Source organism: Cololabis saira, chromosome 4 (genome assembly GCF_033807715.1).
Source record: "Cololabis saira isolate AMF1-May2022 chromosome 4, fColSai1.1, whole genome shotgun sequence".
Lineage (NCBI taxonomy): Eukaryota > Metazoa > Chordata > Actinopteri > Beloniformes > Belonidae > Cololabis > Cololabis saira.
In genome coordinates this window covers 44,199,189-44,343,367 of record NC_084590.1, presented here as the reverse complement: position 1 = coordinate 44,343,367, position 144,179 = coordinate 44,199,189, and the positions used below count along the sequence as shown (strand labels likewise).

At 41.1% G+C, this 144,179-nt stretch overlaps 5 protein-coding genes across 11 annotated transcripts in view; 2 read left to right on the top strand and 3 right to left on the bottom strand.

The window, feature by feature from the left end:
- tmem91 (transmembrane protein 91) overlaps positions 1–19,348 on the bottom strand; it is a 28,336-nt gene extending 8,988 nt beyond the window's left edge. The window contains exon 1 of the mRNA XM_061719900.1: positions 18,953–19,348. The gene's annotated coding sequence lies outside the window, so the exon portion shown is untranslated. The remainder of the gene's footprint in view (positions 1–18,952) is intronic.
- A 17,833-nt stretch (positions 19,349–37,181) lies between these two features.
- ppp1r13l (protein phosphatase 1, regulatory subunit 13 like) lies at positions 37,182–78,932 on the bottom strand. Of its 3 annotated transcripts, none has more exons than XM_061719897.1 (13): positions 78,776–78,932; positions 63,212–63,286; positions 62,996–63,111; positions 59,610–60,123; positions 57,921–58,013; positions 57,744–57,832; positions 56,168–56,528; positions 52,554–52,984; positions 50,060–50,197; positions 43,859–43,992; positions 42,926–43,092; positions 38,996–39,189; positions 37,182–38,256 (listed from the first exon to the last, which is right to left on the bottom strand). In XM_061719897.1, the coding sequence occupies exons 2-13, from the start codon at positions 63,246–63,248 to the stop codon at positions 38,221–38,223; spliced, it is 2,310 nt and encodes a 769-aa protein (XP_061575881.1). In that variant the 5' UTR covers positions 63,249–63,286; positions 78,776–78,932; the 3' UTR covers positions 37,182–38,220. The 3 variants fall into 3 exon arrangements, with proteins under 3 accessions (XP_061575881.1, XP_061575883.1, XP_061575882.1); XM_061719899.1 differs by having other exon boundaries at positions 56,168–56,525; XM_061719898.1 differs by lacking the exon at positions 78,776–78,932 and adding an exon at positions 75,122–75,161.
- A 5,434-nt stretch (positions 78,933–84,366) lies between these two features.
- Positions 84,367–87,432, top strand: opa3 (outer mitochondrial membrane lipid metabolism regulator OPA3). Its single transcript, XM_061719896.1, has 2 exons — positions 84,367–84,554; positions 86,487–87,432. Exons 1-2 carry the CDS (start codon positions 84,413–84,415, stop codon positions 86,828–86,830), a joined length of 486 nt encoding a protein of 161 aa, XP_061575880.1. The 5' UTR covers positions 84,367–84,412; the 3' UTR covers positions 86,831–87,432.
- A 5,462-nt stretch (positions 87,433–92,894) lies between these two features.
- On the top strand, positions 92,895–119,754 carry hnrnpul1 (heterogeneous nuclear ribonucleoprotein U-like 1). Of its 2 annotated transcripts, none has more exons than XM_061719895.1 (16): positions 92,895–92,982; positions 94,443–94,708; positions 96,246–96,494; positions 97,666–97,879; positions 97,974–98,047; positions 99,523–99,662; positions 100,592–100,691; positions 100,788–100,900; positions 102,144–102,410; positions 103,614–103,736; positions 103,826–103,954; positions 111,379–111,547; positions 112,394–112,675; positions 115,402–115,550; positions 115,636–115,866; positions 118,875–119,754. In XM_061719895.1, the coding sequence occupies exons 2-16, from the start codon at positions 94,468–94,470 to the stop codon at positions 118,986–118,988; spliced, it is 2,595 nt and encodes an 864-aa protein (XP_061575879.1). In that variant the 5' UTR covers positions 92,895–92,982; positions 94,443–94,467; the 3' UTR covers positions 118,989–119,754. The 2 variants fall into 2 exon arrangements, with proteins under 2 accessions (XP_061575879.1, XP_061575878.1); XM_061719894.1 differs by having other exon boundaries at positions 115,633–115,866.
- An 898-nt stretch (positions 119,755–120,652) lies between these two features.
- rasgrp4 (RAS guanyl releasing protein 4) overlaps positions 120,653–144,179 on the bottom strand; it is a 36,281-nt gene continuing 12,754 nt past the window's right edge. Inside the window, exons 2-17 of one of the 4 annotated variants that reach the window (XM_061719890.1) lie at positions 143,989–144,164; positions 142,378–142,489; positions 142,130–142,192; positions 141,891–142,022; positions 140,353–140,494; positions 139,021–139,194; positions 138,828–138,944; positions 135,170–135,445; positions 131,575–131,655; positions 129,838–129,942; positions 129,024–129,133; positions 125,331–125,478; positions 123,870–123,951; positions 122,211–122,342; positions 121,931–122,124; positions 120,653–121,155 (exon numbers count right to left, since the gene is read on the bottom strand). In XM_061719890.1, the coding sequence (XP_061575874.1) occupies positions 121,045–121,155; positions 121,931–122,124; positions 122,211–122,342; positions 123,870–123,951; positions 125,331–125,478; positions 129,024–129,133; positions 129,838–129,942; positions 131,575–131,655; positions 135,170–135,445; positions 138,828–138,944; positions 139,021–139,194; positions 140,353–140,494; positions 141,891–142,022; positions 142,130–142,192; positions 142,378–142,489; positions 143,989–144,164 (2,155 nt within the window). In that variant the 3' untranslated portion in view covers positions 120,653–121,044. Of the gene's footprint in view, positions 121,156–121,930; positions 122,125–122,210; positions 122,343–123,869; positions 123,952–125,330; positions 125,479–129,023; positions 129,134–129,837; positions 129,943–131,574; positions 131,656–135,169; positions 135,446–138,827; positions 138,945–139,020; positions 139,195–140,352; positions 140,495–141,890; positions 142,023–142,129; positions 142,193–142,377; positions 142,490–143,988; positions 144,165–144,179 lie in introns of those variants that run through there. The other 3 variants (XM_061719892.1, XM_061719891.1, XM_061719893.1) reach the window with 3 other exon arrangements.

The following is a 144,179-nucleotide window of genomic DNA, read 5'->3' as shown; positions in this document are numbered from 1 at the left end:
AGTAAAAGGATCTTTCTCTCGTTTTCAGGAATGATAATTAAGACTTCAGTTTGGTCCTGGTTAAGGTGCGAGAAACGATCTGGCATCCATGACTTCACCTCTCCAATCCAGTTTAAAAGAACGTTAACTGCTTCTACGTGTGTTCAGTTGTGTATCATCAGCGTAGCATGAAAACCAACATCATATCTCCTGCAGACGTCCCCAAGCATATAGATTAAAGTGATGGGCCGAAAATTGATCCTTGGGGAACCCCATAATTTACTTTATGAAATTTAGAGGAGCATGTATCATCGATGAGTGAGATGGGAGTAAAACCGGTTGAAAACAGTACCAGAGCCACCCTCCAGATTAATAACATGTGGTGATCTAATGGATCAAAAGCTGGATTTAGATCCAATAGCACCAGGACTGAAAGCTTCTGTGAGTCCATGTTCCATCTGAAAAATGTATTTAAATCGGATAAAAAGTACTTTTTCTATGATTTTAGTTAAGAATGGTAAGTCTCCATCTCTGGCACCCGAGTAAAAACTTTCAGAGACTTTTATTTAGTGACTAATCCCACGCAACAGTTGCAGGGCGGTTTGATGTGGAGGTACCCGGCTTTTATCTAACCGTAATTGCGTGAAAAAGACTCAACACATCCAGCAAAGCCGGAGAAGAGCAACAGGAGAACAAGGTAAAGTGTTGTTGATGGAGCCGCTCTCACTCACGGCTGTCAGACACGCCCGCCTCTCAAAGGATGCTGGGAGCTTTGAAGTGCGCACCAGGGATTGTTTCGTGTTTGTTGCGTCAGTCGCAGCAACATCAGACGCCGACGGCTGAATGTGCACCGAGATCAGGCCGGGGCTTCTGGGTGAACGAGCCGAGCAACTATGTGATTCCTGTCATTCATTATTTATCTTTATTATTAAACTTGGATTTGGGCCGGCAGGGTGAGTACGACCTGCTCGTGAGCTTCAGGAACCAAAACTGAAGGAAAACATCGAGGAAAACATTGTAGTTTCCAATTAAAACGCATCCATCCATCCATCCATCCATCCATCCATCCATCCATCCATCCATCCATCCATCCACCCACCCATCCATCCATCCATCCGTCCATCCATCCATCCGTCCATCCACCCATCCATCCATCATTCATTCATTATCCATCCATCCATCCATCCATCCATCCACTCATCCATCCATCCATCCATCCATCCATCCATCCATCCATCCATCCATCCATCCATCATTCATTCATTCATTCATTCATTCATTCATCCATCCATCCATCCATCCATCCATCCATCCATCCATCCATCATTCATCCATCATTCATTCATCCATCCATCCATCCATCCATCCATCATTCATCCATCCATCCATCCATCCATCCATCCATCCATCCATCCATCCATCCATCCATCCATCCATCAATCATTCATCCATCATTCATTCATCATCCATCCATCCATCCATCCATCCATCCATCATCCATCCATCCATCCATCCATCCATCCACCAATCCATCCATCCATCCATCCACCAATCCATCCATCCACCAATCCATCCATCCACCAATCCATCCATCCATCCATCCATCCATCCATCCATCCATCCATCCACCAATCCATCCATCCATCCATCCCTCCATCCATCCATCCATCCATCCACCAATCCATCCATCCATCCATCCATCCATCCATCCATCCATCCATCCATCCCTCCATCCATCCATCCATCCATCCACCAATCCATCCATCCATCCATCCATCCCTCCATCCATCCATCCATCCATCCATCCACCAATCCATCCATCCATCCATCCATCCATCCATCCACCAATCCATCCCTCCATCCATCCCTCCATCCATCCATCCATCCATCCATCCATCCATCCATCCATCCACCAATCCATCCATCCATCCATCCATCCACCAATCCATCCCTCCATCCATCCCTCCATCCATCCATCCATCCATCCATCCATCCATCCATCCATCCATCCATCCATCCACCAATCCATCCATCCATCCATCCATCCATCCACCAATCCATCCATCCATCCATCATCCATCCATCCACCAATCCATCCATCCATCCATCCACCAATCCATCCATCCATCCATCCATCCATCCATCCATCCATCCATCCATCCATCCATCCATCCACCAATCCATCCACCAATCCATCCATCCATCCATCCATCCATCCATCCATCCATCCATCCATCCATCCATCCATCCATCCACCCATCCATCCGTAGTTGAGGGTGTGACCCGCTACCAGCACCAGAACTTTATGGTCGGATGTGAAACTGGACTCTTGAGAGTTTCCCAATCATCCTCAGAGGAACCTGAACGCGTCACCTGGGTGGTGCATTCAGGGAGCCGCGTACCACAGCGAGCCTCTGTGATAACTGTAATTACCAGATACATTGATTTTACCCCCCAGACGTTCTCGTTTAGCTGCGTTTAAAACATGGAGATACCTGACATTCCGATGCAGCAGTTCAGATGAGTGTTTATTGATCAGATTTACTGCTGATTGATCTCCCAGAGATTGTGATGATCGATCCGCACGGAGCGGCTCTAAATGAGGCCATTTTATCTCTTTTAGGATTAATCATCTTAATCTCTCCGGCTGATGCAAACAGAGAACTAAAAACAATACATTACGGTCTGTAACGCAGACGGAAATAGCACGAGCCACAAGGACGCAAACACGCGAATGATGCGATCAGCTGAGCGTGATCAGAGATCTGAACCGAGGAGAGGGAGGTTGGACCAGCTGAGGCTCGGGCCGCAGCCCGTCCCTCGGTTCTGTTTTCAGTTGGACAGCTGAAATAGGAAGGAAGAGATGAGGATCAGTCATCTTGAGTGTTTCAAGTATTCTAGAAAAGAGGGAGATCATAAAAAAACAACCTTCAAAATGTTTTGAAGCTGTCACCAAAATGCAGTTCATGACCTGAGATACGACTCTCTCTCTCTCTCTCTCTCTCTCTTCAGGACGGACTAAGAAGGTCTTCCTCCGTATCTGGTGTAAAGACCCCCGCCGGTACGAATACATCAGAAAAGGAAGAAACCTGATGTACAAATATTCAGTATTTATATCGAGCATCAGTTCAGCGGCCGAGTGTGTCACGAGTGTGGTTTGTTGAGGACCCAAGCGCAGGAGAGCAGGAGCCAGGAGTTGCAAAAAACTGGGTTTATTAAGAAAAACCAGAACCAAAAAGCTTCAGAGCAGGATTAGCAAAAAAACACGAGCGCAAGAACCGGACAGGACACATGGAGGAAGCAAACAGTACGGACCGACAGAGAGCAGGGAAAGACAAGACCAGATATACACAGGGGATAACGAGACACAGGTGTGAACAATCGGAGATGGAAAACAGGTGGGGCAGAACAGAAAACACAAACTGGGGAAAATGTCAAACCCTGACAGAGTGTTTGATGAATCAAGGATTTGAACACCAGAAAACGACACGTTTCTAACCGAGCTGTATCCAGTGTGGTACTTTACAGACGCAAGTGGGAGGTGAGGTGTGTAAGTGTGACGGAGGGGTCTCAGGTGGAGGTGGGGCTGCATCCAGGATCGGCTCTGAGCCCATTACTGTTCCGCCGAGGTGACGGATGAGGTTGGACAGGAACCTCCGTGGACCGTCATGTCGTTGTGATCCACGGTGAGAGGAGGAGCAGGTGGAGGAGAGTCTCTAGAGATGGAGGTGAGTGAATGAGGGGCAGGTAAATAAGGGGGAAGAGTTTGGGCTAATGTCAATACACCCCCTAAAAAAAGAAGCCACAGATTTTAGGGGACTTGAAATCTTCCCAGGGGCCTGTCCCAATACTCCCACTACCCCTACCTTCAGCACCACCCCTAAAATCAGGAAGCTGAGAGTCAAAAGCTGTTTTAATTTCAGCTGTAGCGCTGTTAATATGCCACTTTATTAAGTTTTAATATTTTTTCAGGCGTAAAAGTAACCGTTAAGATCCCCAACCTGGGCTCAGTTTATCCAAATAACGCCTGTTAAGAAATTTAATCTGATGTTTTCGGCGATGATAAGAGCCGCCGGCCCGGGGAGCAGCAGAAGCAGCAGCAGCAGCAGCAGCAGCAGCAGATCACATACAGACGTGATCGCCGGGTCAACCTGCGCCGTCGTCCCGGGGAGAAACCTGCAGCTCTGTGGAGAATTACCGCTGGCTGAAATAAATCATTTAGGAAGATAAATGTTGGTTTAATAGATGAAATCTAACAGTTGTAGCTACGCCTGTTAAGAAATTTGCTCCGAAAATTTCGGGATTTCTGCCTGCCGGCTCCGGAGCTGATTTATGGTTTCCGCGTTACACCAACACAGAGCCTAGGGCGTAGGGTACGACGTACGGCGCGCGTCGCCGCGTAACCTACGCCGTAGGCTCTGCGTTGGTGTAACGCGGAACCATAAATCAGCCTTTATTCTGGCGAGGTTTGAAAAAGACTTCGCAACAATGGGCAAACGAGTGATTATGTACAGTACATTCACTGAGTGAATATTATGAAAGTAAAATATATATTTCTCGCTGGAAATGTAATAAAAACGCATTTTTATGCATAAACTAACTCAAAATATTGATTTTACTCACTAAAAAATAAGAAATGTCCGCCATGTTTTTTTTTTTATTCAGTCCGCAAATGACGACAAAAAATATTCTGGGAAATTTTTCTGGCCCTCGGTCAACTAGATTGCATCTGAAAACCCTCGCTCTGTAGGAACAGATTCATATCCACAAGCCCTCGTTTTCAGCACTCCCCCTAGGTGAAAAGAGGAATTGGGACACCACTACCCTCACGGGAACGCACAATGTTCAGGGGTAGTGATTAAAAGTAGGGGAAGTGGGAGTATTGGGACAGGGCCTTTAAGTGCTTAGGGGTCAACAGTCCAGCGTGTGTGAGGATGGTGTTAGACGGAGACGGATGGGTCGCCGTGGCAACCCCTGAAGGGACCAGAGGAGGAGAGGAAGATGGATGGAGCGAGTCAGCAGCAGCACCAGGTCGGCTGCGGCATTTAAATAATGTTGAACCGGCACCGAGTGTGCCAGGAAACTGTCCCCCACCCCCCCGAGGAGGACGGATCTTCATGTTCATGCTTCACTCTGACCCCCGGAAAGAGATGTCTTTCCATACTCCGGTCGTTAACTGGGTTAATGATGCCTTTCACGTATCCTCAGAGGTGTCAAAAGTATTCACATTCATTACTCAGGTAGAAGTATAGATACTAGAGTTTAAAAACACTCCTGCAGAAGTTAAAGTATCAACTCAAGATTTTTATTCAAGTAAATGTATAAAAGTACTGGTTTCAAAACTACTTAAAGTATAAAAGTAAAAGTAATGTAAGGGGGAAAAAAGCCATTAAGGACAAAAGCCATTGAAAATGAATGCATCTTAGTATAATACAAATATATTAAAGAACCATATATGTGTACTATTGAGCATTAACATGTGTTTCAGAGAGCAGGAGATATGATGACTAGTTTCCTATAAGTATTGTAATGGTTCAAAAAGTCAAACTTCAGAGGCATGTTATCATTTATCCTAACCTTTATTGGAATGTACATCCAAGTTTAGTTGCAGGAATCTGAGGGAACGGATGTAAGAACAAAACTGGACAAGAACATCTGAAACAACCACAACCAAATTCACTCTATCTGGATGGAGCAATTTAACTGGATAGTTTTTTTTAAAGGCCGAAATGAAATAGAGTTAACGAGGCTGTTTTTAAAATGTAAGGAGTAAAAAGTACAGATAATTGCGTGAAAATGTAAGGAGTAAAAGTAAAAAGTCGTTTGAAAAATAATTACTCCACTGAAATATAGATAAGCAAAATTTCTACTTAAGTAAGGTAACGAAGTATTTGTACTTTGTTAGTTGACACCTCTGCGTATCCTCCAATCAGCCTGGCTGTCCCCCCCTGACCTCTGACCTCTAGCATCAACAACGCCCCCCCCACACCGAATCTTTGGTTTGCACCGATGAGCAGGTGCACCAGATGTGTACGTGAGAACATAAATACAAACATTACAGGGACATTAGGAGCTGTGGTAGCATTTTTTAAAATCCTGAGGGTAGCCTGTAACCCCCCCCTTCCCCCACCACCACCACCACCACCCACTCCCCCCCACCAGGGATAAGCTCCAGCCCATAATGATGACATAAGCCGCTTAGGAAAAGGACGGATGCTCGCACATATGCACCCGGCACCCAGCGGAGGTGCTGCCCCACAATTAGCCCGCGCTCTCGGAGCCGGGAATTACACCGCCGGTGTGGGTCTGATCTCCCGTGTAGGTCCGGCTGGTGTAGATCCATCCATGTAGATCCAGATCATGTAGATCCGGCTCATGTGGATCCGGCCTTGTAGATCCGACCCGTGTAGATCCAGCTCATGTAGATCCGAGCCGTTTAGATCCGGCTCGTGTGGATCCGATCTCTCGTGTGAATCCGGTTCGTGTAGATCTGTGTGGATCCGGTTCATGTAGATCCGGCTCGTGTAGATCCGGCTCATGTAGATCCGGCTCATGTAGATCCGGCTCATGTAGATCCAGCTCATACAGATCCGGCTCGTGTAGATCCGGCTCATATAGATCCGGCTCATGTAGATCTAGCTCATGTAGCTCCGGCTCGTGTAGATCCGGCTCATGTAGATCCGGCTCATGTAGATCCGGCTCATGTAGATCCGGCTCATGTAGATCTGGCTCATTTGGATCCGGCTCATGTAGATCCAGCTCATATAGATCCAGCTCGTGTAGATCTGAGCCGTTTAGATCCAGCTCGTGTAGATCTGAGCCGTTTAGATCCAGCTCGTGTAGATCCAGCTCATGTGGATCCGGCCTTGTAGATCCGACTCGTGTAGATCCGAGCCGTTTAGATCTAGCTCGTGTAGATCCAGATCATGTAGATCCGAGCCGTTTAGATCCGGCTCGTGTAGATCTAGCTCGTGTAGATCCGGCTTGTATGAATCCGGCTCGTGTAGATCTGTGTGGATCCGGTTCATGTAGATCCGACCTGTGTAGATTTAACCCGTGTAGATTTGACCCGTGTAGATCCGGCTTGTCTAGATCCGGCTCGTGTGAATCCGATCTCTTGTCTAGATCCGGCTCATATAGATCCGGCTTGTGTGGATCCGGGTCTTGGGGATCCGGCTCTTGTAGATCCAGCTCGTGTGGATCCGGCTCCATTGGATCCGTTTCGTATAGATCTGGCTCTTGTAGATCTGGCTCTTGTAGATCCGGCTCGGGTGGATCCAGATTATGTAGATCCGACCCGTATAAATCCGGCTCGTGTGTATCTGGTCTTGTGGATCCAGCTCTTGTAGATCCAGATCACGTAGATCCAGTTCATGGAGGCTGAGTGCCTTTTCTTCTGATTATTATTATTGTTGTTATTGTCCGCCGCGGTGATGTCATCATAAGCTCTGATGCGTGACACCTGGACATCTGCTGCACACACACACACACACACACACACACACACACACACACACACACACACACACACACACACACACACACACACACACACACACACACACACACATATTTACATCTGTAGTGCCCCCCCCCCCCCCCCCCTACTCCCAATCCCTGCAGCCTCATTCCAGGAGAGCTGCACTCAGCTTTATTAACCCCCCCCCCAAACACACACACACACACACACACACACACACACACACACACACACACACACACACACACCGTAAAAAGACTTCTGTCAGCTGTATTATAAACCAGCCTCTTGTTCGGATTCTGCAAAGCTCATAAAACATCCAGTCAGGTGGAGGAGAGCTGCAAGGACGCCCCTCTCTCTCTCCTATTCTCTCTCTCCCTCCCTCTCTTCTCTATTCTGCAGATCTCCTCCCGTCACCTCCAACCCTTAATCTGACTCCTTCACTTCTCCTAATCCGGCGTGAAGTGAAATGTTGCTGCTGACTGTTACAACTCTGCAGTCCTTTTCTCTGCGTCTCTGAGCGCGCACACATGCACGGATGTGATATCTGGGGTGACACAAATCGTAAAAAAAGCGATGTGACTGCAGGAGAAGGAGATGTTGAGCTGAGGAGAAGAAGAGCATCTCTGAGCCAAAGAGGGAAAAATGTTTGTTTTAAGGCAAGGCAAGGCAAGGCAAGGCAAGGCAAATGTATTTATATAGCACAATTCAACACAAGGTAATGCAAAGTGCTTTACATTGACATTAAAAGCGACAGGACATAACAAATAGGTAAGAATAAGAAAAGAAGTAAAATAATAAAAAGCACAAATCTGAACCCTGAAGTGTTTCCACCTTTTTTCTGTCTCCGTTCCTGCTGTAATCTGCGCGGAGTGACTGCTGAGAGCAGAGGAAACCGAGCAGAGAGGATAAGCACAGAAATAAGACGGAGAAAGGAGAAAGGAGGCAAGGCGGGAGCGCGCAGAGCGCCGCGTAACGGCGCGTTTCCATGGAAACGCATCCTCCGCGGAGTGAGCTGAGAGTGCTCGCTGCAGGATAAATGAAGCAGGGGCTAATTTGCCATTTTCGTTGCTGCTGCTCCTCCGCCTGGCTTGGTAATAATAAGTGCGCGGGATGGTTTCCGTGCGTGGCTCTCTGCCTCGCGGGGACGCGCGTTTCTGCCACCGCGGGGCCGCGCAGGACGTGGAATCTGCGCGGAATTAGTCTTTACGCGCAACCCCCCCCTGCAGCAGGGAGCGTGCGTGACAGCGTGAGCTCATTAATCAACCCACAGTACGTGCATTCTTCTCTTTTTGGACCCACACACCGCAGTCCTTTACAGCTTTGCATCATCCTGCTGCTTCAGAAACACGCACCGTGGACGCGCAGATCACACAAACACAACCCCCCAAACGTGCATGCGTGCAGGGGTGCAGATCTATGTCAGGATTGGGGGGGGGACACCAACGTGATTTTAATTTTTAATTTTTTGCCAATATGCAACTCATACCAGCCATAAATTGGTAAAGGCTCGCCAAAAAATACTGCACAGGGAATCATTTATTGTGCTTACCTTTCTTGTGTATTTGTCCTAAACAGCCAACAGTGTGTGTCACTGCTTACTTAACTGTTATATTCGTATAATTTTAAGGGTTTTGGGCATGTAGTTTCTACTCATCTCAAATTCTTCTCACCATCTTCCTTTTATCCTATGGGACTACTTTATGCACAATCAATTGCTATATGGATGAAATATGGAGCCCTAAACAAGTTGTTTAAAGTAACTGATCATGTTTTAACACAGTTATGGTGGTAAACAGTTCTAACCCATTGCTAAGAGCACAATAAACACAGCACAAGTTTACCCAACATCAAATGTATTTACTAAATGTCCATGTTCGTTTTCATCTGTCATTTTCCAGGACTCCCTGGAAGAAGAGATCCTGTATCTTAACAGGCTAACTCTTCTTGTCTGTATAATTTATGGTATTTTTATTGGGGGGGACAATTCATGTTTTTCAGAAATTGGGGGGGGCATGGCCCCCCGTCCCCCCCGGGATCTGCACCCATGCATGCGTGCACACTCTGTACCAGGCGCGTGCCCGTGGGCAATGAGGCCCGAGGAAAGTAAAGTTACCCATCTGCAGTATGTTGCCCGGCTCTGCTCTTTAATGTGGATCTGCGAGCACGTATGGGGCACGGCAGGGCTCCATGTGTCCTCTGGAGGCGTCTTTTGTTGTAGAGGGACAATGTACATTAATGAACATTTTCAAAATGTAAATGCACCCAATAGAGGGTCTGCATTGACGTCACATCCCCACTGGACCACGCCCCCTTACTCGCACTGAGTGGCAAAACATCCAAAACATCCAATGGCTGCAACTAGTGGAGGAAACTGTGGAGAAGACGGGATAACAGATAATTATCGGATTAAATTAAAGGCAGTTGGACTTGAGAGTGACCCGTACAGTTACCCCAAGAACCAGTGGTCCATGGACATTAATATTTGGTACAGTTACCCGAAGAACCAGTGGTCCATGGACATTAATATTTGGCCACGAATCCAGTTTCCTGATATTTATATTTACTTAATTTCTATGCCGTGGAAATACACGAAGCAAAGCTTGAAGGCTTACAAAAGTCTTGACGCTTGGTCCTACTTCAAGGCAGGATTTGTTGGCAAAATTAAAGTGATGAGGACACGGAACTTTATGATTTGACCGTTTAACGTTAGCTACCCAAAAATCCAACATGACCTGATACAAAATGGGAACCACAAATCCACGTTTCAGTGTCTGGAATCCAGTTGTTTCTGCAAATTGCAGCAATCCATTTGTCTCTCTTAAGCTTATTTTTCTTGCTAAATCTTTGAGTACAGTCGATCGCACAACAGCTCTTTCCCATTTTAGATGTTTTCCAGTGCTCAAACTGAAAGTCTACGCTGCCACTCAGTCTTTCTGACACTCAGTCTTTCTGACACTCAGGCCATGTTTAGACATAGCCGGGTATTTACAAAAACGGATATTTCCCCCTCTACGTTTTGAAAAATATCCTCGTTTACACGAACCCGGATAAATACGCTACTAAGGTGATATGAGCATCCAAACCTGCAGGGGGCAGTGTAACGAGAAGCGTAAAGTCATGCTAGCCAATCAGAGTCCTGGAAAAAAACGTCAACAAATGACACGTGTGAAGCCTGAATAATATGGTTCCGCATTAAATCGACGGTGTTTCCTACGTACGGTGCACGTCGCCGCGTATCCTACGGCGTAGGCTCTGCGTTGGTGTAACGCGGAACCATAAATCAGGTTTGACTTCCAGTTACTTCCAAGACGGAACAAGAGTCTTTCGTTTGGAGTGACAGAGAAGTGGAGTTACTTTTAAGTGTGGCTTTAGAATATAAAACAGGTAAAATACAAGAAAACATTGACGGTGGCCAAACAAATTGTAAACACAGGTCGCACAAATGATGCTGGTGACGTTTCTGTCTCATAATGTGACGTTCTGAAGCCTAAATCTCCGTTTCCCTCCGTTTACAAGCAAACGTGAAGACGGAGTTTTTGAAAATCTCCACTTTGGCCGGAGTTTTCAGAAATGATCGTTTTTGGTGACTTTGAGCTTCATTTTCGTGTAAACGAACGGCCAAAAACGCATGAAAACGCCACCGTTTTTGCTCCGTGTAAACGGGGCCTAAGTCTTTCTGCCACTCAGTCTTTCTGCCACTCAGTGGGCGAAACCCGCTGTGAAGTCGCATCTGTGACGTCATGCGCATTCCCTCTATTGTAGCCAAAAGGCTACAATAGATTGCCAGTGCCAAATTTCCATTGCCAGTCCCCCTGCCAGGCGTAGTAATAAAAGCAACAAATTACAGTAAAAACAAATACATGTCATGGGTACAATATTTAGAAAGCAACACTATACACATAACTCCTCCTGTATATACATCCCCCAACCAAACAAGGCCAGTATTCATATCAACAAACAATACATTTCACACCAACAACAAGCATATAGACCAGACACTACAGGTAAATCAGGGACTAATGTTGACAAATTTGACTGTCGATTAGCCATTTCTTTAGATTTTTCTTAAATGAGCTGTATGAGATGGACTCTCTTATGTTTTGAGGGATTGTATTCCACTCATTAGCTGCCCTGTAGGTAAAAACTGATTGACCAAATACAGTGTTCCTGAATGGGATCTCACAATCAGCCCCTCTGGTGACACTTGTCGCGGTTCAGGTGCATCTGCAGATTCTGCACAGGAGTTTTTTTGTCGTATATTCTCCAGGGTTTCCGTGCGTGAACGCGTGAACGAGCCACTGATGCTGCACGTGCACGTTGATTTGAAAAGGCTTCAATGATTTGATGTTTGAGCAGCATAAACCTCACTGGTGTGCCAGTAGGTTCGTGCACGTTTAGAACATGCAGTAATCTCTTTATTTAGGGCTGTTTTTATCTGAAAGAAAACAAAAACAGCTTACACCCCCCTCCCCCTTCTGTTAACTCTGCGTTTCTCTGCTAAAGCGTGATGGAGAGGACAGGACAGATGAAAAACCGTCAGCATGAAGTCTTTCTGCTGATAATAACCCCCCCACTCCCCCCCAAAAAAAGTTGAAGATGCAGCGATTGATCGGGAACCGGCCCGTTTCTGCCTGGTCGGCATGTTGCTGCAGAACGCTCCGTCAGCGACCTGCAGGCGTCTCCTGTTGGAGGGGACATTTGTCTTCAGGGGCGGTTTCCTATGGTTTAGGTTTAAACCCGTAAACCAGAGTAAACCCCCCTCCTGCAGCCGTCTGGCGCTTTTACAGGTTCATCCGGACAGAAACGGGCCTGAGCTCTGCTGGAGAGGCCAGCGAAGAAGAAGACTCAAGTATGTAGGAAACTGTAAATCTGTCTGGTTCTGATGTGAGTTTGGCTTTATTTCAGTTGCTGCAGCAGCTAATCCAAAGATTTATCTGGTTTGCTGTGTGAGTGGAGAGGTCAGCCAGGAACGGCCCAAACCCACGAGCTGAACGCTGACAGCTGAACGCTGAAAGCAGACACGTCACCGGGGAGGAAAGATGCTGGAACCTAAACCAGAACCACAAGACCAGCTAATGTGGGTCACAAAGGGCTGGAAGTCCTGCTGGAAACGCCTTCAAGACCCCTGGAAGAACTCTCCAGGTGATGTCCAGAGACCGGCTGAGCGGAGGACGAGAAGTGAGACACACTGAAGCAGGAAATTACGGGGGCCGACGCACTGCAACGGCCTAATGTGTCTCAGTTAAGGAAAACGGCTTCAAGTACAGAAACGATTCAAATTCACTCAAACTCAAAACGAGGTACAAAAAGAGGAGGTGCAAATGAAAAAATGTGCTGCAAAAAACAACGACAAATGCAGCATCATCAAACGCGCTGCAAATAGAGAAACGATGCAAAGCACAAAACGATATAAAACAAGAAACCATCTTCAAAAGAAAAACGCTTCATAACCGGTCACTACAACCGGAAGTGGGCGCGTAATGTGATTTTTATCTGACTATATTTATATACGATGTTTATATCACTGTACAACGCTGCACATTACGAGACGTTTCTTTATTATAGGAAAAAAAGGACAGGGTTTATGTTATGGAAGACTTTGACAAGAGGGCTTTTTAATGTACTATTATAACGGGTGCTTTATATCAATATGTGTATTATGTGCAGCCTTGTATCGTCTGGTGTAACGTTAAAATATAATAATGAAACGTCTCATAATGTACAGCGTTGTAACGTGATATAAACATCGTATATAAAAATCACATTACCGTTCCCGCTGTAAGTTTAAACCATGATGTAAACACTGCGTGTGTCTGTCCATTGAGCTGTTACGCTGAGAGCGCCCCCTGCAGGTTTGGAGCACTTCCGGTTGTAGTGACCGTTTTTTTTTCTTCTTTTTTTCTTTTGAAGATGGTTTCTTGTTTTATATTGTTTTGTGCTTTGCATCGTTTCTCTATTTGCAGCGGTTTGATGATGCTGCATTTGTCTTGGTTTTTTGCAGCACGTTTTTTAATTTGCACCACGTTCCTCTTTTTGTACCTCGTTTTGAGTTTGTGAATTTGAATCGTTTCTGTACTTGAAGCCGTTTTCCTTAACTGAGACACATTAGGCCGTTGCAGTGCGCCAGGCCCTTGTCGGCCACTGTAGAAAATGCTGCAAATCCGGGTCCCCGTTCAGAACCTTTTCCATGACTGCAGGTTCTGGTGCTCCGTTTAGATCCTCATGTTCCTTGTTTTCTGACAGATGTGCAGTGTTTTAGGATTAAATCATCATTTTAGTCACAACTGGAGGCTTAAAAAGCAGGTAAATGTTTGTTGTAGCATTTCCATGTTTTTAAATGCTGAGTTTTGTTCAACATGAGCTCCTGTGACATCATAAAAAGGTGGATTTGGGTTTTTTGGGGGTAAGGGGGTCTTATTGTGGTCCTGGTGAAGCTGCTCCAACTTCTTACTGAGCAGTTTTCTTTTAGTTTCCGAGACGTCCCCAAAGAACCGCCCCCCCCCGGCCCGGCCCACCACGGTCCAGTGGACGCAGTTTGTTTTTCAGGGGTATATTTGTCTTCTCCTGACACTTGGCGAGGCTATTTTACGAAACATTCCCAGAACACCTCAGGTTTGCAGAGAGACTAAAACTGATGCTGCAGCGCTGGAAGCTCGGGAGGAACTGGTGTCGTCGGAACCGGCTGGTGGACCGTCTCACGTTCCAGGGACAAAGGATGGAGTCCAAACCAGCTCGGCAGCAGCAGCCTCAGCGTTTCTGTTTCCCGGCTGCAGAGCTACAACGGTGGATCCAGACCCGGGACCGTCAACCCTTTAGGCCCACGGACAGTACTCGAGTTGTAAAAACAAATCAGGGGGGATGGTGGATTTGATCATATGGGGACAGATAATTTGTGCTGATTACAAATAATATAATATATTACAAATAATAGCAGTGACCAAAACACCTGCAGAAATACTGCAGGAATGACATAGCAGCAGTTAAATGCAGCCTTCTGTAAGCTTTAAATATCCACTGGGCTTACATCAAATACATCAAAACACAACAATAAAAAACACTTTTCTGAACTTATCAATATGACTCTGTCCTTCACAGGATAAGTAAAATGGATCACTGCAAAAACTCAAAATCTTAACAAGAATATTTGTCTTATTTCTAGTTAAAATGTCTCATTTTAGTAAAAAATCTCATTACACTTAAAACAAGACATTTTTAAAACAACAATTTTCACCTGTTTCAAGTAGATTTTCACTTGAAATAAGTAGAAAAATCTGCCAGTGAAACAAGATTTTTTTGCTTGTAATTAGAAGATAAATCTGGCAGATTTTCCTACTTATTTCAAGTGAAAATTTACTTGAAACAGGTGAAAATTGTAAAATTTTTCTGGTGTTATTTTTCTGGTGATGACTCTAAATGTTGAAATAGCAGTAAAACCACATTCATTGATGAAATTACATAAGGGATGGAAAGGGGGGATGGCAGCCTTCCTTCCTTCCTTCCTTCCTTCCTTCCTTCCTTCCTTCCTTCCTTCCTTCCTTCCTTCCTTCCTTCCTTCCTTCCTTCCTTCCTTCCTTCCTTCCTTCCTTCCTTCCTTCCTTCCTTCCTTCCTTCCTTCCTTCCTCCCTCCCTCCCTCCCTTCCTTCTTTCCTCCCTCCCTTCCTTCATTCCTCCATCCTTGACCCGAAGACGGCACAAGGGTTAAGACCAACGGCAACAGCAAGACTGGGAGACGGAGACATTTTCAAATAAGAATGAATCTGGATGCAGCAAAGCATCATGGGAGGAGGAGACAACCTGTCTTTTAGAGATGTGTCCACGGAGAAGCTACGTGGACCAAGTCCTGTTAGAGCAAATACCTAGTTGTTGTTCAACTTTCATGCAGACGCAGCAACATAACTGACGTTTGCAGAGACGTAAAGACGTGGCTCATCTTAGCACCCGAGCTGTGGAAACACAAACCGGTTCTCAGCCGGTTCCAAGTTGAACGAGTTGTGAACCAGACCCAGCACTGGAACCGGTTTGGTGGAAAAGGTGTATTAGTGGGCCACTACACACCCATCACACCGGACCCTTTGGACCAGAGCTGAGGAACACGGGTCAGAACCACACAAGCTGCACCTAAACAGAGAAACCAGGACTGAAATGTCCCCCAGCAGCATTACACGAGTACTGACAGTAGACGTAACTCTGCACATCAATAAGACTCCAGGAAGTCGACCGATCAAAAAACACTTGTGTTTATTTTCAGGTAGATCTTTTTTTTAGTCGTTGAGAAAAAAGATGACAGGCTTCTGGAGTTATTCTGGGAGCCAAGTTTGAATTAGACGGATAAAAATACCCTTCATTTGGTCACCTTAAGTTAACTATATATGTACACGACCTTGATATCCTCGTCTCCGGCACGATTTGACGCTAAAGTTAGTTTCTGTGACGTCACAGGACCCCGCCCAGCTGAACAGACGCTTTATAAACTAAAAACAGCTCAGCTTATAAAACAGATATGCAAACTCCAGCCGACAGCCAAATATAACCGGCGGTCTCCCACAAAAGGTTATGTTGTTCTCAACTTGTCAAAACTGGAAATCGTGTCCGACAGCGCGCGATTTGTTCAGATGCGTCAGTTTGGCCCAAGTGTCCTGTCAGCTCCGTGAACTCGTCCGCGAACACTGACGCGTTTTAACGCGGGTTGCCAAACCTGCCAACACGATTAGCGGAGCAGCGGCTGTGCAGAAGCGGCGCAGATGCGCCGGTGTTCCGTCCATCCATGCTGCCCGTCCAGAGCTGCTACTTTGTGCTTCTGCACACAGTCGATTTTCAAAGTTTGATTGCCACGCCCATCATTTCTTGCATCCCTTCAGTCCACGCAGCTGTTAACGATGAAGGCAGCATTATTTGATAGGATGTTACTGAAATATCAAATTATGGTACCCCTGAAATATTGATTTAAAATGGATATTATGGGATGTTGAGTATTTGATCCTTCAAAATACAATATCCATGACATGAGTTGCATTACACTTTGTGAACATGTCTCAGAAAATTAGAATATTGTCATTTTCTGTAATGCAATTACAAAAACAAAAGTGTCATACATTCTGGATTCATTACAAATCAAGTGAAATATTGCAAGCCTTTTATTATTTTAATATTGCTGATCATGGCTTACAGTTTAAGAAAACTCAAATATCCTATCTCAAAAAATTAGAATATTCTGGGAATCTTAATCTTAAATTGTAAGCCATAATCAGCAATATTAAAATAATAAAAGGCTTGCAATATTTCAGTTGATTTGTAATGAATCCAGAATGTATGACATTTTTGTTTTTTTAATTGCATTACAGAAAATAAAGAACTTTATCACAATATTTTAATTTTCTGAGACAGTCCTGTATATGATAAAGAGAAAAAAATAATAATTCTATCGCTTTATTTGATATTCATTCAGTCATTGGCCTTTATTTAACCAGGCAGGTCATTAAGAACATTCTTATTTACAATGACAGCCTGGCAAGCGACAAGGACCATTTGGAGGGAAAAGAAGGGGTTTAGGGAATAAAACACAATAAAATTGTAGCTCTGCAAAGCTAGAAAAACCATTAGGTAGCATTTTTCGACAAAGCAGCAGAAAACGACAGAACACCGGGCCGCGTTTGGCCGCGTATCTGCGAGCGTTCCCTTTCCCTCTAATCTGTGACGACCCCTCACATGGGGCTGAACTTTCTGGACATGTAGCAGTTACGATTAAGGTCAAGTGCAGCCCCGCGGGGGCGCGCGCGGGCTCACGTCTTCGCGCGTTACTGCGCGTGAGCGGGATGCGCTGAATAATTAGATCCGTGCAGATGAACATCATTCACACATCATTATTATTAGCTTATATTTTATATAATTAAATAAATAAAAATAAAACAAAACCCGACTGCGGCTCTGAAGACCAGAGAAGTCCAACCTCAGCAAATATATACGCAGAAACCTTTTATTACAGAAATCCTTTCACGTCTTATCCTGTTTTCATCTTTACAACCAACAGCAGCCTTTTCCTGCTATAATTGGACCATTCAGGCGGATAGACCCCCCCCCCAGCCCCCCAACCCCCCAGCGGACCCCCGGGCACCAAGGTCAGCTTCAATAAAGAGCATGTGATGAGAATTAAAAGGCCCGTCTTCTTTTTAATGAAACAGTTAAGCGTGAAACGTTTGTGTTAAAGAATTAAAAATAAAATGAGGGTATAAATTTAAAATAGCTGTAATGAGAAAGAAGCTGTGATTTTTCTTCTTTTTTTTTTGGTGTATCAAACATGGCTATGCAACCAGAACCAACGCACTAAAGAGGCTACAACGTATAGAGCAGTAACATGTTGGAATAAGCTTCCACCACATTTAACCATGATAAACAATAAAGCTAGATTCAAAAATAAATTAAGAAAAGCAGTATTTAGCAAGGAAGTCAGTTTTAGTTAGTTTGGTTTATGCTGAAATTCTTGGTTTATTCTGAAAGTCTGAGTGTGTAAAATGGAATATTTTTTGTTGTTTGGTTCTGGCTGGTTTCAACAATGTAAGGGTTGAATCCCATCACATCTTAGATCATTTTTGTTTAGATTTAGTTATGTTTTAATTGTAAGGATTGTATTTTATTGTTTTATGTGTGCAATGTTGGACCCCAGGAAGAATAGTCTTCCGTAATCCGTAATAAATAGATAAATAAATAAATAAAAATCATTGAAAGTCGTACATCACACCAAGAAGCGAGTAAACCGGTCCAGAACAGCCTCTAAATGGCTAATGAAATGATATAAGTACATGAATAAGTACAATGAAATAAAAAATGTGCTTTAATGAGGCATTTTTAATGATAGTGAGTCACGTTTCAACTCATTTGTCCACTAACTATGTTTTTATTGCCTTCCATTTACCCTAAAAGTCGGAAGTGGGAGTGACGTCATAGTAAAAACACTTCAGTGGCACCGATTCAGCTCACATCATCCCGATTATAGACGAGGGATTCTGTGGAAACACCCGACCATAATGTGAATAAAATGACTTTTATAAACGGCGTAGTTAGCTGGGGGCATATTTTATCGAAGCAAACACGATGAGTAGGAATCTTACTTCAGGGAGGATTCTAGTTTACGCTTCCATGCACGAATGGGAACATTATTATTCTGCAAGCTGGACTTTAAATATTAGATTCAACCTTAATCTGAAAGTGTTGTTGCCACAGCTAATCAGGTTCAAACTCCTCTGGGGGGCCCCGTGAACCCAATCCTCCCCGGGACCCCAAAAACAGTGCGACGCGCCCCTGGCGGCTCATAAAGTATTCATTCAACAAGGATGCTGATGGATGTTGATGGGATGGAAGTGGCAGAGGAAAAATACTGATTTCTATTTCTGAAGTGGTTGCAGGATGAAACAAAACACACACACTCACGCATTCATTCATCCCGAGTCCTGCGTTTCTCTGCGGGTTTATATCCCTAAAAGGGTTTGCTCTCACCTTGCTGCTTGCAGGAGTCCTCCAGGGGGGTCCAGGGGGGGTCCAGGGGTCCCAGATCAGAGCCTCCGCAGGACGGGATGCTGATGCTGCGCGGAGGCTGAAAAACGTGTTTGTGTGGGAGTTGCAAATGTGCGCTGAGTGGAAGTGAAACTTGTCAGCATCTCCTGCTCTGCTGATGTGATGGAGATGCAGCACCTCTCCTTCTCTCCTCCTCCTCCTCCTCCTCCTCCTCCGCCTCCAGCGCAGCCGCGCTGATGATGCTCGGCCTCTCCTCCTCTTCCTCCCCCCGCGGAGAGGAAGGCTTTAGAAATATAAATATCCCTGTAACTTTCTCCTTCTTCCGAACGAAGCCTTGTTCCCTCTGCTCTGCCCCCCTCTCGTCTCCTCACCCCTGTCCTCTCCTCCTCTCTTCCTCCTCTCCTCCTCCTCTCTTCCTCTCCTTTGTCTCTCCTCAAGCCTGAATTATGGTTCTGCGTTAAATCGACGCAGAACCTACGCCGTATGGTACGCGGCGACGCGCACCGTACGCCGTAGGCTCTGCGTCGATGAAACGCGGAACCATAAATCAGCGTTCACGCTGCAGCTTGTTAGGATCGGAGTGCTGGGTCCTAAAGCCCGCCCGTCTGCTGTGCAAAAGTGAGGAGATTTGGCCTTTTTTCTTACTTGTTTAAGAGGATTACCGAGGTCAGGGCATTGAATTTGGGTTTAGATTAGGATTGCAGTTAAGACTGTTGGGAGGTTTAAGGTTAGCCGTAGTGACACAAATGTTGCGTGTTGTTCGCTGGGATGCAAATGCAAATATCTGCAGGGGGGAGAGAGCGAGCGTGAGATGAGGACTCAGTGATGCTGCTGCTGCATAATGCAGAAGTGGACTGAGGCAGAAATCAAAGCAGAGAGAGAAACTGAAAAAACACAGAAAAGCAGGGAGGGAGGGTGTTGTGATGATGTAGCGGGAGCCCCCCCCCCCCCCCCCCCCCCCAAGGATGGATGACTCCCCTCGGGGTCCAGTTCCCCCCGGGACCCGCTTGGCAGGGGCGACTCCAAAACTGTTTCCTATGGGGGGCCAGATGGGGCCACTTAAATTCTTGCGGTGGACCGCGAAACTAAAAGCCATCATTACAGGATTTTATTATACTGTTGTAGTATACAGGCTCAGAAATACTTATTTTTACTTTCTAATTTGTCTGCATATATATTAATGGTTAATACCACGTTGGTAAAAACCTAAGGTTTATATGTACCCCAATACATGGGGGCAAAAATATATTTAAAAAAATAAATAAATAAATAAATACAAAAAAAATATTAAAAAAGAATAAATAAAAAAATTATATTATATATATATTTTTTTTTTAAATTTATATATATATATATATATATATATATATATATATATATATATATATATATATAAATATTATATATAATAAAATATATTTATTTATCATTTTATTTTTTCTATTTTTAAATATATATTTTTTGTATTTTTATTTTTTTATTTAAAAAAATTATTTTATATATATATATATATATATATATATATATATATATATATATATATATTTATTTTTTTTTTTTTTAATTAAAAAAAAAAAGCTTTTTTTATATATATATATTTTTTATTTTTTTTATTAGGCTCAGAAATACTCAGAAATGCCGACTGATATGCATAACTGCATAACATAACTTACGATGGAATCTATGTGACCGGCAAGTGTTTTTTTTATTGAGGCCAGTGGGGTGGCCAACAAATTGGTAGGGGGGGCCATGGCCACCCCTGGCCCCCCCCTGGTGGCACCACTGCTGCTTGGGTGACCCGCTTTGCGGTCCTGAAGATGCAGCGCAGACCCGCGGGCCGGTCAGGGCCCGGGCTCATGCTGGCCTCTTCCGGGGGGGGTAAAGCTCGGCGTCACCGGACACCAGCGCTCTCAAATCCACAGGCTTATCTGAGTATTTGATGAGGTGCTCTGGCCTCAGCGGCGATTCCCCTGCCCCAGAAAAGAGGCTTTAACCTTTGGGCTGTTTTCTTGTTTTGATTCTGTTGTCATGTTGCGTCCAGCTGGCCCGGCGCGGCCGCAAAGCTGCAGATGTGATGCTGCATTTGTCTGGTTAGTGTCAGCGGGTCGACCTCTGGACCATCAGCAGGTTGATACCCCCCATCAGTCTGAGGGGGGTCCTCCATCCCTCCATCCCTCCATCCCTCTGTTCTCCATCCCTCTATCCTCCATCCCTCTACCCCTCCATCCCTCCATCCCTCTACCCCTCCATCCCTCCATCCCTCTGTTCTCCATCCCTCCATCCCTCTGTTCTCCATCCCTCCAGCCCTCCATCCCTCCATCCGTCTGTTCTCCATCCCTCCATCCCTCCATCCCTCTGTTCTCCATCCCTCCATCCCTCCATCCCTCTGTTCTCCATCCCTCCATCCCTCCATCCCTCTGTTCTCCATCCCTCCATCCCTCCATCCCTCTGTTCTCCATCCCTCCATCCCTCTGTTCTCCATCCCTCCATCCCTCTGTGCTCCAGTCATCTCTCTCCATCGCTCTGTTTTACATACTTGAGTGGGTTGATGGAGAAATGAAACAAGGCCAGTAATTATATTGGATCCCGAGAGGCCGCCGTCTGAATGTCTGCAGCAACTTTCAGCCTCATCACATTCTGAATTTCATAAAAGAAAACTATACAAGACTGTATCAGAAAATTAGAATATTGTGATTTTCTGTAATGCAATTACAAAAAACAAAAATGTCATACATTCTGGATTCATTACAAATCAACTGAAATATTGCAAGCCTTTTATTATTTTAATATTGCTGATCATGGCTTACAGTTTAAGAAAACTCAAATATCCTATCTCAAAAAATTAGAATATTCTGGGAATCTTAATCTTAAACTGTAAACCATAATCAGCAATATTAAAATAATATAAGGCTTGCAATATTTCAGTTGATTTGTAATGAATCCAGAATGTATGACATTTTTGTTTTTTTAATTGCATTACAGAAAATAAAGAACTTTATCACAATATTCAAATTTTCTGAGACAGTCCTGTATACTGTTTCCACATTTTAGTATTTAAATCCAGCACGAGATGTCAGATCTTAGTGACACTTGTTTCAGTATTTTTGAGTTGTTTCTGATCCATGTATCGGGGCGTAGCGTGATTTTAAACATGACGACCCAGCAGCAACTGAGAAGAAGTAAATCCTGTTTTAAGTCAATATTTATCATGTTTTCTGGCAAAAAAGTCATTTAAAATGCATTCATTTCTTTAATTTATTTATTTATCAAGGATCCCCATTAGCGGGTGCCATAGCAGCCAGCTAGTCTTCCATACAGTACAATCACAATTAAAAAGCACACAAAACAAAAATCAAAACATGAAAGCCAAAAGAATACATACAATAGATAATAGACAAACCCGTCATCTAAAACAAATCATATCCACAACACACCAAACAGATGAAATTGCTGTCTTAAATAGAGTTTAAGTTTCCTCTTAAAGATTGATTTACTGTAAAAATTAGTGAGAAATAACAAAAATAATCATCAAATAGTGCATGGGAGGAGGAGGGGGGGATTAACTTTCCTTATGAAAGAGAGAGAGATTTGTGGATAATTCTTTTGTCCATCTCTGTTATGTTTCTGTTGTTTATGTCGGTTCAGCTGTTTGCGTGAGTGATTTGATGTTTGTGGTTGGAGTGTTTTTTTTTGTCAAGTTTTTTTTATCTATTCATACATCCATAAACATACAGTCAAACTGGAAAACAAACATTGGCAGCATCATCAACAGACAGTATATCCATATATGAATATACAAAAGCCTCCTGCAGATTTAGAAAAAACAACCAAAATAAACATTTCATTTCATTTTATTTATTCCGATCATGGAAATATGCAAACAAAAAATACAAACAAGTAAAATGACAACACAATCAAAAGTATATTCCATAACTAAAACGGAGCAGGAAGAAGAAAATCTTATTATACCTGCCACTCCCTCAAAACAAAATTGAACAATAATAACAGATGGTCTGCACAATTACTTAGTTAATATCACAAAGAAAGAAAAACAAAAAAATCAAAGATAGATTGTCTGTCTCCATACGCATATATTATACATTTTGACTATTTCATCCATACCTTGCTATTTTTTTCTCTTTAAATTTCTTTTTAAACTGAAATATGTTTATACTGTACAGCCCTTTAAATCATAATGAAATTAATTCCATAACTTAATTCCAACAATAGAAACGCTCATCTGCTTTAAAGTTGTTCGGGCAAATAGATGTTTAAAATTAAATTTTCTACGACTATCTTCATTATTTGAACAGAAAGTAAACATGTATTGTAAGTTTTCTGGTAATGCTCCTTTCATTCAGCACCATGGGTAGAAATTCTATATAATAATATGTCCTACCTACAAACAAATACGTTCCCAGGCTGTCCTAAAATGTTCTTCATCATTGTTAATTACAGCCAACATGGATTGATATGATGCAACTGCTGACATCATTTCCACCCACGCTTCAACATCTGGGCGACTGTACGAGCAGCTGTGCCCGTCCCAACTTTTAAAATCCCCTGTTCATATTTAGATATATTTACATGCAGGTATGGCCACGCTGAGACATTTACTCACCTAGTTTACATCCCCAAATTACACGTAAGAAAGTCCCTATTTCACTCCGACACTTTCCAACATAGATTATTTCCTATTCAACCCATTTATGAAGTTTTGAAGGAGTGAAATAAAATCTGTGAATTATCTTGTGCTGAATAAATGTCCCCTTGGCCTGTATTTAGTAAGATATTTAACCAATCCTCCTCACTCAGATCACACTGTTAGAGCCATTTGTACATATGAAGTAAGTGATTAATAATTTAAATTTTGGAATATTTGATTTAAGTGTATGATGTTGAGTAATACAGTTTAATATCAGTTTGCTTGCTTAATATTAATAATGACTGCAGCTTTCTCATTGGTTACATATATAAATATATATATTACGTGATGTGTATTTTGGTTTTTGTGAAGCTATGGAACCGAGAGAGCGCACTAGTTTTTGCACCAGAATATTATTTTGTCTTATACCACGGTCTTTGTGAATACTGGATTCTGATTGGCTGGCAGGTGTAGGTTATAAGTGATAACCTAGAAAACAAGTTCGGTCAAATTGCCTGATAACTTTAATATCATTGCGCTGGATCAACTGCCAGGTGGTAACCATGGCAACGGAGATTCAGAGAAGAAGAGCCGGCTACCGCAGGACGGAGACATGAGTGATTTTGTAATTTCTTTTAATTTATTTGGTGAATTTAACAATTTTGAAGACTGGGATGCAGAAGAGAGAAAAGAAAATAGCCGAGCGGAGCTGAGCGGACTAGAATATCCCCCGTTACCAAGGAAACTGAGTTATGGCTTGTTAAAAAACTTTGTAATTTACCAGGTTACAACTGCTGCAGACGAGAGATTAAATAGTCCGCTCAGCTGAGGAGGAGGAGGAAGAGGAGGAGGAGGAGAAGGAGGAAGAAGAAGAGGAGGAGAAGGAGGAAGAAGAAGAGGAAGAGGAGGAGGAAGAGGAGGAGGAGAAGGAGGAAGAAGAGGAGGAAGAGGAGGAGGAGGAGTAAAATGAGGAAGAGGAAGAGGAGGAAGAGGAAGAGTAAGAGGAGGAAGAGGAAGAAGAAGAGGAATATGAGGAGGAGGAGGAGGAGGAGGAGGAGGAGGAGGAAGAGGAGGAGGAAGAGGAGGAGGAGGTTGATAATCCAACACACACCGTGGAGGAAACAGCATCTCTGGGTCTCATTCAGGCTGCATGTTTGTTTTATTTAATATTAATGCTACTGTAAATAGACGTTAAAATGGTGTTTTCTGGGATCTGAAGTCTTTTCTTTCTCCTTTTCTTTGGTTTGGTTGTTAAACAGCTCCTCAGATCCTCAGCTCCGCGGGGCTCGTTAATGTTTCAGCAGGTTGTAATCTCGGAGGGAAACCAGCAGGAATCAGCAGGAATCAGTCTCCGGTCCAGAGCCGACCGACCGGGGAGACGGATCCGTCCGAGCCGCTGAACCTCCATCCCTCCCTGGGAAACATGAACTTCCATCCCTCCCTGGGAAACAACGCAGCTGCACAAGTCGGGGCTCATCACTCTTTTATTCCCTTTTTTCCACGAAGGCTCCTGCTCCCGCCGCTGAAAGCAGGTCTGAATTATTCATCACGCGTCGGGAAAGAAACACTAACAGAGATGAGGACGATTAAAGAGGGTGAACAGGGAGAACAACTTCTCCTGCTGGAGCTGATCTGAACATCACCAGACTTTTGTGGGTCAACGCAGATCAAAAATAACTGACTTTAGATGCTCCCAGAGTTTTGGTTTGGGCCAGAGAAAAATCCAAATGATGCTTTTGGTCACTGGACAAACAGAACACAATGAAAATATACATTTTATCAGTAAAACAAACACGTATGAAACCACAATATCCAATAAAATACAATTACCGCATTGCACCTTCTTACCAAACATTTATACGGAAGAGTATTAGGGCCAGGCAGGAGAAAAATAAAAATATTTTAGAAGAGGAAGATTTTTTTTCATTATGCACTTCGAGAAAAAAGTCGAAATGTCGAGAAAAAAGTCGAAACGTTGAGATTAATGTTGAAATACAATTTCAAGAATAAAGTCGAAATTTCGTGAATAAAGTCGAAATTTCGAGAATAAAGTTGAAAAACATTTTGACTTTTTTCTCGAAATTGTACTTCAACATTCTCGACATTTCGACTTTTTTCTTGACATTTCAACTTTTTTTTTGACATTTCGACTTTTTTCTCAACATTTCGACTTTTTTCTTGACATTTTGACTTTTTTCTCGAAGTGCATAATGAAAAAAAATCTTCCTCCTCTAAAATATTATTTTTATTTTTCTCCTGCCTGGCCCTAATACTCTTCCGTACATTCAGGAGCTGTTAGGCTGTTTTCAGAGGATTTTCTTTTTGTGATATTTCTGTGTGTACTAGCACGTGAACGACGCATGCAATCCCCCACTCTACAACAAGAGGTTAATACAGAACACAGTATTAAAGCTCTACATTTCCAAAACTTAAATACAAATAAAAGTCTGAGATGAAGAAAAGAAGTAAACATAAGGAACTTCGGGAAGAATTATAGAATTACATATTGATTATTGAGTGAGGTGCGTTTGAGTCCGCGACGCGGATTAAGGCAACAATTCGACTTTCTGTTAGTGAGTGAGACAAACATGAAACAGCATATCCACTCTTGCAGTTTAGTTATCAGAGAAACACATGCGCTGAGTTAGTTAGCATTTACCCACAATGCCCTGCGTTGTAGTCCACTTCCTGCATGCGTGACTCCAGACCTTCCCAAACGAACTGGACTTTCCAAGCAAACGAACTCCGGTCCAATTAAAGCTGAGCAAACCTGCAGGGCGAGTTTCCTCGTCGTCTGGTGGTTCGTGACCAAATTAGAATTAATTATATTCTCACCTCACTGCTTTATGAGATCATCTGGTTCTTTTTTTCAGCTAAATAACAATTATGCCCTGACATAAACAGAAAATCCAGAGCAGGCCGCCTCCCGGTGCTCTCCGTTCTGCCGTCCTTCACGAACACTTGAACGCATCACGAACGCTTAACCCTTGTGCTGTCTTTGGGTCAAAATGACCCAATTCTTCTTCCTTCCTTCCTTCCTTCCTTCCTTCCTTCCTTCCTTCCTTCCTTCCTTCCTTCCTTCCTTCCTTCCTTCCTTCCTTCCTTCCTTCCTTCTTCCCTTCCTCTTTTCTCCTTTCCTTCCTTCTTTCCTTGTGTTCTCCCATCCTTCCTTCCTTCTTTTCTCCCTTCCTTCCTTCTTTCTTTCCTTCTTTTCATTCTTCCTTCCTTCCTTCCTTCCTTCCTTCCTTCCTTCCTTCCTTCCTTCCTTCCTTCCTTCCTTCCTTCCTTCCTTCCTCCCTTCCTTCCTTCCTTCCTTCCTTCCTTCCTTCCTTCCTTCCTTCCTTCCTTCCTTCCTTCCTTCCTTCCTTCCTCCCTTCCTTCCTTCCTTCCTTCCTCCTTCCTTCTTTCCTCCTGGTCTCTCCTTCCTTCTTCCCTTCCTCTTTTCTTCTTCTTCTTTCTTTCTTTCTTTCTTTCTTTCTTTCTTTCTTTCTTTCTTTCTTTCTTTCTTTCTTTTCTTTCTTTTCTTTCTTTCTTTCTTCTTTCTTTCTTTCTTCCTTCCTTCCTTCCTTCTTTTCTCCTGCTCTCTCCTTCCTTCTTCCCTTCCTCTTTTCTTCCTTCCTTCCTTCTTTCCTCCTGCTCTCTCCTTCCTTCTTCCCTTCCTCTTTTCTTTCTTTCTTTCTTTCTTTCTTTCTTTCTTTCTTTCTTTCTTTCTTTCTTTCTTTCTTTCTTTCTTTCTTTCTTTCTTTCTTTCTTTCTTTCTTTCTTTCTTTCTTTCTTTCTTTCTTCCTTCCTTCCTTCCTTCTTTTCTCCTGCTCTCTCCTTCCTTCTTCCCTTCCTCTTTTCTCCTTTCCTTCCTTCTTTCCTTCCTTCCTCCCTTCCTTTTCTCCCATCCTCCCTTCCTTCTTTTCTCCCTTCCTTCCTTCCTTCCTTCCTTCCTTCCTTCCTTCCTTCCTTCCTTCCTTCCTTCCTTCCTTCCTTCCTTCCTTCCTTCCTTCCTTCCTTCCTTCCTTCTTCCCTTCCTCCTTCCTTGACCCGAAGACAGCACAAGGGTTAATCAGAAGTCTCATCTATATTATTTCACGGTGAGGTCACGGGCCGAGCCGCGTGGTGAGGGCCTCCCAGCATGCCCTGGGCCTCCCAGCATGCCCTGGCCCCGCGTGGCGAGGGCCTCCCAGCATGCCCTGGGCCCGCGTGGCGAGGGCCTCCCAGCATGCCCTGGGCCCGCGTGGCGAGGGCCTCCCAGCATGCCCCTGGGCCCGCGTGGCGAGGGCCTCCCAGCATGCCCTGGGCCCGCGTGGCGAGGGCGTCCCAGCATGCCCTGGGCCCGCGTGAGGTCACCACGCAGAGTGATGAGGTTACACGACTCTCCTCTGCTCTCCGGTCCATCGTCGCTCCGCTGACTCCTTTACTTCCTCGTTAGTCATTTCTGCACTTCAGCAAAGTTGCAGCGCGTATTTCTCTCCTCCATCCAGCGTTCTTTCATTAACCTTGAGGCGACCTGAAACAGTGCCGAGCAGTAGTCTAGTAAATACCGCTCAGAGCAAACCATTATGAAAGGTAAGTCTGTGGTACTCTTGCCAAAGTGTTTTTTCAGCAGGTGTGCGTTTTTTCATGCACCAGTATGGTGGTTTCTGACCTTTGACCTTCCATTTAATGACCTCTGACAGTATGAAATCTTGTTGCTGTTCCTTTCTCAGATCTTTTCCAGGGAGTTGCAACATAAATGTGGAGGAGACAGCCTGTGTAGCACTCTGTTAGTCTGCACCAGAGGGCTGTGGAAACATCTCATTATCAGGAACGATTATTGGGTCTGTACTAGGGGTGTAACAATATATCGTGCCACGAAATTTCATGATACAAAAACGTCACAATACGTGTCGTGGAGGTGACAAACTGTATCACGATATTGGGTTATTAATATGAATCGATTGTGTTGACTAGAAACGCGCATCCGACCGCGCCTCGACCCGCGGACCAAAATCTGACTCCGCTCAGAAGAAACTAGTACCGTTTTGTGGTCCCGTTTTGAGCTCTGAACTTTTACTTATGTAAGGCTGATGTAGAGTTAAGCCGTACCTTATTAAATTAAACCTTTTTCTGGTCGTGAGTAGGATAAACACGGGGACAACTTCTGCTGAGTTCCAGTGTACTTTAATGTCCCTCAACAGTGTAGGATTTTAGAACATCAACACAACACCTAGTGCCGTACTGTGGCGTATCACTCCGCCCAATCTAAAACAGACTAATCACTACAGATAAACTGACTAGTTTCATTATAGTCCCCTTTTTCCTTTCCTTTTTTCTCGACATTTCGACTTTTTTCTCGACATTTTGACTTTTTTCTCGACATTTCGACTTTTTTCTCGACATTTTGACTTTTTTCTCGACATTTCGACTTTTTTCTCAAGATTATACTTTAACATTAATCTTGACATTTCGACTTTTTTCTCGACATTTCGACTTTTTTCTCAAGATTATACTTTAACATTAATCTTGACATTTCGACTTTTTTCTCGACATTTCGACTTTTTTCTCGACATTTTGACTTTTTTCTCAACATTTCGACTTTTTTCTCAAGATTATACTTTAACATTAATCTTGACATTTCGACTTTTTTCTCGACATTTCAACTTTTTTCTCAACATTTTGACTTTTTTCTCGACATTTTGACTTTTTTCTCGAGATTTCGACTTTATTCACGAAATTTTTACTTTTTCTCAACATTTCGACTTTTTTCTCAAGATTATACTTTAACATTAATCTTGACATTTCGACTTTTTTCTCGACATTTCGACTTTTTTCTCGAAGTGCATAATGAAAAAAAAATCTTCCCCCAGTTATAACTAATATAGAAACATGCAGCATGTGTTGCCTTCATTCTAAGGCTGATACAAGACTTTTCATTTTTTGAGGCTCCAGACATATTTGTTTTTTGGGTTTTTGGTCCAATATGGCTCTTTCAACATTTTGGGTTGCCGACCCCTGGTATAGCAGGAGAATGGCAACGTGAAATCAGGGAATGCAACCATTGGAGGATTTGAAAGAGCATGTTTCAGGTAAGTGAATGCATCCTGACAGTGAGAAGTCCATTGGAAGAATGCATTTTTCTCTAGACTCTAGTGGCTACAGAGGTGGGCTTGGGTCTGCACGACCCCAGTTCAAACCCTAGAATGGCAACCACGATGAAGCACCTTGGGCCCCTGAGCAAGGCCTTAACCCTATTGCTCCATGAAATGGTATTTATCTCAGATGTAAGTCACTTTGTATAAAAGCGTCTGCTAAAAATAAGTAAATACCAGAGCAGCCAACACCATCACAGTCACATAGATGTTCACACACACATTACTGGTGGAGAGTTTCTACAAGATTTTGATGACTGTAATGAAATAAATGCTTAAGTGGCCATTTAAGGGGATTAGATGAGAACGGGAGGGGGGGTTGGTGAGGCGATAGCTGGGATTTAATCGTGTGTGTGTAGGAGGGGGGGGTGAAATAGTGAAGGAGAACAGAGGTGAAACGAGGAGAGGTAAAGAGGGAACCATCCGATGAGAGAGAGGACCAGAGATGGAGGACGGTCTCCGGGCCTGACGGCAATTAAAGTGATTAACATCCCGGTCGGGAGGGGTTGGGTGATGGAGTCAGAATGAGAATAATTGCTGCTCGTACTGAGAACGCCCACTGGTGAGGAGAGAGAGAGGGAGGAGACAAGAGGCTTTTCTGGAGGAATTCAAGCGTCTCTGTGTTTTCTTACACAAATTAATTTCTCTGGTGCGCTGGTGGTAATTTCTCGTTGGATCTACGGAAGAGTATTAGGGCCAGGCAAGAGAAAAAACATTTGAGAGTGGAAGATTTTTTTTTATTGTGCACTTCGAGAAAAGAGACGAAATGTCGAGGAAAAAGTTGAAATGTCGAGATTAATGTTGAAATACAATTTAGAGAAAAAAGTCGAAATTTCGTGAATAAAGTCGACATTTCAACTTTTTTCTCAACATTTTGACTTTATTCACAAAATTTCGACTTTTTTCTCAACATTTCAACGTTTTTCTCAACATTTCGACTTTTTTTTCAACATTTCGACTTTTTTCTCAACATTTCGACTTTATTCACGAATTTTCGACTTTTTTTTCAACATTTCGACTTTTTTCTCAACATTTCGACTTTATTCACGAATTTTCGACTTTTTTCTCAACATTTCGACTTTATTCACGAATTTTCGACTTTTTTCTCAACATTTCGACTTTTTTCTCAACATTTCGACTTTTTTCTCGAAATTATACTTCAACAATATTCTAGACATTTCAACTTTTTTCTCAACATTTCGACTTTATTCACGAAATTTTGACTTTTTTCTCAACATTTCGACTTTTTTCTCGAAATTGTATTTCAACAATCTCGACATTTCAACTTTTTTCTCGACATTTCGTCTTTTTTCTCGAAGTGCACAATACAAAAAAATCTTCCACTCTCAAATTTTTTTTCTCTTGCCTGGCCGTAATACTCTTCCGTATTGGATCAGCTCGGCATGCTGGGAAATATTCTGGTCCTGGTACCTGAACCAGACCGTGCAGGAGAAGTTAAAATCAGCCCGACCTTCTTCTCTCCATCCTGTAATGTCTTTCTCTCTTTTTAATCACCCCTTTCTCGGCCTGTGGAGCAGCGTTCTCTGGGACAGTGATGTCATCCCAGACCGGCAGAGAGAGCGAGGGAGGGAGGAGGAGGAGGTGTAAAAGAGGAGGAGGTGGAGGTGGAGGGGGGTTTCCTCGTGGGAGAGGAGGAAAGAGCAATCTCCAGTCCTGAAAGGAAATAAAAAAACGTGAAGGACACGACGTTGGTTTCCTCCAGCTCTGCTCCCACTGTGTTGACGCACTCGTCGTCCTGAAGGCCTGAATGATTTATTAAAGAGGGGGAGGGGAGGAAGAGGAGGGGAGGAAGAGGGGAGGAAGAGGAAGAGGGGAGGAAGAGGAAGAGGGGAGGAAGAGGAAAGGAAGAGGAGAAGAAGAGGACAAGAAGAGGGGAGGAAGAGGGGAGGAAGAGAAGTGGAAGAGGAGTGGAAGAGGAGAGGAAGAGGAGTGGAAGAGGAGAGGAAGATGGGAGGAAGAGGAGAGGAAGAGGAGAGGACGAGGGGAGGAAGAGGAGTGGAAGAGGAGAGGAAGAGGAGTGGAAGAGGAGAGGAAGAGGGAAGGAAGAGGAGTGGAAGAGGAGTGGAAGATGGGAGGAAGAGGAGTGGAAGAGGAGAGGAAGATGGGAGGAAGAGGAGTGGAAGAGGAAAAGAAGAGGAGAGGAAGAGGGGAGGAAGAGGAGTGGAAGAGGAGAGGAAGAGGAGAGGAAGATGGGAGGAAGAGGAGTGGAAGAGGAGAGGAAGAGGAAAAGAAGAGGAGAGGAAGAGGGGAGGAAGAGGAGTGGAAGAGGAGTGGAAGAGGAGAGGAAGAGGAGAGGAAGATGGGAGGAAGAGGAGTGGAAGAGGAGAGGAAGAGGAGAGGAAGATGGGAGGAAGAGGAGTAGAAGATGGGAGGAAGAGGAGTGGAAGAGGAGAGGAAGATGGGAGGAAGATGGGAGGAGGAGGAGTGGAAGAGGAGAGGAAGAGGAGAGGAAGATGGGAGGAAGATGGGAGGAGGAGGAGTGGAAGAGGAGAGGAAGAGGAGAGGAAGATGGGAGGAAGAGGAGTGGAAGAGGAGAGGAAGAGGAGAGGAAGATGGGAGGAAGAGGAGTGGAAGAGGAGAGGAAGAGGAGAGGAAGATGGGAGGAAGAGGAGAGGAAGAGGAGAGGAAGATGGGAGGAAGAGGAGTGGAAGAGGAAAAGAAGAGGAGAGGAAGAGGGGAGGAAGAGGAGTGGAAGAGGAAAAGAAGAGGAGAGGAAGAGGGGAGGAAGAGGAGTGGAAGAGGAGTGGAAGAGGAAAAGAAGAGGAGAGGAAGAGGAGAGGAAGAGGAGAGGACGAGGAGAGGAAGAGGGGAGGAAGAGGAGTGGAAGAGGAAAAGAAGAGGAGAGGAAGAGGGGAGGAAGAGGAGTGGAAGAGGAGTGGAAGAGGAGAGGAAGAGGAGAGGAAGAGGGGAGGAAGAGGGGAGGACGAGGAGAGTTTAAATTTGATTTGACTCATACAGTCAAACTATTGTATCTATACTTACGGTCCATTTGTTATGATTAATAATGGCTGTCAAGTTAAATGGCGTGTTGTTATAAAGTCATTGTCTACCTAGGATACATTTGGAGAGGTGAGGGTGGGGCCGGGGGGCCGGGGGGCCGAGGGGCCTCCAAATAGTATTTTGCTTAGGGCCCCCATCCGGTCGGACGGCCCTGGTTTATATAGGGGGGGCATCGCCTTCAGGTCTTTACCCTCTTCAGGTTTCATAACGGCAGGTTTAGGTCTGTGCTGCTGTGCTTCACCAGTTACGGTGATTCTGAACCATTTGGACCTACAGATGTAGTTACGCACCGGTCAGACAGATGTGCTGCAGATGTCTCTCCTCGTTCTGCCAAAGTAGTTCTATCAACCTGAATCTGCTGATTTCAGATGATAAAATAAGACGAGCTGAATTTCACTGGTCAGTCACAAAGGTGGAAAACACCTAGAGATGCTGAAACTCTTTTTTTCCCCCTTTTTATTCATCTATTTTTTAATTTATACTGTGTAGTTTTAATACTAAATTATTACTTAAAATCATTTTCAGTTATTTTTTTTATCATTAATATTATTTTCATTGAATTGTGTAAAATTTGTCCTTAAATCAAGAAAAACATCCAAGGAGGTAGACTGTATATCTTTTTTTCTCATTCCATTGAGAGGCACAGTATTGTTATGGTGTCAAATATCCTATATATTGTAGATTGCCATACAGAAATAATATGATACTCAACGTAAATGTGTAATTGATTCCTGTTCTACTGTGCCTTACCCCCTAATAAAAAAAAAAAAAAAAAAAAAAAAAAAATATATATATATATATATATATATATATATATATATATTAGGGGTGTAACAATATATCGTGCCACGAAATTTCGCGATACAAAAATGTCACAATACGTGTCGTGGAGGTGACAGAGTGTATCGCGATATTGTGTTATTAATATTAATCTATTGTGTTGACTAGAAACGCGCATCCGACCACGACCACGGCCGGACCGCGCGGACCAAAATCTTCCTCCGCTCAGAATAAACTAGTCCCGTTTTGCGGTCCCGTTTTGAGGTCTGAACCTTTACTTATGTAAGTCTGGTGTAAAGTTAAGCCTTACCTTATTAAATTAAACCTTTTTGGGGTCATGAGTAGGATAAACACGGAGACAACTTCTGCTAAGTTCCAGTGTACTTCAATGTCCGCTCAACAGCGTAGGATTTTAGAACATCAACACAGCACCTAGTGCTGTATCACTCCGCCCAATCTAAAACATACTAATCACTACAGAAACTGACTAGTGTCATTATAGTCCCTGATTTACAGAATATAAAGAATATATTTATAAAATAATGAACCCTGAATTACCAAAATAACCTTCTTAACAAAAATAAATCTCCTCTTACACTTATAAGTTGAGCATGAATCAATCTTTTTTATGATGTAAAATTGTATGTATTTATTTACTTGTATTTATTTATTTAATTTTAGTTGTTAAATTTCTGGAAAAGAAAAAAGTCAAATCATACATGAGAGAAACTATTCAGTTTGTGGCAAAATATTTGTACTTGTATGAAACTGAAGATGCATAATGCAAACCTGACATTTACTTTTAGTTCAGTTTGTGGAAAATGGTTGGCCTGGCTTTCTCTTTAAAACTTAAACAGTTATAAAGCATTAAAAACTGTACCAATAGGGCAAATGCACAGCATTATTTTGTATTTTGTGTCTTTCAAATAAAAGAAAATTTCCTCATGACTACCTCATTCAAGGTTGTTAAAAAAATAATATATCGTATCGTATCGTTATCGTGACCTCAATATCGTGTATCGTACCGTATCGTGAGATTAGTGTATCGTTACACCCCTAATATATATAAAGAGATGCTGAAACTCCCAAACACACAATATAATCACCATATTTCAACAACGGTTTATGTCCAAGAAAAGGTGGACACTTTTAGACTTTTCTCAACACTTCTTAGACCACGGTCACCAGAACCTCTCACGTGTTCCCATTGGTCCCAGAACCTGCCACACTGAAAAAAATAAATCTAAGCGCATGTAAATATAACATATTTAAATCTGTGATATTAACAATTAAAAATGAAGTTTGTTGCTTTATGTGAATACATCTAGTTTTGAACTTAATCTGCATTTGTTCAAAAAACAAGACATTGTGCACACAGTATTTCTGTAATCCCAGGCAATCTTTTCATTTACACACAAACAACAAGCAATGATCTTGTTGTATTTACCTTTCCTTTAACAATTTTAATCTATTGGGCAGATTGAGCAACGTTTAGATTAAATATGCTTTATTTGTTTAAGTAAAACACCACAGTAAAAAATATCTTGCTTGATCTACTTTTAAAAATGAAGGCAACTTTTTCGTATGAGATTTTTATGTAGATCAAGAAAGACTAGTGTTTGTATAAACTACTTAATTTTTAGAATGTACAAAATTAATTTGCAAGTAAAGTCAACTTAATTTTGATACATACAGGACTGTCTCAGAAAATTAGAATATTGTGATAAAGTCCTTTATTTTCTGTAATGCAATTAAAAAAAATGTCATACATTCTGGATTCATTACAAATCAACTGAAATATTGCAAGCCTTTTATTATTTTAATATAGCTGATTATGGTTTACAGTTTAAGATTCCCAGAATATTCAAATTTTTTGAGATAGGATATTTGAGTTTTCTTAAACTGTAATCCATGATCAGCAATATTAAAATAATAAAAGGCTTGCAATATTTCAGTTGATTTGTAATGAATCCAGAATGTATGACATTTTTGCATTACAGAAAATAAAGGACTTTATCACAATATTCTAATTTTCTGACACAGTCCTGTAAAGTAAACTTACGGTAACACAATTAAGTTGACTGTACTTGCAAAATGTATTATTTACATACAAAAAATTAAGTAGTTTATACAAAGACTAGTCTTTCTTGATCTACATAATAATCTCATGCAAAAAGTTGCCTTCATTTTTTTAAGCACAATATTTGTAACAGTGCAGGTGACCCTGATCAAACCATCTCCCGGAGCCTGAAGACATCCGTCTCCAAGAGTCTTCAGGATAGAAGTGAGGTGGTGGTGATGTCCCGGGTCTCCTGCGTCATACAGAGGTCCATCATGAGCAGGACGGGGACAGTACCACCTGTCCCGGTCCTCTCCTCCAGGTCCTGCCAGGTGGATTTATCCCAGATGGTTGTTGTCATCGGCCTGATGCCGTAGTGTTTAAAGGCTTTGTCAAAGGAATTGGGCCATTTCATGTTGTGTAATCTAACGTAAATGAAGCGGCGCAGCAGTGCTGCAGCGTCAAATGAACCAGAAATTTAATAAAAGGAGAGAACAGAACCTCAGGAAAACATAATCTAGAAGATTAAACCCGACTAGGACCGAGCATCAACTAATGCGCAGCGCCATCTGCTGGCCAGTCGCCGACACTGCACCAGAACCGACCACCTCAATGGAAAACCAACAACCAGCGACTCGCATCTTTATTTATTACGTCTACTTTCTCCTCAGAAGGGGTTAAAGTTCATGTGCACAGCAGTTCAGAGAAACAAATGTGAAAGATGATGAAAAATAAACCCGCCACAAACACATCCAGAAGGATTCCCCGTCAGATAAACCCAAATGTCCTAAACATGATTCACTTTTAAAACCAGCATGAAAACAAAAGAGAAGTCCTAGCACTAAAATCACGTCTGAAATTAGAAAATTCTACCTAGTGTACTACAGTCACTCTGTAATAATAATAATATTAATAATACTAATAATAATAACACAGATCCAGTTACAACTGTTAACTTTGGCGCTCTGAGGCTTCTTGCACGTCGCAGCAAACCCTCGCAGCTCCGTTCCCAGCGTTGTAGTCGTACATCGAGCTTTGTTACCTTGTCAGGTGTAGGAAGACTCATCAAGAGCATGCAAACTTAGTTTCCTTAAAGTTCCCACAGTTTGCAACTTTAAAAAACAAGAGCATGAATTGTGACCCCGCTTTGTAGCTCACTGTGATTTGACCCTGATATCCCAGATGAAAAGAGCAGTTTGGGATTATATAATCAAGAAGAGCTCCACATCTCTGTGTTGAAGCTCTGCTTGACCTGTGATTGACAGTTTATCTTGCGGCTGTGAGGACAGGATCCAGTCTGGAGCTCCTAAAGTCGGGCTCTTCTTTTGAAGCCAGGTTTCCTCTGAGCGGTCCAGCTCAGTTTGGGTGTGAGTGGTGCAGCCGGGGGTCCTGGTTCTGCTGGCGTTTCCACTGCCGGGTGTGTGTCGGGCCGGGAGCACATCCAGCACGTCTCTGTTTGAGGAAAAGCTTCAGAAAGGTGTTTATCTCCACGCCAGACGGAAGAGACAATTCTCCCTCCACGAATCAGCTGATGGCAGCGTTTCAGGCTGCACTTGATCACATGTGTAAGGTACGGGACGCTTATTATGGTATGGCTTCCAGCTTTTGATGATGGAGACACAGTTTTCTGAACTGTCTTGTTCTGATTGATGGAAAAGTCTGTATGAATCTCTGACGGTTGTGTTTGACTCGGTGTCGAAGCTCAATCTACAAAAGGGTCAATGACGAATAAGGATTTTCAACAGGTCAATTTTTTGAGTTTTTTGTCAAGATGAATTGGCACTAGCCTTAAAAAAGGTCATGTGGTGCAACCATGATTAGTATTAAAATAAATTAATTTCCTTAACATCTTTTTTTTTTTACAAGTTTTCAGTATTATGCAAAAATGGTTGTTTTTTTAATGGTCGCGCCACATGATATTTCATAAAATGGACATAATCAGTCAAACTTTTTCGTATATTATGATGGAAATATAAATATAAATGTGTATAAATCTTACACACTACAAGACATTTCGGAAATCATGCCAGATAGGGCAGAAGATTGATTTAAAAACATTTAGAGTGATTCCAAAACAAGTTTTCAAAACCAGAGTCCTGGTCGGACGGTCGCACCACATGACATTTTGACGCTTAAAACAACAACAAAATCCCAAATAACTAGTATTTTTTGTAAAATTCAAGTGAGTCCATATGTGGGACAGGTCAGTCATATACAGTATATTGTATTTTCTTATCCATTTAAACCTTTTTTAAATTGAAAAAAACATCTGTTTTTCAGAAAATATAGGCGTCACGTCATTGACCCACTAACAAACTGTTGGAGGCGTGTCTGAACCGGGCCGTGGTGGGTTCTGGACGCCCAGGCGGGGTCCGCTGGCGGCCGACACCGACATCAGCAGCCGCCGCTCGCTTGAAGGTTGTTAATCAGCTCATGAGTCAGAAGCAGCAGGAACGATGACCTTTCCATGACCTTTCTAGAACGCAGGCATGACTTTAACTCCAGCAGAGACGCTGTGACACGTCCCCCCCCCCCGCCACACTCACACCGACAGTCCTGGTTAAACAAGTGTGCAGATGCATCTCTGCAGGATCCTCAGCTTCAGTTCATCGATCACAGAGGATGTTCAGCAGAGGGATTTAGGACGAACCTTCGGGAAAAGCTGAAAAACAAAGACACCTCTTTTAGTCCAGCTGTTTAATCTGCGGCGCTCCAGCGTTGGAAACAAGGACTACGTTTACATGCAGTCAAAATTCGGGTTATTGCTAATATTCCGGTTACTGAAACATTCGGAATATTCCGTTTCCATGCGTGAGCAAACAGGGTTATCCCTGTTTACATGGTAATTAATCATTCGGGATATCTGGATCAAACCAGCGACGCGCAGAGAACGTGATGACGCGATTAACGTCATTTCCGCTTCTTCTTCCTGTATCCAAATTCAAAACAAATGCTGCTTCGCGTAACTTTTCGCTCACCTTCTTGTAAATCTGGCTATCCCGGTACTTTCTACCGTCTACAAATGCCAAAATGTTTATATCCTTCATTACATTTATGAAGTGATTAGTCTCCTCCTGGTCTTGTGTTTCTCCGTGTTTATAAGAACTTCCTGGACTCAAAAGACCAGGATTCCTTGTGAACAGAGCATGCGCAGTAAACAAATTCCTGTTCCGTTTGATGGGAATATTCCGTTTGGTGTTTACATGACCCAATATTCAGGTTTTAAAAAGGAGTAACCCAGGGGTCATATTCGGTTTTAAAAAACCGGAATATGAGCAAATTCGGGTTATTCAAAGGGGTTATTGGTGTTTACATGGCCGTGCAAATTCGGGTTATTGCCAATATTCAGGTTTTAAAAGGGTTATTGATGCATGGAAACGCAGTCAAGGACGTGGACTCACCCCGAAGTAGTTGCTGGGCACAAGGCCCTCGCGGCCGCACAGCGACGCCCACCACCAGTCGGAGCCGTCGGGTTTCTGCAGGATGGTGACCATGTCTCCCTCCCTGAAGCTCAGCTCGTCGGCCGCCTGGGCCGGGTAGGTCCAGAGGGCGTACAGCACGCCGCTGTTCTCCACGCCCATGGCCTCCTCGATGCCTGCAGGACACAGCAGTCAGCTCAAGAAACATGGCACTTTACCACACTCACTCATCTAGAAAAGGGCCATTTCTTCATTTGCTCAAACTTATATTTAACAAATACTAGTAAAATAAGTGTCTTAACTGAATGTCTTAAATGCAGCAGTTTAAAAAAACGGTTTGTAAAATACAGGACTGTCTCAGAAAATTAGAATATTGTGATTTTCTGTAATGCAATTACAAAAGCAAAAGTGTCATACATTCTGGATTCATTACAAATCAACTGAAATATATCCAGAATGTATGACTTTTTTTTTTTTTTTTTTTATAAATTGCATTACAGAAAATAAAGAACTTTATCACAATATTCTAATTTTCTGAGACAGTCCTGTATATTTAAAAAATACTAGTAAAATAAGTGTCTTAACTGAATGTCTTAAATGCAGCAGTTTTAAAAAAATGGTTTGTAAAATATAAAAGCTATAAAATCTGCAACAGGTGGATTAATGCGATGAGGGTACCAGGACCACGGATCAAAAATGCAAAAACTCCTTTCGCAGAAACTTTTGTGGCTAAACTATTTTTAAGAATTCTAGCCAGGAAATTCTCTCACCCCACTGGCAGAGGTCTTTTATCTTAAAATAAGATAGTTTCAATAGATTTAGGAACATTAAGGCTTGTTTCTGGAGGGGCTGTTTCTGCTGTAGCTCATCATTTTATCTTCAATTCGTTTTTTTTTTTTCTTTCATTCTTTATTTCATTCAAAAAATAAAACAAACAATTCAATACAAATACAAATGTTCATAAATTGTGAATGAAAAGGGAGCAGAAAGAAGAAGAATCTTATCTAATCTGCCCCTTTTTCCAAGAAATAAATTCACAAATAACAAATTAAAAATTTAAAAAAAAAACAACAACTAAGTAAAAAAAAAACTAAAATAAAATAAAATTACCGCAGTCTATGGGTATGTCAATCAAACTTAGCTAACATATTTCATTATATTTAGTTAATCTACAGGCTTTAATTGTTCTTTTGAATGTAATGTTTGATATGGATTATTTGTTTTCTTTATTCAGATTGTTCCATAAACTGATTCCTTTCACAGAAACACAATTCTGCCAGATAATCTTTAGTCCATTCATAAATCCATCCCTCCATCATCTGTGCCTCTCTTTCCTAGCCAGGTCAGTCTGGTAATGTCAGTAAAAGGAGACTGATTGTTACGGCCAGTGGCCTTTTCTTTCTCCGTTCTGTGTAGTTGCAGTTGCAGCTTCCGGCCTGCAGGCTCCGCTGGGGGAACCGGGCCAGACCTCCTCCTGGACCCGGTCCTGGTGAACCGGGCCAGACCTCCTCTTGGACCAGGTCCTGAGACTCCAGGTCCTGGTACAGCAGAGCTGACGGACCTGCACGTCCTCTGCTGGGTGGGGTTTGTATCTTGCTGGGTAACTTTCACGTGTTCAGGTTGTTTCTTTTATTGTGGTCTTTTTGGTTCTTGCTGGTTTATAGCCACTCGGTTTGTTGGCCTTAGATTTGTTTTGTGGTTTAGAAGTTCAGATTACAGCTCCGATAGAAAGGCCAGACTTTTGTTTTATGTTATTAATTGTTCTAGTTGTAAGACTCTTGGTTAGTTTGTGCCTTTTCTTAGTGGTTCTGTTTACAGAAACTATTACAAACTGGACAACAAGCTACTTTACTTTCAAACCTTTAATATGTAGTCTGTAAAAGTTACTTCCTCTCTTCCCAGAAGATATACAGGACTGTCTCAGAAAATTTGAATATTGTGATTTTCTGTAATGCAATTACAAAAACGTCATACATTCTGGATTCATTATAAATCAACTGAAATATTGCAAGCCTTCTATTATTTTAATATTGCTGATCATGGTCTACAGTTTAAGAAAACTCAAATATCCTATCTCAAAAAATGTGAATATTCTGGGAATCTTAATCTTAAACTGTAAGCCATAATCAGCAATATTAAAATAATAAAAGGCTTGCAATATTTCAGTTGATTTGTAATGAATCCAGAATGTATGACATTTTTGTTTTTTTAATTGCATTACAGAAAATAAAGAACTTTATCACGATATTCTAATTTTCTGAGACAGTCCTGTATATATATTATTTTGAAATAATCACTGACATTTATAGAAATGGATTATTGTTTAACTCAAAGGTGACCGAGACCGTTATCTACTTGCAGCCATTTGCATTGAAGTTGAAGTTACTGCACGACACTGTTCATACAAACATAACACGATCTGCATCCTATTCAAATCAAGATCCCCCTAGTTTCAGTGGGAATACACCTTCCACTTCTTTAAAATGCTCTTATTGTGAAATATTTGCAGGAAGCTGTTGGGGGAACGTTCATTAATTTGCAAAGTTCAAGTTAGAGCTAGAAATTGGAGTAATGTTAGAAAAAAAAAAGGAGAAAAATGATAGGCACAGTAACATAAAGAAGAAGAAGAAATAGAAGATGATGGCTCATATATAAAACATAAAAGACTGCTTGTTCTGGACTCTGAGCCACCGGAAAAGATAAAAAAAAGACGGCAAAAAGAGACTTTACAAAGAAGAATATATAATGTCATAATAAATCATCATCAGCAAACTGCGAAATTTCGTTAATATTTCTTGCTTATTAACTCTATATTATTCTATGATTTATCCTTATTTGATTTATGGTAATATTGTTTGGGCAAATACATACCCTTCCAGTCTTCATCAACTTTATTTAATGCAAAAACGATTTGTAGGACTGGCAACTTTTTCTAACTCTACGGAACCCTCTAGTCCTTTGTTCAGAAAACTCAAAATTCTTTCAGTATATGACATAAATATTCATCAGATATATGTGGTTTTATACAAACATATGTTTTTGCCTTTTTCTTTACCACTATCGTTTAGTAATTTTTTCAAATATAAGTCTCAAATACATTCATATAATACTAGACATGTTAATCATCTTCATCTTCCTTTTCATAAAACTGAACACGGCCAGGTTTCCCTCAGATATCGCAGTGTTACAGATATGGAACTCCAAATCTCACATTATCAAAAGCTCTGCTTCTCTAGAGATTTTTAAAAGAAATGTATCATCTCATTTAATTCACATTTAAAAAATGTCACAAGTTTTCTTTGATTTATTTTTTTTTGTTGATTATTTTGTGTGTGTTGATGATCTGTAACTACTGTATGTAGTCTAACCTTCTTGGTTTTTTGTTTATAGTTTTCGTCTTGCTGTGTTTTTTTGTTTTTTGTAATTACTGTTTTACTTCCTAAATTGAGGGGAAGTTTCGCTGCATAAGCCTGTTGGCTTTTTGACCTCTCCTGTCACATTTGTTTTACTATTTTGATTGTAAGTGTTACTTTTATTGTGTGCAAACTAATAAAATAAAATGAAATAAAATGTTGGGATTTACAGGAACTGATTCAGACTCAAGGTTGATCAACAATATGCAGAAAGGTTGAGAATCACAAACGCAGCCTGTCACTCATCACGGTTATTAAAGGAAGTATTCAGATATTATCCAGCATCCTGTGCTTATACAACCAAACCCAGCCCTGGTTCACGTTTACCGAGATTAAAAGGTCATTTCCAGGTAGGTCGTTACGACAACTTCCAGTCAGAATCACCGGCTGTAACCATGACAATGGGGGAGAGCAGAGCGGATTACGGAGCTATAATTAGAGTAATAAGGGCCTTTTGTCAGCGAGGATGTTTTCAGAGGGCGTGTGTCGGCGGCCTCACCCCTCAGGAAGCTCTCACACTCCTCGAAGCCGGGGGCGTAGGGATCACACTTCTGGGCGGCGGTGGCGCCGTCGCTCTCTGTCATGGCCACCACGGCGGCGCCGTTCCGCACCAGGAACTCGCAGAGGACGCGGTCGTTGCAGGAGGCGGCGCAGTGCAGCGGCGTCCTGCGGGAAAACGCAGGGCCGTGACCACCATGGACATATATATACGTAGACGCTGTATCGAGTGGTCTTGCCCGCTGCTGCGATACGTCAACGTTGCACCATGTTGGATGTGGCAAGACTGCGCTGTAAACTAATACAAGTGAATGGACTTATTTTCATAAAGCGCCTTTTTTACAAAGAAATGTACGCTTTACGTCTCATTTATTCATTCACACACGCACTAATATATCCTTCGGAAACAGTTTAGGCACCAAATATAATATATTTAATTTTCTCAAATGGCAAAAATAAGAACTTTATTGATCCCACATAGGAGTAATTCATGTTATATCAGCTGTAGAGAACAAGGTAGTGCCGGAAAACTATATATATCCCCCCTCACAAAAATAAGAAAAAAAGAGAAACATATTTTTCTCATCAACATAACAAATTTAAAATTTTTCAAATAACATATTTGAACCATTTTTCAGACAATAAAATAACATTTGAACCATTTTTCAGACAATAAAATAACTGAAAAAAATCTGAAAAATGGTTCAAATATGTTATTTTGTTACTTGAAAAATGTAAAATATGTTTATGTAAAATATGCTTTGTTGATGAGAAAATATGTTTCTCTATTTTTCTTATTTTTGTGACGGGGGATATATATTGTTTTTCGGCACTACCTTGTTCTCTATAGCTGATAAAACATGAATTACTCCTATGTGGGATCAATAAAGTTCTTATTTTTGCCATCTGAGAAAAGGGAGGGGTGAGGGCTTACCAGCCGTGGCTGTCCGGGGCGCTGACGTTGGCCCCGATCCGGACCAGGAAGTCCACCACGTTGTAGTGGCCCCCACAGATGGCGTTGTGCAGGCCGGTGATGCCCTCGTCGTTGGCCTGGCTCGGGTCTGTCATCTGTACCCGCAGGAAAAGAAAGATGCTGTTAATCCACGAAGACGTTCAAATGACTTTTCTGCTCTGAAGTTGTTGTCCCAACTTGTTCCAGCTTAATTTACCCAACCCCCCTTTATTTTGATACCAACATCATCCATGCAGATCTTGCAGAGGAACAACTCCCAGTGGGGTGAAAGGAAGTCCTGGTTAGAATTGTTAAAATTGTAAAAATAGTAAATTTCGCAGAAAGAAATTTTTGCATTTTTGATCCGCGGTCCTGGTACCATCATCTGTGACGCATGAATCCACCTGTTGCAGATTTTATAGCTTTTATATTCTACTAACCGTTTTTTTAAACTGCTGCATTTAAGACACTACAAGCTGTTCCTCTTTTACTAGTATTTGTTAAATATACAGGACTGTCTCAGAAAATTAGAATATTGTGATAAAGTTCTTTATTTTCTGTAATGCCATTAAAAAAAACAAAAATGTCATACATTCTGGATTCATTACAAATCAACTGAAATATTGCAAGCCTTTTATTATTTTAATATTGCTGATTATGGTTTACAGTTTAAGATTAAGATTCCCAGAATATTCAAATTTTTTGAGATAGGATATTTGAGTTTTCTTAAGCTGTAAGCCATGATCAGCAATATTAAAATAATAAAAGGCTTGCAATATTTCAGTTTATTTGTAATGAATCCAGAATGTATGACATTTTTGCATTACAGAAAATAAAGGACTTCACAATATTCAAATTTTCTGAGACAGTCCTGTAAGTTTGAGCAAATGAAGAAATTGCACTTTTTTTTAGATCAGGAAAAGAAAGATGCTGTTAATCTACAAAGACGTTGAAATGACTTTTCTGCTCAGAAGTTGTTGTCCCGACTTGTTCCAGCTTCATTTAACCCCTCCCTTATTTTGATACTAACATCATCCATGCAGATCTTGCAGAGGCAGAGAGAATCTCCATTTCATTTTGAAAATGCCCTTTCCGAGCAAAGGGCTAATAATGCATCCCAGGGTTCAAGGAGGTAAATGTAAAGAGACTTTTTCGACTTTTCTGTGCCATAAATGCAGAATATCTGCTGTTACCATCAGGACGGAGGTACAGGTACCGCCTCTGCACCTCCCGGGCCCAAAGATCTTTTATACCCTCTAGTATAGCTCTGCTAAATAAATTATAGGTGCATTATTCATTCCATAATCCACTAGGTTTGGTGTGAAGCACTTTAGGATCAAAGATTCTATTCATTGTGTTCAGTTATGTTATTGTATAGTGTTGTACTATACTGCACTTAATCGTTCTATGTCGAATTGTCTTGTATATCGTTCTGTTTTTGACTATGTATTCTACTACCACAGATGCAAAAAGAATTTCTGAAAGGACAATAAATTGAAACTAACTAACTAACTAACTAACTAACTAACTAACTAACTAAAACTGATCTAACTAGTGTTAGAGGCGACTGTATAGTTCCTTTTAGAAAAAGCTCTTTTAGTCGAGCCACTTTTTCAGTTCGTGCCTCTCACACCTGGAATGCAACACCAAGCACGATACGTGAACTTCCCACTCTGACCTCTTTCACCAAACATTTTAAATCCTGGCTATTGGAGGAACAACACCGTTATCACAACCAGGCTTAAACTTGTGTAGTTTGTCTTAATGTTAATTATTTGTTTTAATTCGTACGTACTAGGGCAATGTGCAATGCAACACGCACTTTGTATGTCACACAACTTCTCAGTACCATAATATTACCATGGCTGTTATTTCATTATTGTAATATGCATTTTTTGCTCAAGTCACTTTAAACTCAAGTCACTTCAGATACAATTCATACTGCTTTTACATGCTGCTAAATTTATTTTTCTACTATGTATGTTTGTTCCCTTGTTTGATTGTATTGTTTGACTGAATTGTTTTTATGTTTTCTGTGGGGACTGCGGGTGGAAACTAGCATTTCTGCTCAAATCCGGCGTATTTACACTGCTTAATGTAGTGTTCATTAATATGCATGGTCCCGTCTAAATAAATAAACTTTGAAACTTTGAGAAAGCCCCCCCTCAATGTGAGATCCAGATCAGGTAACCATGAATCTCTGAAGAATTCATCCTGCACAACTGCTGATCTCTGGAGTCTCGCTGCTCCTGCTGAGTTTACGACTTCAGCCGGTCGCAGTAAAGACATCACGACGGGACATTAGGAGAAAAAGCAACCGCAGTGGTTCTAACATTTACTTTGACTTTTTCCTTTGCAAGCAATATGAACCCGGAGATGTAATGAAGTGGAAAGGTAAAGTAGGCATCAGCAGACAGTCGCAGTAAGACGTCGTAGCTCCTTCACTTCTCTTTAACACTCTCTTTAGCACTTTTCCACTAGAACCTACTCGGCTCGACTCAACTTGGCCTGGTTTCTTTTCCACTACAATTCAGCAGAAGTAGGAGGTTGGAGCGAAGCTGCTGTGACGTATTTGATTGTTTGATCTAAACGAAGAAGACAACAACACTAAAGATGTAGAACCTGGAGGAGATGATATATGTGCTGCTGGGTCTGTGGCTTGTGTTCAATATCAAGTTAAAAAATGAGAGTGAGAGAAGCTTCAAGCAGCGACACTTTTTAATTTTTTTTAGTTTGTCTCGGCGCTGCTGAAAAGTCAGCTGGAGCCGCGAGTAGCTATGAAGAGACAGAGCTCCTGGTAGATCTGGTCGTTCCTTATCGCCCGTCTGGATCCCTTTTTAATTCTCTCCTCAGCACCAGGTTTATGAACATCTGCACCTCAGAGTTGGATCATGAAACAGACTTTTATGCTGGTCGAATAAAATGAACAAGAAGCCGTCAGAGTCGCTCTTTCACTGTTGTCACATCCTGACTCAGACGTCTGACTCCAACCCCCCGACCAATCGGTGGCCTGTAGTGTGATGACGTCAGATACAGCCGACTCAGCCGCTTAGAACCTTGGCAGAGTAGTTACAGAAAAGTATCAACTCGGCACGTTAGACCCGTAGTGGAAAAGAACCAAACCGAGTCGGGCTGAGTAGATACTGGTGCAGGGGTGTCAAATGCGGCCCGAGAGAGATTTTCATGCGGCCCGCAAGAAGTTTCCAACGCAAAAAAACGAAATGTTAATTTACTAAAAAGGAAGGCATAAATAATTGCCATGAATCGCAGCATATCCGATAATATATTTCTTCTACAAATCCATCGTTATTCCACAAAGAGAGCAGTTTTCAACATTTTTTTCGTTTTCTAGCATTTGCCGATTTTATTTCTTTGTAGACGGTCGTTTATTTTTATTAACTGACTACTATTATATATTTTTGCAGGAAAAATATCACCGCTAAAAAAGATGATAGAAGATATTTATTCGGACTATTTCAGTTTTGAATACGAGGATAGTGACAAAGTAAAACAGTTAAAAAAGAAGTGCTGACTTTTTCGGCACACTGGCGTAAATATCCGCGCCAATTTTTAAAAATAAATACACTTAATTGTACTGGAAAAATCTCTAAATCACAAAGAAACACTCTCGGATGTAATAAGAAAGATTTTGCTTTTAATTAAATTTCCTATAAAAAAGCGAAATATAAAAAAACATACTTGTTTCTGTTTATCTTTGTAAAATGATATTAAAAGTATCTTACATAATTTGAAAAAAAAACGAGAAATTTCAAGAAAAGAGCCTGAAGAAATATATTTTACATAATTAGAGTTTAAACAAAGTGCATATTTCCTTTAAAATCAACTAAACTGATATTGGATTAGATAACAATAGTGAAAAAAAAAAAGAATTTAAAAAAAAATGTTCGCACCGTTTTTGTTATTTTGAGCGTGCGGCCCGCGAGAAAAAAATTGGTCAAATCCGGCCCGCCAAGCAAAATGAGTTTGACACCCCTGTACTAGTGGAAAAGTGCCATAAGAGAAGGTCACTTATGACCAGTAAAACGTAGAAGCTTTACGGACTGATGGGAAGGTCCGCTACGACCCTGGTCTGGTACGAAGGCAGTAACCGTGGTAACAGAGTCGGGCGGAGGACCCCCACTTCTCCACAAATGTGCAGAAAACAGGTGGTTGAAATGTTTCTGAGAGAAGAAGGACGGCAGTCGCGAGCGTACGCGTTGAATGATTCGAGACATCCGGAGGACTTGAGGTCCGTGAAGGTCACCCGGTCCCTCAGACGGCACCGCGTCAAGGACGGCCGTTCATCGGCGGCTGATACGAGCAAACGAACAAAAGGATCCCTGTGGGAAACTAGCCACGATCACATGAGCCGATTAGGAGCTTCCTGTGCAGAACGGAGAGGCCGTCTTTGTCCGGAGACGTGTCTCCAAGGTCAGAGACGCGTCTAGTGTTGTTTCTGTCAGCCTCTTTCAGTTTTAGTTCTAGTCTAGTCTTTGGGTCAAGCTATCATTTGAGTTTTTATTAGTTTTAGTCACGTTCATTCTCCTTTTAGTCGTGTCAAGTTTCAGTCGACTAAAAGTCTGAGCATTTTAGTCTTATTTTAGTCAAAGATTGTATTTAGCCATAAGCCACCGTGGGCAGCACGGTGGCTTAGTGGTTAGCACTGTTGCCTCACAGCAAGAAGGTCCCCGGTTCGACTCCCAGGCCCGGCAGGGGCCTTTCTGTGTGGAGTTTGCATGTTCTCCCCGTGCTTGCGTGGGTTTTCTCCGGGTACTCCGGCTTCCTCCCACAGTCCAAAAAAAACATGCATATTAGGTTAATTGATGATTCTAAATTGCCCGTAGGTGTGAGTGTCAGTGTGATTGTGAGCATGGTTTGTGTGTTTACATGTGGCCCTGTGATGGACTGGTGACCTGTCCAGGGTGTAACCCCTGCCTCTCACCTAAAATGAGCTGGGATAGGCTCCAGCAGACCCCCGTGACCCCGCAAGGGATAAAGCGGGTAAGATAATGGATGGATGGATGGATGTATTTAGCCAAACCCATTTTACAATTCAAACAAGGTTATCTTATTATTATATTATTGTTACCTTATAGACTCAAGAATACATTCATTCCAGATACAGAAGACTCTAATTTGAGTTTACAACATATTTATTTCTCCCCATCTTTTTCTTTTTCGACGACACATTGGGTTTTCTTTTCCACGTCTATGTAGGAAAGTGTATCCAAAGATGGTTCTTCTTCTTCTCCAGCCCCAGAGCAGATCCCCGCGTTTCTCTATGTAACTTTGTTTTTAATGTACGTGAACCTAGAGCTCTGCGTTAACGGCATCAGCCTCTAACTCTGCAGCTGCATCTTCTGGATCTGATTCCCCGCTGCAGCGACTGGGATTGAGGACTAACGTCACCCAGCAGAACTAAACCAGAGAAACTACTGAAAACATGGACATTAAACCAGAGGAAACTACCGAAAACATGGACATTAAACCAGAGGAAACTACCGAAAACATGGACATTAAACCAGAGGAAACTACTGAAAACATGGACATTAAGGATCTTTGTTAGAACCTTTCGTCTCGTTTTGATCAACGAAAATGAAGAGACATTTTAGCAGAGTTTTTGTTTTGTAATCTACATTTTAGTCTTGTTTTTTAGGGCCATGCAGGAGAAAAAATATTTGAGAGGGGAAGATTTTTATTATTGTGCACTTCGAGAAAAAAGTCGAAATGTCGAGAAAAAAGTCAAAATGTCGAGATTAATGTTGAAGTACAATTTCGAGAAAAAAGGCGAAATTTTGACTTCATTCTTGAAATTGTATTTCAACATTATTCTCAACATTTCGATTTTTTTCCTCGAAATTGTACTTCAACATTTATCTCGACATTTTTTCTCGAAGTGCACAATTAAAAGAAAATCTTACCCTTTCAAATATTTTTTCTCCTGCCTGGCCCTAATACTCTTCCGTACGTTTTTATTCCTCTACGATATTGCATTATATATTTAATTATCGTTATCGTCACATGACCTGCATTTTCGTTGCGTCTCGTCTCATTTTCCTCAGGTGATAAATGTTCGTTGACAACGATATTTAGTCATAATTTTCCTTGATGAAAGCAACTTCAGACGCGTCTCCATCACCGACCCACCGGGTCCATACGAACATCCCGCCGGGACGCACTCACCTCCTGCACGGCCTTCTGCACCGTGTCCAGCTCCCCCACCAGCGCCCCGTCCAGCAGCAGCACCAGCGGGCTGAGCCGGGCCTGACGCCCAGAACTCTTACGGTCCTTCTTGGGCCGCCGGAGGATGGAATGGTAGTTCTGAGGAACCAAAGAGCAGAGACAACCGCCGGTTACTATGGTTACGCTCAGGGCCGGCCCAAGCCTCTAAGCAAAATGTGATTTTGTGCCCCTCTATTACTGCCAATAATCCTGATTATTGATCATTCACACACCCACTATAAACTTATTTCATGATCTTCCCTGTCATTACAAATACACTTGTAAAACTAGATGTAAGAACTTTTCGTTGTAGTTAGATTGTAATCCACAGTGATTAAGACCATGGAAGCAGACAACTACGACGGAGTATTAGGGCCAAACTAAGACAAAAATAGAATAAAGTCGTAATATTATGAGAATAAAGTCGTAACATTACAAGAATAAAGTAGTAACATTACGAGAATAAAGTCGTAACATTATGAGAATAAAGTGGTAATTTATGAGAATAAAATGTTAATTTATGAGAACTCTAACAGGAAGAGCATCTTCTCCCTGTGTTAAAATGTTGAATATTGAGCATCTTGTGAAGTTATATTTATAATATATTTAATATTACAACTTTATTCTCGTAATATTACGACTTTATTCTCACAACATTATGACTTTATTCTCGTAATTTTACGACTTTATTCTCATATTATTATGACTTCATTCTCGTAATTTCCATTTTTTTTGTCTTCGTTTGGCCCTAATACTCCGTCGTAGACAACAGATGAACAAAAGCAGAAAAATCTTTCAATTAATATTGATCAAAGTCAGCAACTGCCCCTACTGGCCACACAGAGAAGCAACAGGTCAAAGGTCAAAGAGCTGCACAGTTGCAGCAGAGTTGTTTCCATCATCCTATTGTCAGCCTGGCAGGTTTTTACCATCTATGGTTTTTAATCTGAAACGGGAGCAAATTCAGCTACAAGAGCGGCCTGGGGTTGATTTACACTTAATATTTAAAGTGATATAGTACTAAGTGTGATATCGAGTGTCATCTACAGTGTAGGCCTAGTAAAAGAAACAAAATAATCAAATCATTTATAAATCATTTACTGTAAACACGTTATCTACTTTATTTTTGGTTTTAAATAAACTGCAACAGCAATGTGCAACAAGAATTTGAAGTGGAACAACAATTAAGTGCAACAACAAAGTACTACAAAAACTAGAACTATAATTAAATCCCTCAACTTAGATAAACAGAACCTCGTCAATATGTTCTCCATATAAGAATACATTAAAATGTACAAAAACAGACATTAATAAATATAATAAACAAATAAAATCAAACAAATAGAGCCGAGAGGCAGCAGTCAATATGCCAGCAGTATCTACTCTAGTCTGTTAACATAATATTGTTTATGTAATCATTTTAATAATAATAATTTTAATTTTAATTAATTGTGCTTTTGTACAATAACATACCTTTGATAATGTATCACTCACACAAAAAAAAGTACATGTACAGACGGATTTTGAACTGTAAATGATGTACATGTTTGTACCTAAATAGATCTTTCCTAACAGTGTCTTTTAACACGGCAGCAACTTTGCTGATTAAAACGGGACAGAACCAAGAGAAAATAACCGGTATTTATTTATCTATTTATCTGTTTGAATCTGCTTCCACCTACTTCTATCTGCTAAAGAAGAAGTAACGTATTCCTCTTTGCATTTATTTTGTCTTAGTTTTGATTCTAATTCCGGTTAGAGCGCCCCGAGCGGTGGAAGAAAAATCCACAGAATAGCCGCACCTTTGTATAAGCTGCATGGTTGAAAACCTATGAAAAAAGTAGCGGCTTATAGTCCAGAAAATACGGTATATATATATTTTTTAACTCTTGGGAGCCCCCTAGTGGTCACGGGGCCCTAAGCAGCCGCTTAGTTCGCTTATGCCTTGGGCCGGTGTGGGTACCAGATTGTATCGGGCTGCAATATTTTCCCCGGAAGTGTGCATTTTTTCCCCGCGATGGTGTTTTAGTCAGAAGCAGCAGATCATAGTGGAGGTAAAAGGGAGAAGAAACATATACAAGGAATTATCAGAATTATCAGTGATCTTACTGACATAGGCTAAAAAAAATATAAGAGTTAAAATATTTATTAGGGACTATTTTCATTAGACAATTGGAGATTCATCAGTGAGCTGAGAACAATAATAGCCTACTATATACAGTATAGGGTAAACAATCTTTTGCTTGCTGCATAGCAGTAAGCAGTTAAATATTTTGATCTTAATAGACATTTTAAATTATCGATTTGCTTTATTACATTTATTAATCATCAGTTTTCACAAGACGGAACGTCATCACGTACGGGGAGCCGGGAAAAAAAAGCAGGTGGGAAAAAAAAGCACCGACACCGGCTCTGGTTCCGCTTCACCTCTGAGTGGTTCATCAGCGGTTCTTACCTTGGCGTCCTGCTGGTTCACCGTGGACATCTGTGGGGGGGGCATGGCGGCGTCCTCCCCCTCGGAGGAGCTGCTGCTCTCCCCGCCGCCGTGCTCGCCGCGGGCGGCGCGCTCCTTGCGGCGGAACAGCTTGTCGATGAGTGTCTTGTACTGGTTGGGCTGGTAGAGCGAGGCCTTCTTCAGGGGCCGCCCCTGGTCCACGGAGCCCCGCCTCTTCAGGGGGCGGGGGATCTCCGCCCGGATCCGCAGCAGCTCCTCCAGGTCCGGGATGTGGGGGCTCTGGGACTCGGGCGCCACGACGGGCTGCAGGCGGGTGGGGCTGAGGGGGCGGGGCACCGCCGGCAGGGCGCCGCCTCCCCCCGGCGCCGCCGGCAGGGGCTGCACGCTCTCCAGGCGCTCCAGTTCTGCATCGATGTCCGCCGGGTTCAGGGCTGCAGACACAAAACAAGGCACATCTTCTTATTACCATATTTTCTGCACTATAAGGCGCACCACATTATAAGGCGCACCTTCAATGAATGACGTATTTTAAAACTTTTTCCATATATAAGGCGCTACAGTAGAGGTCGGGGTTATGTTCTGCATCCATTAGACCAAGGGTTGGCAACCCGCGGCTCCGGAGCCGCATGCGGTTCTTTCATCCTTATCCAAGTGGCTTGGGAAAATAAATTACAAAAAAAAAAACCGAAGTATTTAATTGAAGTGTATTTTATTTGTGTTAGTTCTTTAATATTTTAGTTCTAAATTGGAAGATTATTGTGATCTTGACATATTAGAATAAATATATTTTATTGTTTTTCGTCGCTCAAAATAAACGTCATACTCGCGAAAGCCGGTATACCCGCCAAAACGCCATCCATTCGTCACGACTTTCAACCCCAGCAAGGCCAAGTATGGAGAAATGTAAGAAAAGAAAAATAATAAAAAATACTCCCGGTTCTCCCTATGGCCAGTCCGGGCCTGGTGGCTGCTTACCGTAGTCGCGAGACCTGTTGCGGCTCAATATTGATCTGTATATAGGGTGCACCGGATTATAAGGCACATGGTCAACTTTTGAAAAAATTTAAGGCTTTTACGTGCGCCTTATAGTGCGGAAAATACAGTATTCTTTATTTCATTCATTAAAAGAAAAACAAAACAGTTCAATATAATTACAACAAATCTCTTTCCTTGAATGAAAGGGAACAGAAAGAAGACTAAAGCTGCGTCCGAAATTCCATACTTCCACCCTAATGAGTAGCAAAAACAGTATGTGAGATTTTTTAGTGCGTCCGAAACAGTAGTACGTACTCAATAGTATGTACTATCCATACTCATTCTGGAGAAATGTATTAGTGTGGATTGATGGACACTAGCTAAGCAGAAACTTCCCACAATGCAATGCAGCGGTGTTTGGTTGCTAAGTGCTGCGCTGATACAATCAGTATGTACGTTTACATGCAGCCAAAATTCGGGTTATTGCTAATATTACGGTTACTGAAACATTGGGAATATTCCGTTTACATGCGTGAGCAAACAGGGTTATCCCTGTATACATGGTGATTAATCATTTGGGATATCTGGATCAAACCAGCGACGCGCGGAGAACATCATGACGCAATTCCCGTCATTTCCGCTTCTTCTTCTTGTATCCAAATTCAAAACAAATGCTGCTTCGCGCAACTTTTCGCTCACCTTCTTTTAAATCTTGCTATCCCGGTACTTTCTACCGTCTACAAATGCCAAAATGTTCATATCCTTCATTACATTTATGAAGTGATTAGTCTCCTCCTGGTCTTGCGTTTCTCCGTGTTTATAAGAACTTCCTGGACTCAAAAGACCAGGATTCCTTGAGAACAGAGCATGTGCAGAAAACAAATTCATGTTCCGTTTGATGGGGATATTCCGTTTGGCGTTTACATGAACGAATATTCGGATTTTAAAAAGGAGTAACCCAGGGGTCATATTCAGGTTTTTAAAAACCAGAATATGAGCAAATTTGGGTTATTCAAAGGGGTTATTGGTGTTTACATGGCCGTGCAAATTCGGGTTATTGCTAATATTCGGGTTTTAAAAGGGTTATTGATGCATGTAAACGCAGTCAGTGGGTTGGAGTCGGAGTCCCGACGTCTGTTAAGCCTTCTTCTTCTGCTTCTCATTAGAAGTTGAAGAGGTAAGAATAAAACCACACAGTGCAGGAGAAAGGTCATCTTGTTTGGGCCAGGATAAAGGGGAAAGAGCTGAGTGGTGTGCTGCTACTGCTGCTGTGAGAGGAGTTGTTACCATGGTAACAACTCCCCCTCCCAACGGCAGGTAGTACGTCCGAATTAATGCATACTACTGATATTTACTCAAAAGTGTGCCGAACTTAAGTATACTTTTTGAGTATATACTGTTTAGTATGGCATTTCGGACGCACCGTAAGCTTATTTTATCTGTCCCTTGTTCCTAAGAAATCAAATTTCAATTAATGTAATAATTAAAAAAAAAAAAAAAACGCAATGAAAAAAAAAAAAACACTTTCCAATAAACGTCATTAAAAAAAAACAAAAAAAAAACAAAACCAAAACCACAAAAAAAGTTATAAAATAACAAAATAGCTGTCGTCAAACACAGATAGTCGTATTCTTTTTTGATTCAAAGAAAAAAAAAAACCCACCTAACTTAACAATTATCATGATATTTCTTCATCAAACTGGCTTTTATTATTCTTTCTAAATGTAATGTTTAAACCAGGGGTGTCAAACTCATTTTGCTTGGCGGGCCGAATTTGACCAATTTCTTTTCTTGCGGGCCGCACGCTCAAAATAACAAAAACGGTGCGAACATTTTTTTTTCTAATTCTTTTTTTTTTACTATTGTTATCTAATCCAATATCAGTTTAGTTAATTTTAAAGGAAATATGCACTTTGTTTACACTCTAATTATGTAAAATATATTTCTTCAGGACCTTTTCTTGAAATTTCTCGTTTTTTTTTCAAATTTTGTAAGATACTTTTACTATCATTTTACAAAGATAAACAGAAACAAGTATGTTTTTTTTATATTTCGCTTTTTTATAGGAAATTTAATTAAAACCAAAATCTTTCTTATTACATCAGAGAGTGTTTCTTTGTGATTTAGAGATTTTTCCAGTAAAATTAAGTGTATTTATATTTAAAAATTGGCGCGGATATTTACGCCAGTGTGCCGAAAAAGTCAGCACTTCTTTTTTAACTGTTTTACTTTGTCACTATCCTCGTATTCAAAACTGAAATTCTCTGAATAAATATCTTCTATCATCTTTTTTAGCAGTGATATTTTTCCTGCGAAAATATATAATAGTAGTCAGTTGATAAAAATAAACGACCGTCTACAAAGAAATAAAATCGGCAAATGCATTCTAGAAAACTAAAAAAATGTTGAAAACTGCTCTCTTTGTGGAATAACGATGGATTTGCAGAAGAAACATATTATCGGATATGCTGCGATTCGTGGCAATTATTTATGCCTTCCTTTTTAGTAAATTAACTTTTCGTTTTTTTGCGTTGGAAACTTCTTGCGGGCCGCATGAAAATCTCTCTCGGGCCGCACATTTGACACCCCTGGCTTAAACGCTTCAGGGTCAAAGGTCATCGGGGGGTAACGGGACTCACCGTCGCTGTAGACGGCCGGCTGCCTCAGCTCGGGGGGCGGCTGCTGCGGCGGGAACGCCGGCTGGTGGAAGAACTCCCTCGGCATGGGTGGCTGGTAGGGAGGTACGTCTCTGTCCCCCCCCAGGACCCGGGGGTGGCGGGTCGCCATGGCCCCCCAGTGGGGGTTCTGGAGGCGCATGATGACAGAGAGAGGGATGGGCTTACGCTGGTGGGGCTGGGCGGAGGCCGGAGGCATGGAGATGCGGGAGACGATGGGCTGGGAGTAGTAGGGGGAGTGGGGCGGCCCCATCAGGTCGGGGGGGACGGAGATACGGGCGTTTCGGGGCAGAGAGGCGGATGAGCTGTGGTGGGGGGGGGTCTGCTGGGGACGATTAAAACAAACAAGGATTCATGTTAGTCTGACACTGAAACAAGCCGTCATTATTTATTAGAGCATCAAACACACGGCTGCAGTTGAGAGCCGTTCTGGACAGATTCCGGACCGATTCTGGACAGATTGTCAAGGATCGTGGCAAGGACGAGTGTCCAGATCGCATGAGCTGGCAACAGGGGTGCCACAGGGATCGGTGCTCGGCCCTCTTCTCTTTACACTATACACCTCTTCACTAGGTGAAATCATCAGCTCTCATGGCTTCTCCTACCGCTACTATGCTGATGACACCCAGCTCTTCCTTTCCTTCCCACCTGGCGACACAGCCGTCTCAATGCGAATATCAGCCTGTCTTTCTGACATATATCTGCATATCTGACCCGCACTGATCCAGCTGGACCCTCCTATGTGATTTTGTGCTTGTGTTGTTCTCTCAGATGTAAGTTGCTTTGGATAAAAGCGTCTGCTAAATGACAGTAGTAGCAGTAGATTCTGGACAGATTTTGGACCGATTCTAGATGGATTTTGGACAGATTCTCGACAGATTCTGGCCTCAAACTTCAAAAAAGCCACCTGACTTCCCTGATTTCCCCATAAATAGATGATAAAAACATCTATGTGGCATCGTGCATCTTTTTATTTCACTGCAAAGTCGTACAAGACTCTCTGGAGCTCAGGGACAATGAGACGCTTGATTGGAAATGGAAAGCTGTGATTTATGACTTTGAGATTTCCAGGAAAGATTCTGGACAGATTTTTGGACGGATTCTGGACAGATTTTGGACAGATACTGGACAGATTTTGGAAAGATTTTGGAAAGATTCTGGACGGATTCTGGACAGATTCTTGACAGATTCTTGACAGATTTTGGAAGGATTCTGGACAGATTCTGGACAAATCTTGTACAGATTCTGGACAGATTCTGGCCTCAAACTTCAGAAAACCCATCTGACTTCCCCGATTTCCCCATAGATAGATAATAAAAACATCTTTGTTGCATCATTGCTTATTATTTAACTACAAAGTCATACGAGACAATGAGACGCTTGATTAGAAATGGAAAGCTGTGGTTTATGACTTTGAGATTCCCAGGAAAGATACGTTTGATTTCATCTTTGGTTCAGCGCCAGCGGACTTGGACCCGCTCCAACTCGTGAATCAACCGAAGCCAGAAACCAACGAACTAAAGATCAAACGCAGGATCACCTTCTTGGGGCCCGGCGGCGGCGGAGGCCCGTCCAGGTTGGACTCCCTCCAGCTGCTGTTGGGAACCACCGTCCGGATCCACTCCGTCTCTGCGGCAGAGAGGCGTCACGTTAACGAACAGAACCAACCGACCCGATTCTGCAGCTTCACGTCTCAAAGAGCCAGAGATCAACCGACTGTCGTAGGAGTGGTGCGGCTTCCTGTCGTAGGACACGTCCAGGTCCGTCTCGTTCCACTTCCCGGGGCTCTTCTGGCGCTGCGCTCCGTCGTCTGAGAAAGGGAGAGGGGTCAGGTCAGGTCCACCATAGACATATATACGTAGACGCTCCATCGAGTGGTTTTGCCCGCTGCTGCGATACGTCAACGACGCCGCCATATTGGATGTGGCAAGACTGCGCTGTAAACTAATACAAGTCAATGGACTTATTTTCATAAAGCGCCTTTATACGTTTTACGTCTCATTTATTCAGTCACACACGCACTAATATACTTTGGAAACAGTTAGGCACCAAATATAATATATTAAATTTGCTCAGATGGCAAAAATAAGAACTTTATTGATCCCACATAGGAGTAATTCATGTTATATCAGCTATAGAGAACAAGGTAGTGCCGAAAAACAATATATATCCCCCCCTCACAAAAATAAGAAAAATAGAAACATATTTCTCATCAACAAAACAAATTTAAAAATTTTCAAATAACAGACAATAAAATAACATTTGAACCATTTTTCAGACAGTAAAATAACTGAAAAAAATCTGAAAAATGTTTCAAATATGTTATTTTGTTACTTGAAAAATTTTAAATATGTTTATGTAAAATATGCTTTGTTGATGAAAAAAATATGTTTCTCTATTTTTCTTATATTTGTGAGGGGGGATATATATTGTTTTTCGGCACTACCTTGTTCTCTATAGCTCTTATTCTCTATATAAAATGAATTACTCTTATGTGGGATCAATAAAGTTCTTATTTTTGCCGCCTGAGCAAATTTAATATATTATATTTGGTGCCTAACTGTTTCCCAAGTATATTAGTGCGTAAAACATAAATTTCTTTGTAGAAAGACACTTTATGAAAATAAGTCCATTTACTTGTATTAGTTTACAGCGCAGTCTTGGACATCCAATATGGCGACGTTGACACACGGCCAAAGATACTCTATACAGAAGATAACGCATTACCGTTACTGCCAATGGTATGAAATGGTATACACTTCCTGTCTCCTAAGTGGGCGTGGTCGCCCCTCTGACCTCACTTCCTGTCTCCTAAGGGGGCATGGTCGCCCCTCTCCCCACATCGTTTTGGAACATAAAACACTAGATACAGTACAACTTTCTTCCAAAAAGACTTAAATAATAAAAATAACAGTATTATTAAGCAAAGAAGCTAGTTTTATTTTAGTTTTAAACTTCATTTTATCCGATGGGAAAACGATGAGAGCCAAATCTCGCGAGAGTGTGTTGCTCAGACAGAGACAGGTCTCTAACAAAGTTCATTTTCTCCTAATCTGTCGGTCTGAAAATTGCCATGTTGGTGTCAGAATGTTCAGAAGGTTTGTGGCTTTTGAAAAATGGGTCCCATATTTACTTAGGTTACTATGGGGCGAAGGAATTGGTAATAATCTGTGCTCACGTTCACTTTTCCCATAGGAATCAATAGACTCAGGACCTGCTGTTAGTCTCCTAAAGGGGCGGTGGGGAAACCCACGTGACACAGATACAGGAAACACAACCGTAGTGGGCTGTCTCGTTTATTGAACGTCTCTGGTACGGCTCAGCGCTCGATGGAGCGTCTACGTATATATGTCAATGAGGTCCACGCCCACCGTCACCGTGGTAACGCCGGGCGGGGGGCGCTTACCTGTGAGTCTGGGGAAGCTCCGGGGCAGTGTCCCGGACTGGTGGAAGGACATCGGAGACGGGCTCCGGAGCGCCAGCGGAGACGGGCTCCGGTCCATCCGGGGGGACCGGGGGGACCGGCGGCCCACCTGGCCCTGGTCGTAGGGGTGCAGCAGGTTGGGGGAGGTCTGGAGCGACGGGGAGCGGGCCGGCAGGTCCAGGGAGCCCGCCACGGAGACGGGGCTCTGGCCCGGCGGGCTCCGGTCGTAGAAGGAGGGCGAGCTGGGCCGGGGCCCGTACGGGTACAGGTCCGGCCCGCGGATCCCCTTCCTGTGGAGGCCGGGGGAGGAGCGCGGGCTGGTGGTGATGACGGGGGGGGACGGGTTCCTCAGGGGGGCGGCAGAGTCCACGGGACGGAAACTGGTGGAGGCGGAGCCTCCGGACAGCCTGGTGGGACCGGAGACACCAGAGGCGCTGGAGACGCTGGAGAGGCTGGACGGGCCGGAGGACAGAGGCGGGTCCCACGGAGCTGCGGACTGAAGAGATTCACCGTTACACTCGTGTGTGGATATCAGTCTAACGTTTAACTTTATTTTCTAGATCAGGGGTCGGCAACCCAAAATGTTGAAAGAGCCATATTGGACCAAAAACATAAAAAACACATATATGTCTGGAGCCGCAAAAAATGAAAAGTCTTGTATAAGCCTTAGAATGAAGGCAAATGGCGAAATGTCGAGAAAAAAAATCTAAATGTCGAGAAAAAAGTCAAAATGTCGAGGAAATAGTGAAAATGTCGAGGAAATAGTGAAAATGTCGAGAAAAAAGTGGAAATGTCGAGAAAAAAGTGGAAATGTCAAGATTAAAAAGGAAATGAAAAAGGAAGAAAAAGAGAGAAAAAAGGAAAAGGAGAAAAAAGGAAAAAAGAAGAAAAAAAAGAAAAAAGAGAAAAAGAGGAAAAAGACAAAATAAAGAAAAAAAAAAAGAAGGAAAAAAAAAGGTCAAACATTTTTGAAAAAGCTCCAGGGAGCCACTAGGGCGGCGCTAAAGAGCATACGGCTCTAGAGCCGTGGGTTGCCGACCCCTGTTCTAGATGGTAAAACAACAAGTTGTTTACTGATTTTAGTTGGTTAGAAATCAGGTTGAGAAGAATTAATGATAAATTAAAGCTGCACAATGTAACTTTCAGCTTTTGTTGAGTTTGGCGGCTCCTTTGAACAAAAGCGGTAATGCTTTACCAGAAAGAACACTACATTTCCCATGAGCACCAGCGCGTACTGCCGGAAAACTCCTGTCCCCGTCGCTGCATTTGTTTTGATAGTGAATGAAATAAGACAGGACAGACTTTGAAAACTACTTTTCTGTTTTCAGCGGTCGTTTGCAGCGAAGAGGTAATGTATGTATTTTTGGCTAAACAATATAATATGACGATGTTGAAAATCACTAAGTTCAACTTGGTTTTATTAGTGAAGTCACCCCCGCCCCCCCTGTCCTGTTTCAGCCAGATAATGCGCCCCAAATTACAAGCTCTGTTCTACTGCACCTTTTTCCTGTCACGTTTTTTAGAGGGACTTCGTCATAAATTAGTAATCCAACACACTTACTGACAAAATAAAAAAATACTTTATAACCTGTGAATAACTGAACGCCCATTCCTTATATTTTGCAGATCAGCCCTGCACAATTTTACAGTTCTCAGGAAAAATACTAGAACCCAATACGAATCCCCTGTATGTGAAAACATTCTAATTTTGATTCTTATTGAACATAGAACTCTACATTTACATTTGTATCATAACAATTCTGTCTCTCTTGTCGGACATCCCTCCTCGTCTTTCAGCTCACGCCAGCGACTGAACGTCGGGCCAATGTTTATTCTTTTCCGGGCATTTTTTTTTTTTTTTTGTCCGGGCATTTAGCTTGTTACTCTCCCGCTTTCTTTTTTACGCCTGCCTCCATGCACCTCAAAGTTACATAGTGCCAGTGAAGGCGATACAGACCCCTCAGACCATGACAGAGGTTCATTAAACCTGTTGGAAGTTGATGTACCATCACAATGACTCTGGAAATATTAGATTAAGGTGGAAAAGTTACATAGTGCTGCTTTAATCAAACACACGTTTGGAAACTTGCTCCGGGATGAAAAGATTTGCATTTAGTTGTTAACATCATTAAATCCTGGTACACGCCTCAACTCATTACTAGTGATCATTATCGGACCCTCAGACGGGACCGCCTGAAGAACCGGCGTCCGTCGGTAGCTGGTGTGACCGTACGGCCGTACGGCGGGCCGGTACCAGCTTGAACCTCCAGAAACCACCGTGGCATGAAGCTGAATGCATGAAGTAAAGCTGGCGTTGATGGAAACGTGTACCGACCGGGTCAAACCAACCAGTACTTGGCCCGTTTAATGAAGACGTGGACACGAACAGAACCTCCAGACAACCGTCGGACTCTAATCCACAAGCAACGTCCAGTCACGGGAGACTGGCTTGCAGGAAGACTGAATATATACAGAACTGTCTCAGAAAATTAGAATATTGTGATAAAGTCCTTTATTTTCTGTAATACAAAAATGTCATACATTCTGGATTCATTTCAAATCAACTGAAATATTGCAAGCCTTTTATTATTTTAATATTGCTGATCATGGCTTACAGCTTAAGAAAACTCAAATATCCTATCTCAAAAAATTAGAATATTCTGGAAATCTTAATGTTAAACTGTAAGCCATAATCAGCAATGTTAAAATAATAAAAGGCTTGTAATATTTCAGTTGATTTGTAATGAATCCAGAATGTATGACATTTTTGTTTTTTTAAAATTGCATTACATATATATGCGTGTGTGTAAGTGTGTATGTATATATATATATATATATATATATATATATATATATATATATATATATATATATATATATATATATAAATATATATATATCTATATCTGTGTGTGTGTGTGTGTGTATCTCATCTACAAAGTTTTTAAAGCCCCGACTGTAAATTTAGCAACACCAGTGTGACTTTATGTCCTCAGAAAACCTCCTAAACCAAGAAATCTATACTTACAGGTTTATGAAGTGTTTGTGAGTCTTTCATTGTTGGTTGGGACAGTTAAGGAAGCAAAAGCGGGGGTTTATTCTGTTATTATTCCCTGTAAAAGCAAATATAATTCCTCGGCCACATTTCTTCCTTGTTAAGACTTTAAACAATGCGGATAAAAAAAAAGAAAAAAGAAAACAACCAGACATCATTCTGCAAATCTCTGCCGGTTAAAACAGTTCAAATACAGGCCATGGTGGATGGAGCGTCCCCGACATTTAGGGAGGAAATGGACCTTCCTCTTGGTTCCAATCTCAACTCCATATGTTTGTTTGTTTGTTTTAAAGAGACGGTGAAGTCCACGTACCTGAGACGCAGGCGCGTCGTTGCTGGAGCTGGCCTCCATCAGCAGGGAGTTGAACTCCTTGGACAGTTCGTCCGCCGTGGCCAGCGAGGCGTTCAGGTCGTCGTTTATGGACTGGACTGAACAGAAACCACAAACAAGCAGGAAGTCAGTCCCAGGTGAGCCCAGCCAACAACAACAATGAGAGAGAAACATAAAAAGGGCTTGTGGGAACCGTACAGAGCATGCTGCTCCCGAAGCTGGAGTGGGCGCTCATGGCTGCGAGGCGGCGGCGGCGGTAGCGGCGGCTCACTCCTGGGAAGAAGAGCAGAGGCAGCCGTTAGTGGAACCAACAACTTTCTATACTTCACGAGAGATTGACACTTATAATAATATATATATATTTTTTTTTTTTTTTTTAAACCTTGTCTGCACACATTGGTTGATACCATGCCGGTACAAATCTAAGGCATATATGTGCATTATTACTATATTTAATATATATACACACAGTATATATATATATATATATATATATATATATATATATATATATATATATATATATATATATACATATATACACACACACACACACACATACAAACCCAGTGAGTTGTTTTTTTTGGGGGGGGGGTGACATCCACTGCCAATCCAGGAAGCAAGAACACACAGAGGCCTCACGTTTAAGCTAACGCGACTAACTAACCCCAAAAACTACAGAGCAAGCATGCAGGTGAACAAGCCAGTGTGTATGTCTATGTGTGTGTGCGCGTGTATGTATATGCCTGCATGGCTGTATGTGTGGCTATGTGTGTGTATGTGTGCATGTATGAATATATGTATATGTGTGTGTGTGCGTGTGTGTGTGTGTATATATGTCCATCCAGTAGACGGGGGCCGGCCCTCCGAGCCAGGCCAGGGCCCCTCCGTACCTCCACGGGCACCCCCGGCCCAACATCCCAACGGTCCAACATCCCCCCATTCATACTGAAAACATAAGACAGACGCCTGAGAATGACTCCACCCCGCCGCCGCGCCCGCCCGTGCACCCCCCGGCCAGGGGAGGCCCGCCCCCCCCGGGGCCACCCCGGCGGACACCCCAAAGGTCACGGAGTCCCCACAGACGCAGGGGCACGCGGCCCCCGCCCAGCGACGGAAGACCAAGGCAGGAATGCCCCCCCAGTGCAGACAGCCACCCCCCACCCAGGCAGGGCCGGGCCCTCCGAGCGGGACCCCCACGCCCACAGCCCAGCCCCCCCCCAGGAAAACCGGAGACACCCTAGCCACAGCCCCCCGCCCGAACCAAAGAATGGTTTTCTTTGCGATACATAAGGCAGTGAGAACCCGGTGTGTCCAGTTAGGTTCCATTTGAATGTCTCCCAGGTGACCTAATATACATATCGTGGGGCACACTGGAATTCTGTAGTTGATCCATGTGGATAAATCCTCACAAATCTCCGTCCAGAACTTCCGTACCGGTGTACAAAACCATGCACATAATTATCAGGGGTGTTCTCTGTGCACTGTGAACAGATGTTAGAGGTGATTATCATAATAATATTCTTATATTCGCCTTCAGGCGCGTTGCGACACTGGAACACTCATCGTGTCTAAACAAGTGTAAACATCCAAGTTATCTGAACGGTGAAAACCCAGAACCAGGAACTAGGAACCAGGTCGTCTGGCTTGGTGTAACGTTCTGACTCATGTAGCCGTCAGGTGTTGCAGGTGTTGCAGGGTGAGCTCATCCATGACTGGTCCGTCAGACTCAGATCCAGATGTTCGGACCCAGAAGCAGCACACAGACCGTCGTGGGGATGGAAAACACCCTCCGCTGGATTCTGGTTCCTACGTGTCTGAAAAGGCCCTCGTGACCTCAGATAAAAGCTTCACACCTCAAACCCACGCGAGAGCCTTGCAGGCTCCGCCCACATTCACCTGCAAATATGCAAATTCCAGAAAGGTGTTTATGGACACAAAAAGTCAGATTTGAGTTAAGATGAGAGCTTTTTGACCATTTAGTTTAATTTATTCAGCAGCAAAGTTATTTATATTTGGAATCATTAAAGTGTTATTCTAATCAGTTTAATTCATTATTTGCTAAATAAACTGTATCCACTTTGTCTTTGAGGAGCAACATTAGGATGAAGATCTCTATTTTGTGACTTTTACGTTTCCATTATGGCAGAACTAACGCAAGGTAATAACCAAGCTCTTTAAACTTACTTATGCCGCCTTAAACGCCACATTTTATCCTTGAATATGCATTTTTCACCAAAACCACCAAGATGTGACCAACATTTGTGACCTGAAGGTTGATATGAAAGACGTGACAAATCTGCCGCACAGTCTCGGTGGAGGTGCTTTTATTATCCTCCGGAGACTATTGTTTCAACCCCACCAGGAAAAGCTCAGTCATGAAGGTTAAAGACAGAAGTTGATATAAAAAACCCATAAACACATAAAGAAATATAAAGGCCTGCCGACATGAACCCAGAGGGATCTGCAGCGACGGGGGCGTTGACATGGAAGACGCTGGTCTCCTGCACACATCCACCCGGCGCCGTAAACGGGACATAGGCTACGTTCACACTGCAGTTCCCAAGTGACCCAAATCCGATTTTTTGCTCATATGTGACTCAGATCCGATTTGTTTATGACAGTGTGAACAGCACAAGTCACATGGAATCTGATCTTTTCAAATCAGATTCAGGTCGCTTCCATATGTGGTTCTAAATCGGATACAGGTCTGATGTTTTGCAATGCGACCTCAGTGTGAACAGCCAGGTCGGAATTAATGCGACTTTGACGTCACACGCAGAGCCCCGAGCCGCGGGGGAGACACGGGACACGGCGGGGGTCCCTCCGGGTCTCCTCCGCCTCTCCTCCTCCCTCCCCTGCGCTCACCTCTTTATACGACCTCAGATCAGACGAGACAACCCGCTGAATTTAAGCATATTACTAAATAAAGAAGCTAAGGATTCAAATCAGCGAAGCGGTCGTGGTCTCATAACCTGCCCGTTTTACAACGAGCTGGACCGTGTGTTAGGTGATAAACCCAGCTGAACGCCGGAGAGCAGAGCTGACACTCCGGGGAGCGGAGCTAGAGCCCTGCTATAGCGGGACTGTTTTCTTCATCCTGCTATAGCGGGACTGTTTTCTTCATCCCGCTCCCGCTGCATTTCTGACCATTACCGCCCGCAACGTGTGTGTTCCGCTCCCGCCCGCGCCCGCAGTGTTTACATCTGCTCCCGCAAAACTCTGAGAATTCATGTCCGCATAATGATAGAGATGCAAGAGAAACGTCCTTGACAAATCTATCTGATTTAATGTTAACATGATAATTGTGGAGCTTGATGGATAATTGGCAGTTCATAGGCACCTGTTGGATGCAAATCCATCACTGTCATCATCCCACGCCTCTGCGCATGCGGGTCAGTTCAGGGCCGCGATGCGTTCACACTCGAGTCGGATATAGGACACATTTTAAAAGATAATGTGAACAGCCACACAAAAAAATCGGATATGGGAAAAAATCGGAATTGAGCATTAAGGACTGCAGTGTGAACGTAGCCTTATTTAGTAATAAAGGTCAGGTTTACGATTAATAAGGGATGAAACATCAGATTAAATCATTCGCGGACGTTTTGTGAGATTAAAAAGCAGATTTACGCTGATTGCTGTTTTATTGCTGTCATTTACTTTATGTATATGTAGGTATTTGAGTTTTGATGCCCCTACTGTTACTTACTGATGTTATTTTCCATATTGTTACTCACTCACTTTTTTTTTTCCAGTTTATTTATTTATTTATTGTGTATGTTTTTGTGCTTTTTTTGGGGGGGGGGGGGGGGGGGTTGGCGGGAGTTGGCATGCGTGCACAAAAGAAATTTGTAAGACCTACCGTCATTAAGGATGTATCCGCAAAAAATGATGTAAAGTAACAAATGAAATGAAGCTGATGAAAAAAAACATGACAAATAACTGCTTATTTGTTACATTTCACTATAACAGGCCTTATCAGGACGTCGTTATGCCCAACCTGTTTGTAAGGGTAATCGCTTTTCCAAGTCTTTTATCCCCTCTGCTGTGCGGCTTTTAAATTTAAATTTATCCTTATGAATTTGTTTGGTATATGCATTTAGGTACTGTGTACCTTTTAGGAATGATATCTTCCAGTGTTTGTATAGACTGTTTTTTAATTAATTTATTGGTATCAGCACTTTTTAATGCAACAAATTGCAGATTTTTGCACACAGCTGCCAACTTTTCTCTGTGTTTCTATTGAATGTGTTATGCGTTTGTTATGTGTGTGTTTGGGCGCGAGCTGCCGAATCAAATTGCCCATCAAGGGATTAATAAAGTTTTCTTGAATCTTGAATCTTATTTTGTAAAGGAAAACTCAGCCTTTAGTTGTTCCTCCTCCTCCCAACAAACTTGTGGTCTTTTATCGGGGCTGACAGCTACGAGTTTGTCCGGGATTTAGTTTAAAAGAAAGAAAACAAAAAAAGTTATGCAACCTGGACGAACCTCGACCGACAGGCCCCTCCGTGACCTGGATGAGACGCAAGCAGGAGCTCAGATAAGAGGAAACAAGTGTTACCCGGGGGGCCAACAGCCCTCTGGGGGCGGTCAAGACTTAGACTGACTTTATTTGTCATTCCAGGTTTGCGTCGGAATTTACATTTCAATGCAATGTGGCACAGCAGCCAATACGTAATGTTTACAGTTTCGATAAATAAATAAAATAAGAACGAGGGGCCGCTCCGGACATGACAGCAGTTCATCAGGTCCCAGCCGGCTGTTTGCAGACTCACATTCCCCCCCCGACTCCTCCCACAATCCTCCCCCTGACACGTCCTCCTCCAACGCCGCCGCCGCTCTTATCTCTGCTGAAAACAGCTCACACAAAAACACTCACTGATGCACAAAGGTCAACCTTGAACCCTCCCACAGTCGTCCTACGATCCGTTCACCCCCCAGCGCTGGTCACGCCACGCAGCCCCCCCTGGAAAGAGCTTGTCATTGCTAAAACGGGACTTTAGAGGAAGAAAAACGCTCCGCCTTCGGGGACGAGGACATTTTCTCACGTCTGTAAAGACGTTTGTTGCGGCTTTGCAAATTATCTTGAGGTCACAGTTGTCCTACAGTCCGTTCACCCCCCACTCCCCCCAAGTGGTCCCTTCCTTCCCCTTGTTGGTGTTTTTACTTCCTCACTTTGTGTCTCAGGCCTCCTCCAGTTATTCATCCTACCAAACAAAATCAGTGTGAAAGTATCCTGCAGGAGAAAGGGCCTGTGCATGCGGCATGAAGCAGTGAGCACACAAAAGGGGAACTCTGTTCAAACACAGAGACGTTCATCTTCTGCAAGTCTAAGGCGGACTGACAGCCTGCGGTCGCCGTGGCGATGGCGGCGGCAGCGGCCTCTATTCCTGGCTCGCCGCTGCCCTTCGCCTTCTCCAAAATATCAGCGAACAACCTCCAACTCCGTTCCTTTCCCATGTCTAGATTACAAGGTTTTCCAGCTCTGGGATTTTAATGATCGAGCCGAAGCCACGAGAGGAAACACGGAAACCCTCGAGGAAGAGCTGGGAGAGCTGGTGTGGGAGGAGAGGTAATCAGGGCTTCTGCACAACGCCAGGGTGTGTCTGACCATTCACTTGTGAGTGAGTCTCCAGTTTCTGCTGAAATCCTCTCTTCCATTCAGTTGCACAACTTCCTCCCTCACATCCTCCCTCCTGACTGGTTGGGCGTCGTTGTTGCCGGGGCACCGGCTCTTTGTGTCCTGCTCAGTTACTGCTCTTTGTGTAAAGCTGAGCACACATTAAATCTACCTGCCGAGCTCTCGGCCGAGTCGTGGCCGATACCCGACTCCAGGAGGATAAATCCCAAGTTTCATACGATACAACATCAATGAACCGCGAGACGATTCAACAGTTGCCAACATCATGAAATCTGCCTCAACCTGATTATGATTTGCTTCGATTGAAGGATCATCTCCTTCACTCACTGAAAATGCTTGGAGTATCGAAGAACATCCAGCTAACCGTGACTACGTTTACATGCAGTAAAAATTCGGGTTATTGCTAATATTCCATTTACTGAAACATTCTGAATATTCCGTTTACATGGTAATTAATCATTCGGGATATCTGGATCAAACCAGCGACGCACGGAGAACGTGATGACGCAAATCCCGTCATTTCCGCTTCTTCTTCCTGTATCCAAATTCAAAACAAATGCTGCTTCGCGCAACTTTTCGCTCACCTTCTTTTAAATCTCGCTATCCCGGTACTTTCTACCGTCTACAAATGCCAAAATGTTTCCTTCATTACATTTATGAAGTGATTAGTCTCCTCCTGGTCTTGTGTTTCTCCGTGTTTATAAGAACTTCCTGGACTCAAAAGACCAGGATTCCTTGTGAACAGATCATGAGCAGAAAACAAATTAATGTTCCGTTTGATCGGGATATTCCGTTAGGCGTTTACATGACCGAATATTCGGGTTTTAAAAGGAGTAACGTAGGGGTCATATTCGGGTTTTTAAAAACCGGAATATGAGCAAATTTGGGTTATTCAAAAGGGGTTATTGGTGTTTACATGGCTGTGCAAATTCGGGCTATTGCCAATATTCGGGTTTTAAAAGAGTTATTGACTGCATGTAAACGCAGTCAGTGAGCAGCTAACTGGAGGATAGGAGGCAGACAGTCTAATGGGGAAACCATCTTTTTTAAGCAAGGCAAGTTTATTTGTAAAGCACAATTCAACACAAAGCAATTCAAAGTGCTTTACATCAACATTAAAAGCGGCAAGACACAATTAAACAGTAAATAACAAATAAAATTAAATAAAGTTATCCCCTCTCCTGTTTGTTCTCTGCATGAACTTTCTTGATCATTTGTTACCAACTAGTGTCGAGCCAATAAAATATGCAGATGATTTGACTCTCAGTGAACACCTCATGAGCACCTACTGTCTTGCAACCAATGCTGTGAAGACTAAGGACATGGTTGTTAGCCTCGGGCAGCCTCATAACCGTCCGGTACCCCCTCCTATCGTTTTGAACAACCAGGCTGTAGAGAGTGGCAGAAAGAGTGAGTGGCAGCGTAAAATTTCAGTTTGAGCAACTGGAAAACATCTAAAATGGGAAAGAGCTGTTGTGTGATCGACTGTACTCATAGATTTAGCAAGAAATCGGAGTTATCGTTTTACAGACTGCCGAAAAATAAGCTTAAGAGAGACAAATGGATTGCTGCAATTCACAGAAACAACTGGATTCAAGGCACCGAAACGTGGATTTGCAGTTCCCATTTTGTATCAGGTAATGTTGGATTTCTGGGTAGCTAACGTTAAACGGTCAAATCATAGAGTTCGGTGTCCTCATCACTTTAATTTCGCCAACAAATCCTGCCTTGAAGTCGGACCAAGCGTCAAGACTTTTGTAAGCCTTCAAGCTTTGCTTCGTGTATTTCCCCGGCGTAGAAATTAAGTACATATAAATATCAGGGAACTGGATTTGTGGCCAAATATTAATGTCCATGGACCACTGGTTCTTGGGGTAACTGTACGGGTCACTGTCAAGTCCAATTGACTTTAATTTAAGCCGATAATCGGCTGTTATCCCGTCTTCTCCACTAGTTGCAGACATTTTTGCCACTCAGTGCGAGTAAGGGGGCTGGTCCGGTGGGAAAGTGACGTCAATGCAAACCCTCTATACAGCTCTCCTCTGACCTCAAATGGGACGCACAAGTCCAGTTCATGTTGAAGACGGCTCAGCCTAGGGTTCATTATCTGAGTGTGTCCAAACGAGCACAGCTCCCCCCAGATGTGTTGACCCAGGTATACGACCTTCATCAGACCAGTGCTGGAACACGCCTCACCTGTCTGGGCCGGCCTCCAAAAACACTCGATCCAGGAACTGGAATGTCTGCAGAGAAGGTGCTGCCGTATCAGAGGGATACCAACTAACCAGGGCTGGGGATCGATTCAAATGTCCAGAATCGATTCAATTCCGATTCTTAAGATTCAGAATCGATTATAAAGATTTGATTTGATTCCGATATTGATTTGGGTTAGTGTTATTAAAACTGTTTTTTGAGCATGCATTACATGACTGTGTAGTTATGCAACATATTAATACTAGTATTATATTGAGATTCAACAGCAAGTATCGGCAGCTAATGATGCTGTAAGGACCAATCAGCTCCCAGAATGCTGATAGAACTGCTTTCAGAAACATGGTGTGGGGCAGAATTACCAAACAGATCCAGGGAGGAAACGGAGGAAATCGGTTTTATTCCATTTGAATTTTTTCAATTTTCGGTCTATTTTATGCAAATGTAACCCCTAGACAGTATATAAAGTAATGAAATATAGACAATTTATGCAATTATAACTGAAAACTTTAATGTTTTCATACCTTTAAACATATTTAAAGGCAAAAACATGGCACCAGTTATTCTTGTGTCCAACAAAACATTCCTTTTTTGGGCATAAACAAAAACATACCAAAAGTTGTAATGTAATGATGAAAAAAAATGAAAAAAAATTGATCCTTAGACATACGAATCGATTTTTAGGAATTAATATGAGAATCGATTTAGAATCGGAAAATCGATTTTTTCAACTACAACTAAGGAGAGAGGAGGCACCTTAAGGGAATTCTATCAGCTACTGAGAGAAGGGACCAGCCCAATGATCCAGAGCCTTACTGCAAATACAAGTTGCTACACACTATGCAATGGAAGGCCACTCACACAACTGTGAGTTACACAAAAAGGCACCACATGTCGTTCCTCCAGAGAGCGTACAAGCTTTTTTAGCATTGTTTGTAAGTTGATATTTATTTTTTTGTATTTTTTTTTTCAATAGAGCGGTCCTAAAAAACATCATGATTCATATTGAGTGCGTTTACATGGGAAGTTGAATTCCTCTTTAATTCCGAATGAAAATGGCCATTTCGAATTAAACTTAATTCCGAAGTAAGTGGCTGGTTTATTCTGATTTTAAATCCGAATAGAATAATTCCACGATCATGTATACACTCATTCCGCTTTAAATTAATTCCGGTCTCTCTGCGCTGCTCGTTCCCTCGCCCGTCTGTCTCCATGTCGCTTATATTCCGCGCTGGGCTGGTTTTCCAAACAAAGTTTCAAGATGCAGCACGCAGTAAACGGTGGTCAAGAGCAGAGACCATTTATTTAATAAATAGCCTGGAAATAATTAAAAGAACAGATGGCAGGAAACATTAAAATTGTGAGCTTTTCAAAGTTGTAGCGGCTAAGTTTGTTTTTCTTCCGGTAGACGTAACTTCTGGTCCGCCCCCCTATCCAATCAGAACCTTCCCAACCCCCAGACCTTAAGCGGAATTAGATAAAGCCGATCAAACGTGTTTTCCATGTAAACCTCAATTCAGAATTACTATTTCCATGTAAACTCGAAGGAAAATAGTTTAACTCTGAATTATTTAATTCAGAATAATTAATTCAGAATTAAAAAACATCATGTAACCGTGGCCATTGTTATGCAATGATGTATTTCAAATAAACTTGAAACTTGATTCAGGAGCTATTAATCAATATAAGACAATCTCATACTGACTGAAATCACAGTTTCTGTCCCCTTAATAAAGTCTGACCATGATAGGCTTGATGACAGGGACTGATGTACCGTAACAGCTGAGTAACACGGCTGTGTCACCAGCGATATCTGCTGCTGACACAGACTCAAGGCTTTAACCGCCCACCTTTCCTCACCTGGGGACTTAAAGGTGACAACACTCCGGCGTCGCGCCCCACCCAAACTTCACATACTTTCACCTGAAGCCGATTAGTCAGTGAACCACACACCTGCACAGAGACGCATGAGTGCAACCACCTTGCGCAACCAACACCTGCTGATCGCACGAAAAAAATCATTATTGGTTAAGGCCAAATGAGGCTCAGATAAACTATGTTTCTGAGCGGACGCCCTTTTAACCCACGCTTAACCTTTACTGGACTAGGAAACTTTATTATAGCCAGGAGGGGCCGGGTCTGACAGCCGCTGAAGTAAAAAGGAATCACCAAACACCTTCATGGCAATTATCAAACCATTAACAAACCAAACCCCCAGAAAGAGATTAAACCGAGGCAGAATACTCAGTCAGAGCTGCCTTTTTTATGTTTTTAAGTTTAAAATTCGCTTGAATACGTTTTGTTGAACCAGGTTCATGGAGGAAGTTCATGCGACTTGGCAGTTGATTCCAAGGGTGTGTATCTGTGTGTGTATCTGTGTGTGTATCTGTATCTGTGTGTGTGTGTGTGTGTATCTGTGTGTGTATCTGTGTGTGTGTGTATCTGTGTGTGTGTGTATCTGTGTGTGGTGGATGTGGTTTTTTTTTCCTCGCAGGCATTGGAAATATGTCAAAAGAAATATTACTTGAGACAAAAACAATAACAACCTGTACTTTTTGGAAGGATAAAGGCGGCTAGATCAGCTAGGAGAAGATCGATTTTATTTTCTTCCCCCATCATTACATTACAACTTTTGGTATGTTTTTGTTTATGCCCAAAAAAGGAATGTTTTGTTGGACACAAGAATAACTGGTGCCATGTTTTTGCCTTTAAATATGTTTAAAGGTATGAAAACATTAAAGTTTTCAGTTATAAATTGCATAAATTGTCTATATTTCATTACTTTATATACTGTCTAGGGGTTACATTTGCATAAAATGCTAGAAACCAAATTCTCAAAAATTAAAAACCGAAATAGACCGAAAATGGCAAAAATTTAAATGGAATAAAACCAATTTCATACGTCTCTGTTTGCTGCCCTGGATCTGTTTGGTAATTCTGCCACATGATGTTTCTGAAAGCAGTTCTATCAGCATTCTGGGAGGTGATTGATCCTTACAGCATCATTAGCTGCAATACTTGCTGTTTAATCTCAATATAATACTATTATTAATATGTTGCATAACTACACAGTCATATAATTCATGCAACAGCTCAAAAAACAGTTTTAATAACACTAACCCAAATCAATATCGGAATCGAATCTTGATAATCGATTCTGAATCTTAAGAATTGGAATCGAATCGATTCTTGACATTTGAATGGATCCCCAGCCCTGTACTGCACACATGCAATCAGCACTGCCATAAACCAGAGTAGAGTGACAGTGGTGGCCACATGTCTCTCCTTGGCCTCAAAGCAAAGACAAGGATTGGATCTGGAGAGAAAAGTGCACGATTGTTCCCAAGCTTGCATTACACGGCAGCGAGCCCTTTAACCCGCAGAGCGAAGTCATTCCAGCCAGCGTCCCAGGAATCTGTCGGCGCTCCTCAACATAACAGACGTGTTTGACGAGTTACTCACCCGACCTGTCAGGGGTCGGTCAGGCTGCAGCTCCGCTGCAGCGCAGGCCTCGTTACCAAGAACTCCCTCCGCCTGCATGTTTGTACACGCACACAATCAACGACCAAAATGAAATTAGGGCTAATCCTAGTTATACGTGTTTGTGTAGTAAAACCAGCTCCAGTGGTCTCTGAACCATACGGATATGAGCATGACATTGTTCATAATTTGCTTAGTAGCACGTTGCAGGTTGCAGCATGTGCAGCTTCACAATGCAGCTCAGCTGGTTTGGACAGGATCAGTAAAAAAGGGAGGTGAAGAAAACCCTCCATTTAAATGACAGGGTAGCGTTTTATTGACAGGAGGCTTCGGTTTTCTCTCAGATGGCAGGCCATATATGGTCATGATCTCGTTGTTTGGGATCTGAACATCTAAAAATCCCCGTTAACGTCACTTAAACCCCTGAATCCCACATCTGAGTTTCAGACCTCAGAGCCAAGTCGGTGCCACTGAGAAGGTTTAAAAAGAAACAAGCCAAAACACCAGGATGGAATGATGATCTTGCAGTTTTCTTGAGACGTCAACAAATGCATGCTTGCTAAGAGATTTGCAGAATTAAAAAGGGATTTCTTCCTTTAGAGTATAAGATCATTGAACAATTCAAAGCATTTGGAGGAATGTCGGTGCATAAAGGAGAAGGATGCACGCCTAAGCTGGGCTTTCATATAGCTGATAGAAGCAGCTGGGCAGTGGATTAGGTTTGGAAACCATTGTACATCTCCGTTATGGAGCTACTTTACGATATCACTCACAACTTTCCTGTTCACAAACGGTGGCGTCGACCTCTCTGAGCCCTGAAGTATCCGGGGAGAACCGTCCCGCAGCGCTGACGTGTTTTGTGAAAACACTAAACACAGGATTCCAGACATTTTTGTTGAAGGAATAGGTGCCATGTGCTCCGAAGCAGAAACAAACAGAAGATTTGCCGTCATTAAAGTCTGAGAGCCGATCTGCAGGGAGATTCCAGAGCAGCATGTGCTCGGTGGTTGGGACAGACGCCTCGCAGCGGGGAGGTCCTCGGTTCGATTCCTGGCTATGTGAGACTTGCTTGTTCTCCCCGTGTTTGCAGGGTTATGTCAGGAAGGCTGTAAAACACTTCGCCACAAAGCTCTGCTGCGGCGACCCCCCCGTCGCTCAAGCATGATTATGTCTTTCAATCAGACCAGTGTTTGTACAGACTCTGTTTGCAAAAACACTGATGATCTGAACTGCTAGTTTCACTTCACCTGCTTTAGACGCCTTGGATCTGTTAAAGATCCATTAAAGATCCAGTAAAGATCCAGTAAAGATCCAGCAAAGATCCAGCAAAGATCCAGCCGTCAGGAACCAAACCTGAACCCCGGCTGAGTGATTGCAAGTGGAAGAAGAAATGATAAAATGAAGTACTGCCTGGGTGGGTATCGGATGCTAAAAAACTATTCCTTGAAAAACAGCCACTTCCTCCAGAGCCTGATGTTTAAGACCCCCCCAAAAAAATGTGTGTCTGTGGTTCTGTTTCTAACCAGCTTGAACTTTTGACCCTCCACTTTATACAAGAGCTGTTTGCTAATCTTAAGCCCTTGGGTCCTTGGGTTATCCAAATGATGCTTTAACCTTTAGATATTTTTAAGACCCCCCCCCCCCAACTCCACTCCACTCCACTCCACTCCACTCCAGGACCATCAGTGTCTGTCTTCAGGTGTTGTCCCTACAACCCTTAAAAAATGTCAAACCTATTTCTAAACTACCACTTTTATCAAAAATCCTTGAAAATACTATTTTAATGTGAACCAACAGCGTTTCTGGACGAACAAAGTATTTTTGAAGCACCACGCTTCCTTAAACTCTGCGTCTTCCTCTGCATCCCTCTTGTGTGGGGTTCCACAAGGCTCAAACGTAGACCCTCATTTTTTTGTGTCTTTCCACTTCTACGTCCCCAACCCCCCGTCTGGCCTTCGGCAGGAGGGTCCCCTCTTATGAGCCTGGTCCTGCTCAAGGTTTCTTCCCTCCTAAAGGGGAGTTTTTCTTGCCACTGTTTGGCTTAAGGCTTTTCTCCCACTAGGGGAGTTTTTACCTGCCATTGTTTACGTAATAATTGCTCGGGGGTCATGTTCTGGGTCTCTGGAAAGTGCTTAGAGACAACTTTTGTTGTATTAGACGCTATATAAATAAAATTGAATTGAATTTAAATTCTATGCAGATGACAGCCAGGTTTACCTGCCTCTTGGGAAGAATGAAACCTGCTCTGTAAAACAGTTATTCCAGTCACTGGATGGCTCTGAACTTTTTAAATTAATAAATGAAAAATAAATGGAGGAAAAAAACTGAAGAGACGGTTTTTGGCGGAACCACTGAAACCCGTCCTCCAGGTCTGGGTTACCTTTCTCAATACAAGACACCACAAATCCTGGTTTTAAAATGCCCTCTGACCTTCAGCTTTACAGCCGGATCAGAACATGGGTAGAGTCTAAAGTTTTTCCCTCCAGCCGAAGCAGTTGGCCAAGTGAAACCCATTCTTACAAGCAGCAATTTGAAACAGTAATTCATGCATTTGTTGCCAGTCGGCCTGATTCCTGTAATGATCTGTATGTGGGGGGGTTAGCGGGTCCTCTGTTGCTCCTCTGCAGAAGGCTCATGTAAACCAGATCACATTTCACACATTTTAGCTTCATTTCACTGGCTACTGTGCGTTTTGGGATCCATCACAAAGGTCTTTTATTTGCTTTAAAGTCCCTAAAGGGTCTAGCCCCGTCCCTCCCTGACCTGCCCTGTCCCTACCAGCCCTCTGCTCTCTCGGGTCAGCTGATCAGCTGCTCCTGAATGTGCCTAAAAACTTAAACAAAGCATAAACTCGGAGGAGGTTGTACTTGTGAGGCTGTCGCAACCAAGACTGAGGAATGAGTTGCTCTTGCTGCCTCGACAGGCCCCTTCCCGTTCTGGTTTTAGGAGCCGTTTTAAAACCCAGCTCCTCTCCCTGGCCTTCGGGCAACAATCAAGGTGTTGACTTTTAGCTGTTTTTACCTCCTTTTGTTTTAAAAAGTTGCATTTTTTAACTCATTTTTTTTATCTTTATGCCTTCTGAAAGGTCTGGTTTCTTGTTTTGATTTAATTTTATACCTTTTATTTACTCACTCCACAGCGCTTCGGTCCCTGCGGACAATTCTGAAACACAGCCTATTTATGAAAAGTCACACACACAATGAGCTCATACTGACACCTTTAACCCTTATAACATGCTGGTAAGAAGAATGGGAGTGAAAGAAAACCACAACAAAAAAAAACTATTGAAACTCTTCATCAATGTGTACCCCAACTCCCATAATCCCTTTAATTCAATTTTATTTATATAGCGTCTATTACAACTAGGGCTGTGCGATTAATCGATTTTAAATCTAAATCGGATTTATTAATCAAGACGATGTTAAAAAAAGGAAAATGGGAAAATCGATTTTCTTTTTTTGCAGCTGGCTGCATGCGTCTAGTCATCTTTGTTTGGTCAAGAAAAAAGTAAATGTTGTCACTTTACTAAACTCAAGGAGGATTTACAGTATCTTTCAATTGCACTTCATTCCCAATAGGGAAATTTGTTTGCTATTTTTCTTTAAAAATAAAGATAAAATATTTGGAACAATTTATTTCATTGTCTTTTGTAGTTTTACCAAAAAAATCGAAATCGAAAATCGGGTTTTCATAGAAAAAAAAAAAATCGGGATTTTATTTTTGTCCAAAATCGCCCAGCGCTAATTACAACAGAAGTTGTCTCTAGGTGCTTTCCAGAGACCCAGAACATGAACCCCGAGCAATTATTACATAAACAATGGCAGGTAAAAACTCCCCTAGTGGGAGAAAAACCTTAAGCCAAACAGTGGCAAGAAAAACTCCCCTTTAGGAGGGAAGAAACCTGGACCAGGACCTGGATATTAAGGGGGGGCCCTCCTGCCGGAGTCAGGAGGAGGTCTTTCTGAAATTGTAAAAGCCATAATATGGCTCAATTTTTTCTGGAATTTGAAATGCAAAACTTGAGGTACTTTTCAGCTAAGAAACCATCAGTGCCCCCTCCCCTCCCCAGCTGACTGTGCCCTTGAGCAAGGCTGCAGAGCCAGATCCAGATGGATGCCAGGCGCAGTTGGCAACATCTGAAGTCCATTACCGAGCAACAAAGCCCTCCTCACAATCACAAACTACCTAAGCGGAGAGAGAAACCGCGGAGGAATCCAAACTCAGGCGAAGATAAGAAAGTTCTGGCTGGAAATTACATTTTACAAGCTGGGAATTTAGAAAAAGCTGTGCCAACAAGCAACAAACCACAGCAACGCAGAAAACGACCTACATGAAGCAATGTTCACCGTGGATCGCTGCTTCTCTCTTTCTGTGTTAATAGTCGGTGCGCGGAGGAGCGCTGAGAGGAAAAGTAGAAAGTTTCTCACCTGAAAAAACGTTTGTGTCGCTTTGTTCCGATCCCGAGAGGAAAGCGGAGCTTTAGCTCAGCCCTCCCTGGTTTCCTGGAGTCGGGCTGCTCCGTCTGCGTGTTTCTCCAGACATGTAGTCATCGCAGCGCGTTTCTCTGGAGTTATTCTGACTGCAGTGAGAGTCAGAGTCAGAGTCCAGCCCCCGTACTGTAATCTGAGCCAGGTGTTGCAGCTGCTGCTCAGGTGAGACTCACCTCCACATGACGCAGTCTGTTTTTAATATCATTCCCACCAGTCATTACTCGACGTTCTCTTAATTAATTTTTTTTTTTCTTCAATTATATTTTTGTTTGTTTTTAGCATTTTAAAGACACGCAGGACAAAAAAAACAAAGCAAAATAAAAAAAAAGAATAAAAGAAGAAGTGGTCACATAAAGTAAAAGGACAACTTGTAAACCAAATACATAAATAATAATAAAATAAAATAAGCCATGGTCACAGTGCATATACAGGACTGTCTCAGAAAATTAGAATATTGTGATTTTCTGTAATGCAATTACAAAAACAAAAATGTCATACATTCTGGATTCATTACAAATCAACTGAAATATTGCAAGCCTTTTATTATTTTAATATTGCTGATCATGGTTTACAGCTTAAGAAAACTCAAATATCCTATCTCAAAAAATTAGAATATTCTGGGAATCGTAATCTTAAACTGTGAACCATAATCAGCAATATTAAAATAATAAAAGGCTTGCAATATTTCAGTTGATTTGTAATGAATCCAGAATGTATGACATTTTTGTTTTTTTGATTGCATTACAGAAAATAAAGAACTTTATCACAATATTCTAATGTTCTGAGACAGTCCTGTAATTCCCACCATTCATTACTCGACGTTCTCTTAATCAATCTTTTTTTTTAATTATATTTTTATTTGTTTTTAGCATTTTAAAGACACGCAAGACAAAAACAACAAAGTAAAATCAAAAAAAGAATAAAAGAAGAAGTGGTTACATAAAGTAAAAGGACAACTTGTAAACCAAATAATAATCAAATAAAATAAGCCATGGTCTCACAGTACATACAGGACTGTCTCAGAAAATTAGAATATTGTGATTTTCTGTAATGCAATTACAAAAACAAAAATGTCATACATTCTGGATTCATTACAAATCAACTGAAATATTGCAAGCCTTTTATTATTTTAATATTGCTGATTATGGTTTACAGTTTAAGAAAACTCAAATATCCTATCTCAAAAAATTAGAATATTCTGGGAATCTTAATCTTAAACTGTGAACCATAATCAGCAATATTAAAATAATAAAAGGCTTGCAATATTTCAGTTGATTTGTAATGAATCCAGAATGTATGACATTTATGTTTTTTTGATTGCATTACAGAAAATAAAGAACTTTATCACAATATTCTAATGTTCTGAGACAGTCCTGTAATTCCCACCATTCATTACTCGACATTCTCTTAATCAATCTTTTTTTTCAATTATATTTTTGTTTGTTTTTAGCATTTTAAAGACACTCAGGACAAAAACAACAAAGCAAAATCAAAAAAAGAATAAAAGAAGAAGTGGTTACATAATTAAAAGGACAACTTGTAAACCAAATACATAAATAATAATCAAATAAAATAAGCCATGGTCACAGTGCATTTACAGGACTGTCTCAGAAAATTAGAATATTGTGATAAAGTTCTTTATTTTCTGTAATGCAATTAAAAAAACAAAAATGTCATAGGCCTACATTCTGGATTCCTTACAAATCAACTGAAATATTGCAAGCCTTTTATTATTTTAATATAGCTGATTATGGTTTACAGTTTAAGATTAAGATTCCCAGAATATTCTAATTTTTTGAGATGGGATATTTGAGTTTTCTTAAGCTGTAAACCATTATCAGCAATACTAAAATAATAAAAGGCTTGCAATATTTCAGTTGATTTGTAATGAATCCAGAACGTATGACATTTTTGCATTACAGAAAATAAAAGACTTTATCACAATATTCTAATTTTCTGAGACAGTCCTGTATATGTCTCTTTTGCACACAGAATCCAGGCATGGCCAGCCATCCTGGATGAATGTCAGAGGTCCATAAGTGGTTGCCATATTCTCAGAAAAACATCCCCCTTATTTTTTAGAGTGTACGTGCGTTGTTCCAAACGTAAAGTGTAATTCAAATTTGTTTAAACAGGTTAAATGTAGGGGGTCTGTGCTGGTTCCAGTTGAGTAGAATGCATTTCTTCGCTATGTAGGATATTATAGCAAACCTCTTCGTGTGTGTGGGATCCATTGTCTTGTCCAGTTCTGCACCAAAAAGATAATGTATTGGTGTACTCTCTTAATCAATCTTAATCAACAAACAGACATGATATTCTTGGAAGAAGTGTGAGTCTCAGAGTAATCAATCACTGTGCGATAATAATAATCAGGCCTGGATTAACTCAGTGTGGTGCCCCAAAGTGACCACACTTGAATTGCCCCCTTCCTCCCACATTTTACGGTAAAAAAAAGGGAAATTTACTATGGTTATAAAGACCATAGTGCTGAAGTACATGCTCAACACTCATACTACAAATAAATGTAAGACAAGCAACAAGTTTAAGGCTTTTCTCCCACTAGGGGAGTTTTTACCTGCCATTGTTTAGGTAATAATTGCTCGGGGGTTTATGCTCTGGGTCTCTGGAAAGTGTCTAAAGACAACATCTGTTGTATTAGACGCTATACAAATAAAATTGAATTGAATTGAATTGAATTGAACCAACTAAGAGTAACACCGCAGATAGACGTGAGTCTACAAACGCCATACTACACTGATGCGCCAATCAGAATGCAACTCACATGCCAATGTAACACCACATGTTAACTATCATCATTTCCATCATATATGGTGTAGAGGAATTGTTTTTATGTATGTATAATCATTTGGTTGAAATCTAACACTGGGAACCATCTACTTCAAAATGATTGCTATATGAACTTTAAGCTAAGGGAGGAAGAAAAAGGGACAGTGTGCGTATCTCTCCGGCATGAGTGCCCCTGAGGGACGCAGGTGTGGGTGTGTGTCTCTCTCTGTGTCTCTCGCCGTCTCTGTCTCTCTCTGTGTGTGGGTGTGTATGTGTGTGTCTTTCCTCCCCATCTTGTAGTAGAAAGAGAGTTACAGTTTTATATAATCATTCATGGTTGTTGTCTTTAAAAAATTTTGTGTCCGTGAAGAATCACTTCAAGAATCACAAGTATCTGCTCAGATTGGAAAAAAACACACCGGCCTCTTGAGCGAGAGGCCCCTCTCTCTCTCTCTCTCTCTCTTACTGTCTGTATGCAAAGTTATCTCCCCTTTTTTTAGGTATAAAGGGACAGCCGGTGCCTTTGTTTGAGCAAATTTAAGTGTCTTTCGGGGAAGCCTCTCCTTTGAGTGCTCAAACAATCCCCAGATTTTTGAGCAAAGACATGAGACTGGGAGACGGCACCTTTAAGTGGTGAAAATGACACCGGGGAGTTTGGATAGTGGGGGAAGAAGTTGAATGAGTTATTGCTGTACCACTGGCCGAAGTGACAGGCGGAGAAGTTTTTAGGAAGACTCCTTGATACAGGGGCGTGGCCCTCAGATCCTTCAAAAGTATATAAGACGGATGATTTGATGCAAAGTTTTAGAGTCGGTACCGGGACCATGCCGGCTCTCCTGTGTGTGGTACTGATTGTAATTCTTGCAATAAAGACCTGCGCAGTATTTGGACGGAACACCAGCTGAAACTTTGACTCCAGTGTTTTTCTTCAAGTCCGCGGAAGGAAAAACTTAGACCATGTGGGGTAGGAAAAACTTAGATTTATTGTGGAGGTCCCGAAAAGGATTTTCTCTACAATGGCTTGTCTGAGGACTACATGCACAACTATTACAGCATATGACTAAACAATCAAACAGGCCTACTGAATGAGCTGATGTGAAGGTAGGGAACAGCACATGTGTAGGCTGTTAGATTTAAGGTTGTTAAGTTGTTAAGGCACTCACTCAAACAAAATTATTTTTCATTTTATTATTATTTTCATGTATTTTTATTATATCATTGGTTACTGCATATTACTGCTGTACCTGTTTGCTCCTCTTCCAGCAAATATATTGAGAAAATAACAAAATATGACATATATGGTCCAGTTAGTCATTTGATTTGGTGCCCCCTCATCGGCTGGTGCTCCTGGGCGCTCACCCGGTTCAATATATGGATAATCCGGCCTAGATAATAATAATAACAACCACAATCATATGCTGTAACAATGCACCTTTCAATATCCATGTTTACCTCACACTGCTGCACCTTTCACTTAAAAAAAAATTGTATATATGTTAATAAGAGCTGTCATTTGTCTATTTACTGTACAGTGAGCGAAAATAACCGAGTCAAATTCCCAGTCTTGTTAGACCTGACTTGGCCAAATAAACCTGATTCTGATGCTGATTCTGAATATGGCACAACTCATGGCCTGTATGAACGGTTATTGTTTTTTTTTCTCCAAGTTTCATAGTTATATTTAAAACTCAGGTGCAAGTAAAAGTCCCATACATGTATTATCAGACACATCTACCTAATGCAAGACTTAAAAACTAATTTTAATCCCAAGAAAAGTAAAAATAACTTAAGTATATGAACTTTTTTCACATTACCACAGTCCAGTACTAAATTGCATGGACCTATATTGAAATATGACAATGATTCTACGCTGCAATTGGCTTGAATGGTGTTTAAAACTAACAAAGGTATCGATTATAACATAATAATATGATATTATTTGTGTCCAGAGGTGTCAAGTAACAAATTACAAATACTTTGTTACCTTACTTAAGTAGAAATTTTGGTTATCTATACTTCACTGGAGTAATTATTTTTCAGACGACTTTTTACTTTTACTCCTTACATTTTCAAGCAATTATCTGTACTTTTTACTCCTTACATTTTAAAAACAGCCTCGTTACTCTATTTCATTTCGGCCTTTAAAAAAAAACTATCCAGTAGAGTGAATTTGGTTGTGGTTGTTTCAGATGTTCTTGTCCAGTTTTGTTCTTACATCCGTTCCCTCAGATTCCTGCAACTAAACTTGGATGTACATTCCAATAAAGGTTAGGATAAATGATAACATGCCTCTGAAGTTTGACTTTTTGCACCATTACAATACTTATAGGCAACTAGTCATCATATCTCCTGCTCTCTGAAACACGTTAATGCTCAATAGTACACATATATGGTTCTTTAATATATTTGCATTATACTAACATGCATTCATTTTCAATGGCTTTTGTCCTTAATGGCTTTTTTTCCCCTTACATTACTTTTACTTTTATACTTTAAGTAGTTTTGAAACCAGTACTTTTATACTTTTACTTGAGTAAAAAACTTGAGTTGATACTTCAACTTCTACAGGAGTATTTTTAAACTCTAGTATCTATACTTCTACCTGAGTAATGAATGTGAATACTTTTGACACCTGATTATTTGTGTCTTCACGCAGTTTGTGGTCGGCTTAGTTGAGTTCAAAGGGCAGGATTTGTTGTTGTACTCTGATTGGTCGCTGGTGCTGTCAATCATTGACGTCATCACGCAGGCGCAGCGTGCTCCGCGCCGCTGAGGTGAACTGTCAAGATGGTTGTCGGTGCCTTCCCCATCGCCAAGCTCCTCTACCTGGGAGTGAGGCAGCTCAGCAAGCCGCTGGCAAACCGAATAAAAGCCGGGGCCCGGAGAAGCGAGTTCTTTAAAACCTACATCTGCCTGCCCCCGGCACAGAGTGAGTAACCCAGCCATCACACCCAGCTAACCGCTGCTAACTGCTAAGAGGTCCGTGAGTCACCCGGACGTCTGGACCAATCAGATCGAGCCTGACTGGACCGCTCAGCCAATCACCGTCACGCGTCTTCCGGATTGACCAATAGAAACCGGGCTAGCTCGAAGGGGGCGGGGCTTGTCTGTCATTGAACAGAGTTCGTGAGGACAGAACCTCAGAGCTTATTTTCTTTTGACATTTAAATCAGAATAAATGTTTAGTTGATGGACGATTGGTTTTAATTTTTAAGACGCAGTAGTTCTTCCTCGCTGTTTAAGTGTTTCAAATATTAGGATAATTCATAGGAAAGATTTCAAATGACCCAGTGAGCTAATGACACAATTTGATCTCATTCAATACTTTTTTCTTTGAAATCTATTTTTATTAAACACAAAGCAGAGTTACATACTGGGCTTAAGATACAGATTTTTATTTTTTATTCCCCCTTCTTTACATTTCCAATTACCCCTGATCATATCTCTTCCTGGAAAAATTATGATTAATCATAATCAGTCACATTGTGTCCTGGTTTCCTAGTTTTAACAACTTGTTGGTCAGTTCTTTTCCCAGTTTTAATAGTTTTGTCAGTCACATTAAATGTTTTATTTGCTTGAACCAGACAAAAAACGTGTCCTTTCTAAAAAAAGAAAAAAAAAGAGCAACACATTTTCCATATTTTCTTCTATTTATGATGTAATGTACTTTATTTATATAGCACTTCACAACAGCCTGTCGGTGTGCCAAAGTGCTTTACAACAAGTAATAGATCAAAAGGAGAATAAATAATATTAATAAATAAATCAGATGTTCTTCACAACATCAGTTCCGGTTAAGTAACTAGTTTCAACTGAAATGTATTAATCACTACACTATTTTCTCCAGGGTAATACTCTTTACATATTTGCTGACAGGGTACAGGCAGTGTATTTACACTTCATACACAAGACAAAACCTGCCCTTTGACTGTGAAATGAAAAAGGCAAAAATGAGGTAGTGTAGTAACGACTAACCATCTCACTATGGGTTGACTGAATACTTAATGAATCACGCGTGTCTAAATTCTCACTCACATTTCCATCTCGTGATCCCTGCTCGTGTCACCCAGTGTTTAAATGCATGTATTTAATGCATCTAAACTAGGGCTGGGGATCGATTCAAATGTCAAGAATCGATTTGATTCTGATTCTTAAGATTCAAAATCGATTATCAAGATTTGATTCGATGCGATTCCGATATTGATTTGGGTTAGTGTTATTAAAACTGTTTTTTGAGCTGTTCAAATTATATGACTGTATTTATGCAAAATATTACTACTAGTATTATATTGAGATTAAACAGCAAGTATTGGCAGCTAATGATGCTGTAAGGATCAATCAGCTCCCAGAATGCTGATAGAACTGCTTTCAGAAACATTGTGTGGGGCAGAATTATCAAACAGATCCAGGGAGGAAACAGAGACGGATGAAATCGGTTTTATTTTTTCCCACATTCCGTTTTTATTTGTTCCATTTTCGGTCTATTTTGGTTTTTAATTTTTGAGCATTCAAGACAGTATATAAAGTAATGAAATATGGACAATTTATGCAATTATAACCTAACACTTTAATGTTTTCATACCTTTTAAACATATTTAAAGGCAAAAACATGGCACCAGTTATTCTCGTGTCCAACAAAACATTCCTTTTTTGGGGATAAACAAAAAAATAACCAAAAGTTGTAATGTAATGATGAAAAAAAAAATACATAAATAAATAAAAGAAAAAAAATCGATCTTTAGACATATGAATTGATTTTTAGGAATTAATATGAGAATCGATTTAGAATTGGGAAATCGATTTTTTCAACACAGGCCTAGTCTGAATGCATAACCGGTCCTGCGTGTGTTTGTCCTCACAGTTTACCACTGGGTTGAGATGAGAACCAAGATGCGGATCATGGGTTTCCGGGGTTCCACCATCAAGCCCCTGAACGAGGAGGCGGCTGCAGAGCTGGGTGCAGAGTTGCTGGGAGAGAGCATCATATTCCTGGTCGGTGGCGGCTGTATGGTGCTGGAGTACAGCAGGCAGGCCTCTAACTCCCGCCGCAAGGAGGAGGAGCTGAACGACACCATGATAAGCCTGCAGACTCAAATAGCAGAGTTGACGCTAACAACAGAGACTTTGGGCGCTCAGCTGAGGGAGGTCAACAGGCTGGTGTTGTCCATTCCTGCCCCTGATCCTGCCCCCAACACCAAAAAATGACCAAGTGAATTCTGTGGTCTGCAGCCTGTGTATGCAGAAGTAAAAGTGCATCGATACCGTCACATGTGCAGCCCGATAACTGCCCTGCTTCACTCTCTGCCCTCTGCCATGGGCGTGTGTGAGGAGGGACAGCAGTGCACGGTGGATTTGGATGTTATCACTTGCTCATGTTTTGGGCAAAGAGTTGTGAAAGAGGATTGCTATGATATTCATATTGAATTAATATGGTTGACCTTGCATGTTCATTATTAAGTTGAGTGTACAGTAGCAATGGTGACCTCAGAGTTAATATATTTTGTAACAGCTCCAGCATATTATTGTATCTTTTTAATCCTGATGGAGTCGTGTCATTTGGAAATTCCTCATTTCCTGCTTTATTGGCTTCAGTTTTGAAATTATACATTTCATGGGCTTCAAAATAAAAACGGAATCAAACACAACAGCCAACCATCAACTCATATCAGCATTTCATTTTTGAGTCCATGAGTGATCTGTACATTTTCATGCACCGTACAGTTTATTTTGTGATTGATGGTTCATGTAAGCTGTAATGACAACTGACGGGAGGATGCTGTGAAATAAAGTACTATGCTGTCTATTAATATGTGTCATTGATGTATGATGTCACCTCTTCACCAGCACCACCCAGTTTACTCTGTAACTTGAATACACTTTACGGTAATACTTGGACACGTCATCAGTGATTAACTTACCTGAGAAAAAAACATACATCCCAGAACAGTTAAAACTTTTCCACTTTATCTATTATATCACTAAATATATAGAAGTATATTGATTCATACTTGATTTGTATAGCACTTTTTCTACAACTGAATTTAAAACAAGCTGCCTTACAGACTTGAATGGAAAGATGGGTAAGTGATAAAGAAAAACTTTGATACAAGCATTTCTAAGACCTCTGCACAAGCCCATTAAAACCCAAAAGTGTACAATAAAATAATCAATAAAATGATCCAATGTATTCATGATGTCACAAAAAATATATAGAAACTAAAAGAACAAAACAAAATGGGGCTGTTTCAAATTTCAATGTGAACTGGACACCTTAGAATTGTATTTTTGTATTATTTCATATTTCAGCCTTTAAAGGGTTAAAGTCAGCACCGAAGTTGACACTGACAGGAAGTTCAATTCGCTTTAAACTAAATATAAAGAAAAAGAAAACCAACATAGATTAAGTACAAAATATTTGAAAAATCTAAAAGAAACTTGTTTTCTTTAGTTTTGCTACCAAATGACTTCTGAATAGGCAGTTATGACTTTTTTTATTTTAAAATGATACAAGCATTTTTGAGACCTCTGTACAACCCCATAAAAACAAAAAAGTACAATAAAAGAATACATAAATTATCCAAAGTATTCATGAAGTCACACAAATATATCGAAATTGTAAAAAAAAAAAAAAAAAAATGGGGCTGTTTCAAATTTCAATACGAACTGGACAGCGTAGAATTGTATTTTTGTATTATTTCATATTTCAGCCTTTAAAGGGTTAAAGTCAGCACCGAAGTTGAAGTTCACGGGAAGTTCAATGCGCTTCAAACTAAATATAAAGAAAAAGAAAACCAACATAGATTAAGTACAAAATATTTGAAAAATCTAAAACAAACTTGTTTTCTTTAATTTTGCTACCAAATGACTTGCAGTTATGACTTTTTTTATTTTAAAATCAATTTCAAATAAAGTGGACTCATTAGGTTTCCCCTTGGTTTCTACTAAACGTTGGGTAAGAATGAAGAGCTTTTTATTGACGTATTAAAATGTATAACAAAAAAAAAAAACTCATCGGTTAAACAGGGAAACTACCATAAAAAAGTTAAAACTGTGACAGCAACCGCAGTAGCTGTTGCTATGCGCCGTCCCGCCGCCAGGGGGCGGAGCGGTTGCTACTACCTATATGGCTGTACCATGGATCTAGGGCTGTACTTGATCTCCTCGAAAGGGTAAATGCTGCATTAGATAAAGGAGAACAGAGGTGTCAAAAGTATTCACATTCATTACTCAGGTAGAAGTATAGATACTAGAGTTTAAAAATACTCCTGTAGAAGTTGAAGTATCAACTCAAGTTTTTTACTCAAGTAAAAGTATAAAAGTACTGGTTTCAAAACTACTTAAAGTATAAAAGTAAAAGTAATGTAAGGGGAAAAAAAGCCATTAAGGACAAAAGCCATTGAAAATGAATGCATGTTAGTATAATGCAAATATATTAAAGAACCATATATGTGTACTATTGAGCATTAACGTGTTTCAGAGAGCAGGAGATATGATGACTAGTTGCCTATAAGTATTGTAATGGTGCAAAAAGTCAAACTTCAGAGGCATGTTATCATTTATCCTAACCTTTATTGGAATGTACATCCAAGTTTAGTTGCAGGAATCTGAGGGAACGGATGTAAGAACAAAACTGGACAAGAACATCTGAAACAACCACAACCAAATTCACTCTATCTGGATGGAGCAATTTAACTGGATAGTTTTTATTAAAGGCCAAAATGAAATAGAGTAACGAGGCTGTTTTTAAAATGTAAGGAGTAAAAAGTACAGATAATTGCGTGAAAATGTAAGGAGTAAAAGTAAAAAGTCGTTTGAAAAATAATTACTCCATATAGATAACCAAAATCTCTACTTAAGTAAGGTAACAAAGTATTTGTACTTCGTTACTTGACACCTCTGAAGGAGAATATGGCATTGGTGTGTTTCTGGACCTGTCAAAGGCCTTTGATACCATCGATCATAACATACTGCTTAATAAATTGACCCACTACGGGATCAGAGGCACAGCTCTTAAATGGTTCACTAGTTACCTTTCACAGAGACAACAATATGTACACATCCATGACAGCAAATCTCAATATAGACACATCAAACATGGGGTTCCACAGGGTTCTATTTTGGGGCCAATACTCTTTACCATTTAGTCAATTGCTCAAAGGTCTTCCAAAAAATCATTTTTGCTGATGATACAAACCTTTTTATATCACATAACAACATTCATGAACTTCAAGACCTCCTTAACAATGAGCTCTCTAAAGTGGACATTTGGTTTAAAGTAAATAAACTCTCTCTTATTATTAAGAAAACAGATTATATATTATTTTATTTCAATAAAAAACGAATAAATATGGAAAATTTGGACTTTCAGATCAAAATAAATGATGAAGAAATAAAGAGAGTAAACTCTACAAAGTTCCTCATTGATGATTGTCTAATAGATGATGTCATATAGATCACCTTGTGCAAAAACTATCTAAATATGTCTGTTTTTCAAACGGAGACACCTGCTTCCACGCTCTGCCCTTCTCACTCTTTATAAAACTAATATTATTTGGTGTAATATACCTATCCCAGTCATCTAAAAAAATTAGAAGTTTTGCAAAAAGAAATTATCCGTGCCATCTCCTGGACTGAATTTAACTCACCTACTCACCACCTGTTTGCCCACTATGGTATTCTTCGCCTCAAAGAATATAACTACTTCCATAATGCTTGTACAATATATCAGGTGGTCTCAGGTTTGAATCCCAGACTAACTCAACTCATCCCAATCTCTGTTCCCCAGCACACCCACAAAACTAGACACAAACACCTTATTATAGGGAAAAAACCTAAACTTGTGGGAACAAGTATGAGTGTCGGGGAAACACAGATTTGGAATGAGTTGAATGATGAGCCTTAAAAAGTCACAGTCCATCTCCATATTCAAACGCCAGTTAAAGAAACAATTGTTAAGCTCATATATATAAATGTACAATTCGGGACCACAAAATGTTTCACATTAAGTGTTTGTAATGTTATGTCGTAATGTAAGTGGTAGTCTAGTATAAAGTGCATGTTATATTGTTAAGTGTATAAGTGTAAGTGGAGGTATGCATTCCTGTCTAATGTATTTATGTTCATTGGCTCCATCCATAAGCTTTTGATAGCTTCTCCAGGAGACCAATTCACATGTGTGTGTGAATAAATAAATCAAATCAAAATCAAAAATCATTTTTTTTATTTTATTTTATGTTTATTTGATATGGACATAGCAATTACATTGGACAAACCAGATGCATTGTTTAAGTGTTTTAGCACAAGTGCTTATTCGCAACACTTGTCCATAGGCAGCTTTTGAAAAGAATAGAGAGCAATAAAATATTAAGATAACAAGAATGGGAAAAAATTAAAAATAATAAAATAAATAAATGAAAAATGAAAAAAAAACAACAACAAAACAATTGGAAAGGAAATCAAAGAAATACAAACAATTTTCAATAAATGATCAGTGAATGGGGGTAGGACTAAATAAGTTTACACTTCTTCCTACTCCTTTTTTGGCACATGTAAATTAAGATAGACTGCACACTGCAATGGACAATCAGGTCTGCAGAGAGGATAGTTGGGACTAAACTCCCATCTATCCAGGACCTGTACCGGTCCAGGACCAGGAAACGGGCAGGTAACGTCTCTGCAGACCCCTCACACCCAGGACCAGGACCAGGTCCAGGACCAGACCCCTCACACCCGGGACACAGTCTGTTCCAACTCCTCCCCTCTGGACGGAGCTACAGAGCTCTGTGCACCAAAACCTCCAGACACAGGGCGTAGGTTTGGTCTCAACATTGGTAGGGACGATATAACAGCATAACCTGCATGTACTTTTTGCTGGGGACGGGACATTAATAAGACCAACCAGATTGGGTGAACGGGGGTCAGGGCTACATTTGTCACGAATATGAACCTAATTAATTGATAGGCTAAATGATCAATGCAAAATAAATCTGTATTGACTTATACTAACTTTCATGTGTATTGGTTCACCTGATACACGGTTCGATTCAAACCTTTGTTTTCAAAAACTACTAAAGAAACATTTTGAAAACTTCCAGAATATTCCAGGATTTTATTAACAATTTAAATTGCAATATTTGAACATAACTTAAATTATATTAACATACACAATAAATACAAACTTATTAATAATCTCTTAAGTATCCAAAATGCAAAAAATAAACATTTGTCTTAAGACCACTCAACATTGTCTAAATAAATAAATTGAAATATAACTGAAAAAACAAAAATAGATAAAGTCATCAGCCAATCAAATGTGCGTTTGAGGAAAAAGAAATGGACCGGCAATTCAGCAAGTGAAAAGGGGTAAATGTAAGTCTGAACCTAATGAAAATAATTCACTTAATAATGGTAGGGTCAATTCTATCCTTACATTTGGGAAGACAATCTAAATTACCTATATATCTGAACTCATTATATAATGCAAATAAGGTTGCTTAAAAGTTGGTGGGGACAATTTGAGCCCCCTGAAAAGTTGGTAGTGTTATGTCCCTACCGTCCCTATGAAAACCTACGCCCTTGCTCCAGACACAGGGACAGTTTCTTCCCGCAAGCGGTTGCTCTGATGAACTCTCACAAATAACAGTCTCAGAGTAACCAAACACGTGCAATAAAAAAAAAATATCTCTAGCACCTTCTTTAATAATCATGCCTGCCTCACTCTGCTGCACCTCTCACTTTTGTATTTCTTTTGTATAATTTTTTGTATTTTTTGTATAATTTGTCTTGTAAAATTGTAAATAGGTTATCCATATTTTTATTCAGAAGTGTCCTTTTCACTACCTCAAACTGCTGCACCTTTAACATGTTTATACTGTACATAGAAATACCACATTTGTTTATTGTTTATGGTTTATTTTTACTACCAAAGAGCGAAATTACCGGAGTCAAATTCCTTGTTGGACAATGTTCGAACCTGGCCAATAAAGCTTATTCTGATTCTGATTCTGATTAAGATAGCAAGTTTTAAAGGATGAAATTCTTTGTTTTGTTGTTTTGTTTTCTTAAACTTCTCACGAAGTGTTGTTTTTTTTTTTTTACATGTACAAAAATAAAATAAATCAAATCAAATCAATTAGAAACATAAAAAGACAACAAAGCAAGCAGTCAACCAGTTATCTAGGCGCCGTCCCGCCGCTAGGGGGCAGTACCGGTTGCTAGGGTGCGGAGCGGTTGCTATGCGCCGTCTCGCCGCTAGGGGGCGGGGCGGAGCGGTTGCTAGGCAACGTCCCGCCGCCAGGGGGCAGTAGCGGTTCCTCCAGACTCTCGACGACTTACCCGCGCTGCTGGCGGAAACACAGGTGGGCCGCAAATCTTACGTTTGACCATATTTCGCTTTATTAACGATGTTTTTAAGAGCGCATATATGTAATTATCTACAGAACTTGCACGTGGCGTCAAAAAGTTCCATATAACGTGAATATTCGCCTAGTTTGAGCCACTTGTTTTGCACCGGGGCGGCAGCGCGTTAGCATGATGCTAAGCTAAATGGTCGCCGTCCACAACAACGGAGTGAGAGATTAATGTGAAAAACTGCGATTCTAACGCGCTTTTAACTAACTGTGTTTGTTAGAAATGCATTTATGGGGGGAAATAGCTCTGTTGGCGAGTAGTTGCATGTTTATCCTGCTCGTAGGGAAGTAAATGAGGTTTGACCCGCGCAAATACTGGATTCTCATCTTTTTCCTCTTTTTCTCGCTAAATACATTATAAAATATAAAATACTTATATATTTTTTACTTTGTTTTACTATTTCCTGCACGTGTGTGTTGAGTGTACTGCTGCTGCACATTGATGGAGGAATAAATGACAATCGAATCTAGTTCCCTGTATTATAAATACAGACGAGACTAAAAAGCAGGATTTTCATCTTTTCTCTTTCGTTTTCGTTTATTTCGAACAAGTATAAAAAACAAGAAAAACGCTAAGAAAACAAATACAGGTTGGACATTCCACCGCATAAAAAAACATTAAAACACATATTTTCAAGTTACATGTTCGTAAAGGAGTGGGAGGAAGTATACATTTATTTAATCCCACATTTCCACAACTAACACAAATTATATGTCTGTATTTACTTTTTATACTATACACTAATTTGTATAAATATTTATAATTTTTTACAAAAATAACCTGTTTAATACAAGGTGTAAACTCTATCATAAATATAACTATGATATAAATATAATACGTATATCTAACTATATAAACATACAAAGACAAAATATTAGAACACACACAGCTGGTGATCTTTAAACACAGTCTTCCCTTTTATACCTCAAATAAACCATTTCTTTATATTTCTTCTTAAATTGTTTTATGTTTGTACATTCTTTTAACTCCAAATTCAAACCATTCCACAGTTTAATTCCAAAAACTGATTCAAAAAAACAAATAAAGTCTTCAAGTTTAGGGTTCCCCTCAAATTATAACCCCCTTGTTATGTTGAATGTTATCCGGTAGCGAATGATTTTTTGCTTTAAACATTAGTTGTGCAGATTGAAATGACACTAGATCCATGAGTTTTAGTGATTTAGACTGTAAGAATAGTGAGTTAGTGTGATCTCGATATCCAGCCTCATGAATGTTCTTTCTTGTACTGCACTACTTTTATTTTCATTCCACTGTATATACTGTTTATATTTTGTAATAATATATTTTTTGTTTGTGTTGTGTGTACTGCAGCTGCACAAAGTTAATTTCCCCACTGAGGAATAAAGGACAATCTAATCTAATCTAATTCCCTGTGTTATAAATACAGACGAGACTAAAAAAGCAGGAGCACCATGAGTCTGGACGTGAAGAAGCTGAAGGTGAACGAGCTGAAGGATGAGCTCCAGCGGCGCGGCCTGGACACCAGAGGCCTGAAGGCGGATCTGGTGGAGCGGCTGAAGGCGGCGCTGGAGGTGGAGGAGCAGGAGGACTCCCCGGAGCTGGGGGAGCCGGGGGACCACGACCTCCAAGACCTGCAGGACCTCCAGGAACATGAAGACAACCAAGATGATACCCCAGAGCAGGAGCCACCAGGTACAAACACATACCATTTTTCTTTACTTGTTGTGTTATGAAAGGTCAGTACTTCTCAAGTGCTACCGGACACTTAGGATTCACAGACAGGAACAAAGCCTTTCTTTAGTTTCTTTAAAGGAGTGAAAGCTTAATTTAGGGATAAAAGGATGAGATCACATTTGCAGCGATCGTCCCACAGCAGAATAAACTGTCGCTTTTAGCCTTTGACGAGACTTAAGAAAGTTATTCTACATTAGAGACAGACAGGTATCCTGTACCTTAGGAGAGAGAGGATGGAGATCTCCACCTCTGCTCTTTGACACAGATGCAGGAGGCAAACTAATCCACCTCAGACACCAATACGAGCCGTTAACCAATCAGAGGGGAGCCTGAAAGAACTGTGCACATCACCAAACTAATGGCACTTTTCCACCAGTACCTACTCGGCTCTACTCATCTAAACTCGGCCTGGTTTCTTTTCCATAACAATTCAGCACCTGGAGCAGAAGTAGGAGGTTGGAGCGAAGCTGCTGTGGCGTATTTGTTTGTGTGATCTAAATGAAGAAGACAACAACACTAAAGATGTAGAACCTTGAGGAGATGATAGATGTGCTGCTGGGTCTGTGACTTGTGTTACATATCAAGTTAAAAAATGAGAGTGAGAGAAGCTTCAAGCGGCGACACTTTTTAATTTTTTTTAGTTTGTCACAGTGCTGCTGAAAAGTCAGCTGGGAGCCACGAGCTGCTATGAAGTGACGGAGCTCCGTGTAGATCTGGTCGTTCCTTATCGCCCGTCTAGATCCCTTTTTAATTCTCTCCTCAGCCACCAGGTTTATGAACATCTGCACCTCAGAGTTGGATCTCCAAACAGACTTCTGCTGCCGTTGCTGGTCGAATAAAATGATCAGGAATCCGCCGTCAGAGTCGCTCTTTTGCTGATGTCACATCCTGACTCAGGCGTCTTGACTCCAACCCCCCGACCAATCGGTGGCCTGTAGTGTGATGACGTCAGATACAGACGCTTAGAACCTCTGCAGAATAGTTACAGAAAAAGTATCTAATCGGCACGTTAGACCCCTAGTGGGAAAGAACCAAACCGAGTGGAGGGAAGTCAAGCCGGGCTGAGTAGGTACTAGTGGAAAAGCGCCATTAAAAGTAAGGGCCCCTCATCTTAGGACCTGTTTTATTTATTAAAGCTTTTTCAGAAGTGTAAATAAGATATTCTTACATTTGTACTGGCCTCGGGTCAAAAGGAAACATAAAATAGATCAATAGCAATTCATTTAGAAATACACATGTGTATCATAACACTTATTTCTTTTCTATTCATATATTTCTATTTATGGCACTGCACTTTTTATTTGTATCTTTATATGGGTGTTTGGTTTTTGGGGTGTTTTATTTATATGTGACAGTGAATCTGAATCTGAAAATCTGAATGATTAGCTCCGAGATCTCCAAAATCTGCACTAAGATTATCACCTTCAGTTATCGCAAGCAAGAGTATGAGCTGAAAGTTTTGCATTTTTATTAATTTATTTTTTACAATGTGCAGAAGAAGCGAGTGACGACGATGTTGACGACGACATTGCACTTCAAGAGGAAGACGAGGGCAGAGATTCGGGTGGCTACTATGAGGACGAGGAGGCAGAAGGCGAGAGCTTCGAAGTTCAACCAACTAAAGCCGCGGATCAAGCCATGCCTGACTTCACGGCGGATGACGATATAAATGAATCAACTAAGGAGCCTGAAGAGGCAACCAAACCACAGCCGAAGGTGGAGGAGAATGAAGCGACCAAACAAGGTAGTCTGTTAAACCTACTTCATGCTGATGTTTTTGCAACAATATCTAGATTTGAGTCCCTAACTTTGCTTGCTTTGTCTGCTTTTGTAGAATGTTAAATGCTTGAAACCATTTTGATGAAATTTGTTTCTAGTCTAAACTATTCAGTTTTAGACCAGGGGTGTCAAATGCGGCCCGAGAGAGATTTTCATGCGGTCTGCGAGAAGTTTCCAACGCAAAAAAACGAAATGTTAATTTACTAAAAAGGAAGGCATAAATAATTGCCATGAATCGCAGCATATCCGATAATATATTTCATCTACAAATCCATCGTTATTCCACAAAGAGAGCAGTTTTTGACATTTTTTTAGTTTTTATTTGCCGATTTTATTTCTTTGTAGATGGTTGTTTATTCTTATTAACTGACTACTATTATATATTTTCGCAGGAAAAATATCACTGGTGACTGAAGATGATAGAAGATATTTATTCAGAGAATTTCAGTTTTGAATACGAGGATAGTGACAAAGTAAAACAGTTAAAAGAGAAGTGCTGACTTTTTTGGCACACTAGCGTAAATATCCGCGCCAATTTTTAAAAATAAATACACTTAATTGTATTGGAAAAATCTCTAAATCACAAAGAAACACTCTCGGATGTAATAAGAAAGATTTAGCTTTTAATTAAATTTCCTATGAAAAAGCGAAATATAAAAAAAACATACTTGTTTCTGTTTATCTTTGTAAAATGATATTAAAGGTATCTTACATAATTTGAAAAAAAGCGAGAAATTTCAAGAAAAGATCCTGAAGAAATATATTTTACATAATTAGAGTGTAAATAAAGTGCATATTTCCTTTAAAACTAACTAAACTGATTTTGGATTAGAAGATAGTAAAAAAAAAAAAAAAAGAATTAGAAAAAAAAATGTTTGCACCGTTTTTGTTATTTTGAGCGCGCGGCCCGCGAGAAAAGAATTGGTCAAATCCGGCCCGCCAAGCAAAATGAGTTTGACACCCCTGGTTTAGACTAAGTCTGCTCCGGGGTTTTGTTTCCTTTGGTTTTTACATTCCTTACACAGGGTTCCACAGCGGAGCCTAAACATACCGTCTTCTTCATTCTGTGAACACCATGCTTCTGATAAAACTACAATATTTATTGTTGCTTTTTTTTTGTTATCTTTTCAATGTAGAAATAAAGGTGGAAGTCAAAACGGAAGACGGCTATGAGCCCGCCGGGGACAGAGAGCAGGAAACTCCGGGGACGGAGCAGCAGCGTGGGGAGGATGCTACAGGTCAGGCTGAGCAAGTCAAATCAGAATCTGACAAAGGCGGAAACGTCAGTCGCAAGAGGCCGTATGAGGAGAACAGAGGCTACGGCTATTACGAGCACCGCGAGGAGAAGAGGTGAACACAGAACTTCACTTAGGAAAAAGTTAAATTACATGTGAACTTAACCACAGTGGCTGTAAAAGTCAAATAATCTGCTGATGTTGTGCAGATCCAGAACACCACAGCCTCCTGCTGAAGATGAGGAGGAGAATATTGATGACACTCTTGTGACGATTGACACGTGTAAGTTCAGGATCTTTCATGCTTTGAGTCGTATAACTGTTGTACTTCTGGGTATTTATTGGCTTGTATTCAAAGACTTGTCACTAACAAAGTTAATGTTTTCCGTTCAAGTAAAGTATATTCACTGGCTTCCATTCAGCTTTCTACTTTTTACTGTCTTTACTGTCTTTTTGTTGATCATGGAAGAACCGCCTTCTCAAGTTTACCAGTGGCCACAGTTACATGATTTTTTTTTTAATTCGCAATTAATTATTCCGAATTAAATAATTCAGAATTAAACTATTTTCCTTTGAGTTTACATGGAAATAGTAATTCCGAATTGAGGTTTACATGGAAAACACGTTTGATCGGCTTTCTCCAATTCCTCTACAGGTCTGGGGGTTGGGAAGGTTCTGATTGGATAGGGGGGCGGACCGGGAGTTACGTCTACCGGAAGAAAAACTAACTTAGCCGCTACAGCTTTGAAAAGCTCACAATTTTAATGTTTCCTGCCATTTGTTCTTTTAATTATTTCCAGGTCCTCCAAGCTATTTATTAAATAAATGGTCTCTGCTCTTGACCACCGTTTACTGCGTGCTGCCATCTTGAAACTTTGTTTGGAAAACAAGCCCAGCGCGGAATAAAAGTGCCATGGCGAGCAGCGCAGAAAGACCGGAATTAATTTAAAGCGGAATGAGTGTATACATGATCGCAGAATTATTCTATTCGGATTTAAAATCGGAATAAACCAGCCACTTACTTTGGAATTAAGTTAAATTCGGAATGGCCATTTTCATTCGGAATTAGGTGTTTATATGGTCATTTTTACTAATTTTAAATCGAATTAAAAAGGAATTAAACTTCCCATGTAAACGCACTCAATGATTAGAAAGACAGAAAGTTATAAGTCGTCAAAAAAAAGAAAAGAAACTGATGCAAATCATCTATACGACAGCTGTTCCAGCTGAACTCCCTCTGGCTCTGAGCCAGCTGGCTCGTATCCTAAAGCATCGTTCAGCATCTGTATTCACGCTAACTCGGAACATAAAGTTTAATTAGATCATGTTAGACTTCAGTTGGATAAATACGTTACCAGGGAACTGCGTCTGTGAGCATATGTTTTTCCAGCTATGAACTAAACAGGGCCAACATTTGCTTTGCTCTGTGTTTATGCGTTTCACAGGAACAGATAGCGTAGCGCACAGTCATTGATGTGGCTGGAGAGTCGGCTCACCACAACACTGTGGACTGTGTTCAGTCTTCTTCCACAGAAAGCCTCTTGTTTATCAGAACAAAGCTGAACTCCAGTGCATTTTTACCTCACAAACATTCAAACAACATGCTCTGATGAAGTAACACAGGCTTCTGCATGAGCGTCAAGTGAAATATTTTCAATCAACATGTCTTTGCGCTACATTTGTGGGTGGATTCTAGGGCGTGTTACGGCAGGTGCGTTGGGTGGAAATGCAACTCACTTTTTTCCTCCTTCTTTCCAGACAACTGCGATTTGCATTTCAAAGTGTCCCGGGATCGCTACAGCGGTTATCCACTGACCATCGAAGGCTTTGCTTATCTGTGGGCCGGAGCCAGAGCAAGCCACGGTGTCACCGGAGGCCGCGTGTGCTACGAGATGAAGGTAATTTACAGGATGTTAATCTTGTTCTGGTGTTGGCTCAGCTCCATGATGATGAGATTATGGTCACCGAAGAATAAAAAGGTTCACATATTTATTTTTTTAAATAGTATTTGAGAAATGTGGGGTCACTGCTTTATCCAGTATCTTTAAACGGAAGTATAGCAATTATTTTTGTTCGGAAATTGAATGTAACAGTTAAGGAGTCAATATTATTTACAATTGAGGCATAAATCTTTAGCGGTCTGTCATTTTACTGGTTGTCCAAAAATATTTTGATTGCATTCAGATTCTTTACCGTTAAAGATGTCTTCTTATACGAAAGTCGAGCTTCTGGCCTTCATTAAAGACGTGGCAAAAGAATTACAGTTTCAGTTTATTTATTTTTTTTGTTAGAGAGGGACAACGTACATTAAGAAACATTTTATAAAATAAAATGTAAATGTACCCAATTGTAGCCAAAATGCTAGTTTACATTGGCAGTCCCCCTGCCAGAAATGATAGGCTAGTACCTAGTAAAAAAAGATTAAAACACAAGTACAAACACATCAGCAATAACATATAACATATATAATTCAACCCTTACAATATACACAGTTCATCCCCACATCGATAGTATACACATCAATGTTCACATCTTTGATTATCGATCAACCAATTCCTAAGATTATATTTGAAGACATTGTATGAAATGGACTCTCTAATGTTCTGTGGGATGTTATTCCATTCAGGTGCTGTTTTATGTCTTAATCACATGGTCCAAATCTGCGTTGAGAAGCCGCTTTAATATTAGAGAGAAAAACTTCTTCTCTCATCTGTTATTTATTCATTTTAGTTTCTTATTTATTGATACTCTGGGATATCCTCCAGTGCTGTCATGCATGAATACATGTAAATGTTCCTGATTTCCTTCAACTTTTGTTTCCCTTCAGATCAACGAGGAAATCCCCGTGAAGCACCTGCCCAGCAGCGAGCCTGATCCCCATGTGGTCCGAATCGGCTGGTCCCTCAACCACTGCAGCACTCAGCTCGGTGAGAGGACGATCCGTGTGCTGTTTTAACAGCGGTACAAATATTTACTGGTACTGTCTTTATATGGAAACCATTATTTATTCTGCTGTGTTGTAGGAGAGGAGGCCTTCTCCTTCGGATATGGAGGGACGGGAAAGAAATCCTCCGACTGCAAGTTTGCAGACTTCGGCGAGAAGTTTGGAGAAAATGACGTCATCGGCTGCTACATTGTAAGGAGTCGTTGTTTTCTGAAGCATCCTTAGAATAATTGATCTTTATGTTTTAGATAATTACCGTATTTTCCGGACTATAAGTCGGTCCGGAGTACATGTTGCACCAGCCATAAAATGCATCATAAAGAAGGAAAAAAACATATATTTTGGGGGAAATTTATTTGATAAAATTCAACACCAAGAACAGACATGTCATCTTGAAAGACAATTTAAAATAAAAATAGAATAGAGGCAACAACACGCTGAATAATTGTACGGTTTGCTTACGTTACATGACACAACTGAGAACGTGACTGGTATGTTAACGTAACATATTAAGAGTTGTTCAGATAACTATAGCATAAATAACATTTTAATAAGTTTACCAAACCATCCGTGTCTCTCCAAATAAGTAAAATCCAATGAAATCTTCATCCTCTGTGTCACTTTTAATCAACTCCGCTAACTCCAGAGGTAGAAGATGCGCCGCTTCCTCTTCTATGTCGCTTACGTCAGATTCATCGTCCTAGACCAGGGGTCGGCAACTTGCAGCTCTAGAGCCGCATGCAGCTCTTTAGCGCCGCCCTAGTGGCTCCTGGAGCCTTTTCAAAAATGTTTGACCTTTTTTAACTTTTTTTCTTTCCCTTTTTTCATTTTATTCTTTTTTTTCTTCTTTTTTTTCCTTCTTTTTTTCTATTTTCTTATTCTCTTTCTTTTTTCTTTATCCTTTTTTTCTTATTTTTTGCCTTTTTTCTTTCTTTTTTCCTTTCCTTTTTAATCTGGGCATTTTGACTTTCCACGAAATTCTGACTATTTTCTCGTCATTTCGACTTTTTTCTCAAGATTGTACTACAACATTAATCTTGACATTTCGACTTTTTTCTTAACATTTCAACTTTTTTCGTGAGATTGTACTTCAACATTAATCTTGACATTTTTCCTTTCACCTTTTGCGGCTCCAGACATATTTGTTTTTTGTGTTTTTGGTCCAATATGGCTCTTTCAACATTTTGGGTTGCCGACCCCTGTCCTAGACGAAGAGTGCCCTCTTGCGGTTTAGTGTGAAAATAACATGTGAAATAATAAACCGGTAATAATGTGTTCATAATTTCACACATAAATCGTCCCCCTGGCCAAGCTATGAAAAAAACAACAAAACGACTTAGAACCCCACATAATTCTCTCCATACTGCAAATAGCCCCATATAAGTTCAGAAAGCCCACGATTTTCTTTGTTTCTGCCCCGTAACAATGATTGCAGGACTTTGACAGCGGCGACGAGGTGGAGATGGGCTACTCCAAGAACGGAGTGCAGCTGGGAGTGGCGTTCCGGACCACCAAGGAGGCGCTGGCCGGACGCGCCCTGTTCCCTCACGTGCTGGTCAAGAACTGCGCGGTGGAGTTCAACTTCGGCCAGCGGCGGGAGCCTTTCTTCCCCCCACAAGAGGGCTACACCTTCATCCACGATCTCAGCTTGGAGGACAAGATCCGAGGCACAAAGGGGCCCGTCAGCAAAGCCGAGTGTGAGGTAAAGTAGAGTCGCAGCCGCAGGACAGGGAGTATCTTGCCAACAACCTTTCAACTGCTAGCAGCAGTGTTGAGTGGATGCATGACGCTTTGTCCTGGATAAAAGTTGACCAAAGGCTGGCGTGTAGCCTGGTAATATTTTTGTTCAACATCTGGAATATTGGTAAACCTATCAATTTGTTATCACATCTAAAACCCATCAATACTCAACATGGCTCTGCAACCAGATCTGCTTCTGGTGTTTATTTATTTATTTATTTATTTATTTATTTATTTATTTATTTATTTATTTATTTAAAGGACAATGTGCAGGTACATTAAAAAGATGGCTGCACCAGAGTTAGCCACAAGCTAATTTCCATCTGTAGTCCTTGACAAACATAAATAGTACACATTAGGGTTTACAATGACAGTATTCAAATGCAAATACAAGAAACAGACTACTGTACAATGTCCTGAAACCACAATATAAGGTTGACATTTAAAGCACTTAGTGGAAGTACAAAATACAGACTGATTAAAATAACATAGATTAGAATAATTGAACATAATATAAGGTTGGGTCAAGATAAATAAATCAGAAAATCCAAATGCCATCAGTGTTCACTTTACTCTCCTCCACCAAGAACCAAAGCACTAAAGAGGCTACAACGTATAGAGCAGTAACATACTGGAATAAACTTCCACCACATTTGACCCTGATTAACAATAAAGCTAGATTCAAAAATAAATGAAGAAAAGCAGTACTTAGCAAGGAAGTCAGTTTTAGTGAGTTGGTTTATTCTGAAATTCTCAGAGTGTAAAATGGAATATTTTTTGTTGTTTAGTTCTGGCTGGTTTCAACAATTTAAGGGTTGAATTCCATTACATCTCAGATAATTTTTGTTTAGATTTAGTTATGTTTTAATTGTAAGGATTGTATTTTGTTGTTTTATGTGTGGAATGTTGGACCCCAGGAAGAATAGTCTTCACTGCAGTGAGGACTGATGGGGATCCGTAATGAATGAATGAATGAATAAATAAATAAATAAATAGGAAGTTTCTGTGCCAGTAAGGTTTCCATTTCTTAAGTCATATCTTTTGAACTTTAAGAGTGAATACGTACATTTATTCTAAGACTAAACACAGAAACCTTCATGAACAGATATCTGTGTGACGATTAAAAGAGGATGAAACTTAACGGACTTGTTCTGCCTCGTTCCAGATCTTGATGATGGTCGGCCTCCCCGCCTGTGGAAAGACCACATGGGCCAGCAAACACGCGGCGTCCAATCCCGATAAAAAGTACAACATCCTGGGCACAAACGCCATCATGGACAAGATGAAGGTCCGGCTTCAACTCCAACTCCAACCAATCAGAACATCCGCCCACGTTTTCTTTTCCGCCGTCTTGACCTTTGGCTGTGTGCCGTGCAGGTGATGGGTCTGCGCCGCCAGAAGAACTACGCCGGGCGCTGGGATGTTCTGATCCAGCAGGCCACCCAGTGTCTGAACAGGCTGATCGAGATCGCTGCCCGGAAGAGACGCAACTACATCCTGGATCAGGTACTTCACCGCCTCCTTCACTGTTGAGATGCGCGCCACAGTCAGTCAATGTGCCCTGATGATCACTTTCTCTCTAATGGATTATTTATTTATCTTTCAGGGGGTCTCTGTGTATTATAGAGTAGAAGAAGCATTGATCACCCTCTTGTCACTTGCTTGTCATGCCCTGTAAAACGAAACTGATTAATGGCTCTCATAAGTGACAGAAAAATGTCGTGTTTTCATCCTTCAGTATATTTGCACTTGCTATTTTTTTCTTGTCAATACAGTATTGTTTGTCTTGTGAATTTCAACAATGTACAAGTAAACCATGACTATGTAAAGATGTTGAGAAACAAGTAAGCTCTGACTGGTGAGTAAGAAAAACACCTTCTGTTGCTAATTTTAATAAGACAAGAGATGATAGCTTTCTTTAAAAGCTATTTTGAGTGAGATACATGGAACTTTTGAGTGTATTTGTTTAATTAATTGACCCTGAAGGTAAGTAATGACTAACAGCGTTTAGGTTTTCAGGTCCTTGCGTGCAGCTAATGTGAAAACCAAGGTAGGTTGGTCTGGTGGCTCCGTGGTGTTTCTGTGGATGCTGTGAGTATGTGCAGGTAGGTGTTACCTGTCTGTGATTGTCTGGACTGGGACCTCGGTTCGCCTGAAGGTGAGGTGAGTGAGGTAGGTGCGGAGGGACCCATTAGACTTAGATTTCACCGCTAATTACTCAAGATCAGAAAGAGTTTTCTTATACGGTCGACAATCATTCAGAGGCGTGCAGATCTAACATAAATGTTGACGTTTAAGCTTTTAAAATGAAGTAATTCGGCAGTTGACGTATGAACTACCATCCCAAGTATTTCCAACAATAATTTTGATTAGTGCGTTTATGCAGATTTTATTTAACTTTTTACAGTTTTTCCATTAATTGCATACCACTTTTGTAAGTCAGAGAACGGGTGCATACGTTGTGGCATCATGGAAAGCTGTTGTTATATTGATCGACAGGGCATCTTGCTGCTCTTCTAGTAACCTTGAGGAAGAGATAATGGAAACTTGAGCGTAACCTGTGGTGATCCTCGCTTCGTGGGAAACGTTAGACATCAGTGAAAGTCGGGCTTCTGTTGTGGCTGATTGTTAATGACACTTCGGTTTAGCAGTCTGCCGGCGTGGGCTGCTGTTATACCGTATTGGCCTGAATATAAGACGGTGTTTTTTGCATTGAAATAAGACTGAAAAAGTGGGGGTCGTCTTACATTCGGGGTCTAGACGTTATACCCATTCACAACGCTAGATGGCGCCAGATATCTTTAAAGCGAATGCTGAACTTAACTCCCCAGGCCAAAGCGAACCCCTGTCACGAAGAAGAAAAATAAAAAATAGTATAAGAAAGAAAAGAGAAGAAAATAAGAGAAGAGATAACAGAAAGTGGAGAAACGTAGCGACAATCTGGAGAAAAGAAAGAGGGTGAAAGTTCGGCAGGTTAACCGGCAGCTGAGGAGAAGTTATGATGCAAACTTCAAGATAAGGATTTCAATGAGGCAAAATAACATGCTTTTTCTCTCTCGAATATATTGTTATAATCATTTGTTTCAGATGTACTGTACTTATTTTCTGTATAAAAATTGAATTTGGTGTTCAAAAAGTCTTTCTTCAAACTTGAGTCTTGAAAAAGAGGGGGTCGTGTTATAATCAGGGTTGTCTTATATTCGGGACAATACTATTATATATGTTATACTTCTGTTATACTATTATATATTGAGGGAGTTATAAAAGATTATCTTATCTTATACGTCACAGCCGTATCTTCGGTTTCATTTGTCGTAAAAGCTCGTGTGTTCAGTTGCTGGAGGCCGTTACGGGTAACGAGACGGCTGTCAGGCGGATGCGAGGCTGCGTTTATCTGTATCTGACGTGTTTCTTTGGTGTGTCGGGTCAGAATTAGAGCAGCAACGAGGATCGGACTGATCTAGTCTTCTACGTTATGAGACATTATTTTTATATTGATGTTTCTGACTGCCCTTTCAAACGTGGCTCATGATCGTGTCATAAAGACTGCTCAGTTAATTAAAGCTATATTGACTGCTAATCCGTGCTGGTCGTGTCTTCTGCTGTAGTAGCTGTTACAAATGAGGAGTAGCTGATGTTGGGTGTGGCAGTTTTTTATTATTTTTTGTTAAAATTGCACAACTTAAATTTCTATGACTGAATAACACGAGTAAGACTAAATCCACGACTAGCTGTGACTTGTAGTCCCAATCTGTCTTTAGCCTCTTCGCTTTAACGAGTCCTGATTTATTTGCTGAAGAACTGTTTGTTTAGTTAAGTACGTCGTCGATACTTCATCTTATGTCTATTAGTTTGATTAGGAATCGCTGGTTTCCTGTCGGTTGAGCAGGAAAATAACACTTCAGTGCACATTCAGAAACCTGTTGTCATAGAGACTTTCATACTGGTGACCTGTCGTCATGGAGACTGTCATACGGGTGACCTGTTGTCATGGAGACTTTCATACTGGTGACCTGTCGTCATGGAGACTTTCATACTGGTGACCTGTCGTCATGGAGACTTTCATACTGGTGACCTGTCGTCATGGAGACTTTCATACTGGTGACTTGTCGTCATGGAGACTTTCATACTGGTGACCTGTCGTCATGGAGACTTTCATACGGGTGACCTGTCGTCATGGAGACTGTTCTAACTGGTGACCTGTCGTCATGGAGACTGTTCTAACTGGTGACCTGTCGTCAGAGATTTTGATACTGGTAACCTGTCGTCATGGAGACTGTCATACTGGTGACCTGTCGTCATGGAGATTTTGATAATGGTGACCTGTCGTCATGGAGACTTTCATACTGGTGACCTGTCGTCATGGAGACTTTCATACTGGTGACCTGTCGTCATGGAGACTTTCATACTGGTGACCTGTCGTCATGGAGACTTTCATACTGGTGACCTGTCGTCATGGAGACTGTTCTAACTGGTGATCTGTCGTCATGGAGATTTTGATACTGGTGACCTGTCGTCATGGAGACTGTCATACTGGTGACCTGTCGTCATGGAGACTGTTCTAACTGGTGACCTGTTGTCATGGAGACTTTCATACTGGTGACCTGTCGTCATGGAGACTGTCATACTGGTGACCTGTCGTCATGGAGACTTTCATACTGGTGACCTGTCGTCATGGAGACTGTCATAGTGGTGACCTGTCGTCATGGAGACTGTTCTAACTGGTGATCTGTCGTCATGGAGATTTTTGATACTGGTGACCTGTCGTCATGGAGATTTTGATACTGGTGACCTGTCGTCATGGAGAGCGTCATACTGGTGACCTGTTTCGTCATGGAGACTGTCATAGTGGTGACCTGTCGTCATGGAGACTGTTCTAACTGGTGACCTGTCGTCATGGAGATTTTGATACTGGTGACCTGTCGTCATGGAGATTTTGATACTGGTGACCTGTCGTCAGGGAGATTTTGATACTGGTGACCTGTCGTCATGGAGATTTTGATACTGGTGACCTGTCGTCATGGAGATTTTGATACTGGTGATCTGTCGTCATGGAGACTTTCATACTGGTGACCTGTCGTCATGGAGACTTTGATACTGGTGACCTGTCGTCATGGAGACTTTCATACTGGTGACCTGTCGTCATGGAGACTTTGATACTGGTGACCTGTCGTCATGGAGACTTTCATACTGGTGATCTGTCGTCATGGAGACTTTCATACTGGTGACCTGTCGTCATGGAGACTGTCATACTGGTGACCTGTCGCCAAGGAGATTTTGATACCGGTGACCTGTCGTCATGGAGATTTTGATACTGGTGACCTGTCGTCATGGAGATTTTGATACTGGTGACCTGTCGTCATGGAGATTTTGATACTGGTGACCTGTCGTCATGGAGACTGTCATACTGGTGACCTGTCGTCATGGAGACTGTTCTAACTGGTGACCTGTCGTCATGGAGATTTTGATACTGGTGACCTGTCGTCATGGAGATTTTGATACTGGTGACCTGTCGTCAGGGAGATTTTGATACTGGTGACCTGTCGTCATGGAGATTTTGATACTGGTGACCTGTCGTCATGGAGATTTTGATACTGGTGATCTGTCGTCATGGAGACTTTCATACTGGTGACCTGTCGTCATGGAGACTTTGATACTGGTGACCTGTCGTCATGGAGACTTTCATACTGGTGATCTGTCGTCATGGAGACTTTCATACTGGTGACCTGTTTCGTCATGGAGACTGTCATAGTGGTGACCTGTCGTCATGGAGACTGTTCTAACTGGTGACCTGTCGTCATGGAGATTTTGATACTGGTGACCTGTCGTCATGGAGATTTTGATACTGGTGACCTGTCGTCAGGGAGATTTTGATACTGGTGACCTGTCGTCATGGAGATTTTGATACTGGTGACCTGTCGTCATGGAGATTTTGATACTGGTGATCTGTCGTCATGGAGACTTTCATACTGGTGACCTGTCGTCTTGAAGACCGTCATACTGGCGACCTGTCGTCATGGAGACTTTCATACTGGTGACCTGTCGTCATGGAGACTGTCATACTGGTGACCTGTCGCCAAGGAGATTTTGATACCGGTGACCTGTCGTCATGGAGATTTTGATACTGGTGACCTGTCGTCATGGAGATTTTGATACTGGTGACCTGTCGTCATGGAGATTTTGATACTGGTGACCTGTCGTCATGGAGACTGTCATACTGGTGACCTGTCGTCATGGAGACTGTCATACTGGTGACCTGTCGTCATGGAGGCTGTCATACTCGGATTCAGATTCAGAGAAACTTTATTCATCCCCGAGGGGCAATTCAGGACAACTAAGCAGCAAACAAGACAGTAAATCCGCTCAGCTGCCGGCCGGTCGACCACAACGAGCAGCGACCCCAAACCGGAACAAAGCAGAGAAAGGGTGACATTGGGGGTGGGGTGAGGAGGGAAAAAAAAAGGCATCTTCACACTGTGTTTATACACAGTGAGAAAGTGCAAAAAAAACACCTCAGCAAATAAAACACATGACAAATTTACATCAACTTCACAAGACTTATAGCCAGGAAGGCGTTGAAAATAGGGAGGTGTGGTTATCAGCAAATGTATGTGTGGCGGTGAGTCCATGAACACGCTCAGAGCTGCCTCAGCCTATGTCCTTTGTGTTATCGGACGGCCCAGGTCTGTGGATGATCTGGAGAGGGAAGGGTTATTCCGGGGCAGAGTCACCTTGTTTACATTCCACCAGGGAGATTGTGACTACAGCGATCAGCCAAACTGCTGTGTCAAGGCCAGATTATAGAATCAACAATTTTATTGAAAAGAACAGGCAGAGCAGTCATTTTCCGTCAGCCTTAAGTCTCTGGTTCCTCAATGGCGACTTCAAACAGACGAATTTGTGATCAATTCCCGCCAAGCCGAGCTTCCAACTTCTCCATGTTCTTTTCCATCTTGCCAATGAGCTCGAAGACCGCCGCTAGCCTGCAAAAGCCTGCATCCAGCTTACGGCCTTGCTCCCCCAGCGTTAAAGTCAGAGTGTTAGTCGCAGCGCTTATCCCTTCAAAGCTCGGAGAGGGCCAAAACAGCTGTCACCGACTTACGCGTTTGTCGATAGACAAGGAATCCCCCCGCTCCAATTAGGAGAAATCCTGCTATCATAAATCCAATTATGAAGGCGTCTTCAACGTCCTCGACAGACAAAATCGCTAAACACAACGGCTTCCAATGTTTCCAGGATTCCATTGTGTATCCAGCAAAAAATGTCCCATCGGGGCAAGAGGGCTCCCTCACCCCCTCACTTCTCGTCGCAAAAATTTGGTCGATTGTGCTGAGAGACCAGTTAAATCAATTCCACGATTAGGTTTCGGAGGAATGAAAAGAAAAGACTGAAGACGAGACAGAGCAGTAGCAGGGCAGATAGATAAGGGAGAGGAGCAGAGAAGCGTCCGCCTTCGCTGAGAGCCGGAAGAGAAAAAAACTGGTGACCTGTCGTCATGGAGACTTTGATACTGGTCATCTGTCGTCATGGAGACCATCATACTGGTGACCTGTTGTCATGGAGATTTTGATACTGGTGACCTGTCGTCATGGAGACTGTTCTAACTGGTGACCTGTCGTCATGGAGACTTTCATACTGGTGACCTGTCGTCATGGAGATTTTGATACTGGTGACCTGTCGTCATGGAGACTTTCATACTGGTGACCTGTCGTCATGGAGATTTTGATACTGGTGACCTGTCGTCATGGAGACTGTTCTAACTGGTGACCTGTCGTCATGGAGACTTTCATACTGGTGACCTGTCGTCATGGAGATTTTGATACTGGTGACCTGTCGTCATGGAGACTTTGATACTGGTGATCTGTCGTCATGGAGACTTTCATACTGGTGACCTGTCGTCATGGAGACTTTGATACTGGTGATCTGTCGTCATGGAGACTTTGATACTGGTGATCTGTCATCATGGAGACTTTCATACTGGTGACCCGTCGTCATGGAGACCGTCATACTTGTGACTTGTCGTCATGGAGACTTTCATACAGGTGACTTGTCAGTGTAAAATAGGACTTTGACATTAATACGAGGTTGTTAAAATGCAGAAGTGATGACTTGTAGATGAACGGCTGGGATTTCCTTAAAGCTAAATTTTGACAGTTTTTTTTTAATGTGTCGGTTGTTTGGTTGATTGATTGATTTGAGAATGAACAAAGTGAGATAATACAGCCTATAATCGGTGTTTGAGTAGCTCACGTGTTTTAGGAAATCGAAACACCTGAAATAGTTTAAGAGGATGAAGATGTGACCGTTTGAATATTCTTGCTACATTATCTTATTTACAAAAATACTCAAATATTAAACATTTGTGATCGATTGCAATTTGCGTAATTCATTTAACGCCTTTATGTAATCATATAAAAGTGAGGCATTTCAGCTAATTAATTTAAGTCTGAACAACTAAAACAGCCAATTTGCAGTATTTTGCCGTCGTTGCGTCTTTTGTAATTATTTTATGGTTTTAAATATTCTTGATTTTACGTTTCGGAAACAAAGATTTAAAAAAAAAAAAAAACTTTTTGGAAATGGTACATTGTTACAAACGGGACTAAAATAACTTAGTAAACGTCTTATCTGCTACAACTGACTGTTTTTATGATTTATTTTGAGATGACTGAGCAAACATGACGTAGTTAAAGCGTTTTGGGTCCCTCCCCTTCTGATTGACAGCAGTCCCGCGGTCCCTGAACGCAGCGTGTGTGAGGTGAGTCTGTGGGTGACGAGAGGCCACTAGCGCTTGAAAAAACCTAGACTGACATCCGAGCCAAACCTCTCTCACTTGACTATTGCAGGGTTCCAGCTTCCTTCCAGTGGAAAGCCATTACAAGTAAACAATAACAAACAAGCTTCTACTTCTTTCTTGTCACCATTGCTAGACAAATGTATATGGATCAGCAAGGAGACGAAAAATGCGTCCTTTTGAAGGTTTTCAACGCAAGGCTATTGTAATTTGTCCCACGGACGAGGATTTTAAAGAACGAACATTAAAGCAAACCAATGAGCAGGGGAAGGATGTGCCCGATCATGCTGTTTTAGAAATGAAAGGTAGGAATGCTGTGGAAACAACAAATAAAACACCAGATCTACTTTTTACTTTTTTCTATGTGTTGTCTATAAAATCAAACTTGGAAGATGTCCCCTCCCCCCCTTCCCTCATCGTAGCCTTTGGCCAAAATATCAGACCTGGATTATAAATATTTATATATATATCTTTTTTTTTAAGACAGTTCACATAAATTGATTCTTATTTTTGCCCTCTATCTGCCACCTGTCATTCCGCTTTACTTCTAACGCGCTGCAAACTGAGACTTGGGCCTCGTTCAGGGCCGTAACTGCACCGCTAATATTGCACAACTGGAATCCATAAAAAAGGCAGTTTCCAAATAACAAACTTGCTCTCACATGCTGATTTTTATTTAATTTTTTTATTATTATTATTATTATTTTTTGGAGGCTAGTTTGTAACATCATTACATGAGCTGTCTTTGGTTTGCAGTGCAGTTTCATTTTTTCACCAGCTTTTAAGTTCTCCTTTTTGTCCCCCTCCGTTTCTGAAGCCCCGCCCCTTTCCTCCTCCTCCTCCTCCTCTGTCTACTTAAACAAATGTTTCCTCCATCATTTTTTTTTTTTCCCTGGAGGGAATGTTTGTTCCCTTTTACCCTGCCAACTGCTTTCATTTTCTGCTCTTAGTTTCTCTGATTTTCCGCCGCCTCTGCATCGTACTAATTGTTTTTCGTCTTGTCTTCCGGTGGTGTGGCTGCCCTGGTCCTCACCTCAACCCCCCTCCCCCCTTCTCTGTCTCTCTCTCTGTCTCTGTGCCTCTCCATCCGTCTCTGGCTGGACGGGCGTCTCTCTCCTCCTCACGGTGGACCTTCTCTGTCAATCTCCAAGCCAACTTCACTCTCCCCGAGCCCTGCGACTTCCTGGAGGCCGTGACGTTCGTGGATCTGCAGAGCGAGGAGGCGGAGAAGCTGCTGAAGCAGTACAACGAGGAGGGCCACAAGGCCGGCCCGCCCCCCGACAAGCGCTTCGACAGCCGGCCGGGCGGTTTCCGCGGCCGTGGTGGTAGCAGCAGCGGCGGCGGCAGCTACCAGCGCTACGACAACCGGGACGGGAACCGCGGCGGCTACCAGAGCCGCAGCAGCGACGGGGGCAGCGGCGGCTACAGAGGAGGTGAGACGAGCCGGGAAGTACAGTCATCCCTGGGTTTTCTCAGGGGTTACGTTCCAAAAAGAACCCCGGATAGGCAGGGCTGGGGATCGATTCAAATGTCAAGAATCGATTCCAATTCTTAAGATTCAGAATCGATTATCAAGATTTGATTTGATTCGATTCCGATATTGATTTGGGTTAGTGTTGTTAAAATAGTTTTTTGAGCTGTTGCATGAATTATATGACTGTAGTTATGCAACATATTAATACTAGTATTATATTGAGTTTCAACAGCAAGTATTGCAGCTAATGATGCTGTAAGGACCAATCAGCTCCCAGAATGCTGATAGAACTGCTTTCAGAAACATCGTGGGGCAGAATTACCAAACAGATCCAGGGAGGAAACAGAGACGGATGAAATCGGTTTTATTCCATTTGAATTTTTTCAATTTTCGGTCTATTTCGGTTTTAAATTTTTGAGAATTTGGTTTTTAGCATTTTATGCAAATGTAACCCCTAGACAGTATATAAAGTAATGAAATATAGACAATTTATGCAATTATAACTGAAAACTTTAATGTTTTCATACCTTTAAACATATTTAAAGGCAAAAACATGGCAGCAGTTGTTCTTGTGTCCAACAAAACATTCCTTTTTTGGGCATGAAACAAAAAAATACCAAAAAATCGATCTTTAGACATACGAATCGATTTTTAGGAATTACTATAAGAATTTGATTTAGAATCGGAAAATCGATTTTTAGCACCGCGACCCAGGATATTGGATCTGAACGGGAGAACCGGTGCAGAACGTTTTGTCGACTTTATGGGTTCTGGAGAATATTAACAAACTTAAATTTGGCAAGCTGTTTTATGTACAGTACATATTAAACCATTACGTTATTGACAAACAGGAAGTGAAGGAGCGCGGAGCCTGTTTAGCCAATCAGAATGCAGAACACAATTAAAATCTGTGAAGCAGCGAGACGTGAAAGATGAACCGCGTTATAGCGATGACTGTATTTCAAAATCTGGGTTTTTAAGTTTTCCAGCTTTCAACACGCGGGCAGGGCGACATTACTCATAACTTTTTTATGTTAAAGGGAATCTCCAGTGTCAAAATCAAGATGAAATCTTTCTGGATTACTGACGTTGGCAGCGGCAGTTTCTCCAGACAAGCTGGCGCCTGTAGCTGGTTAACTCCACTTGAGCTGATCCACCCACAATATTGACACGACAACAAAGAGGTTGGAAATGAACCTCAGAGAGAAAGAAGTGATCAGGTGATGCAAGACGCACGCCCTGCTGAGTAGTTGGGTGGAGCCGTCTCCTCCCTGACACCTCCCGCTTCATCAGTCAAGTGATTGATAACTCGGATTGTCAGGGTGGTTTTAAAAATGGTCAATATCAAGTATGAATCACAGAGGGAGAGATATTTCACACCCGTGCTGCTGCCTCCTCCGTTACCGGGAGGTGAAGGGTTGGGTTTTATTTTTGGAGTCAGTTCTTTTCCTTTTTAATAAATCAGCACAGTTTTTTTTTATTTTCTTTCCTCTTATGTCTGTATAGTACGACGGGGTATTAGGGCCAAACTAAGACAAAAAAGAAATTGGAAATTATGAGAATAAAACCATAATGATATGAGAATAAAGTCGTAAAATTACGAGAATGAAGTGGTAATTTATGAGAACTCTAACAGGAAGAGCACATACGTCTTTTGTGGTTCCATCTGCTGCCATTCAAAGAGGTTTTGTTGTTTCTCAGGAAACAATGAGGATGATCATAAAGATTTTCCTCTTCCACAAAAGATGCAATTTCTTCCAAGTCTGTGGTTCCTTCTTCGAAATAGACGCAGTCGTTTGCACAATGGTTTTAAAGTCCTTATACTGATAATAATTCGATGTTGATGTGCCAAAAGATTAAGTATTTCCTTATTTGTGAAACCTGTACCAAAATATAACTACTTTATTCTCGTAATTTTACGATTTTATTCTTGTAATTTACGACTTTATTCTCGTAATATTACGACTTTATTCTCGTAATATTACGACTTTATTCTCGTAATATTACGACTTTATTCTCGTAATATTACGACTTTATTCTCGTAATATTACGACTTTATTCTCGTAATATTACGACTTTATTCTCGTAATTTTACGACTTTATTCCCGTAATATTACGACTTTATTCCCGTAATATTACGACTTTATTCTCGTAACATTACGACTTTGTTCTCGTAACATTACGACTTTGTTCTCGTAACATTACGACTTTACTCTCGTAATATTACGACTTTACTCTCGTAATATTACGACTTTACTCTCTTAATATTACGACTTTACTCTCGTAATATTACGACTTTATTCTCGTAATATTACGACTTTATTCTCTTAATATTACGACTTTATTTTCGTAATATTACGACTTTATTCTCGTAATATTACGACTTTATTCTCGTAACATTACGACTTTATTCTCGTAATATTACGACTTTATTCTCTTAATATTACGACTTTATTTTCGTAATATTACGACTTTATTCTCGTAATATTACGACTTTATTCTTGCAACATTATGACTTTATTCTCGTAATTTCCTTTTTTTTGGTCTTATTTTGGCCCTAATACTCCGTCGTAGTATAGTATATAGTATGAGGTGGAAAAAAGAGGATTTATTTATTTATTTTTTTGATGCGGTTGTACGTTCCAGGACTCTGCAAATGTCTGTAATGTGATTCTGGTTTTCCAGGCTACAACCGCGGCGGATACAGCCAGAACCGGTGGGGCAACAGCTACCGCGACAGCGGGTCCGACTCCCGCGGCAGCTACAACCGCAACCAGCAATCAGGGGGAAGCTACAACCGCCCGGTTCCCTACAACAAGGGCGGGTACAACCAGGTATGCCCGGCCGTCGCCCGCGACGACGATGATCTGCAGGTGAGGAGGAGCAGAGCGCTGACGGTTGTGTATTTGACTTCAGCAGCAGGGCTACAGCCAGAGCTACAACCAGGGCTACAACCAGGGCAACTACAACCAGAGTTACTACGGCAACTACAGTCAGTACCCAGGATACAGCCAGACCCAGAGCTACAGCCAGCCGGCCGCCGCCGCACAGACGTACAACCACCACCAGCAACAGCCGGCCCAGCCGGCGCAGCAGCAGCCGCAGCAGCAGCAGCAGCAGACGCAGAGCTACAACCAGCAGTATCAGCAGGTACAGCCGCACGTCCCTGCGTTACGCACATTCAACCCCCCGGGGCTCGGACACAACTATACACGGCTCTACAGGACTGTCTCAGAAAATTAGAATATTGTGATTTTCTGTAATGCAATTACAAAAAATGTCTGGATTCATTACAAATCAACCGAAATATTGCAAACCTTTTATTATTTTAATTAGTGATGCACCGATTGTTCGGTAACCGAAATTGTTCGGCCGAAAATGGCAAAAAAAACACTTTCGGTGTTCGGTGGAATAAGTGGGGAAAAAATGAACAATTAATAACGGCGTTGTAAAATAAGGAAATAGACTGGCCGCTCCCGTAACGGTTGCACCACAAACATAAATCGTTGGCCAACCAAAAAGTAACCACATAAGAATTTTACCTAACATTCACCAGGAGGTGGAACCAAAACAACATAACGCTGGGAAATTAAAAAATGTTAATTTTTTTATGTTCAATAAATATTTTCTACCTTGTAATTTTGTAAAAGATTTTTTTCTTTGAAAAGCATGCCTAAATCAAATTATGCAATGGTGAAAAAATTGGCAAAATAAATGAAAAACTGCGAAGAACCATGTTCGGTATTCGGCCAAGTGTTTATTATTATTTTCGGTTTCGGCCACAAATTTTAATTTCGGTGCATCACTAATTTTAATATTGCTGATCATGGTTTACAGCTTAAGAAAACTCAAATATCCTATCTCAAAAAATTAGAATATTCTGGGAATCTTAATCTAAAACTCTAAGCCATAATCAGCAATATTAAAATAATAAAAGGCTTGCAATATTTCAGTTGATTTGTAATGAATCCAGAATGTATGACATTTTTGTTTTTGTAATTGCATTACAGAAAATAAAGAACTTTATCACAATATTCTAATTTTCTGAGACAGTCCTGTAGATTCTGCAGCTTCAGTTAACAGATAAGTTTACTTTGTTTTCTTCTTATCTTGGATGATCTCTGTTTGACGTCCTGTTACACAGAAGTCTGACACACAATTACTGAAGAAATACGGCGTAGCTGCACCTTTTACCACCTCTGATGTGTGAGGTCACAATTTAGCAATAAATTACACAGAAGATGGTGCAACTATGTTTAATCTGAGGTATGTTGTGGTGAAGAGGCTGGAGAGTCTTAATCACGCCGTGTCGTGATTCACCACGAGTTGCCGTGCTGATGTTGCACTTGATAGATTTCAGTTTTATCCAGAGTCCAAAACCATTTGATTTGCTGTAAAAGCTTAATTAAACTCATTAGTTGACCCTTTGTCAAACCCCCATTGTTCGGTCGGACTAAACTGTCATCTCTCCGTCCACTTCCATTGTAAAAACAGGGTTTTACATCACTTTATTTCTAATTATTGGACCAAAGAAAATCAACAGCAACTAGATATAAATAAAAAGGAATATTTTCAGGTACCGTGGAGTTTTAAAAAAACGAGATTTTCGGTGAAAATGAAATCTTTTGATTAGTTTAGCTGATCCACGTAGCTTTATCCAAATTTACGGTTGGTTTTGGGATGAAATGTATTCCTGTGATTCTCTCTGGGTAGCAGGTGTCACTTTTCCAATTTTTACAACCGCTTAACCATTTTAATATATAAATAATAAACACTTTCAGGGTTGTAGCTGCTGCAGAGCCGTTTTGGATGTACGGATCGGATTCCCGCCAGTTTGGGGATAAAAGATACGCTGCACCCTCAGTGTTCCTTTTTACAAAGTTTTATAAAATAATCCAGTGATTTAAATTTGAATACAAGTCAAGTAAAAACTACTTTTTCCGTGAACGAGAGAGACGGCTGTTTGCCGGATGTAGCAACGGAGGATGATGTCTCTGATTGGTCAGTCAGGGACCAATCAGAAGTTCACAAAGGTTCAATTCCTACTCATGTGTTCAGTTTTCATCGTTTAAAATTGGGTTCCAGGTCATATTGGCTAGAAAACAGTAAATTTGAGGATCAAAACATTAGATTTCCTCTCAAATGGAGATGTTTTTGGACTCAAGAAAGCAAGACGAGCCGAGGTGGGAGTGACGTAAGCTGCTTGTATCTAAGTTATGGATGGGCGTTAGGGACTAAAAAATGTATCACGATCATTTCTGGCATTTATCCCGATAACGATAAAAATGAAGATAAAAAAAATACCAATTCAACTCCATCTTTTTAACTATAAATCTTTCTTTCTTTCTTTCTTTCTTTCTTTCTTTCTTTCTTTCTTTCTTTCTTTCTTTCTTTTGGCTCATTTCTTTTTTTTCTTTCTGGCTCATTTCTTTTTTTCTTTCTTTCTTTCTTTCTTTCTGGCTCATTTCTTTTTTTTCTTTCTGGCTCATTTCTTTTTTTTCTTTCTGGCTCATTTCTTTTTTTTCTTTCTGGCTCATTTCTTTTCTTTCTTTCTTTCTTTCTTTCTTTCTTTCTTTCTTTCTTTCTTTTGGCTCATTTCTTTTTTTTCTTTCTGGCTCATTTCTTTTTTTCTTTCTTTCTTTCTTTCTTTCTGGCTCATTTCTTTTTTTTCTTTCTGGCTCATTTCTTTTTTTTCTTTCTGGCTCATTTCTTTTTTTTCTTTCTGGCTCATTTCTTTTTTTTCTTTCTGGCTCATTTCTTTTTTTCTTTCTTTCTTTCTTTCTTTCTGGCTCATTTCTTTTTTTTCTTTCTGGCTCATTTCTTTTTTTTCTTTCTGGCTCATTTCTTTTCTTTCTTTCTTTCTTTCTTTCTTTCTTTCTTTCTTTCTTTCTTTCTTTCACCTTCCTTCCTTCCTTCCTTCCTTCCTTCCTTCCTTCCTTCCTTCACGTACGTTGTGCGTGGATTTAACGCAAAACCATAAATCAGCTTTACAAAAAAACATCAACGGGAATTTATCGTTTTTACCACGAGATGAATTCTTACCGTAGGGAATTTTTTTGACGGTTTATCGTGAACTGTAAAATATCACCCATTCCTAATCTAAGTGTTGTTGTCCCCAGACATTAACCGGTGTGCTTGTGTCTCCCCCCCCCCTCCAGTATGCTCAGCAGTGGCAGCAGTACTACCAGAACCAGAACCAGTGGAACCAGTATTACAGCCAGTACGGCAGCTACCCTGGCCAGGGCAGCCAAGGCTCCTCCGGGTCCCAGTAACGGGCCCGGGCCCGGCCCGGGCCCCGCGGACCCCCAGTGTCCCCCAGCACTCGGGTCCACTTTTGTACAGTCTCACGTTGCGTCAGCGATCATCCCGTCTGGTCCCACGTCGGTAGCCTCCATCCCCACCAATCAGTGTGCACACAAATTGTATACAGTTTGATGTCTCGTCCTAATTTTTTTACTGAATCGAGTCTTACGTAAAGCTCCGACCGTGAGGTGGTAGATGTTAGGTCTCCAACATTTGAGGAATGTGTCAGGATCATGCGTTGAAGATGGATATTTCAGCTCAAGAGGCAATTGTACATTTCTAGGATGCAAAAGTGTGGAATAAAGGCGGCAACGCTTGGGTGATTTAGCTTGCTTTGAGAAGCTTAATAAAGATCAAAAGTGCATGCTTTTTACCTTCATGACCCCCCCCCCTCTGTCTTGCTCTTTACTTTTCAGTTCCGGAGTGAGCACATTTTATTTACCACGTAGAAAACAGACCTGGGACATTTTTTATAGGTGTTTGTACTGTAGTATTTAATCCTGCCTTTGATTAAGAATATTTTGCCACTCTTTGTTTAGTAGTTGCATCTGCACCCCCCCCAACCCTCGCACCCTCGCACCCCCCCTTAATTTTGTGATTGCTGTTCATGAGTCCAGTAGTTGAAGCCTGTCATGCCATTTTTTCTTTTTTCTACCTGAAAATGAAATCTGATTTTGACCAGTTACGCAAGCTTGTCTTGACTTTCTACAATAAACACGGTTGTATACACCTGTAGACGAGTGTGCGTCCTGCTTTTCTGTCCCCCGGGAACCAAAGACGCCGCACACAACTCGTTCTGAGGGGGGGGTTCATCAGTGTTGCTCCTATTTTTCAATAAACTTGAAAATCATTTTAAAGGACAAAAGAAGTTGAAAATAACTCGTACACTTTGTTCCGGTGCAGTTCTACGGAAGAGTATTAAGGCCAGGCAGGAGAAAAATAAAAATATTTTAGAGGAGGAAGAGTTTTTTCATATGCACTGAAATGTTGAGGAAAAAAGAAATGTCGAGATTAATGTTGAAGCACAATTTCAAGAAAAAAGGCAAAATTTTGACTATTCTCAAAATTTTGACTTTATTCACGAAATTTCGACTTTATTCTTGAAATTCCATTTCAACATTAATCTCGACATCTCGAGTTTATTCTCGAAATTTTGACTTTATTCTCGAAATGTCGACTTTATTCACGAAATTGTATTTCAACATTATTCTCGAAATTTTGACTTTATTCTTGAAATTTTGACTTTATTCTTGAAATTTCAACTTTATTCTAGAAACTTTGACTTTATTCACAAAATTTTGACTTTATTCTTGAAATTGTATTTCAACATTAATCTCGGCATTTTGACTATTCTCAAAATTTTGACTTTATTCTCGAAATTTCGACTTTATTCTTGAAATGTCAACTTTATTCACAAAATTGTATTTCAACATTATTCTCGACATTTCAACTTTTTTCTCGAAGTGCACAATAATAAAAATCTTCCCCTCAAATATTGTTTCTCCTGCATGGCCCTAATACTCTTCTGTACAGTTCTGAACCGAGAGAACATTTCAAACCATTGCAGGAAGAAGAAAGTGAAGTTAGTTGCTATGGTTTCCTGATGTAACCAGAGATCCCGCTGAAGTGAAGATGCATTTTAATAAATCCTTTATTTAGTGACGCGGCAGCATCTCCTGGTGGAGCATCACGTCGTCTTTAGTCCAGGAAAAGTGGGATAATTATCTGCTTTTATAATCATCTGCTGAACTTGGGGATCCAAGTCGTAGCTGCCAGAGTTTTTAATTTCCCGTTGCGAGGGCGTGGGGGGGATCAGGAACCGTCTTCAGGCTGATTCGTGTAGCACCAGTGATCTAAGGCACGAGGTCTTGCATCAAACAGAACAAAAACGATGTGTTCATAAATTACAGAGAGAAAAATCAACGCCCGGAGGCAAAGTCTGTCCCAAACATGCAGGTAGGAGTATTCCACGAGTCCGGAGGAGGTGTGGGTTTGTCCGTGGGGGGGGTGGGGGTTCAGTCCGGCTCAGTCCGGCTCCCGGCTCTTGTCTCCGTGCAGCTGCAGCTCCTCCACCTTCCCCTGCAGGAAGGACACGGGGATGGAGCAGCCGCGGCTCCTCCGGGGCAGCGTCTTCACCTGCGGAGCACAAACCGGGTCAGCCAAGGTCAAAAGGTCACAAGGTCAGCAGCGTGAGCGGTTCTGGACGGCTTCGACCGCCCTTTAATTTAAACATGCAGCATGCATGAAAAGGTGAAGCTTTTTTCATAACGTCTGATGTTTGAAATGATATATGAAAATCAATTTTTAAGTGTTTATTATACAGGACTGTCTCAGAAAATTAGAATATTGTGATAAAGTTCTTTATTTTCTGTAATGCAATTACAAAAACAAAAATGTCATACATTCTGGATTCATTACAAATCAAATTAAATATTGCAAGCCTTTTATTATTTTAATATTGCTGATTATGGCTTACAGTTTAAGATTAAGATTCCCAGAATATTCTAATTTTTTGAGAGAGGATATTTGAGTTTTCTTAAGCTGTAAGCCATGATCAGCAATATTAAAATAATAAAAGGCTTGCAATATTTCAGTTGATTTGTAATGAATCCAGAATGTATGACATTTTTGTTTTTTTAATTGCATTACAGAAAATCACAATATTCTAATTTTCTGAGACAGTCTTGTATACTGAAATGAAAAGTACCCTTTTTGTATCTTTAAAAATGTATTGGGTTATTTTATTGTATTTATTCTTCTTGTGTTAAACTTTTATTTTGATTATTATACAGAAATGATCAAGTATGAATCACCAGGGATTAAGGGGTTAAAAACTACTAATAATAGCAGACTGTTTCATAAAGTTGTGATAAACGTTGGTAGAAATCCTGTCGTCCCCCCGTTTCCTCACCCTTCTCTCCGGAGACGCGTGAGCGGAGGAGTGGAGGTGGTTCCCCCTCTTGTCCTTCTTCTCGGGCGTCCACACGCCCGGGTCCGTCTGCGTGGCCCGGTCCGACAGCGTGGAGTCGTCCGGCAGGAGCCTCCTGGCCCGGTTGTGGTCCGGATCGTTGCTCTGCGGGAACACGAAGGTCTCCTCCTCCGAGCCTGTGGGGATGGACAGAGGTCAGAGGTCAGGGGTCAGGGGATCTGCAGACGCCCGTGATGGATGGAGAGAGAGAGAGAGGACTCACTCCAGCTGTTGCCCTTGGCCTTCAGGTCGGGGGCCGGCGTGCACGGACACGACCCGGTCGTGTTCTTGTGCTTCTTCACGCACTCCATCCGCACCACCTCCCTGCAGTGCCGGTGGCAGTTTATCCCGCAGTCTGGGGAGAGAACGAGGACGAGAGAGAGACTCTTACACTTAGAGGCAGTTTTTATTATTATTATTGTTTAATATTATTATTAGTTAGTATTATTTCCTATTAGTTATTATTATTTCCTATCATTTATTATTGTGATTTACTATTATTTATCATTATTAACTATTATTATTTACTATTATTATTATGATTTACTATTATTATTTATTATTATTTAATATTATTTATTATTGTGATTTACTATTATTTACTATTATTTCCTATTATTATTTATTTTTAACTATTATTATTATTTACTATTATTTATTATTGCGATTTACTATTATTTATTATTATTATTATTATTAATATTATTATTATTATTTACTATTATTTACTATAATTTATTATTGTTATTTACTATTATTATTTACTATAATTTATTACTGTGATTTACTATTATTTATTTTTATTATTTACTATTATTATTTATTAACCATTATTATTATTTACTATTATTATTTATTATTGTCATTTACTAGTATTTATTATTATTCATATTATTATTATTATTTACTATTATTATTTACTATAATTTATTATTGTTATTTACTATTATTATTTACTATAATTTATTATTGTGATTTACTATTATTTATTTTTATTATTTACTATGATTATTTATTAGTTACTATTATTAGTTACTAATATTATATATTATTATTTATTGCAAAAAGTGCAAAAGCAGTGTGTAAAAAACTGAAGTACACCCGACTGCCCTCAGGGGGAGACGGTGCACCATCCACAGGCTGCTAACTGAAATTAATGATAATTCCCAAAGAAATTGACCAAACTTCTGGGCTGCAGGACTCATTTAGCTGAGCAGGACGTCCCCTGTAACCCAAAGTAGACTTGTAGTCAAGACCACCTAAACCGAGACCAAAATACTACCAAAACCGAGTATCGAGACCAAGACCAGAAGTGGATGATAATGTTGAACTCACTATAAATGTTTCCATCCATCAGTTGAGATCAGATATGTGTGACGACTGCACTACCGCTATTTCTACACTATTGGAGGATTGACTCCAGTGCTTTTAAGGATTGACACGACTACTAACTAGTCCCAAAGTCCTCTAGCAGAATAACCAGCTCCAACACCCCCCTCACCCTCAGAAAAGGAAGGAATAGTAAGCTTGGTGTGCAACAGCCTCTCAATTATCCGAGTCCGAGACAAGACCAAGACCACAAAAAAACGGTCTTGATTGATTGATTGAAACCTTTATTGTCCCCTCTGGGGAAAATCAGTTGTCAAACAGCTCATGACATTTAAAAAGAGGAAGACAAACAAAAAAACAGAGAAACAGAGAGTCTTGAGATCTACAAGTCTACCCTGGAGTGATCTCAAGGCCGACTGTACGAGGTGAGGGGGTGTACTTTTTTATAGACACTGCTTCTGCAATTATATCATGATGGATGTCATATTATGACATGTAATGTTCTTTTTAAACCTTTTCAGGTGATAAAATCAGCACGTTTGGCTCCTCGTACCTGTTTCGAGGTGGTTGGGGGGGTGGAGGTTCAGCTGAGTCTTACCTTTGCAGTGGAAGCCCTGCTTGATGACCCCCCACAGCTGCAGGGGGAAACATTACGTTAGTGTTTCTGACGGCACGTAAAACAGCCAAACAATCACAGAGCTGTGGCACACCGTTTTAATGTTTAACAGCTAGACTGGATATGTGTTGCACATATCCGCTATTCCATTCTTCCTAGTCAAAAAGATCATTTCAGATATCTACAAATACATTCTTCCTGTCCACAATTGTCATTTCAGATATCCATAACGTAATTCTGCCCAGGACAAATTACGTCACCTTTGCCATTCATGTGTGTGGGGTTTATAATTACAGATATCTATATTCAGTTGCAGATATCTGCGGATAACTGCAACTGAATTACGACTAGCTGTAATTCCAGTTTCAGATATCTACAGTTTAATTCTGACTAGTCATAATTCCAAGATATCTTTGATTCCCCTCAATTCAAGATATTTACATTGTCCTTTTCAGATATCTTAAATTAAGTTTTGACTAGTCAAAATGACGTTGTACAGTAGATATCTCAAACTGGAATTACGGATAGTCATAATTTAATTGTAGATATCTGTAATCAAGTTATAGATATCTTGAAATTAATTTTAAATAGAGTTATCTCAAATTTACGGAAGAATATTAGGGCCAGGCAGGAGAAAAATAAAAATAATATTTTAGAGGAAGATTTTTTTTCATTATGCACTTCGAGAAAAAAGTCGAAATGTCGAGATTAATGTTGAAATGTTGAGAAAAAAGGCGAAATTTCACCTTTATTCACGAAATTTCGACTTTATTCTTGAAATTTCGACTTTATACTTGAAATTGTATTTCAACATTATTCTCGCCATTCCTACTTTTTTCTCGAAGTGCACAATAAAAAAAAAAAATCTTCCCCTCTCAAATATTTTTTCTCCTGGCTGGCGCTCACTTTAAAAACCCCACATTGTACATTTCTATTTATACATTTTATTTTATCTGTCCTAAGTCATCCTACGTCACTTTTTGTAAAGACTCATATCCGGCACTTTAAAACCTCATATTGTACATTTCTGTTTATACATTTTATTCTATCTCTTATTTTATCTCTTATATATTTGTTTGTTTTTATATTTTTATTTTTATTGTATTGCACCAATCACCACAACAAATTCCTTGTGTGTGTTAACAAACTTGGCAATAAACCCTTTTCTGATTCTGATTCTAATACTCTTCCGTACAAATTGGAGATATCTTTAACTTCCATTCTGACTAGTCAAAATGACGTTATAGATATCTTGAATGACAATTCTGACTAGTCACAATGTAATTACGACTAGTCAAAATGCAGTTGTAGATATCTGCAATGTTAATTATTCCAGATAGTTAAACTTAGCCATTAAAACTTAAAACAGCCAACCAATCCCAGAGCGGCGTTACTCACGAAGCCGCCGCACGTGTCGCAGAAGGTCGGCCGCTTGTACGTGTACTCGTTGAAGTTGTGCGTGTCGAAGGTGTAGCCCAGCTTGGCGCAGACGGACATCCCCCTCATGAAGTAGGAGGTGATCTCCTCCCGGCTGATCTGACCCTCCCTGGGGGGAGACCACCCATCACACATTAGTGACCAGAAATGGAATAACAAGGTTACTGGAAAAGTTCTAAAATGCTAATTATTTTTTGATTTTAAATCACCAGCCAAATTAAAAATTGGAATTGACAAAATAATAACTATTATACCACGGTCTGTGTGAATACTGGATTCTGATTGGCTGGCAGGTGTAGGTTATAAGTGATAACCTACACCTAGAAAACAAGTTCGGTCAAATTGCCTGATAACTTTAATATCATTGCGCTGGATCAACTGCCAGGTGGTAACCACGGCAACGGAGATTCAGAGAAGAAGAGCCGGCTACCCCTGGAACGGTAAAGAGCAGAAGTCCGGCAAATCTTAATATATATATATCATATATGTAGCTTAATAAAACGATTTATGAAACTACCTGTGGACTTTGATTCTTTGAAACAAATGTATTTACTGTTTGTTTCTGCAGCATAGCTGAGCGGAGCTGAGCGGACTAGAATATCTCCCGGTGCTGAGTTGTATCTCTGGTCCGTCCTAGTTACTGGAGAATCAACACTGTGTCCATTAAGGACCTTATGGGACGGTAGTGATTGTTCCAGGTATTAGCAAAGATACTCTATACAGAAGATAGCGCATTACCGTTACTGGCAATGGTTTGAAATGGTATACACTTCCTGTCTCCTAAGTGGGCGTGGCCGCCCCTCTCCCCACATCATTTTGGAACATACAACACTAGATACAGTACAACTGTCTTCCAAAAATACTTAAATAATAAAAATAACAGTATTATTAAGCAAAGAAGCAAGTTTTATTTTAGTTTTAAACTTAATTTTATCCGATGGGAAAACGATGAGAGCCAAATCTCACGAGAGTGTGTTGCTCAGCCAGAGACAGGTCTCAAACAAAGTTCATTTTCTCCTAATCTGTCGGTCTGAAAATTTCCATTTTGGTGTCAGAATGTTCAGAAGGTTTGTGGCTTTTGAAAAATGGGTCCCATATTTACTTAGGTTACTATGGGGCGAAGGAATTGGTAATAATCTGTGCTCACGTTCACTTTTCCCATAGGACTCAATAGACTCAGGACCTACTTCCTGTCTCCTAAAGGGGCGTGGCAGTCACGTGACACAGATACAGGAACTCGAACCTTAGTGGGCTGTCTCGTTTATTGAACGTCTCTGGTATTAGTCAGACCCTCAGGTGTTACCAAGGAAACTGAGTTATGGCTTGTTAAAAACTACCAGGTTGCAACGGCTGCAGACGAGAGATTAAATAGTCCGCTCAGTCAGCTGTGGCTTCTTATAAAACTAATGATTTACACTGAAAACACATTAAAGCATGAATAACCGATTTAATATTTATGTTTTTTGGTAAGTGGCCGTGGTATAAGTGGGATAATGCCCTTCGAGGTGAACATTAACATAAATATATGGACTTTGCATCGGATGGTTCACGCCCCCGCGTCGTCCATATATTTATGATAATGTAAACCTCGTCAGGCATTATCCCTTACATAAATTCTTTAAATTTATCAAATGGCCAATATCACCCAAAGTAAAAGAGATGCAATTTAAGATTTTGAACAATACCCAGCTGCTGAATTTCTGCACAAAAGATTTAACTTTGTAGTAGAAAACCCTGTGGGTTTTGCCTAGAAGAGCCGGAAACTGTCAAGCATTTGTTCTACTCTTTAATCTCATTACAATTCTGGCAGGAACCTCCAGCTGGCTAAACACTGGGACTGACAACCCATCTTTTGACTCCTATCAAATCTTAATTTATATGGATACTCTTCCAAGAAATATATCAAACATGGTTAACATAGTTATTTTACTAAGTAAATATCACATACATAAATGCAAATGGAAAAACAGCAGACCCTCCATTGTACCTCATAAAAATGAATGTAAACTGTACTTTGCGTCTCTTAAACTGATATGTGAAAAAGACGATATTGCCAAAAGCTTATATGAAACGATGTCTTTGTTTCTTAATTTTTATTAATACACTTCCCATAACTTGTCAGTAAATGTATCTTTTTTTTTTCTCTCAACCCCCCAAATGTTGAATAGACATGATTCATGTCACGACCATGACGCGGGGCCCGCAGACCTGTCAAGTCTCCCGTTTTGGCCCGGAAACTACCGTATTTTATCCCTCTTTCCTGCCGTCCTCCCGTATTAGTATTTTCACGTAAATTCCCAGTTTTATAATCAATAATTTCTAAACTGCCAACTGAATTGTCACTAGTCTTGCAAGAACTGCCCCTGCTGTATCCTGGCTGGAAGTTCTCGCGAGGTTAGTGGCGACAACGGGAACAAACTCAGAGCAACAAATCAGAGATGGATGGATGTAACCAGAGAGAAGAAACTTCTGCCAAAAAAAGTGAAGACTTCGTGTAAATATCTCTAAAAATGGGATAGAAAATTAACTTTCATAAAGAGGACCAGGTGCTGCACAGGCACCCGTAGGGTCGCCAACTCCCTGAAAAAGAAATAAGGGACACCTCATCGGCAGGGCCGGCCGACCCGATTACCTTCACGCTTCCTGGCGTGGTGAATTTATTTAGCCCCTTTTTTTGTGAGTGAAAAGATTTTTTAACTATTTGACTCGAACCTGAATTGAATTAGATGTATATTTTTGAATGTCATGAACACACGGAAAACAAATTATTATCCAGCAATTCACTTTAATACAAAATAACAAAATGAACTGAATGAAATAAGTATCTTTCTTAAACAGAAACCTGTCCTGCTTAACTTAAAATTGTATAAATTAATATAAAATAATAGAAAGAAAGCAGAGCATCCATTCTGTAATAGTGCACATTTTTAGTGCAATAACAAAAGTGCAAACAGAAAGTCTGTAAAAAAACACATTTGTGCTTCACAAGCCATGACTGTAGGCTACAGTTGTAGTAAAAACAGAAAAACATAACTCACAGTAATACGGGACAAATTGCATCCCTTTTCAGCTCAATACGGGACGCGTACTTTAGTTTATAAATAGTTATCCGTTCTGAAAGATTTGTAACTGCGATGTTAGTGAGGTGCGTCGCACTAGAGGGCCACATGAGTGAAAATGACAAATTAAAAGAAAATATAAATGTTTCACTTGAAGACAATGTGTATATAAAGTGAAAATATTTAAAATAGATAAAGTGCTTTAATTCCCTTTTGTGTTTTCATTTACTACTACTAATACTAATTCTAATACTAATACTAATACTTATACTATTGTCATTTAGCAGACGCTTTTATCCAAAGCGACTTACAGCGCTCTATTAGGCTCTATTATAGGAATTAAACACCGGAATGTCCACAGCATTTCAGTGTCAACAAAGGTCGGATTACCAGATTCTGAGCACATAATTGTAGTTTGTAAGAGGTTGACATGTAGTTACTTTGGATTTGTTGTAAATCTGTCTTAAAATGTAAGATACTGGACCTCGTCTGGGCTGGTGGGACATTTCCCTTATTTTTAAATCCCAAACTTGACAGGTATGGAGGCCCGGCGCCGGTGTCACGGGGTCACGGGCCTCGCCCCCCCCCGTCTCACCTGTCAGTTTCCTGGGTGCAGAACGAGAAGGGGAAGTTGGCCCCGATCTCCTCAAAGTCCTGCAGCGAGATGTATCCGTCCTGGTTCTGGTCGTAGTTCTTCATGATGGACTGCAGGGGGCGGCAGAGCACAGTTCAGCCGGGCCCAGACCTACGGTGGCCGACAAGGGCCAAACGCACTGCAACGGCCTAATGCGTCTCAGTTCAGGAAAACGGCTTCAAGTACAGAAACGATTCAAATTCACAAACTCAAAACGAGGTACAAAAAGAAGAACAGTGTTTACGTCCATGGTTTAAACACACAGCGGGAACGGTAATGTGATTTTTATCTGACTATATTTATATACAATGTTTATATCACTGTACAACGCTGTACATTGTATCGTCTGGTGTGAAATATAATAAAGAAACGTTTCGTAATGGATGTAAACACTGTGGTTCAGTCAGCTGTTCGGTCTCTGTTACGCCGAGTGCGCCCCCTGCAGGTTTGGAGAACTTCCGGTTGTAGTGACCGGTTATGAAGCGTTTTTCTTTTGAAGAAGGTTTCTTGTTTTATATCGTTTTGTGCTTTGCATCGTTTCTCTATTTGCCGCGCGTTTGATGAAGCTGCATTTGTCTTTGTTTTTTGCAGCACGTTTTTTCATTTGCACCACGTTCCTCTTTTTGCACCTCGTTATGAGTTTGTGAATTTGAATCATTTCTGTACTTGAAGCCGTTTTCCTGAACTGAGACGCATTAGGCCGTTGCAGTGCGTTTGGCCCTTGTCGGCCACCGTACAGACCACCCCCCGCCCCCCCCGGGCCCCACATACTCACATCCACCATCTGCTTGACGTGATTGGAAATGGTGTCGGGGTCGAGCCTGGGCGTGACCCCTGACCCCCACTCCGCCACCACCGGGGGCTTGACGGGAGCAACGGGCTGCAGAGACACACAGTGATGAGACGTGATGAGATGAGAGACACGCAGTGATGAGACGGAGAGACACGGTGATGAGACGGAGAGACACGGTGACGAGACGGAGAGACACGGTGATGAGACGGAGACACACGGTGATGAGACGGAGAGACACGGTGATGAGACGGAGAGACACGGTGACGAGACGGAGAGACACGGTGATGAGACGGAGACACACGGTGATGAGACGGAGACACACGGTGATGAGACGGAGAGACACGGTGATGAGACGGAGAGACACGGTGATGAGACACAACGCACGCACTAACGCAAGCCGTTTTAATATTTAACAGCTAGACTGGATATGTGTTGCAGATATCCGCAATTCCATTCTTCCTATTCAAAAAGAGCATTTCAGATATCTACAAATAGATTCGTCCTGTCCACAATTGTCATTTCAGATATCCATAACGTCATTCTGCCCAGGACAAATGACATCACTTTTGCCATTCATGTGTGTGGGGTTTCTAATTACAGATATCTATGTTCAGTTGCAGATATCTGCGGATATCTGCAACTGAATTACGACTAGCTGTAATTCCAGTTTCAGATATCTACAGTTTAATTCTGACTAGTCCTAATTCCAGTTCAAGATATCTACATTGTACTTTTTACATATCTTAAATTAAGTTTTTACTAGTCAGAACGAAGTTGTAGATATCTTGAACTGGAATTACGGATAGTCATAATTTAATTGTAGATATCTGTAATCAAGTTATAGATATCTTGAAATGAATTTTAATTAGAGATGTCTCAAATTGGAGATATCTTTAACTTCCATTCTGCCTAGTCAAAATTACCTTATAGATATCTTGAATGACAATTCTGACCAGTCACAATGTGATTACGACTAGTCAAAATGCAGTTGTAGATATCTATAATGTTAATGCCAGAAAGTAGGGCTGGGTATCGATTCAAATGTCAAGAATCGATTCAATTCCGATTCTTAATATTCAGAATTGATTATCATGATTCAATTCGATCCGATTCGATATTGATTTGGCTTAGTGTTATTTAAAATGTTTTTTGAGCTGTTGCCTGAATTATATGACTGTAAAATAACTAGTGAAATAATAATTTCACAATAATCATTGTGAAATAACTAAGAAATAAATAACTCAAACAGGCCTTTCAATATCCATTTAAAGTGCAAAAAAGAAAGAAATTGCAACAGTTCATGCAGTAAACAAATCATTTTAGCTTATCTAATTTATTCTGTCACCACACACACATATTGCCATGAAGCACCTGGCATTTTTCACAAGTGTCATGACAAACTGTGTGTCCGACTACTGGGATTAAAGTTCACCTGGGGAAAATGATGAAAAAAAATAAATAAATAAAAAAACATTCGATCTTTAGAGATAAGAATCGATTTTTAGGAATTAATATGAGAATCGATTTAGAATCGGAAAATCGATTTTTTCAACACAGGCCTACCAGATAGTCAAACTTAGACATTAAATGTTAAAACAGCTTGCCATACTATGACACGCTTCCCCAGCGGGCGGCGCTTTGATGCGGCGCTTTCATGTGTGGCGGCACCGAGCCCGCGGAGCGCGGGAACCGTCACGGTGAAGCAGGGCGTCTACCTACCTGGATCTTGGGGTTCTTGGGCTCCTTGGTGTACGAGAGCTCGTAGATCTCGTCCTCGGTGTAGTACAAGTCCAGGGAGAGCTGGAGCCGGAGGAGAAGACGGTTTGAGAGGGTCAGAACTGGGCTGGGGGTTTGAGTTTATTTGTTTATTTAAAAGCATCCCCATTAACAAAGTACAAATACTTTGTTACCTTACCAGTACTTAAGTAGAAATGTTGGTTATCTATACTTCACTGGAGTAATTATTTTTCAGACGCCTTTTTACTTTTACTCCTTACATTTTCACACAATTATCTGTACTTTTTACTCCTTACATTTTAAAAACAGCCTCGTTACTCTATTTCATTTTGGCCTTTAAAAAAAAACTATCCAGTTAAATTCAGTTCAAAAAATTGTACAAAGACCATACAATTAGATAATATGAATTTAACGGGTAAAATATATTTTGTTGTTTCTGTTTTTATATTGTTGGTGAGTTAGTGTGTATGTTTTCTTATTTTTTTGTTTTTTCATTATTCCTTTTTTTTTGGTATTATATAAGTATTGATTGTTGAACAGACGGACAGACCATCTTTATATGAATTGTTTTATTTTTTTTTGAGAAAGGGGCTTGGCATATAAGGCTTTCTTCTTCTTGCCCCTTTTCCATCATGGAATGGAACATATGTGAACTATTCCCATGATATGGAATAAATAAAAATGAAAATGAAAATGAAAATTGCTCCATCCGGATAGAGTGAATTTGGTTGTGGTTGTTTCAGATGTTCTTGTCCAGTTTTGTTCTTACATCCGTTCCCTCAGATTCCTGCAACTAAACTTGGATGTACATTCCAATAAAGGTTAGGATAAATGATAACATGTCTCTGAAGTTTGACTTTTTGCACCATTACAATACTTATAGGCAACTAGTCATCATATCTCCTGCTCTCTGAAACACATGTTAATGCTCAATAGTACACATATATGGTTCTTTAATATATTTGCATTATACTAAGATACATTCATTTTCAATGGCTTTTGTCCTTAATGGCTTTTTTCCCCCTTACATTACTTTTACTTTTATACTTTAAGTAGTTTTGAAACCAGTACTTTTATACTTTTACTTGAGTAAAAAACTTGAGTTGATACTTCAACTTCTACAGGAGTATTTTTAAACTCTAGTATCTATACTTCTACCTGAGTAATGACTGTGAATACTGAAGACACCTCTGCCTGGGGTCCAGACAATAAAATACAAAATCAAACATACAGTCTCAATTCATAAAGTACATTTAAAAAAAAAATAAAAATAAAATTACAAATAAGAAATAAAGAAAAATATCATACAAATCATATATAATTTGATGGATTGATCTCACTCAATCAGATACGCTATATGTTAAGGTGATGACAACAAATACATTCTTAGTCTTCGTTTCAAATCAACCTCTTTTGATGTCACGAATCACCTGGAAGGGTTTTCAATACGCAACTGATCTATAAAGTTCTGTCCTCTTCATAGTCAGACTGAGGTCAGGGGAACAGAATCCACCACTATTCACCCCTCGAGTGTTATATGAATGAATATTTGAACAATAAGTTATATTATTATAGAGAAATGTAGGAGTCTGAGTGTTAATAATTCTATGGAAATATGTAAGTACATTAGTAGATATTCTCAACCCTCAGCCAGGAGAGACATTCATGCATTTCTGCAACACTTGTTCTTGGAGAACAACCAAGAACAAGTGTTGCAACAAGTCTTGCAGCCACTTATAGTTTTTTTAGAAGACTGTTGGATGCAGCAGATCAAACAACTGAACAGTAATCCAAATGACACAAAACCAATGAACTAACAACTTGACGAAACAACTGTGTGTTGAGAAACGGTGCACATTTACGCGTTACGGCAACAGCTCTGCCCCTTTTGGCCACAACTTTGTTGACGTGATCAGACCATAACGATGTACAATCCAGCCAAAATCCAAGAAGCTTCACAGTTCTCATTTAGGATTATCAGATAATCTATAGCTAGAACCAAACATCATACTCTTTTTTTTATGTATTAAGAATCATTTTATTTGTTTTGATCCAATTATTGAGAGTTAGGTAGCATATGATCCAGGATTTGTGCCTGCTAGGTTGGATGAGAGATTTAAGGGGTGGGTTAGAAGAGGTGTCACATCTGTCTGCTCCGTCACCTCCAATGGTCAATTCAAGAGCTATCAAGAAATTTCAGAAACATTCGGACTTGAAAAGCAGGATCTCTAGATACCTGAAAACTAGGGATTATTTCAATAAGGAAATACAAACCAAAACGCCAAACTCTTTTCTCTAATGCATACATAATGGAAGAACATAAAAAAAATTGGTGTTGAGATTGTATGGAAGTGTACAATTGGCCAAAAACCATTCACCAGTATATATCAAACAAAAATGAGAGTCACAAATATCAGAGGAAGACTGGATATATGTGAGATACATGCGACGACTGAGAACTCAAGAGCCCTGAGAGAGTTCAGCTGGAAGAATATTGTGAGATACTTCATCACCCCAGAATAACGGTACTACAAACCTCTAGGGCAGGAGTCGGCAACCCAAAATGTTTTAGAGCCATATTGGACCAAAAACACAAAAAACAAATATGTCTGGAGCCGCAAAAAATGAAAAGTCTTGTATCAGCCATAGAATGAAGGCAACACATGCTGCATGTTTCTATATTAGTTAGAACTGGGGGAAGATTTTTTCTTTCATTATGCACTTTGAGAAAATGTCGAAATGTTGAGAAAAAAGTCGAAATGTTGAGAAAAAAGTCGAGAAAAAAGTCGATATGTCGAGGAAATAGTCAAAATTTTGTGTAAAAAATCGAAATGTTGAGATTAAAAAGGAAAGGAAAAAGGAAAGGAAAAAGGAAGAAAAATAGAGAAAAAAAAGGAAAAAAGAAAAAAAGAAGAAAAAAAGAGAAAAAAAGGAGGAAAAGAGAAAAAAAAGTTAAAAAAAAGAAAAAGAGAAGAAAAAAAGGAAAAAAAGGTCAAACATTTTTGAAAAAGCTCCAGGGAGCCACTTTAGGCTTGTCCAAAGATACAGCCATGTTGGTAGGAGGCGGCAACTGCGATATCTGAAATGTTGGGAGTGGAGTTAGATTGCTTAGTCATCACACTATATTCAGGAAAGATGCCAGAAATGGTCCCTTTGGAAGTTAACTATTTGTTGAAGATACTTCAGGCAAGCAGCAGGAAAGCCATAACTCGTACTTGGTGGCTTAATATTGTGGATGGATGGTATTTATCGTATGGAGAGACTCACTTTCGTATTGAGACTTGAACTGCAGAAATGTGACAATTCAATTTAATTGGTGAGGTTTAGTAGCATTTAGTATTCTTTTAGAGCAGTGATTTGAATGTGGTGATAGATTTATAATTAAAAAGGTGGAGTTGAATTGGTATTTTTTTTATCGTAATTTTTTATCGTTATCGGGATAAATGCCAGAAATTATCGTGATACATCTTTTAGTCTATACCGCCCATCCCTAGTGTAGATTGATGTATAGATTGTATTGCCGTGACTCTGTAACCCCCGTGATTCCCGGGTGTTTCCTGTGCCCCCCCCCTCGTACCGTCAGCAGGTGCAGCAGGTCCTTGTTGGCCTCGAAGGGCGGCGTGCAGCCGTGCACGGCCAGCAGCTCGCTGATGTTGCTGTACAGGTGCTGCAGCTTGCTCAGGTTGATCTTGTCCTCGTCTACGTAGTCGGGCAGCGCCTCGTTCAGGGAGATCAGGTCCTTCAGGTGGACGCCCAGGATGGGCACCTTGAAGCCCCGGCACTCGCCGTACACCCGCCGGTAGGTGCTGTAGTTGCTGCGCGACGAGAGCAGCTCCGTCATCTCGCTCAGGGCCTGGAGGAGGAGAGGGGGGGTAGGTGAGGACGCCGGACCAGTACGCAGTACATACTGCATACTGCATAGTGTATAGTGAATAGTGAATAGTGCATACTTCACAGAGGTGGAAAAAGTACAAAAATATTGTACTTAAGTAAAAGTACAGATTTTCTGCTTGAAAATTACTTAAGTAAAAGTAAAAAGTACCCATTAAGAATATTACTTAAGTAAAAGTATAAAAGTACCTGAAATTAAATATAATAAAGTACCAAAAGTACATGGTGTAAAATGTACTTAAGTACAAAGGTAAAAAGTACAAAGTACAAAGTTCAAAGTACAAAATTATTTTCAAAAGGATTGCAAAGAAATTAAGTCCCAACATTGTCATGCTGTCGAAAGTGGCTTTATTCCAAGAATTTGCTTACAACTCTAAATAATGGTGATAATGATAATGGCCCCGCGCCCAAATAAATTCCCGCACCCCCCTTCCCGCTTAATTTCTCATGGTGGTCTCAATTACGTCCGCCTTATGGTTCCGCGTTAAATCGACGCACACCCTACGCCATAAGGTGTGCGTCGCCGCGTACCCTACGCCGTAGCTCTGCGTAGCACTGCGTGGATTAAAGGTAAGATTTTTTCCTTGAAAATGTAACGAAGTAAAAGTAAAAGTACAGAAAATTAAAGTATCAATAAAAGTACAAATTCTCAAAAATCTTACTTAAGTAAAGTAACAAAGTACTTGTACTTCGTTACTTTACACCACTGATACTTCATAGTGCATACTACACACTGCATAGTGGATACTGCATACTGCATACTGCACACTGCATACTGCACACTGCATACTGCATACTGCACACTGCATACTGCACACTGCATACTGCATACTGCACACTGCATACTGCACACTGCATACTGCACACTGCATTCTGCACACTGCATTCTGCACACTGCATTCTGCATATACGTGGAGCAAACATGATTAATCCAGGGATCCATAAATCCTGGAGTCCAGGCCTGGTTTTCCTCTCAACTTTGTCTCCAAAATATTGTAATTAAAAAAAAAAAAAACAACTAAAAAAATACTTTTTATTCAATATTCTCGCTAATCTTGGACGAAGTTGGCAGTCTAGCATCTCCCATTTATGGTCCATGTAAGTGCGATGTCTCAAACATCTGAATCCTTTCACACTGGATTTTACATGAGAGTTTCATGCTCGGTAGTCATGGCAACCGTAGAGCATCATTGATAGGTTTTTTTGTGCAGAAAGTGACATAATGTCTACGGTTGGTTCCAGTTTCACATTACGTTTGTCAGACAGGTTGATGGATGAGTCAGCATCTTAACGGCCGTAGATCAGAGCGGGCGTCTGGGCTTTTATTTTGTTAATTTTAACAGTACAGAAACAGGGAAAAAGGTGAATATCACAATAACTAACGACACCACCAGTCTTTAATTTAAAATGTTATTTAGTGGCTATTATTTATTTACTTATTTACTCTCAGTCCTGACTGGTGGCGAGGACGGAGCCACTAAATGACTGTGTATAAAACCAAGTGGAAACACCACAACGGTTCTAAGATGTGCTGAAACTGTGGCATCTTTGTGTCCTGACACGTCCTGATCTACAGATGAAGTCCTGGTTACATCTCTATGCTGAACAAGTAAATAAATACATAAAGAAAAATTGAAGCACAAATAAATTATTCTCAAGAAAAGGGTGTGATTGGTCAAGAAGCTCCTCGTTTTTGGTTTCATATGAGCTAAATTAGCCACCAGACGAGTTTTATGCAGACATGTAACGTAGTAACGTGGAAAACAAGTAACCAGAAAATCCTGAGGGAGGAATTAACTTCATCTGCTGTAAACTTTGGGATTTGCAGACCTTTTTATTATTTATTATTTATTATTACTACATAACTATTCATGACCAGAGCCTCCTGTAAGTTTATTTTTGACTGAAAGAAAATTTTACTTCGGGATCTAAATGAAAAACTTAAAGCCATTTGGATTTTTTAAGCTTCTTAAATTCAGTATTTGACCCAGAAATCTCACACATGAAATAACTCTCGACCCACATGGTGAAGTTCCTACAAATCCCAACATTTATATGGTTCCAGCACTTCTGCAGCCGTGGCCATGTCACTGGTGACGCTAAAATTATATTAAAAGACACTAATTATCACAAAACCTGCAGATAAATTGGAAATACGACTTTCTTGGTGAGCAGGTGGAGAGTGAATATAATGGCACAGGATCCAGGACAGGATCCAGCGTGCGTATATTATCATTATTTATTATTATTATTTCTTGAAGTCTACAGAAGAGTATTAGGACCAGGCAGGAGAAAAATAAAAATAATATTTTAAAAGAGGAAGATTTTTTTTTTCATTGTGCACTTCGAGAAAAAAGCCAAAAAGTCGAGATTAATGTTGAAGTAGAATTTCAGAAAAAAGTCGAAATGTCGGGAAAAAAGTCAAAATGCTGAGATAAAGTCGAAATTTCGTGAATAAAGTCGAAATGTTGAGAGAAAAGTCGAAATGTTGAGAAAAAAGTAAAAATTTCGTGAATAAAGTCGAAATGTTGAGAAAAGTCGAAATGTTGAGAAAAAAGTCGAAATGTTGAGAAAAAAGTCAAATTTTCGTGAATAAAGTTGAAATGTTGAGAAAAAAAGGCGGAGCTCCACTCTTTAGTAGGGATTTACTGCCTCAGTTCTGCACAACCAATGTCTTAGGCGACCTTGTTTAGGAGTGTTTGGCAGCTGCTTTGGTAAATGTTTGACTCGCCATGTGTTTCAATAAATTAGTATAATAGTACAACATACAGTACATGTTTTGTATCCCTCTTACTTCTCTTTTCTTTTTTTTTGACTGCTATATTATGCTGAAGAGGCTCCGAGGCGTGAGCAATATTTTTGTTTTCCTCGTGAGCTTATTTTTTTCCTCTGCAGCTACAAATAGAGTTAATATCTTTTCCTCAACAAACTAGTTTTATCTGAAGATTGGGGTTAATCGCAGCGCAGAGAGCTGGCCAGCAACTGCGTTTAGCTGGCGAAGTGGGGAATAAAACCCGTATGAATGATCCGACCCGGTCTGTGTGAGTGTTTGTTTGTGGTTTACTGTGGAACGTCATGTTTGGTCGTTACAGCCGCAGTTACATAGTGCTGCTTTAATACTCTTCTGTAGAAGTCAGAGTGCAAAAGCAGTGTGTAAAAATACTGAAGTACACCCCGACTGCCCTCAGGGGGAGACAATGCACCATCCCCAGGCTGCTAACTGAAATTAATGATAATTTAATTCCCAAAGAAATTAAACTATTGAGGTGTAAATTATATCCAGCAGGGATCCAGCAGGTGTCAGACCTCAGACCGGACCGGAGGTTTGGTTCCAGGTGAAGTACCTTGGTGACATCTGGAGGAAGCAGGTTGGACGTGTCCTTGAGGCGAGAGATGGAGCTGTGGCAGAGGCCTCCCGTCACCGCCATTAAAGTGTTAAAGTTTTGCAGGGATCTCAGTTTCTGCAGAGGGAGAAGCAGGGTGAGCGACCGGAGGGTAAACCTTGACACCCCCCCCTCCACCCCGGCGGCGGGTTACCTGGGCCACGTGGATGAACTTGGTGAAGACCTGGGCTCTCTGCTGGGCCGTGTGCCGGCTCAGGATCATCAGCTGGACCCACTGGGAGACGCCGTTGCACATCATGACCGAGCGCTCCAGGGCCGGGTTGTCCCGCACCGAGCCCCGGACCACGTAGCTGCGGTAGTCCATGAACTGGCCGGGGGGGGGACACGGGACAGAACACACAGGTTTCCCCAGTTAGATAAACACCACGCTCTCCTTCTCAAGCCCAACAGAAATAATACGGCAAACTGATCCTCTGCACCTGTTCTTCTCTGATTACTATAACGGTAAATAATGTAATTTCAAGTTAGTAATTGTATCTTTAATATTCAAAATTCCGGTTTCATCTCCAAATTCAGTCCAATTTAACTGAGTAACATTTACTATTCATTCCTTTTCTGAGGTGGAGGGGGGTGTTGGAGCTGGTTATTCTGCTAGGACTTTTGGACTAGTTAGTAGTCGTGTCAATCCTTAAAAGCACTGGAGTCAATCCTCCAATAGTGTAGAAATAGCGGTAGTGCAGTCGCCACACATATCTGATCTCAGCTGATGGATGGAAACATTTATAGTGAGTTCAACATCATCATCCACTTCTCTGTGTTATTGAGCTGCAGTTGAATACAAGCTCATATGGAAACTAGAACCAGGATGATGTTCTACAATCACACAGGATCAGGAAATTACCAGGTTTGTTTCTGTTCTGGAGCTGAACTACCGTATTTTCCGCACTATAAGGCGCACCGCATTATAAGGTTCACTAAATATATGTTAAAATACCGTACTATAGTGGCTGGGGTTGAGTTACGTATCTACCTGATGGAGCTGCGCTACAGGAAATGCTACAAAATCCTACAGCAAATGCAAAAAAAAGAAGAAAAATACCGTATGTCAAACTTTATTAACAAAATAAAAACCAGCTTTGCTCCGTCTCGTCAAAGTCGCCATTATGCGAGTCAGCATCGCTGCTGTTGTCTTGAACGTCTGTGACGATTCCTGATGTTTTTAGCGCCATTACTTCGGCGACACCAACTACATTACCCACAATCCCCCTGACTACAGTAACAGAAATTACCGTAATGATAATATATAAGGCGCACTGCCGTTTTTTGAGAAAATTAAAGGCTTTTAGGTGCGGCTTATAGTGCGGAAAATACGGTAGTCTTGGTCTTGATACTCTCTGGTCTTGGTCTCGGTTTAGGCGGTCTTGACCAGAAGTCTACCGTTAACCCGCAGTGGGTCTTAAGTGGCCCCAGACAAAGGTTAGAGGTCACCTGGGGCAGGATTAGTTTCCCGACACACTGAACTCACAGAGACGTTGCAGAAGTTCTTGAACTCCAGGTAGCTGAGGTGCTCGGCCATCTCATCGGGCTCCATGTGGTCGAAGATCAGGGAGACCTTCCTCTTCTTCACGGAGGGCGACGGCGCCTGGGACACGTTGGCGTGGGGGCTTCTGGGAAAAGAGAGGCAGGTTTACAGGCAAGGTCGTATCCAGAGAACCGGGGGGGGTCCGACGGCAGCGAGATTAGGCCTGTGTTGAAAAAAAACTATTTTCCGATTCTAAATTGATTCTCACATTAATTACTAAATATAGATTTCTTATGTCTAAAGATCGATTTTTCTTCATCATTAGATTACAACTTTTGGTATTTTTTTGTGTATGCCTAAAATATTGAATGTTTTGTAGGACACCAGAATAACTGGTGCCATGTTTTTGCCTTTAAATATGTTTAAAGGTATGAAAACATTAAAGTTTTCAGTTATACTTGCATAAATTGTCTACATTTCATTACTTCATATACTGTCTTGGGGGAATATTTGCATAAAATGCTAAAAACCAAATTCTCAAAAATGTAAAACCGAAAAAAGACAGAAAATGGAAAAAATAAAAACGGAATTTGTGTTAAAAAATAAAACCGATTTCATCCGTCTCTGTTTTTGTTGCCCTGGAACTATTTGGTAATTCTGACCCACATGATGTTTCTGAAAGCAGTTCTATCAGCATTCTGGGAGCTGATTGGTCCTTACAGCATCATTAGCTGCTAATACTTGCTGTTGAATCTCAATATAATACTAGTAGCAATATGTTGCATAAATACAGTCATATAATTCATGCAACAGCTCAAAAAACTGTTTTAATAACACTAAACCAAATCAATAACGGAATTGAATCGGATCGAATCAAATCTTGATAATCGATTCTAAATCGATTCTCATATTAATTCCTAGATCGATTTTTTTTCATCATTATTATGCCCAAAAAAGGAATGTTTTGTTGGACACCAGACTAACTGGTGCCATGTTTTTGCCTTTAAATATGTTTAAAAGTATGAAAACATTAAAGTTTTCAGTTATAATTACATAAATTGTCTATATTTCATTACTTTATATACTGTCTTGGGGTTAAATTTGCATAAAATGCTAAAAACCAAATTCTCAAAAATTAAAAACCGAAAAAGACCGAAAATGGAAAAAATTAAAATGGAATGTGTTAAAATATAAAAGCCATTTCTTTCGTCCTCTGTTTGCTGCCCTGGATCTGTTTGGTAATTCTGCCCCACATAATGTTTCTGAAAACAGTTCTATCAGCATTCTGGGAGCTGATTGGTTCTTACAGAATCATTAGCTGCAAATACTTGCTGTTTAATCTAAATATACTAGTATCAATATGTTGCATAACTACACAGTCATGTAATTAATGCAACAGCTCAAAAAACAGTTTTAATAACACTAACCCAAATCAATATCGGAATCGAATCAAATCATGATAATTGATTCTGAATCTTAAGAATTAGAATCTAATCGATTCTTGACATTTGAATGGACCCCCAGCCCTGGGCGAGACTCACAGGCAGGACGAATCCGCCGGCTGCGAGTGCGTCTTGTCCCCGTCCAGCCGGACCAGCGCCCACAGGTCCCCCATGGTCTGCTCCAGCAGGGGGTCCACCTCGAACACGGCCGGGAACTGGCTGATCCAGTGCCTGGAGCCCAACACAAAACATGTTTACTACCAGCAGGAGCTGCGGTGAGCCGAGGTGAGCTGAAGCTCGCCTCGCCGGCGCCGTCACCCCCCCCCCCCTCACCTCACCTGACCAGGTGGCAGATCTGCGTCCGTCTCAGGGCCCTCTTCTCCAACGGACAGTCCTTGTAAGTGCGGGAGAGAGTCAAGGAATCGGAGCTCGCAGGTACGGCGCAGCGCTACACTAAACACCTCAAATCTGCTTTGCAGCAGAGCGAAACAAAGACGTGCCTGTGTGCTGATCTGATTAATGACCCGGGACATGTGACCCCCCCGGGGTGCCGGTGCGGCCCCGGGGGGGCAGAGGTGGAGGATATAGGCTGAGCAGTTTGTGGGCGAAGGCCTGCGACGGCACCACCCAGCTGTGCATCATCAGGGTCATGTGGACCAGCTGGGCGCCTCGGGGGCTGGACAGCTTCCCCTCCGGGTCTGAAAGGGAGAGCAGAGCCGTGAGACGCCAGGGAGCTGAGAGACGGGTTTCACTTCAGCTCAGAGAGACACGGAGACGAGCAGCACGAGCAACAGGGGGGGTTCAGGAGAGGGAGCAGGTGTAACAGCTGTAACAGCCAAGGGTCAGAGGTCACGGAGCTCTGCGAGCAGGTCTACGGTCACAAACACGACTAGACTCTAGGCCGAAGCGTCTCTGGACTGAGCAGAGGAAATGCTCTCTGTGGTCGGATGAAGCAGCGTTCCAGATCTTCTTTTAGAGAAATGGGAAGGATGTACCGAGGACCAAAAAAGGAAAACACTCTTAAACGCTCGTTTACACGGATGTGAGGGTTTAGCTTGGAGTTGTTGTCTGTTATTAGGGCCCGAGCACTGACAGTGCGAAGGCCCTATTGTATCTGTAGGAATTTTTTCTTCTGACGAAAGGAGGGCCTTTTTGCCCGCCTAAACGTGCCCCAAAAGTCACCGAATTTTGCACGCAAGCCAGGCCTGGCGAAAAATTTTATATTTAATGGTTTGCATTAATGGGCGTGGCAAAATGGCTCAACAGCGCCCCCTAGAAAACGTTGTGCATCGAGCCCCACAATACGGTTTGACGTACATGCACGAAAATCACCTGTATCATGTCGCAACTTAAAGAAAAGTCTCTTGGCGCCATGGCCGAAACCCAACAGGAAGTCGGCCATTTTGAATTAATTGTGTCATTTTGGCGCAATTTATGCCATTCCTTCGGCAGTTAATACGGCCCGAACCGTAACGCGCACCGAGGTGTGTTATACATCAAAATGTGCGTCTCCATCCATTACTTTCACATTACCTTTCATCTGATTGGTCCATATTTGATAGTTCCTACTTTCTGCCATAACTTTTGAATGGTTTGACATAAAGACTCGTGGGTGGTGTCATCGGACTCGGTATTGAGTACTTGACCTTCATTGACATGAATTAGCCCCGCCCCTTCTTCTGATTGGTCGATATCTGATAGTTCCTACTTTCTGTCATAACTTTTGAATGGTTTGATATAATTTTATTTATTGACAACCGAGGAGGCCAATGAGATGGAAATGAGCCAGCAAGTATTTACACCTAGGTCTAAATGTTCTCCCACTAATTAATTTCTTGGTGTAGTTGGTGCCGGAAAGAGTTAAAATCAGCATTAAAAAGATAAAAAACCTCCTGTTTTTAGTGATTTTGAAGAACTGATCAGATGAGATCATAAATAAATAAAATGGATAAACTGAGTGAGAACATGAACAGGAGGCCGAGCAGAGAGATCTGAACCTGAGGAACAAAGCCTGATTGTCCGACGCGACCCTTGTCATCGTCCTCACCCCCCGTTACGCAACCGCTGTGATGGGCAGTAAACACGAAGCTGGGGAGCGTGAGGGACAGGGGGGTGAGGGACGGGGGTGAGGGACGGGGGGTGAGGGACAGGGGGGTGAGGGACGGGGGTGAGGGACGGGGACGGGGACGGGGCCCACCAAAGCCGTTCAGGCAGCGCTGGATCAGCTCGTCCAGACTGGCCGCGCTGGCGCTGGGACCAGGACAGGGACTCTGCAGGGCCTTGGTGATGTCCTGGGGACTGGGACACGTGTTCCTCCTGCGCTGGACCAGCTTCCTGCCCTTGTCCAGGCCGTGGGCGTCCACCGTGGACTTCCTGGGGGGGCAGAGA

Bases quoted from the DNA above. Each gene is read 5' to 3' on its own strand.
- ppp1r13l (XM_061719897.1), bottom strand. From the start codon at position 63,248: ATGAGCGCCCACTCCAGCTTCGGGAGCAGCATGCTCT. The intron at 60,124-62,995 runs GTACGTGGACTT...GAATCTCTTCAG, and splicing joins ACGACGCGCCTGCGTCTCAG to TCCGCAGCTCCGTGGGACCC. The intron at 50,198-52,553 runs GTAAGAACCGCT...TTGGTTCCTCAG, and splicing joins TGAACCAGCAGGACGCCAAG to AACTACCATTCCATCCTCCG.
- opa3 (XM_061719896.1), top strand. From the start codon at position 84,413: ATGGTTGTCGGTGCCTTCCCCATCGCCAAGCTCCTCTACCTGGGAGTG. The intron at 84,555-86,486 runs GTGAGTAACCCA...TTGTCCTCACAG, and splicing joins CTGCCTGCCCCCGGCACAGA to TTTACCACTGGGTTGAGATG.
- hnrnpul1 (XM_061719894.1), top strand. From the start codon at position 94,468: ATGAGTCTGGACGTGAAGAAGCTGAAGGTGAACGAGCTGAAGGATGAG. The intron at 96,495-97,665 runs GTAGTCTGTTAA...TTTTCAATGTAG, and splicing joins GAATGAAGCGACCAAACAAG to AAATAAAGGTGGAAGTCAAA. The intron at 99,663-100,591 runs GTAATTTACAGG...GTTTCCCTTCAG, and splicing joins GCGTGTGCTACGAGATGAAG to ATCAACGAGGAAATCCCCGT.